Source organism: Zingiber officinale, chromosome 2B, assembly GCF_018446385.1.
Source record: "Zingiber officinale cultivar Zhangliang chromosome 2B, Zo_v1.1, whole genome shotgun sequence".
NCBI classification, from domain to species: Eukaryota; Viridiplantae; Streptophyta; class Magnoliopsida; order Zingiberales; family Zingiberaceae; genus Zingiber; species Zingiber officinale.
Window position 1 is genome coordinate 90,315,178 of NC_055989.1, and position 144,179 is coordinate 90,459,356.

At 39.8% G+C, this 144,179-nt stretch overlaps 7 protein-coding genes and 3 non-coding genes across 19 annotated transcripts; 5 read left to right on the top strand and 5 right to left on the bottom strand.

Moving 5' to 3' along the window:
* Positions 1 to 1,334: 1,334 nt before the first annotated feature.
* Positions 1,335 to 16,730, top strand: LOC122048442. The gene is made up of 2 exons (XM_042610007.1): positions 1,335 to 1,410; positions 16,144 to 16,730. The coding sequence occupies exons 1-2, from the start codon at positions 1,335 to 1,337 to the stop codon at positions 16,728 to 16,730; spliced, it is 663 nt and encodes a 220-aa protein (XP_042465941.1).
* A 28,724-nt stretch (positions 16,731 to 45,454) lies between these two features.
* On the top strand, positions 45,455 to 48,621 carry LOC122046314 (pentatricopeptide repeat-containing protein At4g14850-like). The gene has a single exon (XM_042606933.1). It carries the CDS (start codon positions 45,519 to 45,521, stop codon positions 48,303 to 48,305), a length of 2,787 nt encoding a protein of 928 aa, XP_042462867.1. The 5' UTR covers positions 45,455 to 45,518; the 3' UTR covers positions 48,306 to 48,621.
* Positions 48,622 to 49,221: 600 nt separating this feature from the next.
* LOC122046315 (bifunctional epoxide hydrolase 2-like) lies at positions 49,222 to 51,221 on the bottom strand. Of its 4 annotated transcripts, none has more exons than XM_042606936.1 (5): positions 50,910 to 51,221; positions 50,619 to 50,810; positions 49,834 to 50,048; positions 49,646 to 49,682; positions 49,222 to 49,574 (listed from the first exon to the last, which is right to left on the bottom strand). In XM_042606936.1, exons 1-5 carry the CDS (start codon positions 51,195 to 51,197, stop codon positions 49,506 to 49,508), a joined length of 801 nt encoding a protein of 266 aa, XP_042462870.1. In that variant the 5' UTR covers positions 51,198 to 51,221; the 3' UTR covers positions 49,222 to 49,505. The 4 variants fall into 4 exon arrangements, with proteins under 4 accessions (XP_042462870.1, XP_042462868.1, XP_042462871.1 ...); XM_042606937.1 differs by having other exon boundaries at positions 49,379 to 49,574; positions 49,646 to 49,669; XM_042606934.1 differs by having other exon boundaries at positions 49,222 to 49,669.
* Positions 51,222 to 53,821: 2,600 nt separating this feature from the next.
* Positions 53,822 to 57,561, bottom strand: LOC122046316 (epoxide hydrolase A-like). The gene is made up of 4 exons (XM_042606939.1): positions 57,269 to 57,561; positions 56,984 to 57,175; positions 54,453 to 54,667; positions 53,822 to 54,289 (listed from the first exon to the last, which is right to left on the bottom strand). Exons 1-4 carry the CDS (start codon positions 57,554 to 57,556, stop codon positions 54,022 to 54,024), a joined length of 963 nt encoding a protein of 320 aa, XP_042462873.1. The 5' UTR covers positions 57,557 to 57,561; the 3' UTR covers positions 53,822 to 54,021.
* A 1,164-nt stretch (positions 57,562 to 58,725) lies between these two features.
* On the top strand, positions 58,726 to 59,609 carry LOC122046317. Its single transcript, XM_042606940.1, has one exon. The coding sequence runs from the start codon at positions 58,853 to 58,855 to the stop codon at positions 59,330 to 59,332; it is 480 nt and encodes a 159-aa protein (XP_042462874.1). The 5' UTR covers positions 58,726 to 58,852; the 3' UTR covers positions 59,333 to 59,609.
* Positions 59,610 to 61,943: 2,334 nt separating this feature from the next.
* LOC122049779 lies at positions 61,944 to 62,060 on the bottom strand. The gene has a single exon (XR_006131036.1). It is a non-coding gene; the product is annotated as a U5 spliceosomal RNA (small nuclear RNA).
* A 10,240-nt stretch (positions 62,061 to 72,300) lies between these two features.
* Positions 72,301 to 72,416, top strand: LOC122049785. Its single transcript, XR_006131042.1, has one exon. It is a non-coding gene; the product is annotated as a U5 spliceosomal RNA (small nuclear RNA).
* An 877-nt stretch (positions 72,417 to 73,293) lies between these two features.
* Positions 73,294 to 73,408, top strand: LOC122049784. Its single transcript, XR_006131041.1, has one exon. It is a non-coding gene; the product is annotated as a U5 spliceosomal RNA (small nuclear RNA).
* Positions 73,409 to 75,721: 2,313 nt separating this feature from the next.
* On the bottom strand, positions 75,722 to 95,455 carry LOC122046318 (ATP-dependent DNA helicase Q-like SIM). 7 transcript variants are annotated; one of them, XM_042606943.1, is made up of 17 exons: positions 95,405 to 95,455; positions 93,164 to 93,259; positions 92,522 to 93,002; positions 92,158 to 92,377; positions 91,961 to 92,071; positions 91,593 to 91,761; positions 88,066 to 88,399; positions 87,136 to 87,326; positions 86,090 to 86,146; positions 85,868 to 85,948; positions 83,756 to 83,819; positions 81,954 to 82,053; positions 81,781 to 81,864; positions 80,625 to 80,712; positions 77,588 to 77,683; positions 76,592 to 76,684; positions 75,722 to 76,439 (listed from the first exon to the last, which is right to left on the bottom strand). In XM_042606943.1, exons 2-17 carry the CDS (start codon positions 93,176 to 93,178, stop codon positions 76,134 to 76,136), a joined length of 2,490 nt encoding a protein of 829 aa, XP_042462877.1. In that variant the 5' UTR covers positions 93,179 to 93,259; positions 95,405 to 95,455; the 3' UTR covers positions 75,722 to 76,133. The 7 variants fall into 7 exon arrangements, 5 of the variants coding, with proteins under 5 accessions (XP_042462877.1, XP_042462875.1, XP_042462876.1 ...); XM_042606941.1 differs by having other exon boundaries at positions 92,522 to 93,259; positions 95,405 to 95,448; XR_006130254.1 differs by lacking the exon at positions 80,625 to 80,712 and having other exon boundaries at positions 76,397 to 76,439; positions 92,522 to 93,259; positions 95,405 to 95,448.
* A 2,104-nt stretch (positions 95,456 to 97,559) lies between these two features.
* On the bottom strand, positions 97,560 to 100,127 carry LOC122046319 (40S ribosomal protein S4-1). The gene is made up of 5 exons (XM_042606947.1): positions 100,013 to 100,127; positions 99,058 to 99,135; positions 98,788 to 98,968; positions 98,572 to 98,669; positions 97,560 to 98,188 (listed from the first exon to the last, which is right to left on the bottom strand). The coding sequence occupies exons 1-5, from the start codon at positions 100,013 to 100,015 to the stop codon at positions 97,748 to 97,750; spliced, it is 801 nt and encodes a 266-aa protein (XP_042462881.1). The 5' UTR covers positions 100,016 to 100,127; the 3' UTR covers positions 97,560 to 97,747.
* Between the last annotated feature and the right edge of the window lie 44,052 nt (positions 100,128 to 144,179).

A 144,179-nucleotide genomic window follows, 5' to 3' on the forward strand; every position in this document is an offset into this window, starting at 1 on the left:
CTAGTCCAAGGATCCACACCACACACGCACCCTCCACTATGAAAACACTCCTTTATGGTAACTACCAAAGGCGGAGAAGCCCTACAACACTCTCAATACAAGAAGAAGAAAGGGAAATACAAGTTAAGCAAAAGCTTACAAGATGTGCAGTAAAAACCCTAACCCTAACTTCTTTCTCTTGCAATAGATCCGCCTCTTGACTTGGAAAGCCTCCAAGAACCTTCAAGAACTGGCGATCACGTGCTTGTAGAGAGCTGTGGAGGAGCTGGAATGAATCTGAGAAGAGCTCGTGATGAGATGCCGAAGACCACGCTCGCCTGCGGCTTTAAACCCGACGCAACGGTCGGATCCCGATCGATTCAAATGTTCCGAATCGATCGGGGAGGCTTTGGATCGATCCACGGATCGATCCAGAGCGCCGCTCGAACGCTACCGGATCGATCCACGGATCGATCCGGCCTATGCGCAGCAGCATCGTCCCGATCGATCGGCCGATCGATCGGGACCTCGATCGATCCACGGATCGATCCGAAGCTTCCTGAAGAAGAATGGATCGATCCACCGATCGATCCACATCTGGATCGATCCACGGATCGATCCAAAGACTTGGTTTTGCCCAAAACCAAGTCCCAAACCTCCTAACCAACATCCGTCAACCTTGACCTGTTGGTACATCATGCCTCGCATCGGTCACCCTTGACCTGCCAGACTCCCCACCAAGTGTCCGGTCAATCCCTTTGACCCACTTGGACTTTTACTCGTCGTGCAAGTATCCGGTCACCCATTGACCTACTTGGACTTCCACCAGATGTCTGGTCAACCTTGACCCATCTGGACTTCCTTCCTTGCCAAGTATCCAGTCAATCCCTTTGACCTACTTGGACTTCCCAACACCAGATGTCCGATCATCCTTGATCCATCTGGATTTCCTTCCTTGCCTGGCTTCACTCACCAGGACTTTCACCTAGCTTCACTCACTAGGGTTTTCCATCTGCCTAGCTTCACTCACTAGGACTTTCACCTGGCTTCACTCACCAGGATTTTCTTCTGCCTAGCTTCACTCACTAGGACTTTCACCTGGCTTCACTCACCAGGATTTCCTTCTGCCTAGCTTCACTCACTAGGACTTCCATTCTGCCTAACATGCCAGTTAGGACTTCCCAGTCAAGTATCCGGTCAACCTTGACCTACTTGACTCTTCTTCGATCAATATCTTATTGTCAAACATCTAAACCCTAACCAAGACTCAGCTTGATTAACCAGGTCACCCTTGACCTGAGGGATATTGCACCAACACGGTGGATAGCTGTGGTCGGCCGGAATTTGAGTGGGTTATGGGTGGTGTTGGCTGGAAAGCTTTTGGTAGCAACATCTCCGGCAGTGAGTTATCGGCTGAGGCATTCAACTCAGGTAAGTGATATTCCGTTTGTTAGGTTAATCCTTATGCTAGGATGATTAGGGTTAAGGAACTAACTCTAGTGGATCCACTGATTTTATTTAATTAGAGTTCGTTAATTGTGTTGGGTTGATTAGTTGGATCCAATTTAGAACTTCTTAATTGGATTAGAATTTAGTTTGGCTAATTATTGTATGATAGAATTAGCTAAACTAGACCTTTGTTTAATAACACAGGAGTTTGACGCGAGACGAGTATCTCGATTATCGGATTGGACCTTTTCGATTGGAGGCGGGTACTTTGACTTATGTCTTTTGATATGCATAATAATGTGTTTAACATATAGCAATAATTATGTTATCCATTTGTTTCGGTTGGTCACTACATGATCTGTTACATGTTTGCTTATTTGCTTATTATGCACTGCATGTTATTATTTACCTGATCATACATGCTTTAGGTAGTGACCCAACCATATGATACATTATGTTCAGGACCTAGGGTTTATTTGATACCCTATCTGTTTGTGTACCTTCCATCTGATACATTGACTTGTGGTACACCTTTTATTTATGTATGAATCTTGCTATGCTATTCATGATATTGCCATGTTTAGTGTCATGCATCATCTTGCATGATTACATGCTGTGCGATTGTCTGCTCCATTATTGTTGAGCGCATCGCCAGTTACATGTATCTGTACACACCACCACTCATGGGTTAGTGGTATATCAGACAGGTGTATGGCAATTCTGCTGTTTGGCTCTGTTGGTCTGGTGACTCAGCGTGGTAGCCGGTAGACAGTTCCGCTCTGTTTGACTCCGTTGGTTTAGTGTAGCAGCGTTGTAGCCAGCAGACAATTGGACTTTGTTTGGCTCCATTGGTCCGCTCATGGGTAGTGTGACTCAGTGTGGTAGCCGGCAGAGAGTCCTCCCCGTCATCGTGTACCGGGAGATGAGAGCATTGCGCTCCCCCATTTATTATTTCGGGGTAGGAGTATGTGTGTACTCCGACAGCATCCCGTCCACTCGGTCACTCATCAGGGGCAGTGATGTCAGAGTGCACGGTTGTCACAGCTCTACTCACTCGGACTCACCATTGTGTGTGAGATGGCTGACTGCTTCAGGGGTGACCATGTCATTGACATCGTATGCATGATGCATTTATTGTTTGCGTTTGCTGCATTTATATGAATGCATATGATTGACATGAATACAGGATTATGACACCCTCGGTTTGACGTCTCTGTTACCTTTATACCTTGGTCCTGGTTAGTACAGTTTTCTCCTATTTTTGTTTCAGTTGCATTTATTCTTCTCGTATTCAAGAGACTGTACGCATGATTAGTGTTGTCTGTTATTTACTTTATTATGCATATCAGTTGTTACCCGCTGAGCGTTGGACTCACCCCCGCCTCCGTTGTTATTTTTAGGTTGATATTGTCAGGAGGCAGTTCCAGTCGCTAGTCCCCACTGCACGTAGTGCTAGTCCTCTGCAGACCACGAGTTGTTATTTTAGTTTTCTCTATCGGACTATGTCTTAGTCTTGTATTGGTTTTACTTATGGATCTTGTATGGATTCTTATCATTGATGGACTTTGGTATGATTTGGATATGTTTTACTCCATGCCTGCCTGGACGGCAGAAGAGGTGAGTTTGTCTGATTTGAGTTTTACGAGTGTAGTTGAGTAGGGTTATTTTCGAGTCATCGTAATACTGTTCTATTTGTTTACTACTTAACTACTTGGTTGTGTCAGCCAGAGGCTGAAATTGATATTAGCTGCGTGGTGATTATTTTATTATTGTTATTATTCCAGCCGCATGTGGCTGAGGTATATGATGCTGTAGAAAAGTTTCAGATTGTCCGTTGTACAGGGGAGATGCTGCCGAAATTTCTTCGGACAGAGACTCCTTCGGGGCGTGACAACACACAAGGAGGTTTTATACAATACATCTCAGATTATTAATGGAAGAACAACGTAAGAATCGGAGTAGAAGGAAAACCATCTATAATAACTAATAACCGCTTGCCGAGAGTTTGGTCAACTTAGCTTCATAACTCAAAGCACATGTTGTTAGAACCCGCAACAACAAAGATAATTATAAGCCAAAATTTATCAAGATATAAATTTAGTAATAAAGTTAAATAAAACTTTGATAGTACCAGCTATAGATGCCAAATCTTCTTTATATGATTCGCCATCGTTGGTATGTTGATTCTCTATAGCAGTTGATCTGGCAATCGACTTGTCATAATATTTACTATTAATTAATAAAAATCATTGATTCGGGAATATAATTGTACTATAAAAGCATAATTAATGGTCGCTTACCCTTGCTGCAAAACTGGATAGTTGCGCTTGTTGTGTGAGACATCTCGATGACTGCATCCATGACATAGCCTAGACTTTGAGTTTGATGTCTCTTTTGATTATTTCAATCATTCCCATAACCTTTGCCGTTACTAAAGAAGGATCAACAATAGAGGGGACTCCATCCATGGATTTCTTCCTTTGACTTTGATTGCTATTTATTCTGCTAATGTTCATCTCTTGAATTTTGCTATATATATATATATAAATAATCAAATTGTTCATCCAAAAAGTTTATCCCCTCATCAGTCAAAGATGCATCATCAATCACTACTAAAGCTTTATAGGATAACCTCGAGTGTCTTAACATCAATTTTGCATCTGGACTATCAATGAAAGTTTGCTCACTCAAAGCATAGATTACTCCAACCTTTGCATTTCTTGTCTATCGTTTGAGTATGTACTTATCAAGCAGTAGAAACACTTGGTTGATACGGAAAAAAACTAACATATGCCTACATGGAATGCCCTCAAACTCAAATTTCCTACATCTACAGGATATGTACTCCGTATCTTTGTCATGCGTGAGCACCCTTGGTTTTGTGGATGAACCACTTTGAAAATTCATGACATGATAAACCACTAATTCACCACCTATAGATGCTAGTTGCACATAATAACCATGGCTCACACTCATTTCACTTTGAAAATCTAATTATTTCTTTTTTGTGTACAACTTAACCATTTAAGTTTTCATATGCCAGTTTGTCTTAATTTTGGGATGCTCAATTATATCAATATGGTTGGAAACTAACTCATTGTGTCTTTGATGTCGCAATGCCCTATTGAAACGCGTGATAAAATCCATCAATGAGTTCTTATTTGAGACATACCTCTTGAAAAATGAATGTAAGCTTTTAGATTACTAACTACTTGACATTCTAGTAGAAAAACATGGCTAAAATATAATGGGACTCACCTTTGTCATAAATCACACATCAATGACTCATTTTTCTCCAAGCTAGAACACTTGATTACTTCTTCCCATGACTTCTCAAATTCATCGGGTGTTGGGGAGTTCATAATGACATCCTTAATGGTTTGATAGTAGTTGTGAAAAGTCAAAATGGTTAATTTATCTAGAAATTTATTGAGTATGTGCCACAAACAAAATTGATGCACTGTTTGAGGGAAAACTTGGGCAATGACCTTCGTCAACACCGGATTCTGATCAGTGATGATCACGGTTGGTGGACCTTTAGGCATCGCTTCTATGAACTTCTTAAGCAACCAAACAAAAGACTCAGTTTTCTTATCACTTAGAAAGTCACAACCAAACACAATGCTCTGATGATGATGATTAACTCCTACAAAAGGTGTAAATCAGCTCATATTTGTTGGTGTTATATATCGTATCAAATATAACTACATCACCAAAGACGTTGTATGCCCTCCTTGATACATGATCAGCCCAAAAATGCCTAGTGAATCTTTCAATTGAATCAATCTCATAAACAAAGAAAAAGGCTGAATTCTTCTCTTTCTTAGTTGCAAATAACTCGATCAGTAATTCGACATCAATACCCTTTTGTTCATCCCTTAGCTTTTTTTATGTGTCTAATATCTCTTTCTATGCAACCTAGATACTAAGGTCCTCTATAATTTATCTTTAATATTCAATTTTGTTGACAAGTTGACACATTAGCCTCCAAAAACTGTTGAGTTAAAACTTTCTTGGCAGCAGAAACATGACAATGTGAGTGTACCAAATGCACCTTTGAAGGAGTGGAGAGTGAATGATTATGACTTTCCATGAAGTTTGTGACAATCCAATTTGCCCCGATCTGTTCTTTAACAAGTGAAATTTTTAACTGACATCCAATCCTTACTTTTGTTGGTTAGTCCTAGGAAAGCGTACCGGTTCCACTATACAAAATTTTTTGCACAAGTGTCGAACCTTTTTTTAAATAACCTATTGTGTTCTTTAGAAGTTAAATTAGGAATCGCAGACGGAACTTAACATCATTGATTCTAAATTTAACTTATCTGTTCTTAATGGTTTAGATTTGAATCGCAAGCGGAACTTAACACTATTGATTCAAATCCACCTATGTTATTAATTCCATTAAATATTAATTTCCAAAATTGGCTTCCAGGACTGCATGGCGAGGCACATGGCCTTCTTGGATATGGGAGCAACCACCACTGCCTAGATAAAGCCTTTTAAGGAAAGCTAATATTTAATTTCCTTAAATAACTCTAGGTTAACCAAAAAGAACAATCGAATCACAAATTCGAAAAAGAAGAAAACACAAACTCGAAAAACTTATTCGAAAAACTAGATCTAATGCCTCTTGTGTTTGGAATTCATACAAAAGAAATACAACTAGTATGATGCGGAAATTAATTACTAATTATACCTTCCTTTGTAAACTTTAATGACCTCTTGATCTTCTACCATATTCCTCTTCTAACCTCGGACGTTGTGTGGGCAACGATCTTCCGAGATGAGAACCACCCAGCATCTTCTTCTTCCTTCTAGGTTTCGGCCACCAAGAGTCCTTCTTGATGGATAGGTTCGGCCACCACCAATGCTCCAAGGGATGCTAGAGACTAGGCTTTCTTTCTCCTTCTCCTTGCTTGATCCGGCCACCAAGAGAACTCCACCAATGAAGAAGTTTCGGCCACAATAAGGAGATGAGAGAAAAAGAGGGGCCGGCCACACCCAAGGAGAAAAAGAGAGGAGAAAAATAGAATAGAGGTTATCACCCATGAAGGCACCTCTTCCCCCTCTTTTATATTCCTTGGTCTTGGCAAATAAGGAAATTTTAATAAAAACTTCCCTAATTCCTTTTCCATGAAAAAGAAAATTTAATTGATTTAAAAATCAATTTCCTTTTCTAAAACTATACGGTCGGCCACTATTCTAATCCCAATCAAGGAAAAATTAATTCACACAAGAATTAAAACTTCCTAATTTGTTTCCGGAAATTTATAAAAAATTTCTCCAATTTTTTCCCTTCATGGTGGTTTGTAAAAAGGAAATTTTATAAATTAAAATCTTTCTTTTAAACATGTGGATGATTTCCAAAAAGGAAAGCTATTTCTAAAAATTAAAATCTTCTTTTAATTTACAAATAAGGAAAGATATCAAATCTTTTCTTAATCTTTTGTAGAAACTAATAAAAGAGAATATTTAATTTTTAAACTCTCTTTTAAATCATGAACATGGTTAAAAAAGGAAAGTTTTCTCAAAATTAAAATCTACCTTTCAATCTACAAATAAGGAAAGATTTCAAATCTTTTCTTAATCTTTTGTAGAAAGCTATAAAAGGAAAGATTTAAATTTTAAACTCTCTTTTAAAACCATGGAATCCACATAAGAAAAATTTTAAAAAATAAAATTACTTTTTATTTTAATAGGGCCGACCACCTAAGCTTGGGTTCAAGCTAAGGCCGGCCACCTCATGAACCCATGAACCATGCCTTTGGCCGGCCCTAGCTTGGACTCCAAGCTAGCTTGGTCGACCCCTATAGGATGGGTAAGAAGGTGGTTGTAGGTGGGTATAGTACTCTATAATTAAGAGGCTACGATAGGGACCGAGAGGAGGAATTAGTTTTGATCTCCCGATGAAATTAAGCATCCCGTGTTCGCCCCGAACATATAACTTAATTTCATCAATAATAATTCATTCCACTAAAGAACTATTATTGAACTACCGCACCAATCCCAAATTACATTTTGAGCTCTTTCTTATTATGAGTGTGTTAGTCTCCCTGTGTTTAAGATGTCGAATGCCCACTAATTAAATGAGTTACTGACAACTCACTTAATTAATATCTTAGTCCAAGAGTAGTATCACTCAACCTCATCGTCATGTCGGACTAAGTCTACCTGCAGGGTTTAACATAACAATCCTTATGAGCTCCTCTTGGGGTCATTCTTAACCTAGATTACTAGGACACAGTTTCCTTCTATAATCAACAATACACACTATAAGTAATATCATTTCCCAACTTATCGAGCTAAATCTCACCCATTGATAAGTCAAAGAAATAAATACTAAATATATGTGTTTGTTATTATATTAGGATTAAGAGCACACACTTCCATAATAACTAAGGTCTAGTTCTTTTATAAAGTCAGTACAAAAAGAACTTACCTAAAATGGTCCTACTCAATACACTTGGAGTGTATCAGTGTAATTTATTAGTTAAGATGAACTAATACTTAATTACACTACGACTACTTCAACGGTTTATTCCTTTCCATTTTAGTCGCGAGCAACTGTTTATAATTTATAAAGAACCGACAACATGATCTTCTGTGTGTGACACCACACACCATGTTGTCTACTATATAAATTAATTGAACAAATTACATTTAACAAATAAATGTAGATATTTGACCATTGTGATTTTTTATTTCTAAATAAATATTTATACAAAAGCTAGGCTTTTAGTATACACTCTAACAACTTTGCCATTTGCTTTTTTCTTTTTACTGTCAACTTGTGCTTCTTTTTCCTGTTTATCATCTATATATCCTACTTTAAAGCATACAAATTATTTCCATCCAACTTCATTTATCCTCTTATTTTTCTTACTGTTGCCTAATCTGGCACTAAATCTGGCTTCTCGTACATATTGGTTATAGAACGAAAATGCCTCATCTACTAATGCAAATTCTATTCCAATTCGTGGTTTTCAATCTTCAGCAACTTGGGGAATGTATAGCCTATCAGTATCACAGGTTTCCTCCATTGCTAGCATATTTAGCTCAAAATAAATTTAAAAATTTCAATGGTACATGAAGAATAATTAGGAGAAAAATATAATATAGAGAAAATATTTAAATGCTCGTTGAGGTAACTATGCTATTCTAGAAGGCAATTCAAAACTATAAAAGTCTAAAAGTCTAAATCCTAATCGCTAGGTGAAGAGGCAAATTAAAATAACTTATAACAGGGATGAAGATTCGAAGGCGAAAACCAGGCATCACAGTGAAGTTGTTAGAAGAAGCGATAGCCGCTACTCCCAAACTTCGTATGGGTTAGTAGTGGTCGTGGAAGCGTGGACAAAAGGATAATTAGTCTCTCTCTTTCATATTGTAGCAATTAAGTGGGAGTAGCTGCTACACGGTGTAGCAGCAACTGATGACTAACTGCTACAACGTGCAGCAAGGCTGCTACATATTGTAGCAGCAACAATCGGCTAGCTGCTACAACGTGCACTATACACCTTTACAATTGACAATACATTTACAGGTGATTTACAATAGATTAATCCAGATTTTATTTATCCCTTGTAGCAGCTACTGTCAATTAACTGCTTCAACGTGTAGCAGCTACTCGATATTTGCTGCTACACCGTGTGACAACTACTCGAGAGTAGCTGCTACACCCTGTAGTAGCTTATAACACATTTACAAAACATTTATAACACATAAGCAAAAATGATGGGGTAACTTAAATTACCATCACTTTTACAATAAATTTGTACCACTAGCTTAGCAGTAATCCAGCCTTTGTTAGTAAAAATTTTATAACCAACATTATAACTAAATTCTCTCATTTCTTCCAGCTTGTCCAAAGTTTGTTGGTCTACATGTTGTAGCAGCAACAACCGACTAGCTGCTACAACGTGCACTAGACACCTTTACAGTTAACAATACATTTACAAGTGATTTACAGTACATTAATCCAGATTTTATTTGTCCCTTATAACAGCTACTACCGATAAGTTACTACACGATGTAGCAGCTACTGCCTATTAGCTGCTTCAACGTGTAGCAGCTACTCGATATTAAATGCTACACCGTGTAGCAACTACTTGAGAGTAGCTGCTATACCCTATGGTATCTTGACAACACATTTACTGCAGAATTACAAAACATTTGCACCACCTAGGTAAAAATGATGGGGTAACTTAAATTTCTATCAGTTTTACAATAAATTTATACCAATAGTTTGTTAGTAATTCAATGTTTGTTAGTAAAAATTTATTACCAACATGAAAACTATATTCTCGCATTCTAGCTTGTCTAAAATTTGTTGGTCTTCGGTACATTAAACTCTCTGTGCATCGCATAACAAAAAATGCACAATATAACCTAAAAGATTGAGTTGATTTTACACTGTTAACAATCTAATTGCAACCAGGAATATGGAGATGTATAAAAAATATGGATAAATATATATTTACTATTTTACTTGTGTTAGACCCAGAATTATAGATACATCAAAGTCTCTTGACATTAACGAATGTAGCCCTGGATACCATATTTCATAGTAAGATGGGTCCAAATTTTTAAATAAGTCTACATTAGGATGAAGTTTGTAACCAATACACACTAAAATCCAATACATATTTATTTCTTCAACATGGCAGGTACTTACAGAACTTTAAAACTTAGATGTGTACAGTTGTGAAGATCCAAGGGTGTTATAATGCATATAGTGAACTTCTTGGACGTCTATGATCAGTATGTGTTAGTGATCGTCTGTGCTATTTAATGGGAAGAATATATATCTGATTGGCTTATCATTGTCAGTGTTTGCTGATAGATTAATGTTAGTATTAGCCCTAGTAACAATTATAAGATGATTGTAAATGACTCCTTTTGTATCATATTTCATTATTAATAGAGGCAAAGTTTGTTATTATATTTACTTCAATTCAGCGTCAAATGAATAAGTATAATAATGTCCTAGAGTAGGAAGTTCTAATCTACAACATATCAATTGGTTGAATTGATAGTGAGATATTGTATATATACATAGAACACTACTCTTAACTATTCCTAGTCAAACATTAATATGCAAGGACAATATTAATGCGTTGAGACTAGCATGCAGGTCAACGAATGAGTTAATATCACAAGTCATGGATATGAGATATCAGGTTGACACATGAGTATATATTAGAGAATATATCTGAATGACTCACCATGAAAATGTTTCATGGATCGTTATATAAGTGTCATAAATATTCTCATATGACTATTAGTATGAATAGTCCTTAGACCTGAAGTCATTACGGTTCCCTACATAAGGAGTTATTTACTTTGGTATCGATAAACGTCACTTATAACAGGGTGGACCATAAAGTTGATCATTGGATATGCAATAAGTTATCCGAAGGGTGAGTTATGTAGATGGGATCTATCCCTTCCATATAATGGAAGTGATATCTGTGGGCCTCTTGATTAGTAGGACACAAGAATGTATGATCATGGTTAAATGAGTCAATATACAATATTGAGTTTATTTGATTGAGTGTGTCTACTTAGAGATCAAGAAACACAAAGATTGATAAGAGGATGACATGCTCTATGTCTCATTGATCAATCTAGATATCAAGGATAGAAGGATTGAGTCATATAAGATAATAGTCACAAAAATTTTAAGTCAGATCTCGATATTCTCGTTACTTGGGTAGCAATAATGTCTTGCTAGATGTCACTCATTGCTTATGTATCTAAATGTTGATTTGGATACATTGCCAACGTTACGAGAACATATTGGGTCACACATAAAGAACAAGTCAATGGAGATGGATTTATATGATGGATAATTAGATTAAATCTAATTCAAATTAGACTCATTGAGTTAGACTCAATTGGATCCAACTATTAGATTGAGTCCAATTTGAATTAGACCCATTAAGTCAATTGGATTGATGATTAATGAGTTGGATTCATTAAGTGATTTCATGAATTTGAATTCATGAAGAAAGAGGAGTGTACAACTTGAATTACTTATGCATTGGATGAAGAGTGAACAATTTGAATTGCTCATGCATTGGATTCATGATGAAGAGTGAACAATTTGAATTGCTCATGCATTGGATGTATTGGATTCATTGGATGAAGACAAATATTAATGTCAATTAAGGCAATTGACATTAAGGCATAAGGCAATTTCATGAATCTATAAAAGGAGGACTTTTGTATACATTTTCATGATGAGTTTTTGGTGTTCTTGCTCTTCTTCCTCCTCTCTTCCACTTGGTCGAAACTTTCAAGAAGGGTTGCTAGCATAACCTTTGGTTGTTTCATTATCCACTTTGTGAGTTTGTGAGACAAACGAGACTTGTTCGTGTGGATACCATAGAGGCACGACAACTTGATCGTGCTAAGATCCCCATATAAAGAAACGTTGTTGTCGGAATTGCGAAGGGCACACAACAAAGGTATAACTCCCTCTCATGTAAATCTTAGTATATAGTTTCCTTTCACATGGATCTTCTGAAGGAACTAGATGTTTTCCACTGCGCTTTCGTGTGTTTAGTGCTCTAGTTCCTTACAATTAAATGTCTCATAAGACAACATTTCAAATAAATCTTGTATATGCAAACACACATTGTTAGAGGAATATATGGAGAGAAAAACTCGGTAGTAGCAGTTGGTGTTATACTTACAACAAAACCAGCAACACAAAATATAGATGGCCAATATGATATATCAGAGGTTTTGTCTTCCTCTGCAATAATTACAAAATATGCATTTATGCAATCTCCATCTATGGCTACGGTCCAATCAAAAACACCTAGGAAAGATGTTATATTCAATGAAATCATTGCGTTGGACCATATTGACTTTGTCGTAGCCTACATAAAACAAAAATAAAACATGTCTATAAATTATGTTTTACAACACTAGTGCCTATTGCTATTACAATTGGAGCAATTACAGAAATTATATGTGTTATAGCAATTTCTAAATTAGCCATGGTTGATTTTATTCAACAATATGAAATGTTTGTTTGACTATACAATAAGAAGACAATTCCAATGTAATTTGTCCTTGTGTTCACAATAGAATTATTAACATAAATCATCAAATATTTACATTACAGTAAGTGTATGAATCAAGGAACACTTAACTCACTTTAGCTTACTCAGTTTCAATAATGCCTCTGCCACCAAATCATCTTTATTTTTCTTAAAATATGACTTCGCTTGCTGAACAAATACACAGAAAATATTTTCTCCGTGAATAATTATATATGATATAGGAATAAAAGATAAAACATTTAGCCAACCTAAATTGTACCTTCATGATTTTGGATTTTTGTTTGACAAGCGTATACAAGAGTTTAGATGATGAAGATGTGGCAGCTACATCCACAGATGAGACAGGGGCTTCTTGAACTTTAATAGGATGCTTAATATTTTCATCTCCTTTTCCCTTGCACATCTCTGTCTCATGCCCTAAACAAATACACAGAAAATATTTTCTCCGTGAATAATTATATATGATATAGGAATAAAAGATAAAACATTTAGCCAACCTAAACTGTACCTTCATGATTTTGGATTTTTGTTTGACAAGCGTATACAAGAATTTAGATGATGAAGATGTGGCAGCTACATCCACAGATGAGACAGGGGCTTCTTGAACTTTAATAGGATGCTTAATATTTTCATCTCTTTTTCCCTTGCACATCTCTGTCTCATGCTCATCTTGGAAATTGACTTTTTAAAATTCTTTTGGTCATGTGCACTCCCTCAATCCCTTTTGCAGGTGGGGGTGTGATTCTCTTTGTAGCACTTCTCTTTGACCTTGTTATTGACCGATTAGAAGGTAATGCCCCTATATCCTTGCCAAGTAACTGACTTTAAAGATCTTTAATTTTTCTCTCATGTTCTACTATAATTATCTTTTACATCTATAATTCTATCCTTTTCATTAATTGTGTTATCCTAGGCAATTATTGTAGTTTTTGAATCACTGGCACTTATTTGATTCTCATCAATTAACTCACTAATTCTATCCTCCATCTTTGCAATGAGCTGGTCCTTAGCCTCAACTATAGACTCCATATGAACAATTTCGGCCTCCCTTGCTTGACATTTGTACAAGCCTCTTTCTCCTAAATACATTTTGTAGTATATTCCTGAGTTTCGACTGCCTGTTCAGGATATTACTCAGGAACTTGTTCAGGATTTCCCTCATAAACTAATTGCATAAACCCCTCAATAATTTGTTGGTCTATATACTCTACAACATATTCTAGGGAATCGTTTGAAAGTAGATGTGTCTCTAGATCCAATGGACTTAAATTAATAATTATTTTAACAACAGGTATTTCTGCAATCCTAGACTTTATTGTCTCCACACGGGAGCCTAACCACTTCCATCTGCATATTCTTGGAAAGGCATGTTGTCTGTAAGGATCAATTATTCTGATATGTTCACACATCCACACTTGCAATACAATAAAAAAGGTTAAATATAAATTTTATGCATAAATAATATAAGTTTATCATTATATTTAAGAACTTACAGCGAGGAGATGCGCGAACCCTTTGAGCATGAAAGCTTGATTTCCCTCAAGGTCATCTGGCTTCGGCCTATATGAAAGCATCACACTAATGGCCCCTAGTTGTGGGCTCATATAGTCATATATAGCCTTACACCAACTATACCTACCTAAATTATCAAAATCATCACACAATCTATTAGTGATTGTACTGATAATCTAGATATACTGCTAGAAGTAGTAAATAAAATATAAACAAATAAATATAATATTAAAAATTAATAAAAGAGAGTATTAGATTCAACAGATGAATGTTGTTTGCTGAGGTTAATCATCTTGTTCTTTAGTTCCTTCTATGTACACTCCACATTACTGAAGTGTTGAAAAAATAGTAGAGTGATGGCTGCATGCTACTACAAATTTACTTCCTCGCCTTGGTTAGGGAGTCCTAGAATCAGTAACACATCTTGCCTTATGAATCTAATTTCCTTATTATGAAAAATGAAACATTTGGCTTCAACATCCCAATTGTCAAATATATTTTGTATAAGGCTTCAAATATTTACAATTTCAAACATTGCTATGGCCCAAGCAAATGGGCTTCCATTTATCAACTCCATTTGTCAGTCGTTTATGTATAGTGATTATATAAAAACTCTTGAAGTGAGGGTAATTACTTTTTCAATGCACTTTCTTACAATATGCACCAGAAGCAGAAGTTCTCTGACTCGCCATTTAATTCTGTCAAACAAATACATAAGATCTCAGTGATAATCATTTGGCTTCATTACAATATAGTTAGTTTTCACCCATAATATGATACTGATGCGGTGATGGAGGGAAACCTATCTGGCACGAGGTCAACTGTCAGGGTGGAGGTCGAAGTCAGGGCAGTCAACATCCGGATATCAAAAGGTCGAACAAAGGACAATTACAATGGCCAGTCGGGTGGTCAGACCCCGACTGACAGGAGACGGGTCCGAGCTGATCTCCACTCAGGCTTAGGAGGATACGCAAGATAGCCAATGCTTGATATAGAGTGGCAGGACGTCGTATGAGACCTAGCCAGGGATGGAGTGGAGTCTTAGTCGAGCGGCTGCTCTGCTCGTCCAAGCAGCGGGATCTGGCCATGGACGGAGCGGAGTCCCGGCCGAGCGGTTACCCCGCTCGGCCAAGCAACGGTACCACTGTAGTATCTTTCGACATCCTTTTAGGAGATAGTGCTGCTGAAATGAGGCATGGTTGACAAGCAGATTATACGACTGAAGATTCTACTATCACGTCAGGGATATGCATGCCCTATTAAGGTATGTGTCAGGGGTACTTTCCTGACAAGGCCCTTTCATGGGACACCTGGGAGAGCTTGCCCATGCCTCGAGAAGCCCGCACGCTGCCCACCGGGCTCTATATAAAAGGAGGTCCTTCATTGGCGCAGGTACGCGTTATTCTTGAATTCCACTGTTGCTACTGTTGCTCTGCTTCTCCAAATTCCAATGACTGACTTGAGCATCGGAGAGCCAACGCCGGGGACCCCTTCCCTGGCCCGACATTGACGTCGTTTGTTTTGCAGAGCGGAGCAAAGTCCACGTCCGGTCAGCAAAGCTGCCACCTCCCATTTTTCCAGCTTCACGGTTTCGGACAGGATCATTTTGGCATCGTCTGTGGGAATGCAACCTACATCCGAACGAGAAGATGTAAGATGCTGGATGATTCACTATGGTGACGTTGATGCAAGAGGAGCTCGACATCCTAATATAAGCTCGAGCGGCGAAGATAGTGGAGCAACAACACCAACAGGCGCTAGCCGAGCGCCAACAAGCAATGGTCGAATGCCAAGTGCAGGAGCCCACGACCTCAACTGTAGGTCGCCCGGTTGAGCAGTGTGACCAAGCGGACTGAGTATCCACTTGAGGTAATAGCAAGAAACCGGCCGACACGTATGGGGATGCACCCAATGCACCTATCCCCTTCCACCGAGCATTGTTTAGGACCCCCATCAGAGGAAAGGGGCCGAGTGGACAAGAACCGGGGGTCTTCATCAGATGACACGCCCATTCGGGATACAAAGAAAGGGAAGACACCTAGAGAGAATGATTCGCCCGAGCAAGTCAATTGACAGTTCTCAAAAGGGATTCTAAATGACCCTTTGCTAAAACATTACACTCTACTAGTGATCAAAGAGTACAACGGAACCACCAACCCGGATGACCACTTAGCCAAATTTGACAATGCGGCCACACTTTATTATTACACCGATGGAGTTAAATGTCGAGTCTTCTTCACCACTCTCTTCGGATCGGCACAACGCTGGTTCAAAAGATTGTCGGAAGGGTCAATCCACAACTTCAAGGACTTCCGGACGGCATTCCTTCACCACTTTGCTAACAGCACCCGCCACCAGAAGATGAGCGTGAACTTGTTCTCGCTCAAGCAAAGGCCTAGAGAGGCATTGAGGGCCTACATCCAGTGCTTCAATCAGGTGGCGATGGACATCCCGACGGTCTCCTCGGATGTGCTGGTGAATGCCTTCACCCAAGCACTCACCGAAGGGGAGCTCTTCCGATGGCTCATTCGAAAGCCGCCGAGGGACTTCGACCACCTACAAAAGAAGGTGAACGATTACATCAACGTGGAAGAAGCCCAGGCGGCAAGGAAGAAAGAGACACCCGCCGAGCCCGCTGGAGTGTCTGAACGACGACATATGAGTAGTCATCAACCCCCTAAGGGGCCTCGGTTGGGAGGATCCCCGCCACACTAGCCTAGAACACATGTCGTTCAGCGTGTGGCAACCGCTCGCCTAAAGGCTGCAAAAGGTAGAATGTGGACGCTGATGTTCTGCTCCTTCCACCAATCAATAACGAACAACACCAGGAATTGTTATAACCTAGCAGCTAGCAGGCTAGTTCCACGGGGATACCACCGCTGATCCCCATCTCCCGATCGACGATATAGCCGTCGATCAGCTAGTCGAAAGGAAGAAACAAGAACAGCCGAGCCGTGCCACCATCAGCCCCAGCAAAGAAACAATCAAAGTCCCACCTAAGTCTCCGACGAGCAGAATAGGCATTCGGCTCGAGAAGAGGAGAAAAGGAGTAACGCCGCTCGGGGAGAAATAGGAATGATCGTCGGAGGCCGACCAGCGGTGATTCTAATTGAGCGAGGAAGTCACACGCTCGACGACTTGAAATCCATGCTATTGGTTATAGCAGGGAGTGGGCCGAAGGACCTAAGATCAACTTCTACCTGGGAGACTTAGAGGGAGTCGAGATCCCTCACGACGACGCGTTGATCATCCGAGCGGTAATCATCAATTATAGTATTCATCGAACCTTTGTTGATACATAGAGCTCGGTGAATATCATATTCAAGAAGGCGTTTGATCAGCTGCAAATGGACCGAAGTGAGCTATTACCCATGACGACCCTGCTCTATGGGTTCACAGGCAACGAAGTGTTGCCGCTCGACCAAGCAAGGTTAGTTGTCTCACTCGGGGAGGAGCCGCTGAAAAGGACAAGGACCACCAACTTCATTATGGTCGACGCACCGTCGGCCTACAATGTTATATTGGGTCGAGCGACACTGAACAAGTTCTTAGCAGTGGTGTCCACCTATTGCCAGAAGATCAAATTCCCGGTGGACGACAAGGTGGGTGAAGTCAAAGGTGACTAGTTGGTCGCTCGGTGATGCTACGTCGAGATGGTCAAATCGAAAGCAAGAGCCGCTCAAAAAATTCCGCGCTTGGAGGTGAACGCTATCACGAAGAAGCCTCCTACATTGGTCTACGAAGAAAAGGTGGAGGTTCATATCCATCCCACCAAATCAGAGGCAACTACCTTTATGCCACCGATCTGGAGTGCGCGAAGAAGGCAGAGCTGGTCGCTTGCCTTAGACAAAATTACGATGTGTTCGCTTAGTTGACACACGAGTTTCCCAGCATCTCGACGAGCGTGACTTAGCATGAGCTCCACGTCTGACCGGACGCTCGACCGGTGAAGCAAAAGAATAGAGACTTCAGCACGGAGCAAAACCTGATCATCCGCGCGGAGGTAGAGAAACTGCTGGAGGCCGACCATATACAGGAAGTCCAATTCCCGAGTTGGTTCACTAATATTGTGTTGGTCTCCAAACCGGGCAACAAATGGCGGGTCTGCATCGACTTTCATGACTTAAATAAGGCGTGCCCAAAGGATTTCTATCTGCTGCCTCGGATAAACCAAATGGTGGATTCTACAGTGGGTTACGAGCTGATCTGCATGCTCGACGCATATTAGGGCTACCACCAAGTGTCGCTCACCCGAGAGGATCAAGAGAAGGTCAGCTTTATCACGTCCGATGGAACGTGCTGTTACAACGTCATGCCATTCGGACTCAAGAACGTCAGTGCCACCTACTAAAGGCTCATGAACAAGGTGTTCCGACGGTAAATCGGCCTCAATATGGAGGTATATGTTGATGATATATTAATAAAATCCCTCTGAGCTATTGATCTTTGTGTAGACATTGAGGAGACCTGTCAAACTCTGAAGGCTTATGGGATAAAGTTGAACCTGAGCAAGTGCCTGTTCGGCGGGAAGAGGGGTCGATTCTTGGAGTACATCATCACTGAGCGGGGGATCGATGTGAATCCGAGCAAGGTCAAGGCCCTGCAAGACATGCCAACGCCGCACAACTTGAAGGAGGCCCAACGGCTGACCGGACGGATCATCACGTTGTCCAGATTCATATCCAAGTCATCCGACTGGAGCCTATCATTCTTCAAAGTGTTGCGCTAAGCGACAAAATTCCAGTGGGACGCAGAGTGTGACCAGGTGTTAGAAGAGCTCAAGGAATACCTTAACTCCCTGCCTGTATTAGCTAAGCAGAGCGTTGGAGAATTGCTTTGGATCTATTTGTCAACCACCGAATATGTGGTTGGCTCAGCAATAGAAAAGAAGAACGACCACGAATAGCAACCCATGTATTTTCTAAGCCATATATTGAAAGATGCAGAGTCCCACTACACTAGTCTTGAAAAGTTACCTTACGCTTTGGTGCTTGCTGCTCAGAGACTTCGCCCATACTATCTCACACATTCGATCGTCGTGATGACCAACAGTGCCCTGGGAAGAGTCCATCTCAACCCAAATGCGTCCAAGCGGCTAATCAAATGGACAATTGAATTAAGTGAGTTCGATATTCAATATCAACCCTAAATAGCGATCAAAGCTCAGGCCTTGGCAGATTTTGTCACAGAGGTACAGAACGTCGAGCCGGAAGTAGCTTAGAGAATATATGTTGATGGTTCGTCCACCCAACAAGGCAGCCGGATCAGCATCCTTCTAATTTCTCCACGAGAAGATCGGATGCAGCTCTCCATGCGGCTTGATTATCGTGCCACCAACAACGAAGCCAAATATGAAGCCCTGATAGCCGGCCTGCAGGTCGTGCAGCACGTTGGAGCCATAAAAGTCCTCATTCACTTAGATTCTCAATTGGCCGCTCAGCAGCTATCGGGGGCATTCAAGATAACCAACTTCCAACTCAAATTGTATATAGAGGCTTTTGAGAAGCTAAGAGCAAACTTCCAGGAGGTCATTATACAGAAGATCCCCTGATCCGAAAATCAAGAGGTAGATGAGTTGGCGAAGTTAACGAGTTCACTATCGTCGATCGTAATAGAGCAGTCGATCGAGCAAGTTTCATTAGTAGCGCATATCAACAAGATGGAAGGGATAACCTTCCCGATTGGAGGATGGCATTGGTAGAATCCCTTCAATCGGGTGATGCACCTACTTATCAAGAAGAGGTCCGCTTATTGAGAAAGAGGGTCTAACGGTTCACCTTGGTCGGGGATCAACTATATAAGAGAGTTTTCTCAGGCCCTTGCTCAAATGCGTTGGACCAGAGGACTCAGAGTACATCCTCCAGAAAGTGCACCAAGGCTCCTACGGAGGCCATCCGAGCGGTCGCTCGCTAGCTCGAAAGATTCTCCTGGCCCGATATTTTTGACCCACTCTCTAAGAAGATGCCGCTCAGACAGTAGCCACCTATCTATCCTGCCAAAAGTATCATAACATCCCGCATCGGTCGACCGAGGAGATGAAGGCGTCCATGATGTCTTGTCCATTCGACCAATAGGGCATGGACATCGTTGGACCATTCCCCATGGTGACCGCTTAGTGAAGATTCCTACTTATCGCGGTGGATTACTTCTCAAAATGGGTGGAGGCCGAGCCACTGGCTAAAATAAGTGAACAGATGGTTATCAAATTCACCTGGCAGAATATCCTGTGTCGGTTCGGCATCCCCCGCCGGCTCGTCTCGAACAATAGGAGGTAGTTCGCTAGTCAGAGGGTTAGGGAGTGGTCTGAAGGTTATGGCATCCAACAGGCCTTCACCTCTGTGGCCTACCCCCAAAGCAACGGCCAAGCGGCACCAACAGGGAGATCCTCAGAGGCTTATGAGCTCAGGTCGACCACGCGGGAGGCAGCTGAGTCTATGAGTTCCCCAGTGTTCCGTGGGCCCTCCGTACAACTCCGAAGGAGGCAACCAGCATAAACCATTCCATTTGGTGTACGGTGGTGAAACAGTGGTCCCCGTGGAGGTCGGAGTAGAATCCGACTAGGTTCATCTCTACGATGAGGGGAACACCGAGCAGAGGCACATGGAGCTCAATTTGGTGGGCGAGTCATGGGACAAGCTGCTATTTAGCTGATGGCATACCAGCATCACATGAAGTAGAGCTACAACCGGAGGGTGATTCCAAGATCCTTCCAAGTCGGCGATCTGGTCTAGAAGAGCATCAAGTCGTTCGGTGACGTCAACAAGCTCGAGGCACCATGGGTGGGACCTTACAAGGTCATACAAAAACTCTGCTCGGGGGCCTACTACCTGGAGGATGAAGACAGAAGACAGCTCGAGCAACTATGGAGTGTGAACCATCTCCAACCCTACAAGCCCGAATGAGAGGTTCGCGGGCAAACATTGATGTAATCTGTATGTGCGCCTTTGTGATGCAGGATAGATATTAATAAAAGCACAAGTATCTCAGACTCTTGAGCCGAGCGGCCAAGTTAAAAGTCGAACGACGACTATAAACTCTTGTCTACGCATTACAATCATCGAGCGACAACATTAAACCCCGATCGTCATCAACAGTCAAGCGATGACGTTAAACCCCGGTCTTCATCAACCGTCGAGCGGCGACGTTAAACCCATGTCTACGCCATTCAACTGTCGAGCGGCGACCTTAAACCCTCAATTTTCAGCAATGGTCGAACGACGACCTTAAACCCAAGACTTTGATAAAAAAAACAGTATCAGCGTAAAAGGCCAACCCAGAAACGCTTCTCAAAAGCAACAGTTTTCACTATAAGCTAGTCGTTTAGCAACCCTGAATTGATCGATCGGCTACGGAAATGGATAGCCCGTTGCCGATCAAAAGGTCGCGAAGCCGCACTTGTAAGATCATTGTGGTAAGCGGTTCGCAAATTGGAAAATATGAAAAAGAAGAGTCGAACGACGCAGAATGAAGGATTGACATTAAATAAAAAGGTTCCCTGACCGGGAGACCATTCATTAACAATTGCATAATTTTTACAAGTCTAAAAAGGTAGTACAAAAAGGAGATAGGGTACGCGGGAGCAGGCTCACTCAAGATAATCCAAACATCGTCGGGCAGTGACTCGATCATCTTGTCCCGGCTGATGATCTTATTTGTTAGAGCGGTGGGAATATAGCCTCCGTCCTTCAGTTGGTCAAGCATCCCGTCGATCATGAAGTTAAAAAGGTGAAGCGCTCGATCGGTGACCTTATCATTGAAAGTGTCCGAGCGGGGGTAGGCCCGTTTCATGAGCTCAAATTGCTTAGACTCCCTGCCCTAATAAGTCTCGAGGGCTACTCGAGATGCCTAAAGCTCCACCTTCAACTGGACTAGCTCCTCATCCTTGGCATTGAGCTTGGCCTTCACTACAGACCGATCGGCTGACCTTCCCTCTCGCTCGGCATTCAGCTCGGCCTCTTCCTCCTTCAAGTTTTGAGCCAACACTCAAAACTCCTTATTTTTAATCTCCAAGTTTTCGATAGCCCGGAGCTTCTTGGTGCTGGCCGAGTAAATCTTGGACTCGAAAAAGCTATCCTGTTTATTAAGCTGAGCTAGTTGGGTAGCATGTTCATCACTTTTTCCCCTTTCCGCCTTCAGTTGCTTGGAGCTCTTATCCAGATCAGCTCTTAATTGAGCCATCTCAGCGTTCATCTACTCTAGTTGCGCTTGAGAAGTAGACGATTGGCCGCTCAGAGCAGCAACTACTAGACTCCATGCTCTAGATAGGCAAGTCTGTGGCACATGGTCAGACTCTCTACCCAGTACTGCAACGACAATAGAATTATAAAAGCTGAACGGACAAAAAAGAAGAAAAGATAGGTATACATACCCTAGTGGACATCTGGGTGTGACTGTTGGCGAGTTCCCCTAGAGCGATAACCACCGCACGGGATTTGGCATCGACCTATATTTGTGCGAGCATCCCTTGGATTAATATTTGATGCTCAAGGGTGAGGGACGCTAGGTCGTCCAAACTGTAGTACTTGTCAGTCGGCAAGTGGATGATTGCAGTTATTGACCTCTGGCCGCTCGGACCAGAAGGTTCAAAAGTTTCCCTACCCGTGGGTTGTGAGACTGTTGAATGTGGGACACTCGGGCCGCCGACAGAGAGGGTGGCATGAAGGCAACCGATGGCACGGCTAGTATCCCCTCAGGTAGCTCGAACAATGATGGTATCCATTTGGAGGATATGGAAGTAGGAAGCGTAGCGACTCCCTAATCAGGAGCGGGTGCAGAGGTCTCGCCCCTCTTAGAGGAGGGTCAGGAGACAACCATTGTTGGGGTCTATAAGGTAGATGTGGCAGATCGGGTGGACCCCTCCGCTCGACATCTCTTGCAGTGTCGAAGGGACTCACCGGAGGTAGCCAACTCTGAGACAACCGTGATAGAGACCATCGATGGCCGAGCGGGCGGAAGGTCAGTTGTGGCAGCCGCTGCGTCACTCACGACTATCTGACTTCCCCCAACTCCGCTCCCCAGCACCTGTGTTCCCTCCTCTTCTCCCTCCTCTTCGCCGAGCGAATCCTCGTTGGAGCCAACTAGCTGCAAAACATGGCTCTCTAGCTCGGCTATGGCCACAGCGTTGATGTTTGCGTCTACAAGCTTGCACTTGCAGGCCAGCCGCACTCGTAACATGATTCGAGTTGCACAAAAAGAATAAAAATCAGTTAGATTCAAATGTTGGCATAAAGAAAGAGCATACCTAGGCTGGACAGAAGCTTTGGACAAATCAGGCTCAGGTCTAACACATAGAGGATGCCCTTGTTGGAGTGTATACTAAAAACCGAGCTTTTGTAAACATTTATTTGAAATAAAAAAAATCACATTGGTCAAAATCTACATTTATTTGTTAAATGTAATTGTTCAATTAATTTATATAAGTAGATAACATAGTGTGTGGTGTCACACTCAGAAGATCATGTTGTCAGTTCTTTATAAATTATAAACAGTTGCTCACGACTAAGATGGAAAGGAATAAACCATCGGAATAGTCGTAGTGTAATTAAGTATTAGTTTATCTTGATTAATAAATTACACTGGTAAACTCTAAGTGTATTGAGTAGGACCATTTATGTAAGTTCTTTTTGTACTGACTTAATAAAAGAACTAGATCTTAGTTATTATGGAAGTGTGTGCTCTTAATCCTAATATAATAACAAGCACATATATTTAATATTTATTTCTTTGACTTATCAAAGGGTGAGATTTAGCTCGATAAATCAATATGCCCGATAAGTTGGGAAATGATATTACTTATAGTGTGTGTTGTTGATTATAGAAGGAATCTGTGTCCTAGTTATCTAGGTTGAGAATGTCCCCAAGAGGAGCTCATAAGGATTGTCATGTTAAACCCTGCAGGTGGACTTAGTCCGACATGACAATGAAGTTGAGTGGTACTACTCTTGGAGCTAGATATTAATTAAGTGAGTTGTCAGTAACTTACTTAATTAGTGGGCATTCGTTATCTTAAACACAAGGAGACTAACACACTCATGATAAGAAGGAGCCCATAATGTAATTTGGGATTGGTGTGGTAGTGCAATAATAACTCTCTAGTGGAATGAGTTATTATCGATGAACTTGAGTTGTGTGTTCGGGGCGAACACGGGATACTCAAGCTCATCGAAAGGTCAAAACCAATTTCTCCTCTAGGTCTCTGTCGTAGCCTCATTAAAGCCTCAAGTCCATCCAAATATAAGCCCATCTTGGTGTCCAAGAAGGGGGCCGGTCCATTGCTTGGTGACCAAGCAATGGCCAGCCACATCTCCTCTTAAAGGGTCGACCCTATTTCTTGGTGACCAAGCTAGTAGGGGCTGGCCACAATAATTCAAAAAGGGAGGGTTGTTTTGAATTTTTAAAATCTTCTCTTTGTAGAAAACTATAAGTTTTAAAAGAGAGATTTTAATTTTTAAAACTTTCCTTATTTGAATTAGGTCACATGTTTTAATAGTTTTAAAACTTTCCTTTTTTAACCATCCTCATGGTTTAAGAAAAAAAGGAAGATAAGTTTTAAAATTTAAATTTTCTATCACCATGTTAAAAAAAGAAAATTTTATAAGAGAAGTTTTAAATTTTAAAACATGGTTTTAATTTTTAAAATTTTCCCTTTTTAACTCATACTTTAGGAAAGAGAGCTTGTAAAATTTTATAAGAGTTTTTCTTCTTATAAAATTTTATAAAAAATAAAATTCCTTTCCTCTTATGGGGGTCGGCCACCCTTGTTTGGTGCCTAAGCAAGGTGGCCGGCCATATTATAAAAAAAATAAAATCATCAAATTAATTTTTGGTGATTGATTCAATCAAGAGGAAAGAAAAGGAAAATAAAAAGGGAAAAGGAAAAACTAGAGGAAGATTTTAATTTTTGTAAAAATTCTTCCCTTATTTGCCTTGGGCAAGTATTATAAAAGAAGGGGTGGGGAGGTTTCATGAGACACAACTCTTATTCTCTTGGTGGAGACTCTTTTGGTGGCCGGCCCTCTCTCTTCTCTTTTCCCTTTGCTCTCTTCTCCTTGGTGGTGGTGGTGGCCGGATTTTAGAGGAAGAGGAAGGAAGCTTTTGGGTGGTGTTCATCTTAGAGGATCGTCGCCCACACGACGTCCAACGCGAGGCGAGAAATATGACAGAACATCTCGAGGTCATTAGTTTACAAAGAGAAGGTATAATTAGCAATTGTTTTATGCATCATGCTAGTTATTTCTTTTTGTAAGAATTCCAAACATAAGAGGCATTTGATTTAGTTTTCCGAATTAGTTTTTCGAGTTTGTGTTTTCTTCTTTTTCGAATTTGTGATTCGATTGTTCTTTTTGGTTAACCTAGAGTTATTTAAGAAAATTAAATATTAGCTTTCCTTAAAAGGCTTTGTCTAGGCGGTGGTGGTTGCTCCTATATCCAAGAAGGCCACGTGCCTCGCCATGCAGTCCTAGAAGCCAATTTTGAAAATTAATATTTAATGGAATTAATAACATATGTGGATTTGAATCAATAGTGTTAAGTTCCGTTTGCGATTCAAATCTAAACCATTAAGAACAAATAAGTTAAATTTGGAATCAATGATGTTAAGTTCCGTCTGCGATTCCTAATTTAACTTTTAAAGAACACAATAGGTAATTTAAGGAAAGGTTCGACACTTGTACAAAAATTTTTGTACAATGGAACCGGTACGTTTTCCTAGGACTAACCAACAGCCCTCCAGCAACAACTTATGGATATGGTACTTCTGACCGGCCAATTTGAAGTTGCATGGAGGTAGTCTGATCGTCTCTTGTATTTCTTAAGCTCCAGAGGGTTCGACACTTCTAACTGCCAGCTGATCGGAAAGTCCGACCGCTCAAGAAAGCGAACGAAGAAGAAGTAGTCCTTCTAATACTTGTTGGATGATGACATCTTATCAAAAAGGACTAGGCTCACTCAGGCTTGGAAGAGAAAAGTCTCCGGCTCAGACAATTTAGGATAATAGAAATAATGGAAGAGTCGAGGAGTAAGAGGAATGTCATGCAGGCGGAACAGGACGACGACCCCGGCCGCACAGCAGCCAAAAGGAGTTCGACACTAATTGATGGAGAGAAATATGAAAATATTTACAAATGGAAGAAAAGAAAGGGTGGATCAGAAACCACAAACCGGTGGTAAATTGATCCCTAAAGAAGCATAAAAAATCCAGCGGCGGTTCGTTTGGACGGTCGTAAGCCGAAGGAAGACCGATTTGATAAATGGAATTTCGTAAGCGGCTCTCAAACTCTCAGCATCTCCGCCGTCGAACCTGTACTCAGTGGAAGTGTACCAGAGCCTAGGGACGGCGACGAGGGGTAGTGAGGAGCTTGCCATTGAAAAACAAAGAGATTGAAGAAGTGCAACAAAAAGATCCGATTGAAAGGGGGAGGAAGCTTACTGAGAGATCACCGGAGAGACAAAAAAAATGAAACGTAGAACTCAAAGATGAAGGTGTCCGAAGTGAGGAAGAAGGCGACGCAAGCGAGGTTTATAAACCTCGCGACCGATTAACCTAAGTCGTCTGATCCAGGGTTGCGAAAAACTAGGAAAAGATCCAACCGTTAAATTCAAAAATGCACCTGTCACGTCGTCAGCGGATATCTGCCTGCCACATCAAACGTACGTCAGCAGAAAGAAGAACATGTGGCGCTCAGCCACTAGATGTCATTAATTAGTCTAATTAAAAAGCATGGCCGCATGCTCGACCATAATGATCAGGAATTTTCATAGTCTTTGAGAAATTTGGATGACGTCATGGCACTTGGCCGAAAAGCGTAAGAAAAAGATTTTTCCCCAAGTGTTGCCACACATTGCCCGAGCAGCAGGGATAAGCGAGCATCACAGTCGAATGGCGGAAGCATAGTATGCTTCGCAGAGCTTAATTCGAGCTGCGTTTATATACCCAATCGGCCCATGCGAGTCCGAACGGCAAAATCGTTGAAGTCATCAAAGAATACTGGTCCAGTCAGTCGGACTTACAGCTTCCTTCAACTAGACTTGAGGGGGATACTTGTGATGCAACAATGGAGGGAAGCCCATCTGGCACGATGTCAACTGCCAGGGTGGAGGTTAAAGTCAAGGCGGTCAACACCCAGATGTCAAAGGGTCGAACGGAGGACAATTACAATGGTCGGGCGGGCGGTCAGGCCTCAACCGATAGGAGACAAATCCGAGCTGATCCCCACTCAGTCTTGGGAGGATACGCAAGACAGTCGACACTCGATACAGAGTGGCAGGACGTCATACGGGACCTAGGCCAAGGACAAAGCGGAGTCCTAGCCGAGCGGCTGCTTCGCTCTGCCAAGCAGCGGGACCTGGCCATGGATGGAGCGGAGTCCCGACCGAGCAGCTACCCTGCTCAGCCAAGCAACGAGAACACTGTAGTATCTTTCAACATCTTTTTGGGAGAGAGTGTTGCTGACCTGAGGCATGGTCGACGGGCAGATCGTATGGCCAAAGTTTCTACTATCACGTCAGGGATATGTATGCCCTGTTAAGGTATAATGTCAGGGGTACTTTTCTGACAAGACCCTTTAATGGGACACCTGGGAGAGCGTACCCATGCCTCGAGAAGCTCGCACGTTGCCCACCAGGGCTCTATATAAAGGTGGATCCTTCACCGACGGAGGTACACGTTATTCTTGAATTTCACTGTTGCTTTGCTTCTCCAAATTCCGGTGGCTGACTTGAGCATCGAAAGGATAACGCTAGGGACCCCTTCCTTGGCCCGGTACTGATGTCATTTGTTTTGTAGAGCGGAGCGAAGTCCACGTCCGGTTAGCAAAGCCGCCACCTCCAAGCTTTCCAGCTTCACGATTTTAGACAGGATCAGATACATTATACTGTTACTTTTTAACTATAATATGATGCATTACAATGTCTATAATTTCTGCTAGGTACTACAATGTGGTTAGTAGCTGCTACAACATAGTTGTTGATCACGTTGTAGCAGTTAGGGTCAAGTAGCTACTATAATAATGAGAAACCAATAGGGATTGTAAGGTTTAACCATGTTGTATCAATCATTAGGGTTTAACTACATTGTAGCACATGCTGTCGCTTAGCTGCTATAACAAAGATAAACTTTTTTTAAACCTTCTATTCACTCAAAGTAAATCTTTAATCCAAAGACATATAATCATTAAACAACATTGTAGCAACTACAAGACGAATTAGAACCCTAAAAATTCAAACCCCTAAACAAAAAGAGAAGAACCAAACTTTAAAGCATAACACAATATTTACGATGGAGGCGAAGCTTTGGATGAAAAATAAGTCGTCGCGGTAAGATTGATTGACGAAGATACCGTGGGGCACCGATCTACTATTAATGAAATTCTTTTGAAATATGTGTCACATGATGAGTTTAGGGGTTAAAACTTTGGCCGATGAGGGCAAAAAGGTAATTGTACAATATATTTTTACTTTCTCTGCCCGTGCATGATAATAGCTATTAAGATTAGAGGGATTTACAACTTATATTAAAAAAACTTACCATCGAATGGTTTGTGGGAAATGATGTTTCCCAAGTTTCCTACAAACTATATAAAAAAAAAATTGAAAGATAAGTTTGTTTGGAATGTCAAAGTAGTTGCTATAATGTGTAACAGCTATTGTAGGGTAGCTGCTATAATGTAGAGCGGCTATTGTAGGGTAGCTGCTATAATGTGGAGTAGCTATTATAGGGTAGCTACTACAATGTGTAGCAGCTACTGCAGATAGTTGGTACAAGGTGTTGCAGCTACCTAATTGAAAGCTGATACATGTTGTAGCAATTACAACTTAAATCATAAAAAATTAAAACTTATACAAATATAAATGTCTACTACCTACATAGTCTAGTATCATCTAAGTAGCTACCTTGAAACTACCTTCAAATGGTTTGTGGAAAATGATGTTTGACAAGTTTCCTATAAATTTTATAACAAAAAAATTATAATAAAAGGTGGTTTGGAGTGTCAAGATAGCTGATACAATGTTGTAGCAGCTAATTCGATAGTTAACTGATACAACGTTGTAGCAGCTATCATTCCAAGTAGCTGCTACAATGTTGTAGCAGTTAACCGTCGAATTAGCTGCTATAATATTGTAGCAGCTATCATTCCAAGTAGCTGCTGCAATGTTGTAGCAGCTAACCGATGAATTAGCTGCTACAGCGTTGTAACAGCTAACATTCCAAATAACTACTACAACGTTGTAGTAACTAACCATTGAATCAGTTACTATAGCATTCTAGTAGCTAAAATTCCAAGTAATTGCCACAACAATGTAGCAGCTATCATTCCAAGTAGCTGCTATAATGTTGTAGCAGCTAACAGTCAAATTAACTACTACAATGTTGTATCTATCATTCCAAGTAACTGCTACAACGTTGTAGCATCTATCATTTCAAGTAGCTACTGCAACATTGTAGCAACTATCATTCCAAGTAGCTACTACAATGTTGTAATAGCTAACCGTCGAATTAGCTGCTACAGTATTGTAACAGCTAACATTCCAAGTAACTACTGCAATGTTGTTGCAGCTAACCGACGAATTAGCTACTGCAACATTGTAGCAGCTATCATTCTAAGTAACTGCTACAACATTGTAGCAGCTAACCGTCGAATTAGCTGCTACAGCGTTATAGCAGCTAACATTCCAACTACTACAGCATTATAATAGCTAACATTTCAAGTAACTACTACAACATTGTAGCAGCTAACATTCCAAGTAACTGCTACAATATTGTAGTAGCTAGTTGTAGAATTAATTACCAGTTTAACACCAGGGGCGTCTAATAAAGAGAATCACATATAAACGGTATATAATAGAAATAGAGGGAATTATAACTTAAAATGAAACTAAAATAGATAGTTAGCTGCTACAAGGTGTAGCAGTTAACTGTCGAAGTAGCTGCTACAACGTATAGCAGCCAAGCAAAGGCTCCGCTGCAGGCGTTTGTAGCAGGCGTCGACCTTGCACGTTGTAGCATAAATCATTCCTTCCTTCTAATATACAACTTAAAATGAAACGAATTACCATTGATTTATTCAATATGGGAATTGATGTTTGACAAGTTTCCTACAAATTACATAAGTAAAAACTGGTAAGAAAGCAGCTAGGGCTTGTGCGTTGTAGGATCTATCAAGGCTAAAAATTATTGTACAAAGATGAAGAATAGATAGTAGAGTGGAAAGGCTTACGATGGAGAATGGAAAGGGGTGCTAAGCAAACCAGTGTCGGCTATGTGTTCTGTGGCAGTTTGGGGAGCTGCAAGCCAGCTAGTGGACAAGCAAGTGACTATAACATGGGTTTAGCTTGCAACGCCTTTGCGTTGTTTTCTCGACAGCAGCACGAGGTTCGACGAACGACGGAGGCGAAGAAAGGAGTGAGAGCGAATGAGAGAGAGAGAGAGAGAGCAAGGGAAATTTAGATTTGGCCAAATTCACAACGTGTCACTATTTTGAATAGAAGGCGGAAGGGGTGAGAGAATAAAAGGAATATTTTTTTGCAATGAAATCTAGCTAGCAAAGCCACGTATGCGTGTCGCTCACGACCGCGCACAAAGCGTAGTTTAGCATATCAAATATATATATATATATATATATATATATATATATATATATATATATAATATGGTGTGGACCTTAGTCTGCGGATTCATTCGGACTGGACTCGGGGCGCCTGGAATTAACTGAGGCTCCCATGTATGAATTGGTCCAAGCGCCTGGACTCTTTAGTAATTTTTTTTATATTTTTTTGTTTTATTTTGGAATATATTATATATATTTAGGGTTCAAAATTTTAGTATTTAGAAGTTGGGCTATAACGGATTTGAGTTAATAAGAATTTTCCTCTAGGATTTAGGCTTCTCTCTTGGGTTATAGTGTTTCAGATTAAAAATTTTAGATGTTCATGAAGTATATTATATGTATTTTGAGTTTAAGATTTTAGAATTTAGGGGTTGGGTTATAGGGGTGAGCAGTGAACCCGCCAAACCGACCAACCCGCTTATACCGACCCGAACTGAATCGAAAAAAAATCCGTCGGATATAGGGCCGGATGTAGGGTCCTGATATTGCATTATCCAATCTAGTAGGGTCGGATAGTTTTTTATCCCAATAACTGAACCAACCCGATCCGCGATCATCCCTACTTGTAGCAACTACTGTCGATAAGTTGCTACACGTTGTAGTAGTTACTGCTGATAAGCTGCTACACGTTGTAGCAGCTACTGCGATTAGCTGCTACAACGTGTAATGAATAATGTCTATTATCATTTTAAAATATTTTATTTTTTTTGTTATTTTATATTTATATTTTATATTTCATTGGATATAGGGTCGGATATCCAAATAACTGACAATCCGTTGAATATCTGATACATAATAACCGTCGGATATAGGACCAGATGTAGGTCCTGATATTGTATTATCTGATCTAGTAGAGCCGGATAGTTTTTTACCCTAATAACCGAATCAACCCGATCTGCGATCAACCCTATTGGGTTATAATGAGTTTAAGCTAATAAGATTTTCTTCTAATATTCATGCTTCCCTTTTGAGTTATAGTGTTCAAGATAAATAATTTTAAGTGTTCACATGGTACAATATATATATTTAAGATATTTTAAGGATTTTTTTATTTTAAAAAAATTAAAAAAAAAATAAATAAAAATAGACTCGGGGCCTGCATTAAATATATCACGATATATATATAGGTTTAAATTGTAGTGTTTCATTTTAATTTTTTTCACCATATCTACGTAGAATGATATAATTATCCTTTGAGTAGGGGTGTAAATGAACCAAACCGTTCGTGAGCTATTCGAAACTCGATTCGATGAAAGCTCATTTGTGCTCGTTTAATGAGGCTCGTTAAGATAAACAAACCAAGTTCAAGTTCACAATACTCGACTCATTAGCTCGTGAATACGTTCGTTAAGCTCATGAATAAACTTTTAAATAAAAAAATAATAATTTTGATATTGAATTTATAGATTTTACACTCTACTTATGAAAAATATAGACAAATATATTAAATTTATTTATTAGAATAAAATTATAAATTTTAATAATTTTTTCTAAATATATAATTTAATTTTTAATGAATATTTATAATTTATAATTTATATTTATTAAACTCATTTAGGCTCGATAAAAGCTTGAATAAGCTCATAAGCCATGAATATATTTGGTAAATAAAGCTCGAGCTCGGCTCAATTATAAACGAGTCAAGTCAAACATTCAAGAGTTTGGCTCAATTACACCCCTACCTTTAATATTGTTCTGTTATCTCGTCTATATTCTTTATAAATTATAAAAGCTACAACTATTATAGTGATGGCAAATACGAAATCGTAACCGCTACAACTATAATATTTATAACTTGTAATCTTAACAGCTATGGTTTTATAGCTACTATAACAGTTGTGATTTTATTACTGCTATAATATAAAAATAACCTTCATTTGAGCTTAAGACTGGGTCATTAAGGGTTACACCCAATAATAAATATAGATTTCTAAACGAGTTTTGATTTGATATATTATGTGTTTCGTGATTTAACTCAAGTTAAAAGTTATGATCATTCAAAGTTTATTTAACATTCACGTCCAAGGGTGGATGTTGGGGTTCAATCAAAGTCCCACATTGGAAAGACTTGGTAAAGATCATGGGGTTAAAAGGATGCATGATATCTCCATTGGAATAAGGCTTTTTGGGTAGAGCCCAAGAACAAAGTCACGAGGGCCTAGGCCCAAGTCCCTAACCTACGTGAGGCAAGTAGGTCAGGGTGGCCGGATGCTCGCAGGTAGGCTCGAAGTAGGTCAAGGTGACTGGGCGTGGATGCTTGCGGGGAGGCCCAGAGCAGGTCAGGATGACCGGATGCTCGCGAGGAGGCCCGGACTATGAGCCGGGAGGGCACGTGGCGCTTCCTGCGGAGTCCTCGAGTGCTCCGGTGAACCTGCAACAAAACCGAGCCGGGAGGGGTGTCCCGGCGACGGTCCTCCGACGCTCAAGTCAGGCGAGGAATAACAAAAAGGTGGCTCCTGAATCAAGATTTCGCTTCCCTCTGGTGGAGAAATGGAGGCCTTATATAGACCTCTGGAGGAAACCTGGGTGCTCCAGTCAAAGCAACCACATGCCTTTGACCATGCTCAAGTATGGGTCTGTCAGAAGGGCCATGCCTGAATCATGGATCTGTCAGGGAGACGTCCATGAGAACATACTGTTACTGCGCCAACCTTCCCATGATGTGACAGCAAGATCTTCCATCGTGCGATTTTGTGCAAGGCATAATCATCGGACGTGCTCCTGCTGATATCCCATAACCCGAGCCGAGCGCATAGGCCGTTCGGCCACCTTTGTACCCTCGCCCCTATCCTGGCCGAACGGATCACTCGATCGGCCCTTCGGTCCCAGCCGAGCGGACTTCCGCTCGGCCCTTCGATCTTCTTGCCTTGGCGTCGGAAACCCAAGCCCACGGATGGGTTATCTCTAGCTCCGCTCGGACCAGTACCCGCTTGGCCAGCCTTCCATCCGTCCTTAGGTTGGGACCCTTCAGAAGGTGGGCCCCCCATTCTCACCGCCGGATCACTTGCCTTCCCTTCAAGTCTAGTCGAAGGAGGAAATGAGTCCGACTGACTGGACCATATGTGTCCGAGCGGGCAGTCGATTGCTCGACCCCGAACGGGGGAGATAGATGATCATGAATCTGGTCCGTGACCAGTGAAGGCCGCTCAACCCCGAACGGGGGATATAGACATATGATGTGCTGGTCCGCTGAATTGGTCCGAAACCAGTGATGATCGCCATCGAGCCCCTGGCTCGTATATAATCCTCCCGGCCGAACGGCTCGGGGGCCTTCGTCTTCGAGCTTGTGGCTCGGATATAAACCTCCCGGCCGAACGGCTCGGGGGCCTTCGTCTTCGAGCCTGTGGCTCGGATATAAACCTCCCAGCCGAACGGCTCGGGGGCCTTCAGTGATAACTCGACCCCGAACAAGGGAGAGAATATATGATATGCTGGTCTGTGCAGAGATCTTCAGACCGGGGGGTTTATAGTCGCCGGTCCGACTGCGGCCCGACTCTTGGTCGGTCGCCCGGGAGGTTTATAGTCGCCGGCCCGACTCTCGATTTTTAACGACGGTGCTCGTCGGCGCGGATATTTATAGCCGGTCGGCGCGGCTTTGCGGTTTAACGTCTGGGCTAGACGGCTCGTTCGCGCGGACTATTTATAGACGCCGGCTCGTCTCTCGATATTTATCGTCGGAGCTCGACGGCGCGGTTTTTATAGCCGGTCGGCGCGGCTTTGCGGTTTAACGTCTGGGCTAGACGGCTCGTTCGCGCGGACTATTTATAGACGCCGGCTCGTCTCTCGATATTTATCGTCGGAGCTCGACGGCGCGGTTTTTATAGCCGGTCGGCGCGGCTTTGCGGTTTAACGTCTGGGCTAGACGGCTCGTTCGCGCGGACTATTTATAGACGCCGGCTCGTCTCTCGATATTTATCGTCGGAGCTCGACGGCGCGGTTTTTATAGCCGGTCGGCGCGGCTTTGCGGTTTAACGTCTGGGCTAGACGGCTCGTTCGCGCGGACTATTTATAGACGCCGGCTCGTCTCTCGATATTTATCGTCGGAGCTCGACGGCGCGGTTTTTATAGCCGGTCGGCGCGGCTTTGCGGTTTAACGTCTGGGCTGGACGGCTCGTTCGCGCGGATTATTTATAGACGCCGGCTCGTCTCTCGATATTTATCGTCGGAGCTCGACGGCGCGGTTTTTATAGCCGGTCGGCGCGGCTCTCGATTTTTAACGACGGTGCTCGTCGGTCTTCAAGTGAGACTATATACCCGGCCGAACGGCTCGGGCCTTCACATCGAGCGCTGGGCTCGGATACCATATACCCGGCCGAACGGCTCGGGCCTTCACATCGAGCGCTGGGCTCGGATACCATATACCCGGCCGAACGGCTCGGGCCTTCTATTTCAAGCATCGCTCGTATCCCATACGCAGCCCGGCCAAACGGCTCGGGGTCTTCGGGTTCGAGCCCGTGGCTCGGATATAAACCTCCCGGCCGAACGGCTCGGGGGCCTTCGGCTCTTAATGATCAAGCCTTATTTTTGCTCTTCTGACTTTCCATTTCTACATTTTCAGTAATCGGTCGGAAAATGTACACGTGGTGATTTACAGTGATACCCCATTCACCCCGCCCTATAAGGCTGGAGGTGGTTCGCGCTCCACGGCCTATCTAGCTGCCGACCGTCTTCATCCTCCAGATAATATGCGCCCGAGCGGAGCTTTTCGATGATTTTGAAAGGACCTGCCCATGGAGCTTCCAGCTTACCGACGTCGCCAACCGGCTTGACCTTCTTCCAGACAAGATCACCGACTTGGAATGATCTGGGAATGACGCGTCGGTTGTAGTTCTGTTTCATCCGCTGACGATATGCCATCAGCCGGACGGACGCCTTTGCCCTCTCCTCTTCGACCATATCTAGCTCCATATTTCTCCGCTCGGCATTGCCTTCATCATAGCACTGGATCCGAGCGGACTCGACGCCGACTTCAACCGGAATGACGGCCTCACCTCCGTATACCAAATGGAATGGGGTGACTCCTGTCCCTTCTTTTGGCGTCGTCCGGATGGCCCACAAGACGCTTGGCACTTCATCTGGCCAACTCCCTCCCACATGGTCGAGCCGAGCGCGCAGAATACGAAGAATTTCCCTGTTGGCGACTTCAGCTTGGCCATTGCTCTGAGGATAGGCCACGGATGTGAAATGTTGCTCAATGCCGTAGCTATTGCACCAATCTTCTAACATCTTCCCTGTGAACTGCCGCCCGTTGTCGGACACTAGTCGGCGAGGGATGCCGAACCGACAAATGATGTGTTGCCAGATGAATTTTTTCACCATTTGTTCAGTAATCTTTGCGAGCGGCTCGGCCTCCACCCACTTGGAGAAGTAATCTACCGCCACTAGTAAAAATTTCCTTTGCCCGGTCGCTATCGGAAATGGACCTACAATATCCATTCCCCACTGATCGAACGGGCATGAGATGGTTGATGCCTTCATCTCCTCTGCCGGTCGGTGGGAGAAGTTGTGATACTTCTGACATGAAAGGCAGGTAGATACTGTCCGAGCGGCGTCTGCTTGTAATGTTGGCCAAAAGTACCCGGCCAAAAGGATCTTCTTGGCCAACGAGCGTCCTCCCGGATGACCGCCGCATGATCCTTGGTGTACTTCCTGAAGGATGTACGCTGAGTCCTCTGAGCTTACACATTTCAACAAAGGGCGCGAGAAAGCTTTCTTGTACAGCTGATCTCCAATGAGTGTAAACCGCCCGGCCCTTCTCCTGAGCAGCTGGGCTTCGTCCCGGTCGGCAGGTACTTTTCCCGATTGGAGGAACTCTATGATGGATGTCCTCCAGTCGCTTGGAAATGAGAGACCTTCCATCCGATCGACGTGCGCCACCAGTAGTACTCTTTCGATTGGTTGTTGAACGGTGATCGGCGTTATAGAACTTGCTAGTTTGGCCAACTCATCGGCTGCCTGGTTCTCCGTTCGGGGAATCTTTTGGATAAGGACCTCTCGGAAAGTGGCTTTGAGTTTTTCAAAGGCTTCAGCGTAGCGCTTAAGCCGAACGTTATTGATTTCAAAGGCACCAGAAAGTTGTTGAGCGGCCAACTGTGAATCGGAATAGAGTGTCACCCGACCGGCTCCCACATGCCGTGCTGCCTGTAATCCGGCTATAATAGCCTCATACTCTGCTTCGTTGTTGGTAGCCTTGTAATCCAGCCGGACGGATAAGTGCATCTTTTCTTCTTGCGGTGAGGTAAGCAATATCCCAATCCCACTTCCGAGCCGAGTGGAAGACCCATCCACATATATCCTCCATAGAGCTTCCAGTTCTGGCCTCTGTACCTCGGTCACAAAATCAGCCAAGGATTGGGCCTTAATCGCCGGGCGAGGCTGGTACTGGATGTCAAACTCGCTTAATTCTGTTGTCCACTTGATAAGCCGTCCGGACGCTTCTGGATTCAACAGGACTCTTCCGAGTGGACTGTTCGTCCGGACAATGATTGTGTGGGCCAAGAAATACGGTCGAAGGCACCGAGCGGCTAGAACCAAAGCAAAGGCCAACTTCTCGAGCCCGGTGTAGCGAGATTCAGCATCTTTCAAAATATGACTCAGAAAATACACCGGCTGCTCTTCGCCGCTAGCCCTCACAAGTGCTGAGCCTACAGCATGCTCAGTTGACGACAGGTACATATACAGTGACTCGCCCCCGATCGGCTTGGCCAGTACAGGTAGGGAATTTAGATATGTCTTCAACTCTTCAAATGCTCGGTCACACTCTTCATCCCACTGGAATTTAGTAGCCTTTCGCAGGATCTTGAAGAACGGCAGGCTCCGGTCGGCGGTTCTGGAGATGAATCTGGATAAAGCAATTATCCGACCGGTCAACCTTTGCACTTCTCTTGTATTTCTTGGGGGCGGCATGTCTTGCAGTGCTTTCACCTTGTTGGGATTTGCTTCGATCCCCCGCTCGGTCACTATATACCCCAAGAAACGCCCTCCTTTAGCTCCGAACAGGCACTTCTGGGGATTCAGCTTGACTCCATATTTGCGCAGTGTTCGGAAGGTTTCTTCCATATCCTTGAAAAGATCGGCTGCTCGGACGGATTTGATAAGAATGTCGTCCACGTAAACTTCCAGATTCCGCCCGATCTGCTCCTTGAATACCTTGTTCATCAAGCGTTGATAGGTGGCTCCGGCATTCTTCAATCCGAACGGCATCACATTGTAGCAGTATGTGTCGTCGGCCGTTACGAAGCTCACTTTTTCTTGATCTTCCCGGGCGAGCGGCACTTGATGATATCCTTGGTAGGCGTCAAGCATGCAAATTAATTCGCAGCCTGCCGTAGAGTCCACCAGCTGATCTATCCGGGGCAGAGGATAAAAATCCTTGGGGCACGCTTTGTTCAAGTCTCGAAAGTCGATACAGACCCTCCACTTGCCACCCGGCTTGGAGACCAAGACTACGTTGGCCAACCAGCTCGGGAACTGCACCTCGCGTATGTGGCCTGCCTTCAGAAGTTTTTCTACTTCCGCCCGGATTATGGCATTCTGCTCGGCGCTAAAATCTCTTTTTTTCTGCTTCACTGGCCGAGCGTCCGGTCGGACATGTAACTCATGCTGCGTCAGGCTCGGCAAAATTCCGGGCAACTCATGTGTCGACCAGACAAAGACATCATGATTTCGCTGGAGGCATTGGATCAGCCTCTCCTTCTGTTTTTCCTCCAGATCTGAGGCGATGAAAGTGGTGGCCTCCGATCGGGTCGGATGGATCTGAACTTCCTCCTTTTCATCATAAATTAAAGCAGGAGGTTTCTCGATTATGGCGTGTACCTCGATTCGGGGGGCCTTCCGAGCGGAAGAAGCTTCTGCTCGGATCATCTCTATATAACATCGCCGAGCTGCTAGCTGATCTCCACGCACTTCTCCTACTTTGTCTTCCACGGGGAACTTTATCTTTTGGTGGAAGGTTGAAACAACCGCTCGGAATTCGCCGAGCGCCGGTCGTCCCAAAATGACATTGTAGGATGATGGGGAGTCTACCACCACGAAATTTATTGTTCTGGTCCTCCGGAGCGGCTCTTCTCCCAGCGAGGCAGCTAGCCGGATCTGTCCGACCGGCTGAACTTCGTTGCCCGTAAACCCGTAGAGCGGGGTCGTCATGGGCAGCAGCTCGGCTCGATCGATTTGTAGTTGATCGAATGCCTTCTTGAAGATGATGTTGACTGAGCTCCCTGTGTCAACAAATATGCGGTGAATGGTATAATTTGCTATTACCGCTTTAATGAGTAGTGCGTCGTCGTGGGGCACTTCTACCCCTTCTAAGTCTCCGGGCCCAAAAGTAATTTCCGGTCCACTCGCCCGCTCTTGGCTACAGCCGACCGCGTGGATCTGCAGCTGCCGGACGGCCGCCTTTCTCGCTCGGTTGGAGTCTCCTCCGGTCGGCCCGCCAGCAATGACGCTGATCTCGCCCCGGGCAGTATTGCTCCGGTTTTCCTCCTCCCGAGTGGACGGTCGGGATCGCTCCCTGGACGCCCGGCGACTCTCCTGTCTTGGGGATCGGTGCCGATCGGGCGTTTGGTGATGTCGCCTCTCGGTGCGGGTCCGGTCAGCTCCACAGGTCCTTTGTCTTCTATCGACGGGAGGAGACCGTCGTTCGACTTTCCTGGGAACGGGGTTAGTCACGAAGGGAAGACTTCGACAATCCCTCGTGTTGTGCGTATCTGACTGGTGGAAGGAGCAGAACATAGGGGTCCACCTCTTCTTTGGCTTGGGCCGAGCGGCAGCCACTTCTTGTACGTGCGATCTGGTATGGGAGGATCGAATTGCTTCAGCCCTCGGTCCTCTGGGTGGTTGCTGAGCGGCGTGCGGCTTCCACTCGGCATGAACAGGTGCACGTTCGATTGGAGCTTCCTTTTTCCGAGCTGCTTGAGCTTCTTCCACGTTTATGTATTCGTTGGCCCGGTGCAGCATGTGATCATAGTCTCGGGGCAGCTTTCGGATGAGTGACCGGAAGAAGTCCCCATCCACAAGGCCTTGCGTGAAGGCGTTCATCATCGTCTCCGATGTGGCCGTTGGGATATCCATTGCCACTTGGTTGAATCGCTGGATGTAAGCTCGGAGCGATTCTTTTGGTCCTTGCTTGATGGCGAACAAGCTAACACTTGTTTTCTGATACCGCCGACTGCTAACAAAGTGGTGGAGGAAGGCCGTTCGGAAATCGTTGAAGCTTGTGATAGATCCGTCCGGCAACCTCCGGAACCACCGTTGAGCCGATCCCGATAGAGTGGTAAGGAAGACGCGACACCTCACTCCGTCGGTGTATTGATGGAGTGTGGCTGTGTTGTCAAACTTACCCAAATGATCATCCGGGTCCGTTGTTCCATTATACTCGCCGATCGTAGGGGGCACGTAGTGCTTGGGCAGAGGATCTCACAGAATGACCTCCGAAAATTGGCGGTTGGTCCGCTCGGGAGATGAGTCCGTCCGGGGGGCTTTCCCTTTTCTGTCGTCCCGCCTTGGCATTTCGTCTGAAGAGGAGCCTCTATCTCTTCGAGCTGGTGCTGCTTCAGGGGTGCGAAATAAGGCTCGATGGAATGCGACGGTGGCTTGAGGTGCTTCCGCTCGGCCACCGGACGCAGATGTCGCTTGTTGTTCCGGCCGCTCGGATGTTGCTTTTTGTCTTTGCTCCACTAGTTTGGCAGCCCTCATCTCGACCAGAGCTTCGAGTTCTTCGGTTGAAAGCGTCACCGCGTGTTGTCGTCCAGCCTCATCCATTGCTTCCGATCGGATGCAGGAGCATTCCCACAGACGGCGCCAATTTGATCCTGTCCGAATCAGGAGTCAAGGGACGCTGGGCACGTGGCGCTTCCTGCGGAGTCCTCGAGTGCTCCGGTGAACCTGCAACAAAACCGAGCCGGGAGGGGTGTCCCGGCGACGGTCCTCCGACGCTCAAGTCAGGCGAGGAATAACAAAAAGGTGGCTCCTGAATCAAGATTTCGCTTCCCTCTGGTGGAGAAATGGAGGCCTTATATAGACCTCTGGAGGAAACCTGGGTGCTCCAGTCAAAGCAACCACATGCCTTTGACCATGCTCAAGTATGGGTCTGTCAGAAGGGCCATGCCTGAATCATGGATCTGTCAGGGAGACGTCCATGAGAACATACTGTTACTGCGCCAACCTTCCCATGATGTGACAGCAAGATCTTCCATCGTGCAATTTTGTGCAAGGCATAATCATCGGACGTGCTCCTGCTGATATCCCATAACCCGAGCCGAGCGCATAGGCCGTTCGGCCACCTTTGTACCCTCGCCCCTATCCTGGCCGAACGGATCACTCGATCGGCCCTTCGGTCCCAGCCGAGCAGACTTCCGCTCGGCCCTTCGATCTTCTTGCCTTGGCGTCGGAAACCCAAGCCCACGGATGGGTTATCTCTAGCTCCGCTCGGACCAGTACCCGCTTGGCCAGCCTTCCATCCGTCCTTAGGTTGGGACCCTTCAGAAGGTGGGCCCCCCATTCTCACCGCCGGATCAGTGGTCCTTTGTTTGAGGGGAGGATTGTTGGGGTTCAATCAAAGTCCCACATTGGAAAGACTTGGTAAAGATCATGGGGTTAAAAGGATGCATGATATCTCCACTGGAATGAGGCCTTTTGGGTAGAGCTCAAGAGCAAAGCCACGAGGGTCTAGGCCCAAAGTGGACAATATCATGCCACTGTGGAGATATGTGTGTTAGGGTTGCAAGGTTGCAAACATAGTCCCATATTGAAAACACATGGAAAAGATCATGGGTTTATAAGAAAAAAATATCTCCATTGGCATGAGGCCTTTTGGGTAGAGCCCAAGAGCAAAATCATGAGGGCTTAGGCCCAAAGTGGACAATATCATGTCATTGTGGAGATATCTAAATTCTTTTCGATCCTACAATTGGTATCAGAGCCCGGACTGCCAGAAGGTTTAACCGCCGACTGTGCACAAGAGCTATGGTCTGATTGAACCATGTGAGTACAATATTGACCTCGAACAAAGAAAGTGGGGGCTCCTATGTTCGGATCAAGAGGACCAGACACCAGGCAGGAAGTCCTAGTAGGTCGGGTGGACCGAGGGGCAGGAAGTCCTAGTTGCGGCTAGGCAAGGAAGTCCTAGTAGGTCGGGTAGACCGAGGGGCAGGAAGTCCTAGTAGGTCGAGTAGACCGAGGGGCAGGAAGACCTGGTGGGTCGAGGATCGGACGTGGGAAGCCCATGGTCCTTTGTTTGAGGGGGGGATTGTTAGGGTTGCAAGGTTGCAAACATAGTCCCATATTGAAAACACATGGAAAAGATCATGGGTTTATAAGAAAAAGATATCTCCATTGGCATGAGGCCTTTTGGGTAGAGCCCAAGAGCAAAACCATGAGGGCTTAGGCCCAAAGTGGACAATATCATGTCATTGTGGAGATATCTAAATTCTTTTCGATCCTACAATGTGGACATCCTTTTGGCACAACAGTGGATTTACCTAATCTTACCTAAAAACCCTAAACATTCATCAGCTCGATCACCGCGAGCAACAACCACACGATTCCGGTTGCGGAGGGGTAGAGGTGCTCCAATTCGGTAGATGGTAAGTCAAAGTTTATAGATTTTGCAGGATCTAGCATGGGAGTGGGTGAAAGTTGTGCTTTTGAGGGGATTTATTGTGTTCTCTGTGATCCTTTTCTCCTTTGCAGTTAGTGCGTTGGTTCTATGCCAGTGATGGTTCTTGATCCTTCTCTTTCTTGTCGCTCCGCTAGGATTTTTTCACCCTAACTACAAGACAAATTTGCATTTTGAGGTTTGGAATCTTGGTTTTGGTCTGCTTTATAGTCCTAAAAACTTTAATTTTGCTGAAAGCGTTTTGAACTAGTTCATGCTTACTTTGTTAAAAGAGGCACTGTGAACAATGATAGGTAGTAGGTAATTCTGGAAGAATATCTTCTTCCAAAGTCGGATTGCAGATTTATATTCTTTCAAAATCTCTAGCATTCTTCATTTCTTCTTTCCTCTCTCGTTTTGTTTGTTTGTTATTTTGGGGGAAGAATTTGTTTAGTATTTGCATGCTTCATACATTCAGCGAGTTGAAGCAGTTCGATCCAAGTTGCTGTTGAGTGTCGTCAAAGCCTTGCTGATATCTTATTACAGGTTTTCTAAATTGCCAAATTTTAGTATGTGGATGTAAATTTGTCTCCTTCCCTTTTTGTAGCAACTACTCCCTCCTCCCTCCTCACTCCGCACTCCTCACTCCACAGCAAGCAAGGAACCTGTATCAAATTCAGGTAACCCTAAACTTTTTTTTCTATTCCACAAAAAAGATGGGGATGTGACCGCCTGCATTGCCCGACGAGGTAGCCTCTCGAGCGAGTGTCCCCCGCATCGCTGCCTTGCGAGGCAACGCTATGGAAGCCTCACGAGGCAGCGCTAGGCAGCGACATGGCTGCTCGCGAAGTAGCTGTTGCCCTGCAAGGCAGCAAGATAGCCACCTCGCGAGGCTTCCATTTGAGACATTGCCCATGTTCATTATTTTCAAAGATAGGAAGCCATTTGACCTCTTTGTAAGATATATCTATAATATTTTTAGTCTTTTGTGTTTTTGCCTTTTTCCTCTCTCGTTTTGTTTGTTTGTTATTTTGGGGGAAGAATTTGTTTAGTATTTGCATGCTTCATACATTCAGCGAGTTGAAGCAGTTCGATCCAAGTTGCTGTTGAGTGTCGTCAAAGCCTTGCTGATATCTTATTACAGGTTTTCTAAATTGCCAAATTTTAGTATGTGGATGTAAATTTGTCTCCTTCCCTTTTTGTAGCAACTACTCCCTCCTCCCTCCTCACTCCGCACTCCTCACTCCACAGCAAGCAAGGAACCTGTATCAAATTCAGGTAACCCTAAACTTTTTTTTCTATTCCACAAAAAAGATGGGGATGTGACCGCCTGCATTGCCCGACGAGGTAGCCTCTCGAGCGAGTGTCCCCCGCATCGCTGCCTTGCGAGGCAACGCTATGGAAGCCTCACGAGGCAGCGCTAGGCAGCGACATGGCTGCTCGCGAAGTAGCTGTTGCCCTGCAAGGCAGCAAGATAGCCACCTCGCGAGGCTTCCATTTGAGACATTGCCCATGTTCATTATTTTCAAAGATAGGAAGCCATTTGACCTCTTTGTAAGATATATCTATAATATTTTTAGTCTTTTGTGTTTTTGCCTTTTTCCTAGATGGAGGTGCAAGAGCATGTTTATCCTATTGTAAATGTTATTTGTTATTTGCCATAAATTGTACTAGTAGCACACATAGCATTGTTTTGTTTGACTAAGATACATCCTTTTGTAGTGTTAAGGAAGGAGCTATGGCTACTAATCCGCTTATGGAACGCATTGAAGCTGCATTGATAGTGAACCAATAGCTTATCAAGTAAGATTTCTAAGACCAATTTGATCTACTTATTTAGCAGCCTGTTTGTTGGCTTTGCCTTTTAAGTTTAGTATATTTTTTTTATGGTTATACTTACCTTTTGATAATTTCTTGCTTGATTTTAAACAGTTCTAGATGATTTTTCTTGTTAAGTTATCAGATTCAGGAATTTGATAGAGTGAGTTACTGCAGCAGAGAACAGTAAAATTTATATGTAACAAAGGTATGACCTTCTGTTGTGCACCGAGAGTCCAATTTGCCTAACAATATTGAGCATTGTTACATTAAAATTTTGAAGGTTGTATCATTTTGCTCTGTTGTCTTTCACTTTGTTTATGCATTTTGATTTATTGTATCAACAATACTGATAAATGACCTATATCAAAAATTGTTATGTGGATATTAAATATATTAATTTCTCTGCCTTGAGAAACTTGATTAAACTCAATTACTGTCACTTATGTTATCAGTTTGTTTTCAACAATGCTTCAATGTATTCCTCCCATGAAGTTTTTAGTTGTGAGTTGAACGTCTCATACTTGAAGATCACATATTCTGAGGAAAAGCATGTACACTTATAGTTCTAAGTAACTTTTGGAATTAGAGTAGTCCTTTTATGTATTAGATGGTTCAAAAATCTTTTTTTTTATATATCTGTCTAGATTTAAGTTGGTTTATTAGTTCTAGCTATATTTTGAACAAAGTTTTGGTAGATTTTCTAAGGGAAGGATAATCCAATCATCATAGATACAATGTATAATAATTATTTTCGTTACTTAATATGTGGCCCTCCCAAACCTAAAATCCTGGATCCGTCCCTGTTTACGTCGTAGCAATTTAGTTGTAGCACCTATAAAATTATAGCTTCTACAACTATATGACAACTCAGTTGGGTAGTTATAAAACCATAACTGCTACAATATATCTCATTGATCTAGGTAACACTGTTTCTAAGGTGATCAGCCCGGTCCCTTGAAGCACTTGCGGCGAGCAACTCAGAATATCAATATCTCATGATTGCACATCTTATTTGGAGAAATAAACCCTATAAATATACTATAATTGAGAATTGAACCGTGATAATAATGACGGATTCAGACAAAAAAAAAGAGGGTGTACGATAATTTAACTCTTTACTGTATCGTAGCTCAGTTATAGTAGTAATAATATCGTAATTGTTATAATACGTCTCGATTCAGATCTAGACGAGAAATATAAGAGATAGTAATGTATAATAATACAATATAAAATAGTTAGAAAATTATGACGTAATTTAATTTAAAAACAAAAAAAAAGTGGGGCGTCATCGTTCCAAAATATAGGACGTGTTACGCTGCCGCGCGCCTGAGAGGGAGAGGGAGAGGGAGAGGGAGGGGTCTACCTGGGCATCGAAATGAACCGGAGTGTCCGGTTCACCGTTCCGGTCTGGTTTTCAATACATGGTGGATTGGGGCCTCTGGCGGCGGACTACATACTCGAGTTCAGTTGTGCCTGGGTCTTGTGATGAAGCCTTGCAGCATCCTCCTTCCCGTATCATCCAAACCCCTACGCTCCTCTATTCCCTTCTCCCATAAAACCCTCCTCCACACCGCCGCCGCCGCCGACTTATCACCCTCTCACTCTCCTCCTGCCGAAACTTCCACCCCCACCGTCACCGGCTCCATCTCCGATCTCATCGCCCTTATCTCCTCCACCCATTCAATCGGCGGCGCCTCTAAGATCCACGCCCTCCTCGCCAAGTCACGCCTTTCGTCTTCCCCTCCCCTCTGCCACCACCTCCTCTCGCTCTACTCCAGATGCCGCTCCCCGGAGTCCTCCCGGAAGCTCTTCGAGGAATTCCCCGACCAGGACCATGTCTCCTGGTCCGCCCTCATCTCCGCCTTCGCCAACAATGGCCTCGGCCGCGACGCCCTCAAAACCTTCCGGAAGATGCGGTCTTTGGGCGTCCCGAGCAACGAGTTCACCCTCCCCTCCGTTCTCAAAGCCTGCTCCGTCTCCTCTGACTTCGTCGCCGGCACACAGGTCCATGCCTTCATCGTAGTCACCGGATTCGAGTCCGATGTGTTCGTCGCTAACACACTCGTCGTCATGTACTCCAACTTTGGGTGCCTATCAGATTCGAAGAGGCTCTTTGAGGGCATTGCCGAGCCGAACAGCGTCTCATGGAACGGTTTGCTTGCTGGCTTTGTGAGGAATGACAGGTTTGAGGAGGCGATCAGTCTGTTTCAGAAGATGGCATTGGGTGCATCGAGGCCTAATGAATTCGGGCTTTCGTGCCTTGTAAATGCTTGCACTGGCTCGCAAGATTTGTCCTCTGGGAAAGCTATTCATGGCTATCTCACTCGACTCGGTTACCATTCAGATCCTTTTATAGCCAATGCCCTCGTCGACATGTATGCTAAGTCAGGTAATTTCAAAGCCGCTGCATTTGTTTTCGAGAAGATTGCTGGACCCGATATAGTTTCATGGAACTCTTTCATTGCTGGCTGTGTTCTGCATGGACATGATCACCAGGCATTGGCTTTGTTGGTGAAGATGAAGGCCTCAGGAATGGTTCCTAATGTGTTCACTTTGTCCAGCATTATCAAAGCTTGTGCGGGGGCAAAAATGTTGGATTTAGGCATGCAGATACACGGTAGCTTGATCGCGGCTGGTTTAGATTCTGATTCATTCGTCGGTGTCGGCCTTGTTGATATGTATGCAAAATGCGATCGATTAGATGATGCTACGAGAGCCTTGTACTCGATCCCCGAACGAGATTTGTTGGCGTGGAATGCTTTGATCTCTGGGTGCTCACATTGCGGAAGGGATGATGAAGCTCTTTCCTTTTTCTCTGACATGAGAAATGGAGGTTTGAGCATAAACCGAACCACACTGTCAGCTGTTCTTAAATCCACAGCAAGCGCACAGGCAATCGGTATCGCCAAGCAGGTGCATGGGCTTGCGATGAGAACTGGCTTTCTGTCAGATCCTCATGTAGTAAATGGCCTAATTGATGCATACGGCAAGTGTAATTCTGTCCAGGAAGCAGGGAGAATTTTCGAGGAATGCCAATCTGCCGATGTGGTGGCTTTCACATCTTTGATCACAGTTCACTCACAGAGTGGGCAAGGGGAAGAAGCTTTCAAAGTGTTCACTAGAATGCTAAGTCAAGAGCTTAAACCAGATTCATATGTCTATAGTAGCCTTCTCAATGCGTGTGCCAGTTTATCTGCTTACGAACAAGGGAAGCAGATTCATGTGCATGTGCTGAAGATGGGTAATATGTCTGATGTGTTTACGGGGAACGCACTTGTTAACATGTATGCCAAGTGCGGGAGTATTGAGGATGCGACCTTAGCTTTCTCTGAGATTCCAGAAAAGGGGGTTGTCTCATGGTCTGCTATGATCGGAGGCCTTGCCCAACACGGACATGGAAAACAGGCATTGGCTTTATTCTCCAAAATGATCGACGATGGTGTGTCTCCAAATCACATTACTTTGACGAGTGTTCTTTCTGCTTGTAACCATGCAGGCCTTGTTGAGGAGTCAAAACATTATTTTGATTCAATGGAAGAGATGTTCGGAGTTCAACGAACACAAGAGCATTATGCCTGTGTGATCGACCTTCTTGGACGTGCTGGTAAATTAGATGAGGCAATGGAACTCGTGCACGCCATGCCTTTTGAAGCCAATGCGTCGGTTTGGGGAGCACTTTTAGGGGCTGCCAGAGTTCATGGAAATATAGAACTGGGTCGACAAGCAGCTGCGGTGCTCTTTAATCTTGAACCAGAGAAATCTGGAACCCATGTGCTTCTTGCAAACATGTATGCTTCGGCAGGAATGTGGGACGATGTTGCTACGGCCAGGAGGTTAATGAAGGATAGCAGGGTGAAGAAAGAACCTGCAGTGAGCTGGGTCGAATTGAAGGGTATGATTTATACTTTCATAGTGGGAGATAGAAGTCATGACCGAACGACTGAGATCTATGCTAAGCTAGAGGAGCTGGGTGATCTAATGAAAAAAGCAGGATACATCCCTAAGCTTGAGATCGACCTCCATGATGTCGAGCCAGGAGAGAAGGAAATTCTCCTCTCTCACCACAGCGAGAGGCTTGCGGTAGCATTTGCATTGATAAGTACTCCAGCTGGAGCCCCCATTAGAGTGAAGAAGAATCTCCGAGTTTGCATAGATTGTCATATGGCATTCAAGTACATATGCAAGATCGTTTCCAGGGAGATTATCATTAGAGATATCAATAGGTTTCATCATTTCAGGGATGGAGCTTGTTCTTGCAGGGATTATTGGTGATCTGCAAAAGGATCAACAGTTTCTTAATTTAAAGTTAAGCTCGTACCAACACCGGCGGTAACGGTTGTGAGATTTTCATTATTAGCGATAAGTTTATTTAAACTACACTAAGATTTTGGCAGGAGCTCAAACTTTAGCTAGTAGGATTCTTTTCAATTCTCCGAATATGGAGTCATAAATGATTGCTTGTTTTGACAAAGGGATTAAGAGAAATGTATGTTGCACATTCAACTTTCAAAATGTTGTATAATCAACTAATGCACTCTTTGTATACATTAATTCTTAATTGTTAAAGAAGTTTTTTTTTGGCTCATGATTAACTTCTTGCTCATCTGTCTTGATATGGGTTAAATGTTATTAGATGATCACTATTTCACTTGGATGGAATATTGTTATTCGGTAAACTAGCCGACAAGCATCAGTCTTATAGTTGGGAAAACAATCACTTGATAACTGATATATTAGGGGCAACGAGTTTATGGCAAAGAAATTCAATGAAGTGCATTCCTCTAGTTGGACTTGTGCATCTCTGAACAGGATTAAGGTACTTCCAAACTTGATAGTTTGAATTGCTTTAAATCGAATGTTTTTGGTTTCCTTATGGTCATTAGTGCTTGTTTGGTTTTGATTTTCTCCCTTTTTGAATGCTTGCTTGTTTGGATAGAATGACTGCATGTGAAGAGGAGCATTATTCTCCAGCATTCAAGTGCAATGATAAAGTTGCTGTCGTGTAGCTTACAGGTCACAGATCTGAATCTTAAAAATAACCTCTTACAAAGTATGGTAAAGTTGCAAACAATAGTCTTTTCCTTAAGATCCCACATTGGTTGGAGGATGAACACTTAGCATAGCAATCACGAGGAGAATAAGTGTAATTAGCTAAAAACTAACTAAAATTGATCAATTCATAATCAAATTAATTCAAACTCAAAGGAGTTAGAGATTTATTCAGTCTTCCTCTAAAAGGTAGCTAATGGTTAACAATATTACAAAACTAGCAAGACAAACATCTAAAGGGTACCTGCCCCCTCCGGAGTCAAAAGATGATATTTTGCTAACTCTATTTATTCTTTTGCGTATGATCTTTTGGACCAAGCTATAATTTTGAAGCAAGAAGACTGAACTTGTTGAAGAAGTTGGAGATGTGTTCAGTAACCTCACGTGGTTTTTCTTGATTGACGAAGTGAGCTACTCCCTCCATCACAACCACCTCCTCAAGCAATGGCACATCTTGCTTGAAACCACCTTTGTGCAAGTAGTCCTGGATACCTGGATAATGGTACGTTAGGTCTTTGTCGCCGACGATAAACTTCACCGGAACTTTTATCTGTGCACTATACCATGGTGCTCCCAGTTCCCAATTTCTGCATGAGTATTCTAGAGATTGAGATATGAAATTTGAACTTATCCATATGGAATATAATGCTAAACATATAATAACTTAGTCATCTTAATTCTTAGCTAAAGTTCTTAACTGTCCTTGTGCTAAAACTTGATTAGATCAAAATGGAGGATGAGTGATACTTACAAATCCAAACATCTGTAATAATTGACCGGACCAGTGAATCCAGATTTCTCAAATTTGCTTATATAATAGCTTATATCTTCTTCTGAAAGCCAAGAGGGAGGCAATGAAGCATCCTCCTGCTCAGTTAAATGATTGGTACGCTTATAGCAGAAAAATCTTCGCAATGCATTTCTAGTCCCAATATGAGCAAAAGTTGCTTCAATGACTCCAGGTTCCTGCACGTTGTTCAAATAAATGATGCATGCTCAGAAGGGAATCGATATAAGAGTGCAACATTAGTGTATCTGAAAGTGATTTAAAAGAAAGTCAAAAATGAAAAGGGCTTCCCATTTTTATACAAATCATCAAAAGATGTCCCTTCCTTTAAAAAAAAAAATTCCTATCATATTTTTATCTAGAAAATACTCTTTATTCCTATCTGAAAATACCCTTTGTTACTGTTACTTGATCAACAACACCATACAATTTCCAGCCAAATTCAAACAGAACTATTCTATGCTACAACTGTAGAAATTACTCGATAGCTACTGCATAGTGTTTAGTTTGATGATTTTTCAGGCTATAGCAGCTACCAATAGTTGTTACATAATTATAACTAGATCCTAAAACATTGAACCCTAGATTCCAAATAAACTATTATATTAAAATACTCTTTTGATCAAAATTATTTAAACTTTATCAAAAACAAGGTAATCTAATGATATACTTGATTTGATTTTGAAAAGGAAACTAAACAACAGCTAGAATCTTGCAGATAGGATGTGGATGAGGATGAGGAGCCGCACCTGGAACTTGCAGATGTAGTAGTCGTCTCCATAATGAGATCTGAAGTAGTCAACAAGCTTGCCGTTAGGGTTTCGATGCAAAAATGGTGAAAACGCCACACTGAGATTCACAAGCGCCCTCACTCTATCCGGCCGAAACAGGCACATATACCAAGCTATGAGTGCCCCCCAATCATGCCCCACCAAGAATACCTAATTTTTTTTAAATAAGCAATCAATTTCAAACATTGGAGCAGCTGAGCCTATTCAAGGAAGGTAGATTTCTCGTGAGAAGTAGGGAGATCGGAGAACCTGAGGCAGGGCGAGGGCGTCGAGGAGGGCGACGATGTCGCCCACGATATGTAAGACGGAGTAGGAGGCGGCATCGGGCGGCGCGGAGGAGTCACCGTATCCGCGGAGGTCTGGGGCGAGCGCGCGGAAGCCGCGGGCGGCGAGGCCGAGAATCTGGTGGCGCCACGAGTACCAGAGCTCCGGGAAGCCGTGGAGCAGCAGCACCGGCGGGCCCTCCCCCTTCTCCGCCAGGTGAATCTGGATTCCGTTGGCCTCCACCTGCCTGTGGATGATGCCTTCCCCTTCCATATTTGCTCGATAATGGAAGAAAATAATAAATAATACTTCTAAAACGGTCTTCGACGGTAATAAAAAGAAAAGAAAAATGGCCAGTGCAATTGTGATATCCTCCCATCAATAATTAAGGGTCTAATATTCGAATTTTACTTGTAGTAGATTTTTGTAAAAAGCGGGCTTAGGACGGTTGATCTTCTGGATAAGTCTTCATAAGTGTTTCCTATTTTACTCAAGAGACTAATATAAAACTTTTAGTCATCCCAAGATTAATTGGATTTGAATTGTGATTTATGTTTCAAAGTCAAACATTTAAAATAAAATTCTAAAAAATTTGAAATAATGTTTTTCTATGAAATAAATAGGGAAAAATTAAAAAGATTTTCCAAATTATAGAGTGCATTTGTAAAAAATAAAAATAAAAGGACATCTCATCAAATATTTTTACGATAAAATACCCTTTATCCTATATTATTATAGCATTGTTTTTTATTCTTAGAACTATGACAAACTATTATAATATGTAAAAATTATTTTATACATAAAATTTATCATAGTTGCTTTGTAGATACTACTTAATAATTGATCTTAAACATTACTAGTTGTTAGAAAAATTAATTATTTTAGAGTTTAAAATTTATAATTTAAATCAACTATTTCAGAGTTTAGAATTTATGGTTTAAAATTTTAAAACCTAGGATTTGATCATAGCGTAAAAGTTATTTGGTAGTTATTATAATATAAAAAAATTAAATATTTCACTAAATCAAATAAACTCTAAATATTATTATATTAAAATACTCTTTAACATTTAAACATATTAAAAATTATTTTAAATTAATTAATATTATTTTAAAATAATTATAACACTAATATTTAATATTACAGTAACTTTTATACGTTATATTATCTGGTCATAACTGTTAAAAAATAAAAGTATTGTCGGTGTAAAATATTAGAGAGGCGTTCTCTGATTTTTTTTATTTTTTTATTTTTAAAAACAGGAGTCCTTTTTTAAAATTGATTTAATTTGGATCGTCCTTTTGTTTTTTACCCAAATAAATAAGGGCGGGAAACTCCGTTACAATCGAAGCGTGATGTGGAATCCAAACGTGGAATCAAGTCCGGCCGAGGCCTGCAGCTGGTGCCAACCACGTGTGACTCGGATCGCCGTGTCTTGATTTCCTTCCTCAGTCCTCACGAGCCACGCCACGCCACGCCACACCGCGCCGTTCTATAAACTGATTCTTAGATGCCCGACACTTCCAGTCATTAAGAGTAATGCAATCTTAAATTTATAAATCTAATTTTATCATTAGATCTATTATATCATATAATTGTCCCATCAAAAATAAAAAATCTATGATTTCTATAAACCTTTTTTTATCATCATAAATTCAACAAATAACTTTATATTGGATCCACCACATCATTATCTATATTTTCTATTTATTATCTTATTTAATATTTATTTATATATTATTATAAATATATATTTATAATATACATGTTAATTAATTTATTAAGCATATATATTAGTTTTATTTAATATTTTTTAATAAAGTATTAATTTAATAATTTATGCTTGACAACTATAAGTAGAACTCATGTCCATTAATTTTTTTATTCTTAAAAGCACTATGAAGTCAGCATCCAATTTTAAATGCTGACTTCTTAAATCCTCAATTTTTAGGAGATGTGCAATGTAATTGGGTTTACAAAACTCAACTTCTTGGGTTTTGTAAATCTATCGTTGCATACACCCTTGTTGGTTTGGTTTTGATTTGCCCATAGGCTGCCGCATAATATTATGTCTGAATCGGACAATTTTATTTGAATCGGACAGGATCGATCCTAAGTTACTTAGATCTGAAATCAAGTGCTCATGAATAAATTTAGTATTCGATTTAATAAAAATTTATTTATTTTTATTCAATATATATATAATTAATTAAATAACTGATTAAATTAAACAAATAAATTTAAATACATATGTGTTCAGCTTGTTAATATTCATGAATAACGTTTATGAACGATGTTCGTAAACCATGTCATTAATAAAATTCTTATCAATATACTAAATAAATAAATTTAAATTATTAATCTCAATAACCAATTAAACAAGTAAAACTTTCAAATAATCAAAAAACCTTGAATTGAGAACTCGATAACATCTAAATAAACTAAGTTGGAACCAAACTCAAGTCAAGCTTGAATTGAGAGCTCGATAATATCTAAATGAATCAAACTCATAAAATATAAATCAAACCAAGTTTAAATAATCATTTTAAAAATTTAATTCATTTTAAAATTTTAATTCATTTTAAATTTGACTTAGTTCGATTTAATAAGCTTCAACATTTAAAGTTGGACTCATTTACTGCCATAATCCTAAGATTTCAATGCCTACAGAGGCCTCCATATTCATTTACTATTCCTCCATATTTGTGCTGTTGTTGAACCTCCTTTTAATGTTAGGATTCCACATTTTTTTTGTGTTTGGTTTTGAATTTCTCCCTTTTCTCGTGCTTGCTTGTTTGGATATGGAACGACTGCGTGCGAAGAGAGGAGCATTGTTCTCCAGCATTCAAGGATCACGAGGAGGAGAATAAGTGTAATTAGCTAAAAACTAACTAAAATTGATCAACGCATAATCAAATTAATTCAAACTCAAAGGAGTTACAGTTTTATTCAGTCTACCTCTAAACGGTAGCTAATGCATAGCAATATTGCAAACCCATTAAGACGAACATCTAAAGGGTACCTACCCCCTCCAGAGTTGAAAGATGATATTCTGCAAACTCTATTTATTATTTTGCGTACGCGCATTTGGACCAAGCTATAATTTTGAAGCATCAAGACTGAACTTGTTGAAGAAGTTGTAGATGTGTTCAGTCACCTCATGTGGCTTTTCTTGATTGATGAAGTGCGCTACTCCCTCCATCACAACCACCTCCTCAAGCAATGGCACATCCTGTTTGAAACCACCTTTGTGCAAGTAGTCCTGGATACCTGGATAATGGTACGTTAGGTCTTTGTCACCGACGATAAACTTCACCGGAACTTTTATCTGTGCACTGTACCATGGTGCTCCCAGCTCGCAATTTCTGCATGAGCATTCCAGAGATTGAGATATGAAATATGAACTTATCCATATCTACATGGATTTTTTTTTATAAGGGATAGAATGCTAAACATATAATAACTTAGTTATCTTAACGCTTAAGCTAAAGTTTGATTAGATCAAAATGGAGGATGAGTGATACTTACAAATCCAAACATCTGTAATAATTGACCGGACCAGTAAATCCAGATTTCTCAAATTTGCTTATATAATAGCTTATATCTTCTTCTGAAAGCCAAGAGGGAGGCAATGAAGCATCCTCCTGCTCATTTAAAGGATTGGTACCCCTAAAGCTGAAAAGTCCTCGCATTACGTTTCCAGTTCCAATATGAGCAAAAGTTGCTTCTATGACTCCAGGTTCCTGCACGTTGTTCAAATGATGCACGTTGTTAAAAAGTGATTTAAAAGGCAAAAATGAAAAGGGCTTCCCATATTATACAAATCGTCAAAAGGATATCCCTTTTTCAAAAACAAAAAATCAAAAGAAAACCCTATCAGATTTTTATCTCGACAATACCCTTTATTCAAGCATTGTTGTAGCAACTGCTGAGTAATTACTACAAAATGTAGAATCTATTCTATAGTTACGTTGTAACATGTAAAAACTATTCAATAGTTACTACAATGTGTTTAGAGTTTAGTTTCTTTAAAGTGAAATAGATAAATTTTCACATTGTAGTAATTACACAGTCGTAACTAAGGTGGCGTTTGGTTTAGAGGTTTGGGAATAAGGGAATGGATTCATTCCCAAACCTTATGTTTGGTTGATGGGAATGGAATCAAGATTTTGGAATGAAACCCAAAATCTTGAATATGGATGAAACCCACCCCTTCCCTTGAGTTTTGATGGAATGGGAATAAGAATTAAGTTTTGGACGAAAATATCCTTAATATATTTGTTCAATTTTTCTTTGATTTCACTCTCTTTCCTTATTCTCTCTTATCATACTTTCTCTCTCCTCATTCTATCATCACATTTTCTCTCTCAACATACTTTTTCTCTCATCACACATTCTCTACCATTTTATCTCTGTATTCTCTCTCATCTCACTTTCTCTCTCTTCATTCTCTCCTCATTTTTTTTTCATCATACTTTCTCTCTCCTCAATCTCTCTTACCATACTCTCTTTCTATATTTTATCTCATCTCACTTTCTCTCTCTCTTCATTATCTTCCATCACACTCTCTCTCCTCATTCTCTCTCAACACACATTCTCTACCATTTTCTCTCTGTATTATCTTTCATCCCACACTCTCTCTCTCATTATTTTCTCTCTTTATTCTCTCATTTTTTTTATTATACTTCTCTCTCATCATATTTTTTCCACTCTTCAATCTCTCTTATCATATTCTCTCTCCATATTTTCTCTCATCACACTTTCTCTCTCTTCATTCTCTTCCATCACACACTCTCTCTTCATTTTCTCTCATCATACTTTCCCTTTATTCATTTTTTTCCCATCACATTTTCTCATCATACTTTTTCTCCTCAATCTCTTATTTTCTCTCATCACACTTTCTTTCTCTTCATTTTTTCCCATCACTCTTTCTCTCTCAACACACTTTCTCTCTCATCATACTTTTTTTCTTCTCAATCTCTCCTATCACGCTATCTCTTCTCATTTTCTCTCATTACACTTTCCCTCTCTTCATTTTTTTCCCATTACACTTTCTTTCTCATCATACTTTCTCTCTCATCATACTTTCTCTCTCATCGTACTTTCTCTCTCATCGTACTTTCTCTCTCATCATATGTTTCTCTCACATCCAACTTTCTCTTCCATTTAATTTTTCTTTTATTTTCCTCTAAGAGTAAAAAAAGAAATTTAGGTTCATTCCAATTGAAAATATTCAACTAACCAAACATTATTTTTAAGAATGATACCCAAACTTATACTCATTCGCATTCCATAATACTATGATACTCATTCTCATTCCGATTCCTAGGAGAGAACCAAACGTCACCTAAATCTTAAAACCTTAAACCCTAGATTCTAAACAACACTATTATATTAAAATACTCTTTACCAACTTGGTCAAAATTATTTAAAATTCATCAAAATCACTTTAAATTAATTAAAATCACTTTAAAACAATTGTAGAAGTTATTAAGTAGTTACAACACTACAAGAGTATTGTATTAAGTATTACATGTTGTACCAGTTACAAAATAGCTTCAACATATTATAGCTACTAGTCGTAGCTGCTACAATAACACTGGAAGAAACAATATTGTAGTAGATACTCGATAGCTGTTACACATTGTAGAAGCTACCGATAGCTGCTACAACAATACCGGAATAAGGGGTATTATGCGGGGAAAACCTTAGTTGGGGTAACCTTTTAAATTTTTTAAAAAAATGGACATCCATTTGATTTTTTTTTTTTTAATTTGGGGTGTCCTTTTGATTTTTGCCCTTAAACGAATGGTGCAAGATGGTCTGAATTGCTCAGCTAGCCCTAATAGTTATTTTTTAATTTGGCTGGAAATTGTACGGTGTTGTTGATCAAGTAGCAATAACTCGCATACTGTATTCTGTAATCACAAACTATGTTCTAATATTCTATGATCTTTGCCTTGAAATAGATAATCTAATGATATACTTGATTTCATTTTGAAAAGGAAACTAAACAAAAGCTAGAATCTTGCAGTCAGGATGAGGATGAAGAGCCACACCTGGAACTTGCAGATGTAGTAGTCGTCTCCATAAAGAGATCTGAATTGGTCAACAAGCTTGCCTTCAGGGTTTCGGGGCAAAAATGGTGAAAACGCCACACTGAGATTCACAACAGCCTTCACTCTATCCGGCCGAAACAGGCACATGTACCAAGCTATGATTGCCCCCCAATCATGCCCCACCAAGAATACCTATTTTTTTTTTTAATCAATCCAAGCAATCAATTTCGAACTTCGAAACAACTGAGCCTATTCAAGGAAGGTAGATTTCTCAGATCGGAGAACCTGAGGCAGGGCGAGGGCGTCGAGGAGGGCGACGAGGTCGCCCACGATATGTAAGACGGAGTAGGAGACAGCATCGGGCGGCGCGGAGGAGTCGCCGTAGCCGCGGAGGTCTGGTGCGAGCGCGCGGAAGCCGCGGGAGGCGAGGCCAAGAATCTGGTGGCGCCACGAGTACCAGAGCTCCGGGAAGCCGTGGAGCAGCAGCACCGGCGGGCCCTCCCCCTTCTCCGCCAGGTGAATCTGGATTCCGTTGGCCTCCACCTGCCTGTGGATGATGCCTTCCCCTTCCATATTTGCTCGCCTTCTGACGAAAATGGAAACTCTTGTCAGTATACGTAGAGAAGATAAATAAATAAATAAATAAATAATATCTAAAACTGCCATCCACGTATTTGTCACTCGGGGCAGGGATAATTCTCATAAGGATTTGAATCTCAGGCATTTTCTAACGTTCCAGTTCCAACCATTAATGATTTTAGCTGTCGTGTTAGAATTCATACGTGCTTTTTAAATTTATTTGCTGGTCGATTAATCGGATAATTGAGTATTTAGATTATTAAATAATAATAATAATAATAATTTTAATAATATTTTATTTTATAAATTTAAATTAATATGGTGGTATATCATGATGGTAAAAAATGAATAAGTTAATCCCCAACTGAGATTAACTCATCTCAGAATTAATATAGAAAAAATAAATCATGAACAATTAATAATTTTTAGAATAATAACTAAGGTATAAGAGATATTTATCTTGATTTTTTCAAAATTAAAATTCCATATTTTAGGTAGCAACATAGCTGGCAACACGAGTACACAAAAGCGCTCATAATTACAGCTGGCAACACGAGTACACAAAAGCGCTCATAATTACAGCTGGCAACACGAGTACACAAACGCGCTCATAATTGCATCTGAATTATCCTCGGAGATACATCGATAGAGAACTCATACAAATTTTTTATATGTATTCGTGATTCAATTTTCATGCACGATAAATTTAGTATTTTATTAAGTGGAATAATAAATCTAGGATGCTAATTATTAAATTATCTGTTACGAGTATTTTTAAATTTATTCTGATATCAATGAAATATTTTCATGATTCAAATCAGTTATTCCTAACATTAGTAGGCCGCTAGAATAACCGATGCTAGCTATAAACGTAAAATAAAAATAAAAATAAAAGCATAAGCATAAGCATGTGACATAGTTAATGATAGTAGTGTGCATTGAAAGTTATTTGGTAATCTTAGTACATATTAATGGAATTCTAGAAATATATAAAATAAATTGATAATTCTAGAAGTATTTTTCGAAATAATATTTTTTTCTGCGAAATAAATAATCGCAGGAAACTCCGATAGAATCGAAGCGTGATATGTAATCCAAACGTAGGAATCGAGTCCGGCCGCGGCCAGGTTGGTGCCAACCACGTGTCTGACTCGGATCGCCGTGTCTTGATTTCCTTCCTCACGAGTCAAGCCACGCCGTTCTCTATAAGCCGCTTCTTCGACGCCCGACGCCTGACGCCTCCGCTCCGGGTTCTACCTTCTTCGCCGTCGCCGCCGAGTGGAGCCTCGCATGGAGACATCCTCCGCCATCGCCGACGTCTTCTCGGCTGCGGCGTCCGTCCACGGCCTCGCCGCGTCCGCCAGGGCGGTCGCCCGATGCCCCCTCTCCGTCCTCGACTCCGTCGGGCCACCCACCGTAGTCCGCGCCGACATCTTTCGCCACGCCTCCGCCCCGATCGCCCTCGCCCGCCGCAGCATGCGCCGGATCCGGCGGAGGACCCTCAAGGAGGGCGGTGGCGAGGACGACGGCTTCTTCGGGGACGGCGATGGCGACGACGGGCCTTTTGGAGGCGGAGGCGACGGGGGAAGAGGCTGGAATTCTGGCGATTCGGGTCCTGGCTGGGATGGTTCGGGCGAATCGTCCCCGTCGGATCCGGCGTTCGATTTTATTTATGAGATCGTGTGCTGGATCGCCCTCTCCAACTGCACCCACTTCGCTTTTAAGAAGATGGGGCGGCTTCTGGCGCCGAGGGGGCCGTCGGTGTGCTGATGGAATCACTACCAGACAAGGCGACCTCACGGATTAGGGTTTCCTCTCTTACCTCTTCTCTTTCAATGCATATAACTTGTATATAAACTTCATCCTTTTCATCCATTCATGTGAAAACATTGTCATGCTGTTACAGTTTTATTTGTTTTATGTTAACTACAATTAATATATTGATCCCTACATCATTAGGCGTTGTCATAATAATTTGGTCGTATACAACCAAGCCTCATTGTTAATCATTACTTGTTCTGCATTTATATGAACATTATTTCTATGAGCACTATTCTTTCTCATAGGAGTGCTTTAGTACTAATGATGCGAGGCTGTGATATTAGCTTTGGTTTCACCTTCACTAGAGGTCAATTTAAACAGTAGTTTTTGGACGAAGTTGGAGAACTAGCTTGTTCAGATAAAATGTTATGGATAGAAGCTAATGGCCATCATGTTTTAATGTGTTTGTGATTTAATACCATGTTTGAACTACAACATTTCCTCTACATTTATAAAATTGCAAAAAAACGTGGAGGATATAATAGATCAGTAGATGCTAGATTGAGAGATTGGATAAGATATTTTGATCGGCTTGGGAAAGCAAATGCAGTTTCCTTGTCCTTTAAATAAGAATCATCTTGTCAAGGAATGCTGAAGATTGTTCATATAGGCTATGCCTTGACAAACTCATAAAGATTTTTCTTATTGCTACCTTGGAGACTAGCGTTTCAGAGTTGTAAATATGTGAGCAAGTTTATGCCACTACACAACCTTTTGGAAGCAATATCTTTTCTTGTTAGGCACTGCCTTCTGTTGGGCTAATAGTGTTTATGACTAGTATTAACAAAGTCTGATGTATCTTCGTAAATAACCATGATAGTAAAATTTGGCTTTGTGAATGCATTTCTGGTATGCTGCCAACAATGTGTTTGATGATATTGTATTCATTTACTTTAAGAATTAAAATTATTAGAGCCTCCAAAAGTTGTAGTAGAACTGTGGTTTTGTTCTCCTTTTTTTTCTTTTTTTTTTTTGTTTTTTTGCTGCTTTCTCCTTTGATTGGATGACAAGGTTCTGAGCCTACTTCAGCTATCTCCGGTAGGCATTTTTGGTCAACATCCTGTGCAAATATTTCAAAAAGTTTATTCTCGAATACAATGTGTTGTGTGGTTGTGAGGTTACTTGGGGTTTTGGGTTGTCCTTTTTCCCCCCAAGGCAATGGATCAACAAGGTTCCAAGTCATGATTTCATCTGAAGCAAGGTTATGCTTGCTTGGGTTTTTCTGTAACCTAGGACTTTACCTCATGGAAACAATACTGGCTGGGCACTGCCTGCCTTTGTTATGCATCTTTAATATTCAATAATAACCATGAATCAGAATGCTTCTAAGAGTATGAATATGTGGCAATGGCTCATGGTTTGCAAATTGATATTTCTTTTTTGGAATTTGGAATAGATTAGAACAATAAGTTTGATGAACACTACTGGAACCTACCAACTAGCAAGGCACTAAACAATTGAATAAATACAGTGTCACTATATTTTACCTGTATTCTAACTTTAGGATCTCCTTCATCTACTCCATCAATTCATATTGATTTGAAGGCATAAGTAGGATAGGCTTTCTAATTATATTGCAAGCTGTGTTTCATCATTTGGGCTTCTCTTATTTATCACACAAGAAGGATTGGCTTACTCATCCATATTGACCTGTTTGAAAGAAACAGTCTCAATTTAATTCGACTTGTAATCGTGTTCACTTTTATCTACGGTGAGATGATTATTGTGCCCTATAAGATCATTTGCATTTGTACATGTAAAACTACAGTGATGTTGCTCAACGACAATGCACAAATAAAGATGTGCAAATCTTACATTAAACTCTTGTTCATCGATCTGCTGAAATTAGCCAAGAAGTTGTAGAATTTTCTCATGTATATGTACATAAATTGATGTACGAGACGACTGGGTATTCTTTGGTGTACTACGTTAAATTAAGATTAAAAAGTAATTTATAACGAGACGACTGATTGACTTCACAGTTATCTTCCGATTTGTCACGGATCTTGGGAGAAAGGATCAGCTGCACCTCTCCTCGTTCCTATGGTCTCCTCAATTACCAATTTTAATCATTTAATGTATATTTTGATAATTTTGATTTGCCAAGTTTAGAAAATCTTAATAATCATTATTAAATTAAAGAGAGTATTGAGAAACAAAAAACATTGGCATTTATATCTGATTGCATCTTTGTTTGAAAAAAAAAATGAAACCAAAGATTATGTTGAATATATCAATATTACAAATAACCAAAATTATGTTTGACAATATGCGACACTAATCCTAACTAAAAGAAAGCACAGTGTCTCTTCAACATATTAGTGTCTCTTCAACATCCGTTGAACCTTTTTCCAATTAACTCTTACTGACTAATTAACGATTTGTATAAAATTGAAAGAACTCCAGAAACTGTTATCCCACCTTTTTTAAACACTAAAACGATGGATTCTACCTTTATCATACATGAATTAATCATTTCAAAAGAACCTATTTAAGTTCACATTCAATTACATATCGAAAATAATAATACTGATACAAAGTTTTACATAATTATTTTGCAGGGCTCTCTTTTCAAGAACCCCTCCAAAAATTGGCGTATGCTACTTAATGTGGCGAACACACGGTATTCTTTAGTAAAAGGCGAAAGAATAATTCGCTTTGTGTTCACCACGCAGCTGCGTGAATTCAATCGACCTAACAAGAACCAATGTATAATCATTTTCACAAGTGGCAATGGGTCAGTTAACGATATGGGACTAAAAAACTAAATAAACAAATACAGACAGATATCCTCTCTTTTCGTAGGCACATCATGGACCAGTCTTATTTGACCTTATGATGCACCTAGCAAGGGAGACAAGTCACTTGGCACACACATTATATTCATATAAAAACCATATAAGTATCCCAAGGTGCAGAAGAGGCAACCACCAAATAAAGCTAGCTAAGCTTGAACAGATAAAATACGGAACCATCACAACTCTTCTAGAGTCAGTCCATACATATAAAAATAAATAAATTCAGATATACAAGTGGAAGACGTACAGTAAGAATTATCATAGACAGTAATACTTAGGAATTGACCCTGTCTAATTTAGACAAATTATCAAGTGTCAACCATATGTACTACACCCTGGGACAAATGGTTAACTTGTACTAATGCCCAGTTCCAACATTACTTCTCCTTCTTCCATGGATGAAACAAGAGAAGAGTTCCTACTCTATGGATGAAGTCACTAGTCTTGAATAGCAAAGGCAACTATCTTCAACTTCATTGGCAGCCTTGCTACTCTATGGATGATTAATTGTTTGATATATGTATACACAGAGTAATCTGGTTCTGATACTACTTACAAAATCGGTACACATGAGAAGGGTGAATCACGTGTATTTGAAACTTATCTTTTTAGGGTTTAAAAATAAAGTGCATAGTAGAAAAATAAACTAACAAAAACAGAAAGACACAATCGATTACTTGGTTCGAAGCATTAGGCGACTCCTATTTCAAGACCCACAATCCCTCGAATCGATGGACAATAAACTAAATATTTCTTCCAAAATCACCGAAAGAGTGAATCAAGTAAAGTGTAACAACCCTACACTTCCCCTTATAGTAATTAAAATAAAATAAATGCAATTCGTTACCTAATATAAAAAGAAGAAGTTGAAGTGAGCTCAAGTGTTGGGCAGAGTAGCATCGTAGCAAGATTATAGCACAGTAGTCGTCTTGAGAACAACAGAGATTAAAAGTAGAAGTTGTGTATAATGCACTATTTGACAGATTCTTTTTTAGATGATTTGAGGTACCTCCTTCTCTTGGAGGGCGCCTCCGGTTGATCTGATCCTCACTGAAGACAGCGGCTCTTATCGACGCGGAGGCGCCTCTTTCCCACTAGAGACGCCTCAATTCACCGAGGCTTTATCCATCCTGGGAGTCTCGGTGGATGATGGATGATGGATAAAGCCTCCGGTTGAATTGAGGCGTCTCTAGTGGGAAAGAGGTAACCGGTCACTGAAAACAGAAGAAAACTTTTTTGAAATCCCTAAAGCACAGGATGGATGATGGAGGTAACCGGTTGAACCATCTCTATGTCGAGCCCGAAAGTGTTGTTAGAAACACTAGGCACTTTACGCCATCAATATATTGGTGCAACAGAACTGTATTTTCAAACTTCAAAAGGTGATCTTCTGGATTGATCTTCCCGGCATACTCTTCGATCTGCATGGGCCTAAATCAGTGGAGCAATTTTTCTTATAGAATCTCCTGGAAAAAGGGGGTACTCATGAAATATGTTGCCTAGTCAACGGCAAGGCCTTTGCCCTTCTGGGGGTCTCGGGTATTCCCCGAAGAGGATTCTTGAGACCGCTCTGCTCTCAGAGATATTTCGTCGACACCCAGAACAAAGCTTGGCAAAATTTCATCGATTGCACTAGCTTGGACTTCCAATTAGGGGCTTGGGGGTCCCTCGACTAAGCTTGCGGGTGCTTTTGATGCTGAAGAATTTACCATTTGTTATTTCTATATGATCTCTTATGCTTTAGTTGCTATCATCGGATCAAGGTCTTCTTATGATAAGGTGATAGTTGTGAATTTTCCGAGATCTTCCATTCTCACACTTTATATTAGGCATATGTTTCCACAAACGGTACCAAATTTGATACCATCTAAAATTGATGAAAGCTAGAATACCGATGAGCTAGCTTCAAAGTTGTTTGGAAGAAGACCTCAAAACAGGAACACCTACAAGCTCACAAAGAGGGAAGAAAAAGGAGCTTTAACAAGTAGGTCAAGGGTGCCCCGGCGTAGCCACTCCGACGCTTAAGTCAGTGAAATTGAGTAAAAGTAGAAGATGAATAGTGAGGAAAACGAATGTGGGATGCATGCATAGTAAAAGTGCACATGTGCTCGCAGGGGGCAAGACCCTTTTTATAATACATCTTTAACCTCTCTCATTGTAATCTTTCTCATTAAATGAGTATTTTATTTTATCATGATTAGGGAAATGCCAAATTATTGTATTGTTACTGCATGTATTGACCTGTTCCATCATCAATATCTTGTATCTATATAATGATGTTATCGTATGTACCTCTTGTTGGGAATACAATCAAAGTTTCACATTGGAAATACATGAAAAAAATCATGGATCTATAAGATAAAAATATCTTCATTAGTATGATTCCTTTTGGGTAGAGCATAAAAATAAATCTATGAGAACTTAGGTTAAAAATGGACAATATCATACTATTTTAGAGATATCTAAAATCTTTTGGTCCTAACAATTGGTATCAAAGCGATATCGATCTTCACCGAACTAACCGCTGAAAGAAGCATGAGCTAGAGCCATAATCCATATCGAACCATGTGAGTGGAACCTTGAACGAAGTAGAGAAGACCCTGAGCAGGTCAGTGATCTAATGCTTGAGAGCAGACCCTAAGCAGATCAAGAGTGACCCGATGCTTGAGAAGATGCCCTTAGTAGGTCAAGAATGATCCGATATTTGAGGGGAAGCTCGAACCATAAGAATAATAGTGGTCATTTGTTTGAGGGGAGAATTGTTGGGAATACAATCAAAGTCCTATATTTGAAATATATGAAAAAAAAAATCATGGGTTTATAAGATAAAGATATTGTAGGTCCCTTGGCGATTGGCTAAAGGGAGGTGAATAGCCTACACGATAAAAAACCGAACCTTTCTCGAACTTTACAGGCTTGATTAAACTAACACTTGCATAAAAGGATTAAAAAACTAATTAAAGAAAGATGAGACACAATAAGAGTTACTTGGTTTACAATCAAGGGATTATTAATCCAAGGAAATTGAAAGCTCATTAAAACCTCCTCTGAACGGACAAGCCGCTTACAGCAGTCAAATCTCACAACTACAAAACTAAAATAAATTAAAATCAATTACAAGTGTTGTTCCGAACTATTAGGACCAGGGCTATATTTATAGCTCTGGTCGGGGCGTCTAGAAGGGTTCCAGGCACTGGAGAGGGATAAACTTTTATCCCTATCACAACAGAATGCGCCATATCGCGTTTGGATGAAGTTCTTGGTCTGAGTACTCGGACCGAGAAAGTCAACTTTATGTTGACTTTTGGTCCCGGTCTTCTGCTCCGGTTCCACTCGCATTGGTTCGGATCTTCTGCTTTGATTCCACTTACTTAGGTGATTTCGGCCATTCGGAATAAGACTTACCCAAACCATTTTCTACCCTTCGAGCAGTCTTCTGCTCCGGCTTCTCTTCCCTCGGAAACGTCGTGCGCCTCCTTCTCGTTCGGTAGCGTATTCTTCTGCAACGCCTCGTCCCTCAGACGCACTGAGCCCATCGGCTCTCTCCTGTGCTGTCTTTCTCGTTAGCTGCGTCTTTCGCTCGACTTCATGTACCCCTAAATTCTTGCACACTTAGACACAGAGATTAAATACCAACATGACCTAACCTAACTTGGTTGTATTGGTTGCTACTCGGAATATCGTACTGGTTCCCCTGTACAAAAATTTTGTACAAGTCCTGAACCTTTCCTAACAACCTATTGTGTTCTTTAGAAATTAAATTTGGAATCGCAAACAGAACTTAACATTTTGATTCCAAATTCAATTTATATGTTCTTAGTTGTTTAGACTTGGATCGCAAACGATGCTTAACATTATTGAACCAAATCCACCCATGTTACAAATTCAATTAAATATTAATTTCAGAGATTGGCTTCCAGGTTAAACATGGCGAGACACTAGGCCTTCTTGGGTATGGGAGCATCCACCACTTCCTAGACAAAGCCTTTCAATGAAATTTAATATTTAATTTCCTTATAGTAATCCTAGGTTTAACCAAAAGAAATAATCGAAACACAAGTTTGAAAAATGAAAGAAACACAAAATCGAAAACATAAATTCGATAACCTAGAATCATAAGCCTCTTGTGTTTGGTATTTCAAAATTCATATAAAGAAAACTAGTATGATGCGAAATAAAACTACTAGTTATACCTTTCTTTGTAAGCAACAACCTCTTGATCTTCTATTGTATTCCTCTTCTTTTCTTGGACGTCGTGTGGGTGACGATCTACCAAGAAGAAAACCACCAAAGCCCTCCTTGCTTCAAAGTTTCGGCCACCACCACAATGCTCCAAGGGATGCTAGAAAACAATGTCTCCTTCCTCTACTTCTTCACCTCCAAGCTACTGGTCACCAAGTGCTCCACCAAGGAAGATGCTGCTGGCCACAATGAAGAAGAGAAGGAGAAGAGGTAGGGTCGACCACCAAGGATGGATAAGAGGAACAATAGAATAGGTTGTGTATCTCATGAGGCACCCTCTTCCCCTCTTTTATATTCCTTAGTGAATCCAAAAAAGGAAAGTTTTACAAAAATAAAACTTCCTTTTATTCCTTTATATTGGCTGGCCACCTCATGTCAAATCAAACAAGGAAAGATTTTAAACAAAACTTAAAATCTCTCTTTTATAAATCTCTTTTGTGGTTGGCTATAAAAGGAACGTTTTATAAATTAAAATCTCTCTCTTTTAAATCCTTTTATGGATATCTATAAAATATAAGAGATAAAAATAAAATCTTTTTATATCATGGTCACAAAAAGAAAAGTTTTGTCAAAAAATTAAAATCTTTCTTTCACATTATAGATAACTACAAATAAGGAAAGATATCTAATCTCTTTTTTAATCCTTTATAGAAAATCTATAAAAGAAAATATTTTAAAATTTAAAACTCTCTTTTAAAATCATGTGGATGAAAACATAAAAAGAAAGACTTTATCAAAATTTTATTTTTAATAAAATCCTTCTTCCCTTTTCACACTTGGCGGACCCCTTGCTTGAGCACCAAGCAAGGCTTGGTCGGGCCTAGCTCAAGCACCAAGCTTGGCTTGGCCGGCCCCTTGCTTGGCCTCCAGCAGTTTCTTGGTCTTGTCCATATCTGCCTTCAGCTCGGTGTAAGAGGGGCTCTGAGGGGGAGCCCCACCAGAAACTTTGAGTTTCTTGAACTCCTCCTCCAAAGACGCCAAGCGGTCGCATACCGGTATGCTCTCCACCCAGTATTGCAACTAGGTCAGAAGGGAAAAAGTTAGTACCGAACGGGGAAGAAAAAATGAAGGTTACGGTAAGAGTTACCCCGATGGCTTGTTGCAGATGAATGTTGTCGAGCAGCCCCGGGGGCATCAGGGCAATACGCGCTCGAGCGTCCTCCCAGACCTTCGCCAGCAGTCCCCGGATGGTTATTTGGTGCTCGGGGCTCATCGGTCGTTCGGTCGCCTGCAGATATTCCTCCATCGGTAGGTGGAGTATGGCCTTGATCGTCCTGCGCCCGCCCGGTGCAGACTGAGCAGACGCTGAAGGGGCAAGGGACTGGCCGATCGGTTCGGAGCAAATGAGAGATCGCCTGCTTGTCCGTTGAGTAGGAGGAAGTGAGCTGAGGGGCTGAGTCGCGATGGGGTCGGAAGGCCAATCACCTTGAGATGGGGTTCGGTCGGAAGATAGCGCTTCCATAGTCATCGGAGCCAATAAAGGGGATCGTCCATCTGCTCAGACACATGTACGGCTGAGGTGGATGAGCAGGTGGGTGTGCCCGTTCGGTGACGTTTGCGTCCAATCAATGGAAGCTCATCACCGGAAGACCCGCCTTCCTCGGGTCGAGTGGCCAGTTGAGTACCCGAAGGAGCGGTTTCTCCTGCTGCTTCAGTAGTGGCGGTCCGAGTGGCAGACGCATCGCCCGTCGTCTGCACCTCTTCTCTCTCGCCTTCATGGGAGCCGACTGGGGAGATGCCGAGTCTCTCCACCTCCTGCGCGGCAGCCGCCTCTATCTCGGCAGCCTTGCACTTCAGCATGCCGAGCGCCACCGATTCCATCATGGCCGCAACTGCAAGAAAGAGAAGAGAAATCAGTTAGACCCAAAAAAAAGGAGAGAAATATATTTTTTACCAGGGTCGTTCGGAAGTCACGTTCAGACCGGACTTAAGCCGAACAGGTACAGCATCCCCTCGGGCAGCAACTTGTGGATGTCTAATTTCAGGTCGGCCAACAAGTTAGCCGCGTGGAGAAAAGCAGGCTCGGTCCTATATCTTTTCAGGTCGGGGGGAGGCGGCAGCAAAGTTTGCCATTGGGTTCGGAAAGGTGGCGGCTCGGGAAAACTCAAAAAGAAAAAATAGTCCTTCTAATGCTTGTTGGAGGCAGGCATTTTATCAAAGAAAACCAAGCCGATCCGAGATCGAAACAAGAAGGTACCCAACTTGGACTGCTTGGGATAGTAAAAATAATGAAAAATCTGAGACTTAAGGGGGATGTTGAGCACTCGGAAGAGCACAACTACACCACACAGCAGCCTGAAGGAGTTGAGCACGAGCTGGCCGAGCGGAATGCGAAAGTAGTTACACACTTCTATGATGAATGGGTGGATTAGAAACCTAAGGTCGGCTACGAATTGGTCACGGAAGAAGGTAACAGTGCCGGCCGGCGGGTCATGAGGCCGGTGAGACGGCTCGGCCAGGGTGAGTTTGTGGTCAGCAGGGATGTCATATGCGTTGATAAGATTAAATGCATCTCCCGAGTCGAACCGACTCTCCATGGCGTGATACCAAAGGCCGGGAGAGGGGGCAGAAGAACTGGCTATGGTCAGAAAATGAAAACACAGAAAGTTCGTCGAAAAAATTGACGGAGAGAGCAACGATAGAGGCCACGCCAAGGAGAGCAAAGAAGCAAATGCGAAAACACGTGAAGGGGATCAAAAAGCTTACAAAAGGAAACCTGGGAGGAGGATAGAGAATCGCCGGAATGCTGGGGGTCGAGGAAGACGACGAAGCACGCGGAGGCAGTAACGATGGAATAGAAGTCGGCGCCGATGCTTTATAAACATGGGGCTCGGTCAACCTCAGTCGTCTGATCCAGGTCACAGGGATCGAAGTTGACATCCGACCGTTGAATTCAAACCGCCGCCTGTCCCATCGGAGCTGACGCCCTCGCCGTACGATGACTGTGGTGGCGCCACGTGGCGACAGGTTAGAGGGCGACATTTAATGAACGTCATTACGCGGGCGTGGGCGCATGCTCGACCTTAATGGCAGAGATTTACACGAATTCCGAGGAGATCCTGAAGATGTCAGCGTTGATCGCTCTCGGGTCGATAAGGCACTCAGCGGCAAGCAAAACTTTTCAAGGCCCAGCGGATAGGCCGCCGAGCGGTTGCCTGGAACCCTCACAGTGCCCGAACGGAAAATCACTTACCTCAGTGGCCGAGCGGCCGCTACACCTCCAAACTAGTAGTCCAGTCAGTCGGACTTTCAGCCTCCTTCGACTAGACTTGAGGGGAAGGCACATGATCCGGTGGTGAAGGAGGGGGACCCGGCTGTACAGTGGTCAACGACACGTGGAAGTCAAAGTCAAGATGGGCAGGCCAATGTTCTGGCCGAGCGAGGAGGTCACCTCGCCGATGGGCCGTAATAGCGCCCAGGCCGACGCGAAGACAGCTCGATCGTAGGTCGGGTTTCCGATGCTTAGGGGTTCTCGTATAAAAGAGTCGATGCGCCGAGCGACACGTCCGCTCGACCAAGCTACCGAACGACTAAGGTTGCATGCCCGTCCGAGTACGTGACCGACCGGCTCTCCCGCTCGACCTAGTAACGGATAAGAGACGGAAGAGGACAAAATGGACAACTGGCGATATCCTTCTCGAGACATGGGTCGCCGACAGGCAGCATAGTCGGCGACCAGACCGAATAGAAGATCTACGGTGGAAGTTTCCACTGTCGTGTCAGAGATATGTTCGGACGGTTGCGGTATGGCATCAGACGTACTTTTCTGACATGCCCATTTTGAGGTATGCTTGGGGGAGCGTGCATGTCTCGACGAGCGTGCACTCACCTCCCCGAGATCCTATATAAGGACCCCTAGACTTTGACGGAAGTATGTGATATTCTTCACTGTAGCTACAGTCTCGTTACTCTGTTTCTGCTCATCTCGCCCTTGCCTAACATGAGCGTCGGAGGGTCGTCGCCGGGAAGCCCTTCCCAACCCGACTTTATTGCAGGTTCGTCGGAGGTCCACGTCATCTGGGAGGTCATCCGAGGACGATATAGAGCGCCACGTCCCCAGCGTCCGTCGACTCGATTCTCGGACAGGATCAATGATGATATAAATGAGTTGGCTTTCATGCGTTTCTCACAACAATTTTTTTTAGTTCTAATCAAAGGATCCTTACGCACTCAAAGACGTAAAATAGTTATTTGGAACGTGATGTGACGATGGAAGGAGGCCTATCTGGCACGAGGTCAGCTACCAGGGTGGAGATCAAAGTCAAGGTGATCAACGCTCGAATGTCAAAGGGTCGAACGGATGATCATTACAATGATCGGCCGGGTGGTCAGGCCCCGACCGTAGGAGATGGGTCTGAGTCATCCCCCATTTCGGATCGAAATGATACGCAAGACAGTTGACGCTCAATACGGAGCAGCAGGATGCTGAGGTGACGACTTCGCTGATCCGGAATGGGGGACGACTCGGAGGTGGCGTTGTGCTGATCTGCAGAGAGTGGTGAGGAAGACGGTTGTCTTGCGTATCATCCCGGATCAGCACAATGCTGGTTCACGCTTTCGGTTGTCTTGCGTATCATCCCGATTCGGAATGGGGGGGGCGGCTCGGACCCATCTCCTACGGTCGGGGCCTAACCGTCCGACCGACCATTACAATGATCCTCCGTTGGACCTTTTGACATCCAGGCGTTAACCACCTTGACTTTGACCTCTATCCTGATAGTTGACCTCATATCAGGTAAGCCTCCCTCTATCGCCGCATCAGAACGCATTCTAAGTATATATAAATTCTTCATTTTTTTTATCAAGTAGAAAACATATTAAAATTTTACAAACGAATTGGAAAAGGATTCATTGCCCATTGAAAATTGAGCTATACCAAATAATTTTAAAATTTTGTATTTGTATTTTTATTCCGGTCATCGTCCAAATTTTGATAGATTTTTTTTAAAAAAAAAAAAAATTGGACTACATATGTTTAGTGGCAGTTAATTTTAGAGAATATAAAAGAGCTCCACTAAATAATAATATAATTTTTTGGCCTTGATAATTTAATCTTTTCATCATTGATGACAATTTGGTTAATTTTAATGACATACTCAATTTTAAAAATGAAACCTATTGTGGTAAATTATAAAATCATGCCATAAAAATCATTAGGCGAAAATTTGATAGAAGCAAAGATAGATCATGCCGTAAAAATTCCTAACAAGGATGTCTATCTTATAATAACTTTCTTTAACAGAAATAATAAAACAATGCAAGTATATTAGATAACTTAAAAAGGGAAAGAACTTTCTTCAAGAGCCACTTTTTTTTATCTAACCAAAACTCGTCTCTAAACTAGAAAAAAAACTCATTTAGAAATTAACCAACATGATTTTTTTTTTTCAAAGACAGAATTAACATTATTCACATATGAGACAGTTAACCATTGTGCATTGGAACAGTATAATGAAAGAAGCAAACTACAAACTTTACAGTTACACAACTATCAGTGGTTAAATCTAATGAATGAAATTGAGATCAGGAAAGTAATTTCCAATTGTATCAAGGAAATGATATAACGTTGCTTCCTTTGTACGCTCTTGATCGGCCATGATCCACTAAACCCGGTCCTTTCAGCGTCTGTTGTATGCTCTACGCAAGAGTTGCTTCTCCAGCCCCAGGGTAGGGAAGGGGACTGTCGTTGCGGGGTTTGTGAACTAGGGTTTCGTGATAGAGGTTGATGGGCTTTTTGGTTTGTGTCTTTGGCAAGGAGAAGAGACTTCGGGGAATTGAGAGTTTGGCTAGTTTATAGTCCCACATCGGAAGTTGTTGCTTTGCGTCTTGCGAGAATGACTATAAATTGATTCGTGGTTCATCTGGTAAAAGTCATGCAACTGCGTGGTGAACACATAGCGAATTATTCTTTCGCCTTTTACTAAAGAATACCGTGTGTTCATCACTATAAGCCGTATACGCTAATTTATGGAGAGGTTTCTTTGAAAAAAGAACCTCACTAAACTACAAACTTACAATTTTTTATTAAATTTTTTTATAATTTGATCTTTTCATCATTGATGACAATTTGATTAATTTTAATGACATACTCAATTTTAAAAATGAAACCTATTGTGGTAAATTATAAAATCATGCCATAAAAACCATTAGGCGAAAATTTGATAGAAGCAAAGATAGATCATGCCATAAAAATTCCTAACAAGGATGTCTATCTTATAATAACTTTCTTTAACAGAAATAATAAAACAATGCAAGTATATTAGATAACTTAAAAAGGGAAACAACTTTCTTCAAGAGCCACTTTTTTTTATCTAACCAAAACCTGTCTCTAAACTAGAAAAAAAACTCATTTAGAAATTAACCAACATGATTTTTTTTTTTCAAAGACAGAATTAACATTATTCACATATGAGACAGTTAACCATTGTGCATCGAAACAGTATAATGAAAGAAGCAAACTACAAACTTTACAGTCACACAACTATCAGTGGTTAAATCTAATGAATGAAACTGAGATCAGGAAAGTAATTTCCAGTTGTATCAAGGAAATGATATAACGTTGCTTCCTTTGTACGCTCTTGATTGGCCATGATCCACTAAACCCGGTCCTTTCAGCGTCTGTTGTATGCTCTACGCAAGAGTTGCTTCTCCAGTCCCAGGGTAGGGAAGGGGACTGTCGTTGCGGGGTTTGTGAACTAGGGTTTCGTGATAGAGGTTGATGGGCTTTTTGGTTTGTGTCTTAGGCAAGGAGAAGAGACTTCGGGTAATTGAGAGTTTGGCTAGTTTATAGTCCCACATCAGAAGTTGTTGCTTTGCGTCTTACGAGAATGACTATAAATTGATTCGTGGTTCATCTGGTAAAAGTCATGCAACTGTGTGGTGAACACATAGCGAATTATTCTTTCGCCTTTTACTAAAGAATACCGTGTGTTCGCACTATAAGCAGTATACACTAATTTTTGGAGAGGTTTCTTTGAAAAAAGAACCTCACTAAACTACAAACTTAAATTTTTTTATTAAAATTAACAATATTATTACTTTGTCAATTAATGAATATTATGAAAGGTGGTGTCGTCTAATAATTGACTATTTTATAAAATTCAATATTTTATGGTAATAAAATAATTTATTTTTGGTTTTATATTAAATATTTGAGTTTAATTAGTTCTCCTGATGAATTATTTATAGAACCAAATTAATGAAATGAAAAGATTCGTCTCTCAAGAATGATATATTTATTTGTGATACATTAGTTACAGATAAATATTACTGAATGCTAGGGAAAATCATATGAAATTAAGGATGATTCTTTTTTGCACGAACCATCCTTAATTTACTGTAGTTAGGAAAAAGTATATTTCATTTTAAATTTTTTTACTTAAAAAAATAAAGATAGATAAATTAGGATGCATTAGGAAGGTTAAAGGAAAGAAAAATTTACATATAATGAATGAGAATAATTTTGTTTTCAAGTTGAATGAAAGAAAAATTTACACATAATGAGGGGTACTGGGGGAATGAAAGTGGGATTGAAGCATGTTCTTAATTTGAAGGATTGGTGATGGATCTTACAGATTTAATCATTCAAATATAAGAATAAGCTATTACTTAATAAAATGTGGAGTATGAAAACCCTCCATTTCTATTATGATTCCTTTCTATGAACCAAGCACCTAGTGAATGATAGTAGATTTTTTCTTACGAAGAGATCATAAAGAGGAATTTGAGTTTATTAGAGATTTTAAGTCAATTTACAGATAATAATATTATATTATAGTGTAAAAATTAAACAAGTGAGTTTATTTTCCTGAACGACAAACAGCTCGTCATAAATTAACTTCTATTAATTTAAATTTGAAGATTAGACATGGAGAAACTATGCTGGGAAAAAAATCATCCTTAATTAACTGGTATTTAGGAAAAATTCTATTTCATTTTAAATTTTTTTACATAAAAAAATAAAGATAATTAGATAAATTAGGATGCGCATTAGGAAGTTAAAGGAAAGAAAAATTTACATATAATGAGGATAAATATTTTTTAAAATTTTGAAGATTAGAAATGGAGAAACTATGCTGGGGAAACATATGTAACTTTGAATATTGACGTTGATGAATGGAATTTGGTCAATGATCAAGGTGGAACGGGGAAAATCTATTAAGAAGAGAATTCAAAAGAAAAATCAAAGAAATGTACATACACAGAAGAAACATCGAGGGAATCCAAGTACCACAGAGAGATACAACCACCATACCAAGATACACTTGCGTCTCCAACATTGATTGCCAAAGAAGTAAGGTTATGTTTAGTTGGGTGTAATGTAATCTTGCTTATAATGTAATGTAATATAATCTTAATTACATTACTACGTTTGATAATGTAATGTATATAATCTTTGATTACAAAGATGATTACATTCTTTTATTTGGTGTCCATTATTTTGTATAACGAATGTAATTCGTATTATTATAAAATGACAAAAATATCCTGCGACCTCTACCGATGGCCGCCGCACCTCTGCCGAAGATTGCGGCAACCAAAAGTCGTCGCCGTTGGCCTCCTCCACTGGCAACCGGCGGTCGACGGTGGTCACCGATGGCGGCGGCGGGCGGTGGTCACCGGCGGCTGGTGGTCGGCAGTGGTCGCCGACGGCGGCGCCTACGGTGGCGGCACCGGGCGGTGGTCGTCGGCGCCGGGCGGTGGTTGCCGGCACCGGGCGATGGTCGCCGGCGATGGTCGTTGGCGCCGGTCGCCGGCGCCGGGTGGTGGTCGCCGACACCGGGCTATGGTTGCCGGCGTCGAGTGGTGGTCGGCCCGGCGCCGGCGGCCTGCGGTGGTCCCCGACGTCGCCGGTGGTCCCCGGTGCCGGCGATGGTCGTCGGGGGCCGACGGTGGTCGTCGGGGGCCGACGGTGGTCGTCGGGGGCCGACGGTGATCGACGACGACCGACGGTGGTCGCAGGCGACCGGCGGTGGTCAGCGGCGGCCGACGGCGGCCGGCGACTGTCAACGGTGGTCGCCGACGACCACGCGACCGACGGTGGTCGCCGGCGGCAGTGGATGACAATCACGATGGACTAGAGATGTATTCGACATTTAAATTTTGGTTAAACAGTAACCTCGTAATGTAATCCGATTATATAATATTTGCTTTGTAATCCAGATTACAAAACTTCACTACCTTTTGTAATCCAGATTATATTACATTACAAGTTTAAAATTAAACCAAATAAAATAATCAATCTTGTAATGTAATCTTGATTATATTACAAGGTAGATGACACCCTACCAAACATAGCTTAAAAGAAATGTGCTCATTAAGTTAGCTTACCATTGAGAATTTGAGGGTTCAATTGTGTAATATAACAGGAAGAGGTTTCATGAGCAGCCAAATGAAGCAAAAGTTTGTACGTCAAAAAACTATACGAGCATGTGGGGTGAAGGAATAAAAACACCGACCAATCAAGGCTCAAACAAGCAGGAAATGCAAATCAGTCATCAAGCTGTGGCATGGAGCTGCAGGAATTGTCCTACTCCAGACCATCTGCATTCTAGAGACTATGAGCTCGCCTTATTCGTTCTGGTTGCTCCTCGGAAAGACTAGAAAACCTTTCTCAAACCACCTGTTCTCAAGGAAATAGTGCAGCTTCACTTATCAAATAACCATCTATTGACTTATCATGAATGCACCCTTTTGGTTCTCCAGCCAAATTAATTTATTCTTTTCTTTGATAGCTTTGCAGATAACCTTCCTCTTACTGTGTTTGGTTCTGGATTCTTTCTACGAGCGGGTCTTCTTTTCCTTTTCCGATATTTTTTACCTTCGAGACGTTGGCGGCGTATCTCTGGATCTGCCCAACCCCGCCCCCACTCGGAGAAAGAAGAATACGGCTTGTCTGCTTTTGATGAGAGTAGCATATCTGCTTCTGGATATGCTAAAAACTCCTTTTCAGATTCGGAGCGGAGAAATCTCAAGCCTTGTTCTGTTAGCTCTGGATATTTGATTGACACACGAACCTGATACGCAGGGAAAAATCAATCAACAAAAGCTTTGACCATGCAGCAATTAATCTAAAATCATTTTTATAATATATATATATATATTTATAAAAATTATGTCAAGTGATTTGCTTCATGTTCAAACGCCTGTCAAAACCCTCATTACATACCAAAACATCTCCTTCTGTAATGTACCCCTTTTCCTCCAGAATTCGTGCAAGGCCACGCCACCAAACCGGGTCACTTGTAGCAAACTTGCGAAACTGTGCATTGTTCCAAAAGCAAAAACGCCTTAGGGACAGAGACATGAGATTTTATCTAAAAATAAAAGAATATTTCAACAATGTGCAGAAAAAAATTTACTGCTTCAATGCTTTCAAAAAAGATTGAATCAAGACTACTAGACTACCACCACTGTACAGTCTCAAAATCTGAATAATATCAGCCCAAATCAGATGTTGGTTATGCAGATGTGTTTTTAATGTTTTTTAAAAGAATCAAAGTAGTTTTTCCCTCAAAGTCTTAAGATCCGAGCATGGAAGGAGTTCACTTCTAAGATATGTGAAGATTTTTGTGGAGAGCACAGCATTTGGAGGTTATAGCCATTATCCTCTCCAACAAAATAGCATAGCGGAAAAAAAAAGAATCAAACAATTCTTAACATGATAAGAAGGACGTCACAAAGTAAGAATATGCAGAAGGAATATTAGGGTGAGACAGAACTATAGATTGCATGCCAGAAGTGCCCCAGGAAAACAGGACACGCAATAATGAACCCCGTAAAGTTATAAAAAAAAAAAGGAAGAGAAGCAGCACTTTGCTTCTGCTCAGACTTCCAAAAAAAATTATAATCAAAATGAAATTAAAGGGTAGAAATGTATTAAAGGAGGACAACCAATTAAACCATTAATTAAGGGAAGAGAGTAAACCAAATTAGGAAGCCATATATATTTTTGTTTAGAATTTGTAATAATCATAAATGGAGCCTTGGAAAGCGTGTTACTAATTAGATGTCAAGCCATCAAAAATATAAGAAACGGACTGGAGTCAGCAGAATCCCATGGAAACCAAGCGTGTATTATATCTGCGACCTTGCAAATACAGTGAGAGATGAATGGACATTTAAACCATGAACAAATACTATATCCAAATAATAAAAGATAAACCTGTTCTCTTATTCGGCTTACTACCATCCTGAAGTTTGGCCTCCCAGCAACCATCTTATTAGCAGTATCATCTGTATATGCATTATGAGCATATGCCTGAATCAAACACAACAATGTCTTAGGAAATTATTTAAACTTTTCAAAATAATGAACATCAAAATAAACATTCAAGCATAAACAATACGATGCTTAACAAGCTGTAGTAGAGCTCTGCATGGTAATTTTACTCCATATCTTGTTTCAACCAAGAACCAATCCCAACTCCAAATGAGATTCAAACCTTGATTTAGTATAACTGAGTATTAAATAATAAATATTATAACTTAATTCCTTCCCCATATAACCTTGACCACCCCCTTCCTTCTTCGCAAGCCATGCCCCACCTTCTCTTGTGGTTCTCTTCCTCCTTTCCCATTGACACAAGCATGGGTCTTCACCTCCCCTTGCAATGCCATCAAACTCTAAAATTTCCAACCTCTCTGCACATGGCATCATCGAGCACCCATCCGTCCTCATGCTTAGAGCAATCAAAATCCCCTTTCCCCCCATGTGATGTGCACTGCTTATGAAGTTGGCAAGTTCGACAACCCTTGCAGGTAAGGTTCCTTAGTCTCCTCTTGTTTTTGCAGACAAGTTCACACTTGGCACTTGTTTTTCATACCTATACTCATATGTGTCATGTCAACATGAATACAAAAGGATTATCCACAGAATTGAGTAACAAAGATAAATAGAGGTAGCATTTTCAGGAGATACTTTAGAAGTGTGTAAAAAAGTCTAAATAATAAGATTAGCAAATAGCTAATACAAAACGATATTATAGGTTGTAACATTCTTGAATAAGCTTGTGTCCAATATTAGCAATACACATGTTAGTGCTATAATGTCTCAAGTGGACAAGTCTGACTAGTTTTGATGTGGCTAGCAAAGATTTAAGGCTTATCTTGTATTTCTGATGTGTTTGTCAAGTATGCAAGTGCAAGAACTTGATTAGGCAACTACAGGTACAATGACCATTCAATGGCCATTGAGGTTGCAAAAGTCCAAGTGGATTAAAGTTGACTAAATACTTGCCAGATGAAGTTCATCGGATGTTAACAAATAAAAAAGCATAAGAAATCAATGGCAAAAGGAAGTGCTGGTAGAATGCTCAAAAGGTCAAGATTAGCAAGTGTCGATGAGGAAGATTCGGAGGGGAACCTCATGGCAGGGGGAGATCTGAAGACTTGGTCTCTTTGTAGATAAAGAAGACCTAGAGACGAGACCTCTTGGCAGAGGAAGATCCAAAGGCAAGCCTCTTGGCAAAGGAAGACCTAGAGGCATGGTCTCTTTGTAGATGTGAGTCTTGAGATATGAGGAACTTGTAATCTTGGTCTTAGGGGTTTTACCTAGGCATATATTTGACAAGGAATAAGTGTTATGGGTCGTAATTGACAAATGAGATCAATCTTGAGTAAAGTTGAGATTGATGAGTAGATTCAATCATAATCAAGTCCACTTGGTAATAGAAAGTATTCATTGATTGAAATGTGAACCATTGGCAAACCAGCTTGGGAAATCTTATCCAATTGACTTGAAAGACAGGTTTTGATTCGACTAAAATGGATTTGTGTTAGCACGACAAGTGTTGAGTCAATTGAAAAATAGCTGCTAGTAGATAAGATTTTCATAATCAACGTTTTAATCATCTAGCGAAGATTTGAGTTGGCTGGAATTAAATAGAACGGTTGTGTGAAGCTTATTCAAGCTCAATTTGAGCACTTTCTAAATAAAGGGGCAAGGGACAATCTCCACAACAATTCTAATGTCAAATTCCACACTCTAATTTTTTTTAATTTTTACTATTATTGTTGAACCCCAAGAGTTTAATGTTTCTATCTTCAAGTTGTTGTAAGGTTTCAATTTTCTTACAAACCTCGTCTTTTATGCTTTACTTGCTTTCTATCTTGTAAAAAAAATGTAGAATAGTATTAATGGAGTATTAGTGAGATTTTTGAGGGGTGACTCACCAAACAAGGCAATAGGTCATGAAGTAAAACCAGCGATTCAAGCCACATTAAATAATTTATCAGCATTATTGTATTTTGATTTACATTTCCACTGCATATTTAATCCTTGTACTTGAGTTGTTCTGAATTTCAGATTCAGTTATTTCCCCTCCAGTTACACCACTGATCCCTATCACATAGGTTGCAAAATAGCTAAATATAAAACTTATGTAGGTTATAGCTGTTAATGAAAAACTAATAATAATAGATTCATAGTAGTCACCTCAGTATCGAAACATAGGGCTGCAAGTTTTGTTCATTTCTTAGTAAACTTGCCGAGCTATGGTCTAGAACTGATAACAAAAAAAAATTAGTATCAAATGAGATAAAATCGGTTATAATCTCTACAGACTTTAGTGTTAGAATGTCAGCAGGCCTTGAAGGAAAACTTGAAACAGACAACAAATAACAAGAATACATACAGTATTTATTAATTTGTGATCTTTGTACATTTAATGAAACTACTCTTTATTAACAATATAGATGTCTGCCCTCCACTCTAACTCATACCACCACACATACATTTAATGAAACTACTCTTTATTAACAATATAGATGTCTGCCCTCCACTCTAACTCATACCACCACACAATATGAATTAGCATTGATTAGCTCCTTGCAAGTTGCAACCAAAACAAATCAAGACTTGAGCCCTCCAATTCATCTGGCACAAAAATTAAAAAAAAGGGAATGGATTTTCATGTAGTCTAATAAAAATTGAACCCTTCAGAACAGTCATACGCTCTTGCTACTCTAAAATAAATAGAGGGAGAGGAAAATCATGTTGGACAACTACGGATGTATACACACAAAAGTAATCATGAAGAATAGAGATAAGTTTGGAGATTAAGTAGATACATGAGCTTAACTGCCACAACAAGAACCAATAATTTAAAAGGAATAATGATGGTCATTCAAGGAAAATCCATTGGAAGGGATATCTATTCTCACTTCAAAATTTTAAATAGAAGTATAAGAAAAGTCCTCACATGTTCAGCTTTTAGCACCCCTAAGAAAACATCTGCTTCAGCCTTCATATTTTGTATCTCGGGAGGTCCAGCAACACAGATGTCACATCTTCATGTTAGGAATTTAAGAAGGAACGCATAAGGAGGTTGTTACCGGTCAGTACGAAACAGAATAAGATATTAAAAAGAAATATAGGACGAAGCATGTCTCATATTTCTTTTGTTCACCAGACTTCATTATTTTAAGAATCAGGAGTAAAATACACCAAAGATAGTTCATTCTTGACTGGATTCTTCTTTTCTATGCTTAAAAAACAACTAAAACCATGATTGTGCCTGAATATAGTAAGACAATGTGTGGAGTAAGGGGATGCTTCATAGCCAACTCTTTTCATGATTGTTTGAGCATATTGGCAAAATGAAATTTCCAGTAGAATCAAAAGTTATCTGTGACAACGATCTTAACAAACATATTATAAATTAATCAAGAAGAGCCTGTTATAAATTAGAAACAATTAATAATCTGCATAGCAAACTTAGGTAAGAAAAGGTCCACAGGCTGGATAATTGTAAAACTCGAGTAAATGTTGATGCAACATATAACATCATGTTCAAGTGGGATATAGGCATATAGCACGCTTAATATAGGGCAAACCCAATGGTGAGATACCTTGACTTAACATAAGCAGTGTCATCTTGCACTTAGTTATGAGGAATTAAGGAACAGAGAATTGCTCTCAGCAAAGACCACAGAGTATTTCTACTTTTCTTGGGCACTGCTAACACTCCTACCAGTCCATTGGTACAAATCTGATGGAAATGAGCACAATTCATCCAACCCAAAAGTTAAACCAATGTTGAGATACCTCCAATGAACATAAGCCCATGGAATCATCCTACATTTGCCATGTGGGACAAAGAAGCAGAGACACTACTCTGGCTGTCCCACAAACTGGTTCTACTACTCTTGGCCAATATTAAACAACGGAATATATGTTAGATACCAAAAAAACATAATCTGTCTGATATTGTGTACGAAATATCATTTGATATTACTTAATATTTATTGCTGAATTTATCTAATGAAATCATATAAGCTCTTGACTTATAATGAGTTGTACTACAGATAAAAGCATGCAATATAATTTTCTGAAGTGAAAGAAACACAGAAGCATACAAGTGGCATCCATCACAGTCAAGCTCCTCCCCAAAGTAACCCACTAATGCTTTGGCTCGGCAAGTAGTAGTGTTCATAGCATACCTATAAAGTTTACATGGATATTATACAGTGTATGTAGACGAGATTAGCAAGTTGTATAAAAGAACAGAGAGAGTACAATATGTCAATACCGGAAACAATCAGATAACAGCTTATATGCTTGTTTTGTCTGTTCATCGTTTCTTTGACTAGGAAGAAGCGTTGGTATTCGTGATAGATTTGAATATAAAGCTGCATGGGGAAAAAAGAAAAAGTTGATGAATAGAAAATATCATCGTACAGAGAATAGTCATTTGATGGTTATGAAAAGTTGCATATCTTAAATCAATAAGAACAGATATGAATGATTTCACTGATTCATGAAATTTGTGTTAAAGATAGCTCTTGCAACTTCCCAATCAGAAAAATATTCTCACAACATTTTCATGGATCAAGTAAAAATAAACAGGAGTGCTCTTGAACTATCAGTGCATCTACTCATCTCATTATATTTCTTACTTTGCTTAGTTTCATGTCTCATTGTATTAGTTACTCTTGAACTATGGTTTCATGCCTCATGCAATCTCTGCATGAGCAACTGGAACATCAAATAATATGTTACCCACACTAAGTTTAAACTGTTAAGAGTCTAATCACTTACCAAATGTCTTTAGTCAATGGGTCAGTCTCATCAGCTGGAGCCACAGGGAATGGTAGACTATCTCATCATCTCTTCTCTAGGCTAAATTCCACTCATCCTTATTTCCATCAATAAAATGACTAAAGATCAACTGTTTGATGTTCTGCCCAATTCTGTTTTTATTTTGGACTCACAAACAGGCATGTTACTAATGCACAACATAGATTCAAAAGTGACAATCAGTTAGTGCATCCTAACCTGTCAAATAAACCATTTGCTTCACTTAATTATAATGTTTGTGGTCTTAGATTGATATGAATATTGTTGAGAATCCTCTAGGATGGCAAGGGTTAATGAAAGATACAGAGTTGTTTGACAATTTTAAATAGCTTTGCGAATTGACCTGATGTCAGGATCCTATATGAACATTAAGAAGTGATACTGCTCATAACATTTGTGTCAGCATTCAATTTTACTTCTACATGTCCAGTAGTGGTACAATGAATCTTCTTGCTCTTGCACACCACATGTCCACAACTAACAGTTTTCATAGTGCAGAAATCAACACTTTATCTAGGTGGAAAAATATTGGTCCATATGAATATTCCTCTTAAGTTCTAGGTTGAGGTTGCTCTTGTAAGATATGTTGTAAGTCATTTCTTTATTGAAGGAAAATCACTTATCTTCTTCTGTCTCACATAACCAAGTGCATTACTTTTTCCTGTCATTATGCACTTCCCCACCCTTCATGTTTAATGATGATAATTCGTCTGAGATCTTCTGTCATGGTTGCCAACTGTGTTCACCTCACCTACTAAAGAGGAGACAGATCTCAATTTGCTCCTTCCTCTCAGTGCTTTGCTGCACAAGTCATAACGGTAGGGGCAAAAAGAAGCATTTTAACTAAAGACAAACATCTGAAGATCACAGTACAGGACCATTATGGATTATCAGAATGATGAAAGCAGTTAACTTAATCAAACAATTTTCTGTGTGCAACATGCTTTTCTGTGGTAATCCATATGGGTAAGAATATATTGAGGGACAAGTTAGATCACCTCTGCATTGAAAGACACAGTGCATGTCCCAACCTACCTTTTTTTTTCAATTCCCTATCATGCTGATAATACAAGCGGACCTATGCATCACATCAAGGTTATAACCTGCTGTATTGCAAGGTCTCACCTAATCTAGTTTCTGGAGGTTGATCTAATTATCTAGAGCAATCTTAATCAAACGAGTACTTCCTAAATAACAGGAAAATGTTACAAAGTTCAGAATGGACATATTTCAGGAGAAAAAATTTCAACTCACTGCAATCTGAGAGTTTTCCATCTCTCCCAGCTCGACCAGCTTCTTGATAGTATGCTTCCAAACTCTGCAGGAAAAGAACTTGTTCAGAAGATACGTAAACCCATGATAGATCATACATCACAATCTTCAAAAGTTCAATAAACTATTAAAGTCATGGCAGGCAAATCTAGGGCTGTAAACGAGCCGAGCCGAACTGAACTGAGCTTTGGGGTGTTCAAGTTGTTTGATAAGGTAACCGAGCCGAGCCGACTTAAAATGAACCAAGCTTTTGAAATGATTGTTCAAGCTTGACTTGGTTTATTTTTTATGAGCTTGAGCTTGGTTCGTTTAGATGTTATCGAGCTCTCAATTCAAGTTTGGCTTGAATTTGGTTTATTTAGATGTTATCGAGCTCTCAATTCAAGCTTGTTTGATTGCTTGAAACTTTTAGTTATTCGATTGGTTATTGAGTTTGATAATTTAAACTTATTTATTTATTTTATTTTATTATTTATTTAGCATATTGAAAAGAGTTTTATTAATGAATATGGATCGACAACACGAACATTGTTCACGAACGTTGTTCATGAACGTAAACGAGTTGAACACATATGTGTTCAAGCTTGCTTGTTTGTTTAATTAATCTTGTGTATATTGAACGAACGTAAACAAGCTCTTACCAAGTTGAACACCAAGCTTGTTCATGAACGTTTGGTTCATTTACAGCCCTAGGAAAATCTGGACAATAGTAATCAATTTAACCAGAAATGTGATAGGAGTGAAATACATGAGAACATAAAATACTAAGTATATGAAAAATAACTACTATATATATACACAAACAAATGAAATATGTTTGATGGAAGCAATGCATCTGTATAGACACACAAAAACCAAGACTTCATAACACATAATTCCCTTCAATTAAAACAGAAAAAAAAAACATGAAATAGGGGGGAAAATGTCAATTCAAGAAAAGGTGATCCATGCTGAGATGAAATGCTTCTACAAACGCCCAGAAAAAGACAAGTTCAAGAAAGCTATGCATTTAGGCTATCATTCTAAAGAGAACCAAGAACATTTAACCCATGATGAGGTAAGACAACAATATAAGTTCTAGGACTTTGAGCGCTTAAAAAGAAAATCTTAGTAGGAGATCATTTATCACTTATTGACCATCCACTAAAAAAACCTTTGTAACATTTCATTACGAAACACATTCCTAAAAGATAATAAGGGTGAAGACTTTAAATCCATGGTTTGGAATTTGGTATCATGTTGCCTAGCACGGCTGAAATTTTACCATTCTGGTAAATTGCTAAAATTCAGTACTAACAGCACCAGTAATATCTCTTGTGCTGCACATGTCACTTGTATGAGGACCATACTATGTCAATACTCAGGGCACACACCTGGAGTACACTGATATGAATTTAGCTAATAATGAGAAAATTTTGTTAGTAAAAAAATTTGTTAATTTTTAGATTATTTTATTTTAAATTGCAATTCAATAGACCATCTAGTTGTTAAGGCCTTATTTTGTTCAGAAGTAAACAAGTTATAATAAATAAGTAAATCTCTTGAATTCGTCTTCAGATAGTATCATACAATAAGATTTTAATTCAATTGACAATCTAATTATTGTAGTTTGGCAAAACGTCTAAGGTTGATAGTGTGTAGTACAAAAATGAATTTAGTTCAATTGTCTTATTTCAAAAAGTAAATAAACAAGTGGAAACATATTAAAGAGGCAAAACTCATTTGATTTTATCCCATAACACTTCGATGTATGTCAAAATCACTAAACCCCAGTATAGTACTGAAATCATACCCATTTAAGTCAACTTAAATTCTGGCATAGAATGAGACTTCTTTCTATATCTCCCTCATATTCTTTTTCCCCCCTTCTCCCTCCCTTAGCTCATATAGACATGAAATAATATAGTTGTAGGTCACACTGAACTTAAGTATTAAACTAATTCTTACATGAAAATCATTAATAGCTTTGGCAGAATTAGAAATGCACTGAAACAGCCCCAATTTGTCGAACGGGTCAAAAAAAAGTCAGCATGTCCTTAGCAAGAAAAGCATTAGAATCTAAACAACAATATCATTTGTCGTGACCTATTATACCTGTGGCCATCCATAATGGATGATTCTTCGAACATTGGACTTATCAATTCCCATTCCAAAAGCAATTGTTGCTACAACAACCTAATCCGTGAGAATATTGAAGAGGGAAGAATAAAGATTAACTACGGGTTAGATATTTATGTTCACAAAAATGATGCTACGTAAAAGCCAGTCATTCCCTTACTCATTTGGCACTACAAACTAGTATAATACAGAAAATACCTGTATAGAGCCTTGATGAAATTCATGATGGACATGTCTCAGATGGCTTTTTGGTAGCTGCAGAATATTTCAACTTAGACAAAACAGGAAAATATTTGAGTAAGAAAATAACAACTGAAATATGCTAGCCATATTGCACATTCCCAGAGATTCAAGAAGTATATTTATCTGTGATGTCACCAAAATTAAAAAAGTTTAGAAAAAGAAAACCATTTGAGAAATAGTTTAAAAATTAAGGATGGTGTTATAGATAAAGCTGTGTTGGCATTCATTGCCTTGATAAAACAATAAAATAGCAAGTTTAACTTGGGATGACATAAAGACCAAAATACCTTTAATGAAACTTGTGTTCTGTGTTGCCAAAGGCCCATAGGTTAAATGTGCACTTCGTGATTCAGAAGTTTGAGTTGGACCTGACCTTTCTAAAACATGACAATGACTAGTGAATGTGACGCAAAGATCAATTCACCTTTGACTTTGATTTTCTCCACTCACCAACTCCAAAAATGCCTTTGCTTCATATTTTCAAACTCTACCAAGAAACAACACGTTCATTTGACGGTACCTGCCTTGATAGGCAATGTGTTCTCCACTTTCAGAATAAAAAACATTTTATACAATGAATTTCTCTCTTATGAATGTAGCAAAGAAAGAAGGCATTGCAACAACTACCAAGCAATACTGAGGAAATAAAATGAACTATTGAAACAAAGGGATGCAGTGTCTCCTTTAGCCCAGGAAGAGGGTAAAGCATAGAAGACATTTGGTAGGTCAAATTTGTTTGTTTCCGAAATAAGTTTGTTATTGATGCAAATTCATCTGAGTCCTTTTCTGAAATCCAAATTGAACAGAAACCAACAGAAAGAAGCAATTTGAAAAAAGCACTTGATTAGTTACTAGACTGGAAAACTGGTTTAGTTGAAGGAATATTTGTCATTGGAAAGATGAAAACATATTCACATTCAATCAAGGCATAAAAGTGAATAGTGGACAAACATGAGGCATGACAAAGATCTTTTTTGTCGATGACTTCAGTCTACAATTACCTTTGCATGATACGCTGCAGCCTTGACATTAAACTTACAAAGATAATCTGCTATCCTTAAAGTTTCTTTTCGAGTAGGAACATAGATAATTGTTGGACCTTCTTCCAAAGACACTTGCATATCAAATGATTTGGATGTGTCAAAAGTCTTCAAATTCTCGGATTCAATAGAAGGAAACTCACCGCAAGAAACTGAAAAATAAAATCAATTTGAAACAAATGGCATTAAAATTGAAGAACAAGAGGCATGTGAAACTTAAATGACAAGTAAAGATAATACTAATTGTTAAACCAAGTGAAATTCCATGACTGTAGTGCAGAATGCAACCATTTTGCTGACAAAACAAAATGCAAGAAACATGTGAGATGGTTATTTTGAAGCAACAGTTATATTCTTTTTTCCAAACTTGGAGCCCTCTAAGGCTATCAAACACTTTTTGGCAAAAATTATTTGATTATCTTAAATGAGCTCAGATTCATGGATGATTATTTATACAATAAATAAGTATCAGTATTGTATCAAAGCGTGTATAAATGGAATTTAACTTGAGTAGATCTTTTTGGATGACTAAAAAAAAGTAGTAACACAAATTTTATATTAATCATTTTTTTATCAAACCCTATGCTTGGAGAATATTGAAACACACTACAAGCTATCACCACAGCACACCAGTGTGGACTGACATCAACATCTCACTGTATGGAAATCTGGGTTTTTCTTTTTCAAATGGGATTAGACGTCTGAATTTTGGAGTATATAATTTATCTGAATGCACAGAAATACTGAATAAGAATGACTGATACACTCTATTGTTCTATTCTACTAAGTACAAAAAACTAAAAACATAGCATACATGATTTGTTTCAGTAATTTTTTTGTAATAAAAAATTCCATAAAGTGATTCTATCATTTCAAAATGAAAATGAGTACCATCAAAATCATCTGAAAACGAAGGAATGTCCAGCTCATCTTCTAGATACTCAACAGTCAGTTGAATCTTTTCAAGAGATGCATAATCATTAGACCCATTGACTTCCCAATTTTTATATGTGCTGCCACCCTCATCATCCTCACTATTAGATAGTGAAGTTTCTTCTCCAGCAGATTTAACATAATCTGAAGAATTGGTGTCAGAGTTATCATTATCAATGGCACTAGCTTTCTGTTTTCTTATGTTTGCCATCCTTGTAGCTGTGTAAGCTTGTATCAGCTCCTTAAAGTCTTTACGGTATGAACACACTGAAGATGTTCTACTGTGTTTAACCTATAGAAAAGGGGGAAAAAATTAAGCAAAAAAGTGCCAATTGTAGGAAAGAAAATTAAAAAAAAAAACACACACACAAAGATCTGAGAATATAGAGGTTGCATAACAAGTATTTAAGACTCATTCAGTCGCTTCATGGCAAGAGCCTCAACCAGTTACTAGATTTGTCTAGCATTGGATGATTTTTGGAAACAATAGACTATACACGTACATTTAGTCTTCAATATAGCAGCTTACTTGAGCTCCAACCAGTTACTAGATTTGTCTAGCACTGGAGCCCACAGAGTGGAGTCGCATACCACATAATGAATGATTTTTGGAAACAACAGAATATACACATACATTTAGTCTCCATATATAGTAGCTTACTTGAGCCTCAACTAGTTACTAGATTTGTTTAGCATTGGTACCCACAGAGTGGAGTCGCATAGCCACATAATGGATGATTTTTGGAAACAACAGAATATACACGTATATTTAGTCTTCAATATAGCAGTTTACTCAAGGTTCTTCAGTAGCTGTTTCAAATGATTTACATCTGGTGTAACCGAAAAGTTTGCTAATGATATGCTAGCTTGTCACTATATAAATGCTCACTGCCTTTCCCATTCCCCCTACAAACTTTATACATAGTATTTTCATTGATTCAATAGGCTTTATACCTTCCATTTTCCTCAAAAGAATTGACAATATAGTTGCAACCACACACACTTGAAACGTGAGCATAGATGTCACTCATACATATTTCCTTTAAAAAGATAAATTTCAATACACATCCAAGACCTTGATTTAACTGATTACAGTGAAACTTGTGTGTCTGTGTATATTCCCTACTAGATGAATGCTAGTGGAACAGTTATTCTCTTATCTCTACCTTTGCTTACAAAATGAACTTGAAATAGCTATTCCGCCAAAAAATTTATTCCTACAATCTTTTTAGTTATTCCTTGTATGGATCCAAGGCTAGCTTATTTTGGTATGATGAAATTGATATTCCATGCATCAAACTAAGGAATGCATCTTTATATTCTATTTCTAATCTACTCCATTTCCTAAGAATTTCATTTTGGGGCTTGATATTCAGCCAGAACTAGATGATGGCACATGGTGTTGGTTGACACTGATTAGAAATAAAAGGTTAGATCCACAGTGTTTTAAACTATATTTCAATATTCAACTAGAATACATAGTTAAAGGCTGGGTTAAAACTTCAAAATACATAATGTGACTGGTTACTAACCATATCCAGCATTAATCAGTGCACATGTGAATAATTGTTAGGACAAAGGAATAGAGGGGAATTTGAGAACTCAAGAAAGCCTTCTTGTCAGCATTTCTAGGAGCTTAGTAATTTTATTACAAATACAAATAGTTGGCTGAAGCATAATTTTAAAAGGAGCTAGCTTTAGCAACATATGAAGCTCCCTAGGCACATTTTACAGGGGAACAAATAAAATAGAATGAGTCAATTCAAAAGTGAGGAGCTTCCCAAATGGCCACCCATCACAAAATTGCTTCATCATGAACACACTAAACTACAAAGTTCTTATGGAAAAATCAATCAATTCCATCAAAAGATATCACATTGTTGAGAGTCCATTCAAGGCAACTTGAACTTATGGTCCGCTCATTTTTCCACTTTGATGTGTGTTTTGATATGTTTGTACTCTTGTATCTTGGAAGTTTACTAAGAGTCATATTAATTATCACTCCAAGCATCACTCCTCACCCTCATCAGACTGGTTCTTTATATCAATTATCGCATGAGAAAGTTTACCAATTAATTTTTCAGGCTCAACCACCAACCCAAAAGCTCAATTTAATAATGTCTTTCTTACCTAAACATATAAATCTTCTCTAGGGTGTCTCTACACTTTAGTTCTTGATGTCATAGTCAAGACTCAAGTACCAATTAGTCCAAAATCATCCCTAATTGGCAGTAGTGAGGATCAATGATGACTATACTATCTATCACACAGGTAGCCCTTTCCAACATCTCAGCATACTTTTATTATGCTCACTCAAATAGCCATTATCATGACTTGCCTAGATAAAGAACTTAGCCATTAACTTGTCAAGTTCAACCATTGGCTGAAAATTCATAATCTCAAGTTAATAGTAGCTCTCTTATCTGTTTATAGAGCTTCCCATTGACCCATAGCTCACAATTTAAGACTAAACTTGAACAGTCAAAATCTCCATCACTTTAAGTCTTGACATCCTCATCAAGACCCAAATTCCAACTCATAACCCAGAATCATTCCTAACCAACAACATGTGAGGGCCAATAGTAGTAAAAATGTTGAAACACAAATTAATAATAGTTCTCTTATCTAAGCTTATGAAGTTTCTTTATTAATTCAAAATTCATAATATGGGACAAAATTGTAGCTGTCACAAAGAAAGTTTAGAAGGAACAAATAAAAAGATACCATACCAAGATAGTTTTCTATGATAACCAATTCTTTTAGTTCATCATATCTTTGAATGGTTGAGCTTGAAAATAATCTAGAGTGCCTGATTCATACATAGTGGATATCTGGTGCCTGGTGGCTTGACTAATGGAGGAGGGATGGATACCCAATGATTATAATCATCTCCTATATTATTCATTAACCAAACAAAGTCAATTGCTAGGTTAGAAAACACAAAAAAAGGTAACTATCTACAGAAAAAGGTTACTATCAGTAGAATGATTTTTGTAATCATGCAATGAACTCCAAATAGTCTGAACATTTGACATGATTTTAAGGTTGCTCCTCTTATCTACTCCCTAACCAGCCTTCTTTCACTATAGAAGATACCTTGCATTCATAAAGTTAAATTTTTAAGAAGTTGTTGGATTGGCATAGTATTCCATTCATGTTTCCCCTAGTTTGTCATAATCAACCTCAATGTGGGCCACATTTTAGCCCCATCAAGACAACTATGTCAACATTATGAATTCTCAGTATAAACTGGATTCCAACCATCTCATTTTAAGAAGTCAAACAGCAGAAATAGATCAGAGATTTATAATGCTAAACACTATAGGTTCAGCCAAAGAAGTAAGATTTAGCAGTTTTACCAATGAATCAGCAAGATTTAACTCAAAGATGATGTTAGAAATCAACACAATCAACCAACTTAGCATGAATTGCAAGATAAGAAGCATTTTTTCCATTCTTGAAGACAACTTATGATTTCCACATACTGAAAATCGAAGATTTGGTCTGAAAAAAGAAGTCAGTATAATCTCTGTTTCTTTTGACATGTGCAATGACTTCAAAATGTCTTCCCGGACAGGATTTGTTGCAGTAGCAGTCAATGCCATCAAGGGAATATTGAACTGTGTGAAGTTCTCTCTCAGCACACTTAATCGCCTATCAGAATTAGAAAAAAAAATAACTACATAAGATGCATGTGTTCATCAGTTCTTCCATCTAAATAAGCAGGAAAAAACATGCAACAACAGTTTTCTATCAGTCAATACTAAACCAATGATATTTCAATTTCCACCCTAGATATTCCAAAAGCTAACAAAGCAAACACAGTGGAGGTTAACAGTCCTTTAGAACCAACCTGTAATCAGGCCGAAAATCATGACCCCACTTAGAAACACAATGAGCCTCATCAATAGCAAACAGTGTGATCCCAGGATTTACTGCAAGACCCTTAAGTGGCTCTACAAGCCTACAAAAACACTGCTTGTGAAATATTAATCTGGACTGGAATTTTACAACCTAACAAAATTACTGTGAAAAATGAGGAAAATGCACCTTAATATTGTCTCAGGGCAAACATAAACAATCTTGTATGCACCGCACATGGCTTTGTGCTCAACACTGTTGTCAGATTGTCCAGACCCAAGGAAGCATGCAGATACACCATATTTCGCCAGTTTCAAGCATTGATCATGCATCAAACTTATCAGTGGTGAAATAACAATCACAACCTTGCTTGTCATAATTGCTGGAATTTGAAAACAGAGAGATTTGCCTGCAATGCCAGTAACCAATTTGCTGAAAGATACTTTCAAACTAATTTAACAAAATAATAATTCAAAATATAAATCCAAGCTCTATGATTTGTTAAAGATAACAATGTGTCAGTCAAACAGTAAAAGCAGATAAAGCAAAATACCTGATCCAGTAGCAGCAAGAACAAGGCAATCTCTGTTAGCTAACCATGCATCCAAAGCTTTCTTTTGAAAACCCTTTAAGGATGAAAAACCAAAATGCTTGTGCAAAATATCACCGACTTTTTGTTCCCACTCTAATTTGACTTCTTGATTGTGCAAACTATGAGACTGAGAGTTACATTTTTCTTGTGAAACTAACGCTGTAGAATTGACACCATTTTCAGTTACCTGTTGACTGTATTCTGAAGGAAAATCCACTTTCAAAGTGGTATCAATATTGGAAATATCCTGTTGATCTAATTCCTTGCACTTTAAACTGCTTCTTCCATAAGTGCTAGAAAAGGAAGAGTTGGAAGAAACATTTCCTTTTATCCTATGCAATGGGTGAAGATGATCTTTTATGCTCGATTGTTTCCTTCTATTTGAAGTGTAAGAGGGTGCATAGCCTTGGTCAAAGATTTGACTTCTTGAACTGCTAAGAGCCTGCAAATTCCCTTTATTATCGCTCTTAGAGGAACCACTCAAGATAAACTCCACAGCACGATCAAGTGATGGACCAACAAGTTCTACAGCTTCACTAGCTTTAGAAAACTCAAAGCCCATGTCAATTAATTTGGCTATAATATAATCAGCAGAAACTTCACCTCTATCCATATCATAATTTAGTAACTTTGATACAATGTTCTGACTTCTGAGCAATATTGAAGTCAATCACTTACGAAGACTGCTAAAGTTGAAAACTGCAGTGCAAGGAACAAATACAGGGTAAGAAAAGATTCAAGGTGGTAAAAGGCGACTACGCTCACCCCCAACGCCCCTGCCAACCCGTCCCAAGGCCAACACAGAAGAGGTAAATCACGGGTGACTACTAGCCTTTGGAATAGTGACTGGCGCATGAGGGAGGCATTTACCTCGACTATGTCGAGATTCGAACCTCATACCTCATGATGGCAGCACCTCATGCGCTAGCCACTAGACCGTCCCGAGATAAAAACTTCAAAGTTGCATGTCAAGAGGTGAGATAACAAATTCACACCAATTAAAACTTACATATTACCATTTATGGTAAACAACCAAGTGTCTTCTGAGTGCATAAAAATTATAAGATAAAAACTAGCTGAAAAGCAAGCATTAAATTACCTGTAGTTTCATTCTTGGATTTTTGTAGAATCTAATCATAGGTTCCATAAGGAATTTATATCCACTCCAAAAGGATATTAATATTGGGTCTTCAAAATGAGGCCTCCCTGACCACAGTTGAACAACTAAAAGCTTATAATGCCTTAACAACTCTACGAATCAGCCCCGGAACCAGCATATGACTAACAAGTCCAATTTTTTAACTGCTCATCAACTCGGCATTGCAACTCTGGAGAGAGGTTATTATAAGTTTTTGAGCATTATGAAAGAAATAAGCTCCCAATTTGTAGCCAGTTTGGTCCTAAAAACCTTCTTAACAGAACTTCCCATGAAAAGTGGTGATGATGTGAACTTTTCCAGTAGAGTCAATCTACAAAGGTCAGTTTTGGTACACTGAACCAGGTTTGTGGAGTCATGAAAAAACAAGATATTGACCACTTGAATAAGAAAAAGGTCAAAAAATTTTGCTAATTAAAAAAATACCTTAAAAGAGTTGAGGTTTCCTTGAACTTCATGGAGCATAAGCCCCTCATACACAGAGTCAAGATAACGGATTGTAGAGGCATTGTCTAGTTTCATGAGGAAGTGAGACCTCCTCAATTTATTCTATAAAGGCTGACTCAAGAGGTTGGGATCAGATTAGATCATTGAATGGCTCAATGAGCAAGCTCAAGATTATTGTCAATCTAAGAGGACTTACAAACTGACAGGAGAAGGAACGATAAGCCCTAAGCAAAGTTTGAGGCCTTTAAGAATTGGAATAAAACAAAGCCAGAACAAGTTTTTAAAACACTATGGCATATGTTACTTGGGTTTTGCTATATTTTTTGGCTTGAGGTTGGGCACATAGTAAATATTTTCATCCACAATTAATTTATTTTACATTTGATATTGCAGTACTAATAATTTTAAGCCTTCTATGTTTTTATTTGGTATTTTTTAGCATTTGTGTTAAATGAATAAAAGTTAATGGGCATGCTCAAACACTAACGGTCACCTTCAGGGTAAGCTTAAACAAAAAATCTTAGGAACAATATTCAGCCTGTGCCAAAGTTGGACAAGAGAAAATATATTGAAGTATTGACAAAGATAAGTGTTAGTTGGCGTCATCTTGAAATTTAAAGAGCATGGAACTTCCTGGTCCCAGTTCCTCTGCCAACATTAAGGTAACAAGAGTGCCCCTAAATAAAGTCATCAAGGTGAGTTGACCTTGGTGTGCCTTCCCTTTATTGCGTCACTGTCACCCCTTGCGACTTTACCATATAATAAGGCACTATCCATCTGGACCTCATTATGAATTGGCAACAATGAGTGAGCCAATGCCCCCACTGGCATAGCTGAGTTGTGGTAGATTTGTGCCTCCCACCTAAGAGACCGCTCAGTACCATGATTTACCTCCCTTCCGTAGGCCTTGGGGCGGGCCATGGAGGGGCACCTGGGTGAGCATATCACATATTGTAACCGACAATGAGGGAGCCAATACAGAGATTCCAGTCTCCTGATGGTCGATCAAATGAAACTTACGAACGGAGCAGATCAAATTTAAAAAAAAAACGATGACAAATGAAAAACAAAAAATCAGTAAAACCCCATTTATCGGTAAACTAGAGATTGGCAACCCGAAGGAAACTAGGTCAAGAAACATCAAACTGCAAGCATTCGCTAGGACAAAGACACGAATGAGAAAGATGAGATCTCCAATTCGACAACAATGCGCAAATGGTAACCTAGGAGAGAGTGTTTACCGATCGACGGCACAGGAGAAGGAGCGGGCGGAGAGGGTCTGTTTCGGAGCTGGAGCCTGGAGGGAAGGCTGAGCCTTATTTATAATCGAAGTTGGGCCGCCGATTTCAACGATCCTCCACTGGGCTGATCATTGGGCCGGAAGCCTACCGTTGTATGTATTTTAAATTTATAGATTTTTTTATAAAAGAACCTTTCATTTTTTACTTCTAATATTGATATATGTACCTACAAAATATTCATTTTATGAAAATAATTTTTTTAATAATATATGTTTGGATCATTTTTGAAAATGGAAGATAGACATAATCATTTAATATTTTACTATTTACTATGCTTCAAAGAAAAGAATAAATCAAATTAGCATAAGATAATAATGCTGATTAAAATATTTTAATTTTTGCAAAATATAAAGTCTTATTCAGCGATTACTATAATTGTATCTACCAATACACAATCCCTTTTCTACCTAAAATAAAACTGTTAAAATCATTAGTTTTATTTTTTTAAAAAAAAATGCATATTCTAGTAAGGTGCCCGAGGGGCCATAAATCTTTAAAACTTTTTTTTTTAATTATCCGGATCTTATTAACAAATGCACTTTGTGTGGAATCAAATCTCAGCTATTTGAGAGAAATGTCGAATCTCTCGCCATCAATCCAAGGGTCATAAATTTTTAAATTATTGTCCTCTCGGACGGTGCAATAATTAAGACATAAGATATTATCATATGAGATATTCGAGTTGAAACTCGATATGTCTAAACATACCTTCGCTCATATCTTGACCATCTATACTAATGACTAGTATCCATTTGTAATTTACCTTTTTCGAGTTGGCCTAAGAATAGGTCGATGGGGATGCTGGGACGAACGAATTACCTTTTGTCATATCAAATTTTAAATTATTAGAGAAAAAACTATAACATTCATGGTAGACAATCTAATATCATTGGATTCCTGATTAGATAAAACAGATAAATCATTCCAAGTAGCTCAGTATTGTTAACTCTGACTAAATACAAACAGGTAAATCACATAAGACATTTTATCCTAACACAACAGTCCTTTGTATGTGAAAGGTTAGACATTCAACGAGACATTTTGCACCTAATGATAATTGACCTCGAAACTTATTAGCGCAACCACTCATGCAAGTATCAATTATATTAATCTGTTTAGCCTCGGGATTATGGTGCAGTGGCAGGGTATCCAAGTTATCATCCAGACACCCACGATTAAATCCCTAATTATCATGAATTTGTAGAAATTTTGTCTTCAAATGAGACACACGCCGATCGCCGGGCTTCTTGACCTCCCACCGTGAGCGCTTTCCGATTTATTCTGATGATCGATAGAAAAATTTCGTGGAATAAAACTGGTCACTATAGGGCTAGCTGAATTTATTATAATTATGTTAATCGATAGAGCCATAAACACCCAACAACATATGTTATGTCACTAAAAATTAATCCCAAAACCTAATGGAATAAATACTCGTACAAATACCAATTCCACCAAGCGACCATCAATTTTCAAACTATTATAGCAAATATAAATCGGCTCGTTATATTAAAAATTAAGTATAATTAACCCCCAGTTTTATAATATTAAAGGTGACTGATCCTACATAATTTTCATGATAAATTTAAAAAGCACAAATAAATCTTAAGGTGACTGATCCTACGTAATTTTCATGATAAATTTAAAAAGCACAAATAAATCTTCTCAGACGGTCCAATATTATAAGTGGTTCAACCACTGTAAACATACAAGTGGTTCGAACATCGTATACACATGAGATGTCTTGTATAAATTTCAAACTTGTGTAAGAACGTCCTACCTCTATCATAGCATTGTGCCCCAAGGTGCAGGGCTGAGATATTCATGCATCTAAGAAAGATAAGCGAGTCCATCAACATTATGTCACTCCTCAATTAGGTGACAAACTCAAGCTCAGCCCCTGTTGGACGAGCAACGTCACAGCAAACTCGAATCCAGTGCGCAACATTGCGCTCGCATGCGGTGAGCTTCGGCGTACTCACATGCAATGAGATCGTGTGCAACAAGAAGCAGTGTACTCAATGTTGCTTACCACAGAGATGATAAACTAGCTCGTGGCCATTCATAATGGAATTGTTAATCGGCAAGGACAGAATTAATAGAAGCAAAGCAATAATATAGAATTCGATTGTGAGAACCAGCAATCGCTAATTGTCAAATTGCGTCAAATGTTCTATGAAATAACATACTCTTGTTCTCAAACTCCATAAACCAGATAGATGGATAGCATAATAAGATAGCATAAACTAAGGGAGCAAATTCAGGTAATAGTAGAAATGAGAACTAAGCAGTGGCAGCAGTTCCAGCAGTAGCGGCCAAGCGCTTTCTTGCCTCCTCAATGATGCTTAGCTTGATACCCTTGCCTTTGGGAAGAGATATCCATGGCTTTGTTCCTTTCCCAATGGTGAACACATTTCCGAGGCGAGTAGCAAACTCATGCCCAGTGGCATCTTGGATGTGAACCGTCTCAAAGCTTCCCTTGTGCTTCTCCCTGTTCTTGAGCACACCAACACGGCCAGTATTTCGCCCACCAGTCACCATCACAACGTTCCCAACATCAAACTTAATGAAGTCTACGATCTTGTTGGTCTCCAAGTCAAATTTGATGGTGTCATTGGCTTTGATAAGTGGGTCTGGGTAGCGGATGGTGCGACCATCATAGGTGTTCAAATAGGGAATGCCCTTGTGTCCAAATCGGACAGATCTAACCTTGCATAGCTTGAACTTCAAGGGGAAAATGGATGATTTTAGTGCTTTGAAAGTTAAAATTCTCAAGCATAATGAGCAAATATCAGTTTAAACAACTAATTATCTTTCTATACAAATTATATTTTTACGTGCATACAGTTACCATCAACTCATTAAGCCTAAATACAGCAAGTAAATAAAATGAACCCCCATATCCTCACTAAGTTTGCATGTTTTGGAAGTATTTTTTGGTACAACTATTACAATTCCACATGGTTTGCTAGACAAGTAACAAAACATGAAAGAGTTCATGAGAAGTCATGATTAGCTAATTGGTGTCGTGTAGTAATTGTCATCAGCATTTTATCATGATATGCCCAACAAGTATCAGTAAAAGGAATAAAACACAATGTTGATACCTTAGCTTCTTCATCCCTAACAGAATGGAGACGGAAGCGCCCCTTGGTGTCATAAAGGAGACGGAAGTTCTCATTAGTCTTAGGAATTGACACAACATCTGCAGATTAACACCAAGTAATAAAACCCAAAACTAGTCTCAATAATTTTTCTTGCAGAATAAAACTAGGCACAAGACAATAAGTGTATAAGCCATTGAAGGGAAATTGACTACCTACCCATGAAACCAGCTGGATATGTCTTATCAGTCCTAACCTTTCCATCAACCATTATATGGCGTTGCATCAATATAGCAATGGCTTCACGGTATACAAGAGCATATTTCAGCTTGTTTCTCAAAATAAGTATCAAGGGTAAACATTCCCTTGATTTATGTGGGCCAGATGATGGCTTGGGAGCCTAATAGAGAAACAAAATTCATTAATAAATGTTACTGCTCAAAAAAGACAATATGAAAAAGAAATGTGGAAGGAAAAATTTATACTTACAAAAGCCCCACCAAGCTTGTCCAACATCCAATGCTTGGGGGCATTGAGCCGTTTCAGATGTTTCTTCAATCCTCTCGCCTGAAGATAAACACCACCAAAAACAAAAACCAAGGACGATCAAATTTCAAATAAAAACCAATGAGAACCAAGCAACAGCCATTGAGCAATAAGAATGCAGGAATGGGTAAAAACCTAGTTTTATAACGACTGCTCAAGGACCTACGTCTTTGTTGCAAATATTGGACCTTGAATCAATGATCTTGTATTTATAATCAAGCAGCACAAAAGAAAGTCAAACAAATTGTTCCATTGTAAGGAAGATGGTACAGCATTACACTGCGTTCCTCACGTTATTAGAACTAGAACTCAGAGGACAAGACACTTGTTTGCCTGAACCCACTAAATATAGGCAACAGGAAATTCTAATAAAATGCTCCACATTTAATTATCAACCCATATAACGTTTTCTAAAGTTTTGATAATGGTGATCCAGATCCGCGTGCAGCCAAACATAAAACAAAGTTAATTAACCGTTAAAGTATATCTCAAAAGTGGCAGAATTTCAAGTATTCTAACAGAAAAAGTATTTACAAAGGCAGTTAATAAACCCATGCCGAAGTCCATGAATAGGAGGTCGCTTATCTAAAATTGCCACCTAGAAAATCACATCGACTCAATACAGGCGAGACAGCCATAAGAGAAATGATTGTCTCAGCAGGAAAAAGAAGAATCATCTAGCACTTCGCTAGCATAATATCCACGCACTATCACAAGAAACTAGATAAAAATCAACACAAAACTCATAAAACAAGAAACTTTTCCACAAGGAGATGTGATTCAAAAGAAAAACAGATGGTTAATAAACCCGACAAAACAAACAACAAGCAATTTATCCAGACACACACAAATCAAGAGCAAAGAGATGCATCTAGAATCTAATAAGGTAGAGACGAACCATTGTAACGGATGTTCGCTCCTAGCTTCGGAGTAATTCCAGAGTTCCGCCTCACCTGTTGGGAAATCGGCAATGACACTTTCTGTGTCTAATATAGCTGGGAGAAAACCCTAAAATGAGCTAAATGACGATTTTGGGCATGATTGCGATCTTGGATCGGGTTTGAATCTTTCTCTGTAGGTTGTGGTCCGTCAAGCCCAGCCCATTTAAAGAGAAATATTTTATCCAAAATAAATAATAATTAAAAATGAGTCTCGTCCATATTATTTAAAGAGCATTAATCTTATGTCATAGTAAATTTAAATAGTTTTAAAATCATTAGATGCTTTGTTTATATTTATTTTCTCTACTATTCAATTTTTTATGGTATATGATTTTTAAATTCTTAGAAGACTCTCTTATCAATTTTACTAACAATATCATATTTTTCATATTATCTTTTATACGTGTTTACTCGAGATGATAAAAGACGAATATGCTCACTCAGTGCCTCCACCAATCCATTTATATGTGTTTACTCAAGAGAACATACAAAGAAAGGAATTGACTGAAAAAAAAAATTATTTATTTATTTAATTTAAAATGATTCATTTCATAATTTGTTCGTTCGAACATAAGACTAATAAAATTTTCATCCTTCTCATAATAACTCCCTAACGAAATTCAATCATCAACAAAAGAAATCACGGTCCTCACAACTCCCCCCAAGGAGCTTCGTAATAGGGTTGTGCAAAAAAATCGAGAAATCGAAAATCGAAAATCGAATCGAAACCGGTAGTTTACCGGTTCTGGTTAACCGATTAACCGGTTTTAAACGGTTCCGATTAACCGGTTTTTACCGATCTACCGGTCCGGTTTCAGTTTGGATTTTTTTTGCTGGTTTAATCGGTAAATCGATAAACCGGTTAACCGAAACCGGTTAAAATCGATAAACCGGTTATCCGAAACCGGTTAAAACACTCCCCTTAAAACTAATGAGCAATCACAATTTTTTCCAAATACTCCCCTTAACAGAAATTCAAACATAAGAGAAACCCGGAACGAAAAATATATACATCAACCTAGAATTTAGCCATTGATCCTGTCCAAGCGCTGAGTCGATAAAGACTGGGGACGCGGCGCTCTCCGTTGCCTCCAGGTGATCTCCGCAGTGACGTGGGCCTCCGATGAACCTGCAACAAAGCCGGACCGGGAAGAGGTTCCCGGCAACGACCCTTCGACGCTCAAGTCAGGCAACGATGAGGTGAAACAGAGGCCAAATGGCGAGACTGTGGCTACAGTAGATGAGAAAAAAAGCATACCTCCGTCGAACTCTGGAGGTCCTTATATAGGACCTCGGAGAGGCACGTGCACGCTTCCCGAGATATGCACGCTCCTCAAAGCATACCTCAGAATGACTGTGTAAGAAAAACTTGTCTGACGCCATACCGCAACTGCCCGAGCATATCTCTGCCACGACAGTGGAAACTTCCCTCGTACGATCCTCGGTACGGCCCGGCCGCTGACCATGCTGCTTGTTGGTGGCAGGTGTCTCGAGAATGATATCACTAGCTGTCCTTTTTGTCCTCTTCTAAGCCCTTTGTCTCTTACTGGGCCGGACGGACTGGTCGGTCGGCCTCTAGGGCGCTCGGGTGTGTATGTGCATCGGACCGGGCGAGAAGGCCGCTCGGTCACATACTCGGACGGGGATACAGGCTAGTTGTTCTGCAGTTTGGCCGAGCGGATCGGCCACTCGGCACAACGGTTCCTTTATAAGGGAGCGTGTGAGTGTCGGAAGCTCGACCCGAGGTCTAACTATCTTCGCGCCGGCCCGGGATCTACTCCGGCCGGTCGGCCAGGTGACTTCCTCCCTGCTCAGCCGGGACTTTGACTCTCCCGTATCGTTGACCTCTTCTTATGTGGGCCCCCGATCCTTACCACCGGATCAGGTGTCTTCCCTTCAAGTCTAGTCAAAGGAGACACGTCTGCCGCTCGGCTACCGATGTTAGTGTCTATCCGATCGAGGACTGCACAGGTGGGCAATGCCGATCAGCACGACACCTGCTGGCACTTGGAAAGTTTTGTTTGCCAGCGGTTGTCCCGCCGCTCCAACATTGGTCAACGTTGATATCCCTAGATTCTCCTCGAAATTCATGCAAATCCTCGCCATTAAGGCTGAGCACGCCCGTATAATGGTGGTCATTGAATGCGACCCGTGAGCGGGCGCCACGTGGTTGCGCAGCCGTCACCGCTTGCTCGAGCTGTCAGGGCTGATGTGACCTTTGGCCTTTTGAATTTGGCGGTCAGATCTACTCCTCGGATCCCGTGACCTGGATCAAACGGCTCTGGTTGATCGAACCCAACGTTTATAAGGACATCCCTTCTTCCCCAGCCGCTTCGCATTATCACGTGCGCGCACCTGAAGGCTTCTGTTCTATCTCGCTCAGTGCTCCGGCGAACTCGTCTCTTCTCTCCGCCATCTTCTCCTGTAAGGAATCCCTGTCCTTCATCTTCTTCTTTGTGCTTTCTTTAGTATTCTTAGCAACATCCGCGTTAGTCCTGCACTGTTCTGACCTTCTCTTTCGTCCATCCCTTTGTTCTCTGGTTCTTGCTTTCTCTACTGTTCCGGCGATGGCGAGCACCTCGCAACCGTCCACACCCTCTCCCGGCCTCTAGTATATGACCACGGAGAGCCGGTTCGATGAGGGTGACGCGACGAACTTCGTCCGCGACTTCGAACTCCCCTCTACCCATAGATTAGTGTTAGCTACCTCCTCCGATCGGCCACACGATCCGCCGCCCGACACTATTTGTTTCTTCCGAGACCAGTTTGTAGCCGGTCTGCGTTTCCCTCTACATCCATTCATCCTTGAAGTGTGTAATTATTTCCGCGTCCCGCTCAGCCAACTTGTCCCGAACTCATTCAGGTTGTTGTGTGGAGTGATCGTCCTCTTTAGGTTGCACGGTATTCCCTTAGTCCCCAAGATTTTCCACTATTTTTACTATCCCAAACAGTCCGAGTGGGGCACCTTCCTCTTCTAGTCACGGATCGGCCTTGTTTTCTTCGACAAAATGCCGACCTCGAATAAACATTGGAAGGAGTATTACTTTTACCTTCGTCTTCCCGAGCTGCCAGCTTTTCGAACCAAATGGCAGACCGCCGTGCCGACCCCGCCGGATCTTGGAAAATACAAGAGCCAGCCGGCCTACCTCCATGCAACCAACCAACTGGCTGGGCAGAGATTCAACATCCATAAGCTGCTTTGTGGGGGCTTGCTGTACATATTCGGATTAAGTCCGATCCGGACAAAGCTTCCGAGCAGCATGGGTAAGCGTTTTCCTCGTCCCCTTCCTTTTGATCTAATTGATTTATTCTTCTTTTATGCAGCTGACATTATGTGGCGCGCCAAGGCTACTAAGCGGATAAGGTTGAAGGTTGTCGAGATAGAGGCGGCGGCGGCTAAGGAGATGGTCGATCTGGGCATCGAACCGGTCGACTCACATGAGGGTGAGAGCGAAGAAGCTCAACCCGCAGTAGGAGAGTTGGCCGTTCGGATCCCTGCAACCGACACGGTCGGCGATGCCATCTCGTCTGTTGGACATCCTGCATCGGAGGACGCGGGGCACTCGATCGATGACGCACCATTGGTGATACACAAGCGGCGTCGGACAAACCTTCACACCCATTCGGTTACATCTGTGGAACCGGTGACAGAGCAAGTCGGCGCTCCCTCTGCAGCAGTTGACCTGGCCCCCGCTTCGGTCGAGACCATCTCCTGGATCGAACTCCCTCCTCCCAGCTCGAGCTGCCAGGAGCTTCCCTTGAAGTGTAGCCCGTCAGTTCCCTGCCACGGGCTCGTCTTCGGCTTAGGCGCTCGGGCATAATCTCTGCTCTGCTCGGCGAGTCATCCGGTCGCTCAGCCTCAGCCCAGTCTGATCCGAGCGGGCGTCGAGTGATTAAGGCCATCCTCCATCTCCCAACAGAAGAATTCCTTCTGGCGGCTGATTGGCCAGTTACGTCGGAACATCAGATCACCATCCGCAAACTGCTCGCTAAAATATGAGAGGATGCGAGGGCCCGTGTTGCCTTAATGACTCCCGGTCAGCTCGGTGACAGTCATTTGCAGCAGGCTACCGGGGTATGCTCCTCAAACTCCTATATGATAATTTTGCTCGGTTCTTGATATTATTTTATCTGGGTGCAGAACTGGGTGGAAAACATCCCGGTCAGCAATCGCCTGGCGGCGCTGGAGGAAGAGTTGAAGAAACTTCAGATTTTTGGAGGGGCGCCCGCTCAGGGGCCCTCGTACGCCATGCTTCGGACCGAGCTGAGCAAAACAGAGAAACTGCTGGCGGCCGAGCGGCGCAAGTCTTCTGGCCTGGAAACCAGGATAGCTGGGCTTGAAGCCCAGATTAAGTCTCACGACCAGGAGATCAAGCTGGCGACTAACAGGAAGAATATAGCCGTTTCTGATTTAGAGGCAAAGAATGTGCAGACCCGAGCGCTGGAGCAACGCGTCCAAGAACTGACTGGCCTGCTGTCCACTCAGTGAGAAAGTCGATCAGCTGTTGAAGCTAAATTTCAAGGAGATAAGAAGGATCTCCAGGACGCCCTCGAAGCTGCCCGAGTTGCTTTCAAGGAGTACCAAGACGGTGAATCAGGTCGCTTCGTTGTGATGAGGCAGAAATATTTCCGCTCGGACGAGTTTGGCAAGAAGTTCAGCGATCGGCTAGTCCTGGCCTTTGAGGAGGCCATCCGAGCTACCACTGCTTATCTGAAGGCTAAGGGTCATCTCCCAGAGACGACATCTATCCCCCCCCCCCCCAAAAGACATGGTCGGACTGCTGGAAACCATCCCCGTGCCCATCTTTGATGTTCTAGAGTGAGGAGCATCTTTAGATTTTGATGTTTCATCTGTATACTCGTCGTTTAGCGAGATAATATTATCCGCATTTTCCTGACTTTTATCCTACCTTTGTCTGTGTACTTAGCCATGCTAAGAGTCAATATAACCTTTCGATTCTGTTTTTGTTTACTTCTCTGAACGCATTCTTTCCGAGCGGCATTCGACGGTCCTCGGACCGGAGGGTTTATAGTCGTCGGTCCGACTCTGGGATTTAACGTCGCCGCTCGACAGTGTTCAAGCCAGGGGGTTTATAGTCGCCGGTCCGACTCGGTGATTTAACGTCGCCGCTCGACGGTCTTCAAGCCGAGGGGTTTATAGTCGCCGACCCAACTCTGGGATTTAACGTCGCCGCTCGACGGTCTTCGTTCGACATACATTGCTTGTATCCTTGGTTTCCTTTGATTTTACTCCTGCAGTCAAAAGATACAGCAGGATTGAATATTATGAGTTATAATAGCACACCTTTCACCCAGCTCGGTACGGATGGAGATGATTTGCGCTCCACGGTCGTTCTAGCTTCCGTCCATCTTCATCCTCGAGGTAATAGGCGCCCGAATGGAGCTTTTCTACAATTTTGAACGGTCTAGCCCAAGGAGCTCCCAGTTTGGTCACATCGCCGACCGACTTGACTTTCTTCCAGACAAGGTCACCGACCTGAAAAGATCTGGGAACTATCCGTCTGTTGTAGCTCTGCTTCATCCTCTGCTGGTACACCATCAACCGAACGGTGGCCTTGGCTCGCGTCTCGTCCACCAGGTCCAGCTCCAAATGCCTCCGCTCAGCATTGTTCTCGTCGTAGACTTTGATCCGGTCGGATTCTACCCCAACTTCTACCGGGACGATGGCTTCTCCCCCGTACATCAGGTTAAAGGGGGGGCGCTCCTGTTCTCTCCTTGGGCATCGTTCGGAGCGCCCATAATACCCCCGGCAGCTCGTCCACCCAACTGCCACCTTCATGGTCGAGCCGAGCCCAAAGAACTCGTAAGATCTCCCGATTGATGACTTCGGCCTGCCCGTTACTTTGGGAATATGTTACGGAGGTGAAGGCTTGCTAGATGTCGTACCCCTCACATCATTCCTTGAGTTGCTGACCCGAGAACTACCTCCCATTATCGAAGATGAGCTGTCGCAGGATGTCAAACCGACAGATGATATGCTTCCATATAAATTTTTTGACCATCTCCTTGGTTATTTTAGCTAGCGGCTCGACTTTAATCCATTTGGAAAAATAGTCCACTGCTACTAGCAAGAACTTTCGCTGTCCGGTCGCCATTGTAAATGGTCCCACAATGTCCATGCCCCATTGATCGAACGGGCAGGACACCATGAAAGTTTTTAATTCTTCCACGGGACGATGTGAGAAATTGTGGTACTGTTGGTAGGATAAGCACGTGGCGACTGTCCGGGCGGCGTCCTCCTATAAAGTTGGTCAAAAGTAGTCGACCAAAAGAATCTTCCTCGCCAACGAGCGACCCCCCGGATGCCTGCCGCATGAGCCTTGGTGTATCTCTTGCAGAATATAGTCCACTTCATCTGGGCCAACACATTTAAGCATAGACCTGGTGAGAGCTGGTCGCCGATAAAGACGAATCGACCAACTCTCCTTCTGAGCAGATGCGCCTCCGACCGATCGGACGGCGTTGCTCCTGACTTCAGAAACTCTGTTATAGCCGTCCGCCAATCATTTGGAAATGTGAGTCCCTCTATCCGGTCGATGTGGACGACCATAAACACCTGCTCGACTGGCGGCTCGATGACGATCGGTGATATCGAGCTGTCTAGCTTAGCTAGTTCATCCGCAGCTTGATTCTCCGCACGGGGGATCTTCTGTATCACCACCTCTCGGAAACCGACCTTCAATTTGGCGAAGGCTTCCGCATAAAGCTTGAGCCTGACGTTGCTTATCTCAAATGCTCCTGTAAGTTGCTGAGCAGCTAATTGTGAATCTGAATGAATCAAAACATTGCTAGCTCCCACATGCCGAGCAGCCTGCAACCCTGCTATCAGCGCTTCATACTCTGCTTCATTGTTGGTTGCCCGATAGTTCAGCCGTACGGAGAGGTGCATCCGTTCTCTGTGGGGGAGGGGAACCAGCAGCACACCAATCCCACTTCCCTGCCGAGTGGACGATCCGTCTACGTACACCTTCCAGGTGGCTTCGGGCTCGGGATTTTGCACCTCCGTGACGAAGTCTGCCAATGATTGCGCCTTAATTGCCGTTCGAGGCTGGTACTGTATATCGAATTCACTAAGCTTGGTTGTTCATTTGATAAACCGTCCGGACGCCTCTGGGTTGAGGAGGACTCTCCCTAGAGGATTGTTCGTCATAACGATTATCGTATGCGCCAAGAAGTAAGGTCGGAGCCTCCGAGTGGCGAGGACTAACGCGAATGCAAGCTTTTCGAGACTAGTGTAGCGGGATTCGGCATCCTTCAGAATGTGACTTAGAAAATACACCGGTTGTTCTTCGCCATCCGACCGTACCAATGTCGAGCCAACAGCATGCTCGGTAGATGATAAATAGACGCGGAGCGGCTCGCCGGTAATTGGCTTGGCTAATACATGCAGAGAGTTCAGATAATCATTCAGAGCTTCGAACGCCCGGTCACATTCTTCATCCCACTGGAATTTAGTAGCTCGGCGCAGAATCTTGAAGAAGGGCAAGGCTCAGTCGGCCGTCCGGGAGATGAATCGCGATAATGCTGTTATCCGACCGGTAAGGCGCTGAACTTCCTTGAGATTTCTGGGTGGCGGCATATCTTGCAATGCCTTTACCTTGCTAGGGTTCGCCTCAATGCCACGCTCGATAACGATGTATCCCAGGAAGTGTCCACTTTTGGCTCCGAACAGACACTTCTGGGGGTTCAGCTTAACTCCGTACGCTCTCAGCGTCCGGAAGGTTTCTTCTATATTTGCGCACAGATCGGTCACTCGAAGTGATTTAATGAGTATGTCATCTACGTATACCTCCAAGTTCCGCCCGATCTGGTTTCGGAACACCTTGTTCATGAGTCACCGGTACGTAGCTCCGACATCTTTAGTCCGAATGGCATCGCGTTGTAGCAGTAGGTGTCATCCGCCGTGATGAAGCTGACTTTCTCTTGGTCTTCTCGGGCGAGCGGCACTTGGTGATAACCCTGATAAGCATCCAGCATGCATATTAGTTCGCACCCGGCGGTTGAGTCCACCATTTGGTCAATTCAAGGTAGCGGGTAAAAATCCTTCGGACACGCCTTGTTCAGGTCACAGAAGTCGATGCAGACTCTCCATTTGTTACCAGGCTTGGAGACTAGCACCACATTTGCAAGCTAGCTTGGGAACTGTATCTTGCGTATGTGGCCGACCTCCAGGAGCTTCCGACTTCCGCCCGTATGATAACGTTCTGCTCGGCACTATAGTCCCACTTCCTTTGCTTGACGGGACGAGCGTCCGACCGGACGTGTAGCTCATGCTGCGCGACGCTTGGCGAGATTCCTGGCAGCTCGTGCGTTGACCACGCGAAGACGTCGTGGTTTTGTTAGAGACATCTGGTCAACTTCTCCTTCTGGCTTGCCTCCAGGTTGGAAGCTATGAACGTCGTGGCCTCCGATCGGGCCGGGTGGATCTGTAACTCCTCCTTCTCTTCATAAACAAAAGTAGGCTGCTTTTCGGTTATAGCGTTTACCTTGATGCGGGGGGCCTTCCGAGCGGAATTCGACTCGGCTCTCACCATCTCCACATAGCAATGTCGTGCTGCCAACTGATCGCCTCTAACTTCTCCCACTTGGTTTTCCACAGGGAACTTGATCTTCTGATGGAAAGTTGAGACGACAGCCCGGAACTCGTTGAGGGCCGGTCGACCCAAAATGACGTTGTATGCCGAGGGAGCATCTACAATGATAAAGTTAGCGATCCGCGTCCTTCTGAGCGGTTCTTCCCCGAGCGAAATGGCCAACCTCATCTGACCGACTGGTTGAACCTCGTTACCCGTGAATCCGAACAAGGGTGTGGTCATTGGTAGCAGCTCCGCCCTGTCGATCTGGAGCTGGTCGAACGTCTTCTTAAATATGATGTTGACCGAACTCCCCGTGTCAATAAAGATGCGATGAATAGTATAATTTGCTATTACCGCTCGGATGATGAGGGCGTCATCGTGTGACACTTCAACTCCCTCGAGGTCGCTAGGAGCAAAGCTGATCGTCGGCCCGCTCGCCTTCTCTTGGCTGCATCCCACAGCATGTATTTTCAATCGTCGGGCGTACGACTTGCGGGCTCGGTTGGAGTCACCACTTGTTGGTCTGCCAGCGATGATATTGATTTCCCCCCGAGTGGTGTTACTTCTATTTTCTTCCTCTCGAGAAGACGGTCTGGCTCGCTCATGGGAGACTCGAGGGTTGACCCTTGGCTGGTGATGTCACTGCTGATGGGGATGCTGCTCGGGGGAACGCCTAGCTATTTGCCGCTCGGCGTTCTGATGATGAGCTCGCCTGTCCGGTGAAGGTGATCGGCAGCGATAGTTCCTTGGCTCAGGTTGGCTGGCCGGGGGGAGACTTCGGCAGTCTCGAGTGTTATGAGTGGTCGATTGATGGATTCTGCAAAACATGGGCGTCCATACCTTGCCTTTTGGTCTGGGCTGCTCGACCGCAATGTGCTGAACGGCGGGCGACCTGGAATCTTGATGTGGCCTCATCCCCTCGGCACGTGGTCCTTTCGGCGGTTGCTGGTTGGTGTGCGGTCTCCGATCGATCTGGGCCGAGGGCTCGCCTGACGCTTCCTTCTTTCAAGTCGCCTGCGCTTCCTCCACGTTAATATACTCGTTTGGTTTTTTCAGCATGTGGTCGTAGTCGCGAGGCGGCTTTCTGATAAGCGAGCGAAAGAAGTCCTCGTCGACCAAACCTTGTGTGAAAGCATACATCATTGTCTCAGACGAGACCGCAGGGATGTCCATAGCTGCTTAGTTGAAGCGTTGGATGTAGGCTCGGAGAGTTTCTTTTGGCCCTTGCTTCATGGAAAAGAGGTTGACGCTGGTCTTCTGCTAGCGTCGGCTGCTGGCAAAGTGGTGAAGGAATGCCGTTCGGAATTCTCTGAAGCTTCGAATTGATCCGTCCGACAACCTTCGGAACCAACGTTGTGCCGAACCGGACAATGTAGTGAGGAAGACTCTGCATTTGACTCCGTCGATGTATTGATGAAGAGTAGCAGCATTATCGAACTTATCGAGGTGGTCGTCCGGGTCGGTTGTACCGTTATACTCTCTGATCGATATGGGGGCGTAATGCTTCGGAAGAGGGTCTTGTAAGATCGCCTCGGAGAACTGGCGATTGACCCGTTTGAGAGATGACTCAACATGCGGCCCCTTCTCTTTCCTGGCGTCCCGCACGGGCACTTCATCGGACGATCCCTGGTTGTCTAAGGCCAACTCTGACGGGGTATGGAACAGTGCCCTATGGAACGGAATAGGGGCGGGCGGCGCGTCTCCTGGTGTGCCGGTCTGCCCATTGTTCTGTGCCCAAGTAGAGTATTGTTCCGGTTGGTCCTCCATTACGGCTCGGCCACCAGAAACCGAGGCGGCCTGCTGCACTATCCGCTCGGCTTGGGCCTTCTGTTGTTGCTCGACCTTCTTCGCAACTCGCGCTTGGATGAGCGCATCGAGCTCCTCAAGAGAGAGCGTCACCATGAGTTGGCGTCCAGCTTCTTCCATCTTCTCTACTCGGATTCAGGTGTGTTCCCACAGACGGCGCCAATTTGATCCTGTCCAAGCACTGAGTCGATGAAGACTGTGGACGCGATGCTCTCTACTGCCTCCAGGTGATCTCCGCAGTGACATGGGCCTTCGATGAACCTGCAACAAAGCTGGGCCGGGAAGGGGTTCCCGACAACGACCCTCCGACGCTCAAGTCAGGCAACGACGAGGTGAAATAGAGGCCAAATGGCGAGACTGTGGCTACAGTAGATGAGAAAAAATCATACCTCCGTCGAACTCTGGAGGTCCTTATATAGGACCTCGGAGAGGTGCGCACACGCTTCCCGAGGCGTGCACGCTTCTCAAAGCATACCTTAGAATGACTGTGTCAAAAAAGCGTGTCTGACGCCATACTGCAACTGCCCGAGTATATCTCTGCCGCGACAGTGGAAACTTCCCTCGTACGATCCTCGGTACGGCCCGGCCGCCGACCATGCTGCTTGTCGGCGGCAGGTGTCTCGAGAATGATATCACTAGCTGCCATTTTTGTCATCTTCTAAGCCCTTTGTCTCTTACTGTGCCGGACGGACTGGTCGGTCGGCCTCAGGGCGCTCGGGTGTGTATGCTCATCGGACCGGGCGAGAAGGCCGCTCGGTCACATACTCAGACGGGGATACAGGCTAGTTGTTCTACAGTTTGGCCGAGCGGATCGACCACTCGGCACAACGGTTCCTTTATAAGGGAGCGTGTGAGCGTCGGAAGCTCGACCCGAGGTCGAGCTATCTTCGCGCCGGCCCGGGATCTACTCTGGCTGGTCGGCCAGGTGACTTCCTCCCTGCTCAGCCGGGACTTTGACTCTCCCGTATCGTTGACCTCTTCCTATGTGGGCCCCCGATCCTTACAACCGGATCAGCCACCAATCAACATATTTCCATCACACAACCAAGCACCAAAAACCAAAAACAAAATCTCCATGAAAAAACCATTAGCTTATCAGAAAACTCCATAAGGGTATGAAATCCAACCACAAGACAAAGAAACATGTCATTTCAATAATTAACTTCTATCAAATCCAGCCAATCACAATAACATATCAACATCACACATAGAAATAAAATTCCAGCACTGTAAACATTATACATTATGAGTATCATGCTTAATATTTTCATAAATGCTTGAACTTATTTTTAGAAACATAACTCTAGAAAATCCAAACACCAGAAAACTAGAAGAAGATCACCATAAAAAACGCAAAAATAGCCTCCAACTGAGAAATAGCTGCGCCAACAGAAACACAAACCTGCACACAAATATTAATATCCTGACAAATTCTGCACAAAGAGAATTCAGTAGCTCCAAATCAACAGCCATATATATTTAACATTGATTCCAAATTAGAGCCCATAATGTTAAAGAAAAATTCTGCTCAAAGAATCTAATACCGGCACAAAACAATCTTCCCAAAAAAATTCTAAAAAACAACACATCAGCCAGACTCCAAATATCTCTCGAAAAGTCAGTTTTTAAACTCCCAAATAAATGCATTAATATCAGCTCCAAATACACCTCTTCTTCATCTGTTCAATTACCAAATCTACTTTCAAGAAGAAGATAGCAAAAGAAAATGCGGTTTCAGAATATAGAGATAAGGACGTGTAAAAGTCTATGACACTTGATCATTGTCAAATTTAATCATCTTTCCATACAATGAGGCAATAGTGAGATAATAATACACTTTAGGACAAAAATTCACAGAAATGATTATCTTCATTAACTTTTAGATCTATATTTTGTTGATGAATACGAATCTTATGAAAATATGTTATCACAAAATTTGATGGACTTGTATGAAAAGCCAAAGCGCCTCTCCAACCCAAATCTAATGATCATTGTCAAACTTAATCATCTTTCCATACAATGAGGCAATAGTGAAATAATAATACGCTTCAGAAAAAAAGTCTCACCGTAACAATTATCTTCAGTAACTTTTAGGTCTATATTTTGTGGATGAATACAATTCTTATGAACATTCAAATATGTTATTGCAGAATTAGTTAGACACTTAGACGGTATGAAAAGCTAAAGAGTCTCTTTAACATAATTGATGGCTAAACAAACTGATGAGCAATCACAATTCACATCAACAGTTCAACACAACAGTTCAACAGTTCAACACAACACATGTTACACATCAAACATTGTTTCTTTGTCTAACACAAATTCAAGATTTCTAAAAGACATATATTGTCGAAAGATGAAGACCAGAATCATAATCATGATCAAAAGGGGTCCATGCCGAGGCCGATCATGGCCTACCTTACATTACATCCACACACAACACATTTAGAATTTTTCAAGTGTTGATAGGATAGATACTATAAAACCTTCAACGAATTAACGATAAACATTAAGCAATGATTGACAATAGAATAGGTAAAATAAGCATTTTTGTTAGGTAAAACTTGTCTTTCACTTGATTCACTTAATCACTTCTCAATTCTGCATAATAATCTTGATAGAGAGAAGCCGCTACAAATTATCGAAGAAAGTACAATCCTTTTCTGATGGGTTCAATTCTACAACAAAAAATATATGTTAATACTTTATTTCATATAAATCAAACATTACAAAAACTAAAATAGTCAAACATAATATCTATTTCAAATTTTTGTAACTCTAATAAATTTTCCTCAACTGTCATTGGAGACCCAGTAGCCCGAAACCAATCTTGAGCACAAATTAACACTTGCACGATTCTAGGAGTTAAAGAACTCCTAAAAAAAAATCTAATACCCTACCTCCAGTGCTAAATGTTGATTCTGAGGCTACCGTAGAAATTGGTATGGCAAGCAAATCGCGAGCCATCTCAGAAAGTATAGGAAATCTTGCCTTGTTATTCCTTCACCAAGATAAGATATCAAACCCTTTTGTATATGGATGGTCTGGCTCAGCCAAATACCTTTGCAATTCTGAAGTTGATTCAGTTACAATATTGGCTTTCGATTTCTGATACTGCATTTCCAATTGATGTCTGACATTTTCTCTATTTCTTGCACAAACATAAGAATCTGTTGCATCTAAAACAGAAACTTCTCGTGAACTTGAAGAAACAAAAGGTGATGATGAAGTCATAGAAGAATCTCCCGACCCATACAATCTCTTATAATCATCATACATCTCCTCCATGGCTCGTTTTACACTATCAAATAAGGTTCCACCTACATCCTTCTCATACATATGTGTAAGCATGAAAGAAAGGTATCCCAACTTTCGTCTTGGATCCATAACAACAGTCATAAAAACAACTTTGTTCATCTTTGATACATCCCCTCAATACTTGTCAAATTTCTCACTCATAGAATATGTCATTACACTTGTGTTAAGATCAAGACTCTTCTTCAACACTTTTATCAAACCATTAATTTCACTAATATGAGACACAAAATCATTTGAAGTGACATACTTGCTGATAGAAACTTCATTAGTGACATGATAAAAATATTCCAAATAATCACATAAGTTTTTTTCATTATCCCAATCCTCACTAGAAGGCACATTATGGTCATCTACTTTTAGAGCTACTACCATATCACCATGCTTCTAAGCATAAGATTGAAAAACTCGAATATAATTTAAAGATGAGGAAAGCATGATGCATGTGGAGTTCCATCTAGTTGGAACATCTAAAGCAAGGTGCTTCTTGTACTTAATGTTTTCAAGTAAAGCTGTTTCTTTGAATTTTCCAATCCTAGCAGGAGACATTCTAATATACTTTATAGCTGGACTTATATTCTCCACTGATTCATCTGTTATTTTCAACCCATCTTTGACAATCAAATTCAGAATATGTGCTAAACTCCTAATATGAGACATTTGCCCCCCCCCCCCCCCAATATGCAATTAGGTCAATTCATAAATTTTCTTTTCAAATACAAAATTGCCGTGTTATTTGAACTTGCATTATCAACTGTCACGGTGAACACATTATTAATGCCCCAATCTAGCAAGCATTTATAAATCAATTCACCAATATCATTGCCTTTATGACTAGAGACAGGACAAAAATTCAAAATTCGCTTATGCATATTAAAGTCAGTATCAATAAAATGGGCAGTTAGGCATATATAACATTCCTTTTGTTTTGAAGTCCAAGTATCAGTTGTTAAACAAATCCTACAACTTTCATTTTTAATAAACGACTTCAATTTATCCTTTTCTTCCATATATAACTTATAGCAATCCTTAGTAATAGTAGACCGAGATGGAACAGAAAATGAAGGGCAAGCCACACTCATTAAGTATTGAAAACCCTTACCTTCCACAAATCTAAAAGGCAACTCATCTACTATGATCATATAAGAAACAACATTTCTAACTGTGGTTTAATCGAATTTCTAAGCTTGTAAATTGGCTTTTACTTTGCCAGACACCTCATCAACTTGTCTTCCAACAAAAGTTAATTGACTTTGTATTACCTTTAAGTCCTTTCTGTTGAGAGGATTGTTGGGACACTTAGGAATATGTTGTCTCAAAGATATAGTTCCATTTTTGCTTGGATCTGTATAGCAAACATGACTGCAATGCAAATGCCTTGCCCTTTGAATTCCATCATCTTTATCAATATAAGTTTCAAAATGCTCCCAAACGACTGAATGCTTCTTTCGAGAACCAACACCACCTCCAGCTCTTTTTCGTTTGTTTTTGATATCTTGAGTCGATCGTGAGCCAGAGCTACCGTCACTCTCAGTGTTCTTGTTAGATTCTTCAGTTGTCATTAGGTCATTCTGCAATATATTGAGCACAATTAATTCTTCACGTTGCTTCTATTTTGAAATCTAAGTTTCAAAAAGAGAAAACAATAGCTTTTTTTCTTTTGTTACGGACCTACGGTGAATCAGTGATAACGGTGATACTTGTGTGAGTGTGACTGCTTCTACACGCTCTGACGGAGTTGGTGACGATGATCGGTGGTGGCGTGGTGGCCTATGATTTGATGCGATTGGAGCTTCTTGTTCCTTCTGCTTGGAAGAAGGTCGAACCATCGTCGATTACGTCGGCAATAGAGCAGCACGCCAACACCGATCGACACAGTAGACCGAATGGCGGGTGGCGGAGACTGCTCTTGGACAACGGCGGTGACTCGACGTCTGTGACGATGCCTACCAGTTGGCTAGGGCAAAAATCACCAAATCATGATTTTGAGAGGAGACGCGGAGTCGAGAAGAGAGAGGGATGGTCACGGGAGGAGTTTTTTTTTAATTTTGTATTAAAAAAATCCAATAATCAAGCCCACTTAGCATAATCAAGCCCACTTACCTAGCAGCCCACCGGTTCTCAGTTTAAACTGGTTAACCAACCGAAATCGGTTCAACCAGAACCGATTAAATTAAACCGAAAAGGATATCATCGGTTAACCGGTTTTACATAATCGATGATAAATCGGAATTAACCGGAACCGGTGAACCGGTTAACCGACTGGTTGAATAGGCCTACTTCGTAATCAATGATAACATCATGGTCACAAACTCACACTGAGGACCATGACGGACAATTCTGAGACGGATTCAAGAGATTAAGTGACTTTTTGTTAGAAATGTGAATAGTGGAATAAGAAGATTTCATTATGAATAAGTCTTTAGTTTTAGTTTCATAGTCTTAAATCTTAATGTTGGTTTATATTGTTGCACATGTGTGTATGGTGTGAATAAATACATAGGGAGATGCACTCTATAATGCGTGGGTACAAATCCAAGGTCTGGATTACACTGGACCATGTTGATTTATGTGTGAGCATGACTTGCACGAGTTCAATGTCGGATCGGTTGGGCAAAATTTGTTCAAGTAGTTTTGCTTGCTGCTCAAGAGGGTAACGGAAGCATTAACTATTGTTAATGATGATTTCATAATCTTCGCAGAAGCAAAAGCTATAGCAAAAAAGAGAATAATCTCCATCCACCTTCATTCCCCAAATCTTCTCTCCACCGTGCATTTCCGCTCAATGATTTGTCCATGCCAACAATTAGATATCTCTCAGTTCACAATGAACAACCAGTGCTTGAATGTGTAAGTGATTTTGTCATTATATCCTAAGAAACAAACACCCATCGTGTTGGAGCAATCTATGTGACCATAGGTTTTGATGTTTGAGCAAAAGTTTAAGTTAGGTTTATTGTTGTATTTGATATGTGCTTGTAAGTATGCAGGATGCAAGTACAATAAGGAAAGTTCAAGTATGATCTTGGTAAAGGAAAAAAATTCAAGTGGAGTCTTGGCAGTGTAAATCCGAGTATGTAGTCTTAGCAACGTAAGTCCAAGTGTGACTTGGCAAGGTTGAAATCCTGGAGCGAGGAGCTCTTGGCAATGGAAGACCCAACAATAAAGACAAGGCCGATGGAAGCTCCTGAAGGCAAAGCGTGAAGGATGGAGAGACATCTGAGGGACGCAAGGGTGATGGAGAAGGCTAGAAGGTAAGGTCGAGAGTTGTGCAGGTGAGGACGAGTGCATGAGTGATTGTACTCAAGTAAAACCCTAGTGTTAGGGTTTAATTACCACTTGACTGGTAGGGTTTAGTCGACTGGTTTTGACACTAGTCGACTGGTATCGAGCCGTTGGCATATAACAGTCGAATTTCACACGAGGTTAGTCAACTGGTATCTTTGCCAGCAGACTGGTAACTGGAAAGCTTGGTGTTTTCCTCTCGAGCTCTATTTAAAAGAGCTCAGGATGGTTGCCTTAGGTGACGACAATAGAGATGGTTAACCCCTATTAAAGTCTCCAAAACTCTCCTTGTGATCCAAGTGCTTGTGGTCAAGAGTTGTGAGCTTTCTCCACTGACTAGGAGATTGTGCTAGCCGGAGTTAGCCGAGGATTGATCCGCCGACGAATTAAGGTTTTGTCCATCTTATGAACACACTGTGAAGTAAGAGCAAGTTATCTCCGAACCACGTAAATGAACGCGCTATTTGGTTTGTTGTCTCCTTGTCTCTATTGTTTATATGTTAGCTTTCATCTTGTTAGTTTATTTTTATATTCCGTTGTGCACTAACAAGTGTAGAAATCAATCGAAGTAGGTGATCGACTATTCACTCCCCTCTAGCTGGGCATCATGGTCCCAACACATCGTAACATAGAATAACCAGAAGAAGATGAATATGCTTTAAGGAAACTGCATCACGCTGGCCTCGACGACTCTTTCTTCCACTTTGCATTCGGAGTTGGGAGTCTTCACTCAACAGTCGAAAGTCTGCACTTGGACTCGCTAGTCGGAAGTCTACACTTTGACTCAACAGTCAAGAGTCTGCACTCGAAGTCGAGAGTCGGGCATACAAGGTAGCTCAGTTTTTCAGTCAACTAAGCATCCTAAGTAGTTCTTCCTTCCTTGCTGGACAATCTAAGATTATTAGCTCAAGTCAATTCAATAGATAAGTCTAACTTTATTTTTTTTTAATAAATTTAGATTGTTTTCCTCTATATCTGACTATAAGATTGTCCAATACTTCTAATGAGCTAAATAAAAAATTTGCATAGATAATGAACTAGAGCTTAGTACAATCATGGTTAAGATCCATCTCTGGCCAACCAATATAGGTTACAAGCTTAAGGCCTAACCGTGATTCGTGACTATGAATGTCCCGCGTTTGTCTATTATTTCTTCCTTTCTCCTTCTCACTGCGGACATTTATGATTTTCTCATTCTTATTTTTCTTTCTTTCTCTCCTCTCCTCTCCTCTCCTCTCGTGATTTTCTCACTCTTATTTTTCTTTCTTTCTCTCCTCTCCTCTCCTCTTGTGATTTTTTCTCGCTAGTAACTCCATTTCCTTTCCTCCAATAGACATACCATAAATACTTGACCTTAGAAAATATTGATACTGAGTTTGAAGTTTTTTATGTGGACTTATGTAGCTCTCTACCATTTTCTTATGATGTATACCGTATTAGGATATCTTAAAATGTATTGTGCATAAATCTTTTATATATTTTTATGTATATGTTCCTCTTTAGTTTTTTTCTTTATGATGTATATAAATATAGCTTGTAACATCATTCTTCATTGATAAAAAATATATTATCTCAATACTCTTTCATAGTATCAGAGTCTCTCGCCTATGCCACAGACCCTAATTCTAACCACGCCATTGTCGATGCTCACCCTCTTAGATTATTTTTTTTTCTGATTGCTCTTATGGTTGCCTCTACGACCAACCTGATCTCCTTTAATGTTGCTACTCATGTGCCCTTAAAGTTGACTTCCTCCAACTATCTTCATGGCGTCTCTAGTTCATGACCCTCTTCACTAGTCATGATCTGCTTGGCTTTGTTGATGGTTCTCACTCTTGTCCAGACAAACTACGCAATATCGATAGTGCTCAGATTCATAATCTTGCATATCATATTTGGATCTGCCAGGATCAACTCATATTTAATGTTATTATTGGATCTCTTTCTCCATCCTTAATTTCGTTCATTGTTGTTGTTAACACATCTTGTGATATTCTGATGAATTAGCGGTCATGAATGCCCCTCTTGACATTGAAGACCTCATATCTTGGAATACTCTTGTTTTCACTTATGGCACGCCCTCTCGTGGTCGTATTACACAATTCAAAACACAACTTTACAATCTAATCAAAGCCTCTCAATCTATCACTGAATTTATGCAATTTATCAAATCCAAGTCTGATGAACTGCCGCTCATGAATTCCCCTCTTGACATTGAAGACCTCACCATCAAAGTCCTTCATGGTCTTGATGATGAGTACAAGGAACTCGCCCATGCCATTCAAGCCCAAGACACTGCAATATCATTTAAGGAACTCCATGAGAAGCTCCTCAATCATGAAGCTCATCTTGTCGCTCATAGGGATGCGCAAATCACTCTTACGGGCCACTGCCTACCCCACCTTCCGATCTGTTGTCTCCTTACGTCAACCGCCTTATCCACTTATCGCAGCTCATCCACTCACAGGTGCTAGTCCCATTGGTCAGTGGTCCTCCTAGCCACAACAGCAACCGCACTCTCCAGTACAAGGGCAGCCTGTCTTATGCCTGTATCTTTAATGTTGTCAGTTGTGCAGCTTCATAGTCACTTTGCTCGGCGCTGCCCTAATTTTTCATATTAGCTCGCTCCTACTCCTGTGCCACCCACTCGCTCATCTTGTGCTATGTATGGATCGCCTACTTCGTCGATTGCTGCCTACACTATAGTATCACCCTCTTCATCTGATTGGATCCTAGACTCTGACGTCACCCATCATGTGACTTATGACCTCTCTAATCTCTCTCTATATGCTCCGTATGTTAGTTCTGATAGTGTTGTTGACTTGTTGTCGGTGATGGTGCTGGACTTCCCATTACTCACATAGGTTGTCTCTTACCACCCTCTACCCCTTCTTCTTTGAAGTTTCCCAATGTGCTTTGTATTCCATCAATTAATAAGAACCTTTTGTTCGTCTCCCAACTCTGAAAAACTAATGATGCCATTATTATTTTCTCATCCTCTACATTTCAGGTGAAGGACCCTCGTATGGGGGCTATTATCCATCAAGATCTACTCAAAGGAGGTGTCTACTCTTAGTCTGCATCCACTCATTCTCTGACACTGGTGTATTCTTCTTTTGTCATTTCTCTCCCTATCTGCCATAGTGATCTAGATCCGTCAACTCAAATCTTACGTCAACTATATTGGCTCATAAGCACATGAGAGGTTGGGGGGGGGGGGCGGGATGAATCATATGTTTTTGAAAATAGAGTTATTTTAAAATTTTAAAATACAATCATAGCGGAAAATTTTACCTGAAAAGAGCATAAGGAAAAACTCAGTCATTTTTACTTGGTTCAGAGCCTTCGGCAACTCCTACTCCAAGACCCAGGTCTAACGGACTTATCGATGGATAATTAACTAATAACCTCTTCTGGAACCGCCGATAGAGTTGATTGAATACAATGAAAGACTGAAAGGACTAGTGTAACAACCTACACTCCCTTTTTTAAGTAGAAATAAAGAAAGCGACACTAAATTAAATTTACCAACTATTCAGGGTGTGCTCGTGTGTTGCTGTCGGTCTGTCGAAAATGGTCGGACAACTCAGAGGAGCAGCTCAGTGGCAGAACTACTTCTTTGAACAAGCAGTAGAGCTTAGAAGGACACTTGGATCGAATGAATATTAGTTGTTGTACAAAGAGCAACTTCAATCCTCCTTTTATAGGTTGTTGAGGGTGCCTCCAACATCAACTCTCATCCCCTCTGCTTCAGAGTCAATAAACTCCACTTTCAGTGGTTTTTATCCTTCTGAGAGCACCTTCATCGACCTTTGAGGTGCCTCCAACCTCCGACCGTAGCGGACTGGATGGTCTTTGAAAGCTTTGCTCTTATCCTATGCGAGGGTGCCTCTGACACCTCTGAGGTACCTCCAACCCTCTCTCCAGGGCGCCTCCAACTGCCAAGAGGCGCCTCAGCGCCTTTTTCTCCAGGGCACCTACAATCGCCAAGAGGCACCTCAAGCATTGTTCATGCGAGGTTTTTTGTACTTTTTCACTCATGTAAAATGTGTTAGTCTAGAAAGAAAGTATATCCTATTAAATGGGGTAAACACAAATATAAAATAATAGTATTAATTAGTTTTTATCTTTCCAAGACTAGAAATTGTTAGTGCAGGGAGCACCAGACGATTGAACCTAAGTTTTGATTATGGCAAAGAGTTCAAAGTTAATGCTACTTGTTGTCTAACAAGTATGATTGAGCTTATAGGAAAGTCCAAAGTGTTCTTAGGAAAAAATCCTAGTGGATTCTAGGCAGGTGGAAAATCCTAGGGGGAGGTAACCCTAGGTCCTAGGGGATGGTAACCCTAGGTTGTGGAAAGTCCTAACTGCGATTAGGCAAGGCGAAGTCTTGGTGGGTCTAATACTTTGGGTGAAATTCTTGAGTTGGGGACTCTAGGTGAAAATCTTAGTGGTCACGAACCAGGTGAAAGTCTGGACGGGTCATGGAGCAGACGTCTAGTATGAAGATTTGAAGTCTAGAGCGCTGAGCAAAAGTCCAGTCGGTCTGGAGGACCAGTCTAACAAAAGGTAACTCTCTTGAGAGGAGCAGGTGAGGACACATTCCCCGAAGAGTGAACAGTAGGCATCGGTTCAACCTATGGTTTCCGAAGAAAATCTGAAAGTCAGAACTGGACAATCCGAAGGCTGTCAAATGTTATATATTACTTTACTATTATTTACTATTTGTCTTACTTTGTTTTGTAGGAAAACTAACATTTTACATGTTGAAGTTTCTGTTGGGTCGTGGAAGTAGCTAGGGGAGGGGGGAGGGTGAATAGCGATGTAAAATTTGAATCGAGTACGCAGTGGAAATACGAAAGACAATGCTAACACAAACCAATTTTACTTGGTTCGGATTCTTTGTCGACTCCTACTCCAAGGCCTGCACTCGTCGAGTGCTTTCATTGGGTAATTCACTAGCAGTTCACAAAAAGGTTACAGAAATAAGTACAAGAATTTTTTAAAGGAAATACCGACAACAATTGAAAATAAACTTGAGCCGCAAGTTGTCGGAGAAACTTTGCAGCATAGCAAGAGTGTCTTGGAAGCAGTGTGCACGAGAGCAGTCATAGCAAGAAGTGTTGTTTCTAGCTCCAGGTGGTGGCCTCCTTATATAGGAAGCTCTAGGCGCCCGGATCCCTTCCGGGTGCCTGGAGCATAACGTCGGTCAACCAATCAGCGCACTCCACGTTGCGTCGGGATAGAATTTGCACTCTGGACACCCAGACCACCATCTTCCAACAACTCAATTTCCTGCAAGAAAATGTTAGTCCGAAGCACATTCAAATTAAACTACCCTACAAAACAAAGTGTTAGCACAATTATAACAGCTTAGAGTAGTAATTAGATTCCGTCTCACCAAGATCAGAATCTAGTCACGATCTCAACTTAGATTCCCGAAATGGTTCTAAGTAGGGGTGAGCAAAAATTTGGAAAAACAAAATTAACCGAACCGAACCAACCGAATTTAGAAATTCGGTTCGATTAATTCGGTTTTCAGTTTTTTTAAAAAAAATTCGGTTCGGTTTTCGATTAATTCGGTTCAATTTCGGTTTTGAGTTTTGTAATTCGGTTAAACCGAATAAGAATATTATTTTAATTAATTTTTAATTTTAAAATATAATTAATTAAATAAAATCTTTTTTTTAAAGGTAAAACCTAATAGGGTTTTAAAATTCGGTTAATTTGGTGAATTCAGTCGAAAACCGAATTAACCGATATCTTATTGGTTCGGTCGGTTCGGTTTCATAGGGAAATTCGGTCGGTTTGGTTGGTTGAAAAGAAATTCGGTTTATTCGATTTTCGGTCTATTCGGTTCGGTCGGTTCAGTTTTGACCGAATGCTCACCCCTAGTTCTAAGTTGGATCGACGCCTAAGTTCCCTGACTGTAAATGTGTCCTCACCAAGTCACTCCCCTCAAGTGACTTACCTAACTTACCTGCCAGACATCAGGTCAGCCCGTCAACTTGTCTATACTTCGTGTCAGCTATCAGGTCAGCCCGTCGACCTAGCTGGACTTCGTGTCAGACATCCGGTTAGCCCGTCAATCAGTTTGGATTGCGTGCCAGATATCCGGTCAGCCCGTCGACCTATCTGGACTTCTCTTGTACACTCAGTTAAAATGTTAGATCACAACGAACCTAACTTAACCTACTCTGTCATTCATCAAAACTTTAGTTAGACCGTTAGTGCTAACTGCACCAACAATTTCTCTCTTTTTGATGCAATGACAACCTGAGTTAAGTTAGTGAAAATATGCAAAAAAAAAAAAAATGAATAAACACAGGATATGGTTTACGTTAGGGTTTACGTTAGTGTTATTTTGATGTTTCACCTAACTTAATCCACCTAACCCTCCCCCTTTGGCATTTATAAAAAAAATAAACATAAACAAAATTGGCTAAGAAAGAAAGAAAAATTTTGATAACAGAAAATTTTCATGTTTACTAGGGGAAGTTACTTAAAAAACATAAGCTTTCAATTTTTATATCAGAAATAATTTTCAACATCTACCAACGTTTTTAAGATAGCTAAGTTTTGAAAGATAACTTTAAAAAAACCTACTAAATTTTCATAATTGTCAACATAGCTTAGTTTTTTAAGTTAACTTGAAAAATATTTTCAAAAGTGATTTTTGCAAAATATTAAGGAAAAAAAACTACTAACTTTTCATAATTGTCAAAATAGCTTAGTTTTTAAGTTAACTTGAAACAAAAAATATTTTTTTTTTGCAAAATATTAAGGCAAAACCCTACTAACTTTGTAAGTTAACTTATTTTTGTAAGTTAAAGTAAGTTTCAAAATAATTTCACAAATAAGTTTGCAAAATTAAAGTAATTTTCAGAATAATTTTCAAAAATAAGTTTTCAAAATTAAAGTAATTTTAAAAATAATTTTCAAAAATAAGTTTGTAAAATTAAATCAATTTTAAAATAATTTTGCTAAAGTGTTTTCAAGGAAATGAAAAACTCTTTTCAAAAATAATTTTGCAAAATATTTTCAAGGAAGAGAAAATAATTTTGTTACAAATAGTTTTACTAAGTATGAAAACAATTTGAATTATTCCTCCCCTAAATTTATTATTCCCCCTTAAGTTAACATTCTCTCTTAAGTTATCACTGGGATTTGGGTATATTAAATTTCAAGGTCTTGGTACATCTTTATACCTAAGTGTTTTAGGGGATTTATGGTCGGTAACACTTATATTCAGCATACTATTTTCATAAGTATTTCTACATACTTATTATAATTATTTATTTAAGTTTCAAGTTAAATGCAATGATGTGTTACTAACTCAATTTAATACTGATTAAAATAACTTAAATTTTGTATTAATTAATCAAGTTAATAGTTAAATTTTGATTAATTTAATCTTAATTTGAGTTGACTAATAAGTTACAATTATTTTTAAATTAATAGGAAATATTTATTGAAAGTACTCAAATTTAATTGATAATTAGTATTAGATTGATTAATTGATCAGAATAATTAAATTCATGTTTATCAAATGAATTATTAAATTAGGAATAAACAATTAAGGTTTGAGTTAATTTTAATTGATTTTTTAAAAAATGATTGATAAAAGAATTTTATTTAATGATTTTTGAAATATTTTTAAATACTTCAAATTTTAATTTATATTTAGAATTTATATTTGATTATGTTTAAGTTTAAGTTTTAAGTTTTAATTTTTAAGTTTAAGTTTTAAGTTTAAGTATTAAGTTTAAATTTTAAGTTTTGATTTTAAGTTTAAGTTTTAGTTTTAATTTATTGTCACGCCCTAGAGGAGTCCTGTCCGAAGAAATTTCGGCAACATCTCCCCTGTACGGGGGACAATCTGAAACATTACTACATACAAAATATACATCAGCCACACTCGGCTGGAATATATATACCATAGAAAATGGAAATAACACAACCACGCAGTTTAATACACTCAGCCTACTCGACTGGAAAAAAAAATATAATAAGCACAGCGGAAAGGAAACGAAGAGAAAACCCACAAATGGCAAAGTCATCAAACATCACAAATACCAAGTCCACACAACAAGTATCAAAACATAGTTCTCACCACACCAAAATCCAACGAATACGAAATGCAAGTAAAGAGAAACAGAACCAAAATCAATTTTCGAATATGACGCGGGACCCAGGACTGGCAACCGACATCTCTCCAAGCATCCATGACTCATCTACCTGTTACCTGGCGAGAGAAAATCATTTTGCGGGGTGGTGAGTATTGGAACTCAGCGGGTAAAGAAAAGATAGTGCATGAACATAATCAACCAATAAGGAATACCCAACAGGAATACAGTCTCCTAAGAGAATAGCAGATACGAACCTAAAACCATGATAAAGGTTCATACCTGGAACCGCATCCTAAGCTAGATATAGAAAGTCAGAAATGATACTAACCTGCTACAGTACTGCTCATAACTACAGAGGTAATGGGTAAGGTATATAAACATTTCTAATTAATAAACCAAGGTTTAATCACCTACAACTTGAGCATATCTCAACATAAGACAACATATCAGTATAAGTGAACAACAGCAAGAAACAACGGCAACATGAAGATACCACAGCAGCATAAGTAAGCAATAACAACATAAGTAAACAACAGCAGCCAAAATGGGCATAATAACAGCGTATGCACGGATGGTCACCCCGCCCACCTCTCTGCACCATGACCCCTGTATGGTCGAGAGGCCGGATCAATGACAACTGTACCACCCAAAGGCCGCCACTCCCGCGAGTGACCGGATGGACAGGTGCTGAGTAGCTAACTAGCTACACAGCGAAGGGGGGGTCCCTGCTGCTCGCAACTCCAGCTGCCACTACCCACGCGTGGCCGAGTGCGGCACGACAGGACAAGCGGCATCAACTCCAGCTACCACTCTCTTGAGTGGCCGAGGATGCGGCATGCATGCAATGACATGATGCGAACAATGCAACAGTCATCATATATATCTATAAGCAGAAACAGGTATGCTACATGAAGCCAGCATGCTCAATATCGTATATAAATAAACAACAGTTAAAGCATACAGATATGATATCTAGTATCTGCTACAGATCATGGACAACAAAAGAGACTGTATAGATATGGAAACGAATATCTCAAAGATAACGTGGAAGTATCAAGCACCGGAAAAATAAGAGTGGAGTCAAGGTAAACAGTCCTTATCCAAAATAAGTCATGCATTAAGGTCAAAGTACTAAAAGAAACAAAGCAAGAAGTACCCGCCTTTATATGCAGATCGCGTCAACCGTCTTCAATCAACGTCCTGCAAATCACGTGATGTATAATTTAGCTAATTTCATAGCGACACTAGCTAAATCGAAACCCAACCCAATTAGCGAAAAACCCTAATCTAACTATGAATCTCGATTCATCCAAATCCATCCAGAATTCAAGGCTATTTGTCGAAATCAAAATAATATCAAGGTTAATTCAAAATGTACAAATCTGCCCAAAAATTCAAAGTTGTCTTGCCAAACAAAAACTACGTCAAGATCGATTCACAACCCTTGGATCTATCCAAACAAATCCACAGCCATCCAAAAGAATCAGAACTCTGTAACCAGTATTATAGTTTAGTTACTCACATCATGCATAGTTCTTCTACTGACATTCATAAGGTAATCTATTTGGTATTGCTAACCGTACATATACGAGCTTCGTTTCGTTAGGTAACTTTAGAAGAGCAACTACCAAAATAATACAAATTCTAATTCCATACAAATAAGTCACAATCCGATCATAAAGCTATTCCAAATCCTCACCTTCTTCATCTACTATCAAACCAAAAATGTTCACATAGCTTTAATACCAGTAATCACAACTCGAACGAATCCTACACAGAAGCATAGATGGCAACCAAACTTGCTACTAACCATTAACCAACCAAAATCACCTAATCCATAGCTACAAGGGAAACTACCTGCTGGATTAGCTAGGGCACAGCTCGGAGAGGGGAGAGGAGAGGATCGGCGGCCGTGTTCTGTGAGATCTCGTGAGGGAGAGAATCCGAGTGAGGGATGTGGCTCGAGAGCAGACGGCTGTGGCTCGAGAGGAAAGACGAGGCTGGCGGTGACTTGGGGATGAGGAATCGCACGGTGGCTTCCCGGCAATGGTGGCTAGAGGATCCGCGGCGATCAAAAGCGACAGCGTGCGTCTCTGGTGCCCGCGTGAGGAGAGGTCGGCGATGTTGCGCTCGTGTGGAGAGGAAAGAGAAGATGGCCGACGCTGGGAAGAGGGGAGAAGGGTTTCTACAACGGCAGGGAGCGGCGGCTTCACGTGAGGGAGCAGCGCGCGAGGGCTTGGGGGGAAAAGGAGTTCGGCGGGGAAAGCTAGGGCATGAGGAGAATTTATAACTTAGGGTTTTCCAATTAAGACCTAGATAAGTTCCTCAATCAACTCCCATTTAATTGGGATATCCAAATGAACTCCCCTACCCTCTAATAATTGGTCCCCTTAAAACATGTCATACGAGCTCCGATTAATTCTAGAAATTTTTCTAAAAATTCCAATAAGATTATTGGTCAAATAACCTTATTATTTAAATCCTTATTTGGCACCGTATTTTACATTTATAATTGTAAGTTTTAATTTAAGTTTTAAGTTTTAGTTTTAAATTTAAGTTTAAGTTTAAGTTTTAATTGTACGTTCAAATTTAAGTTTTAAGTTTTAGTTTAAGCTTTAATTTAATTTTAATTTAAATTAATTTAGGTTTAATTTAATTTTTTAAGTTAAGTTTAATTTAACTTGAATTTTAAATTAATTTGATTAAGTTAGTTTTTAATTTTAATTGAAGTTTTTAGATTAAGTAGTTTTAATTTTAAGTTTAAGTTTAAGTTTTAATTGTAAGTTTAAATTTAAGTTTTAATGTTTAGTTTAAGTTTTAATTTAATTTTAATATAAATTTAATTTAGGTTTAATTTAATTTTTAAGTTAAGTTTAATTTAAAATTGAATTTTAAATTAATTTGATTAAGTTAGTTTTAAATTTTAATTTAAGTTTTTAGATTAAGTAGTTTTAATTTTAAGTTTAAGTTTAATTTTAAGTTTTAATTGTAAATTTAAGTTTAAGTTTTAAGTTTTAAGTTTTAGTTTAAGCTTTAATTTAATTTTAATTTAAATTAATTTAGGTTTAATTTAATTTTTAAGTTAAGTTTAATTTAAATTGAATTTTAAATTAATTTGATTTATTTAGTTTTTAATTTTACTTTAAGTTTTTAGATGAAGTTAAGTTTTTTCTTAAATTAATTTTAAATTTAAGTTTTAATGTAAAGTCAAATTTGATTTAAAAATGACTTAGAGTTAATATTTTAATTAGGTTAAATTAAGATACTGATTCAGTCAACTAAGTTTTTAAATAAGTGTAGAATAAATAACTAAATTTTGACTATTATTATTATTATTATTGTTTAATTAAGTTTAAAGTTAAGGTTAATTGAATTTTGATTTAAATTTTAAAGTTTTTTTAATGATTTTTTAAAGTTTTTTTAAAAAAATTTTAAATGATTTTTAAAAAAGATTTTTAAAACAATTTTCAAAATGATTTTTAAAAGTATTTTTAAAAGTATTTTTTAAATCAATTAAAATTTGTAAGTTAAAATAAGTTTTAAAGATAATTTTAAAGTTAAATTAATTTTTAAAATAATTTTTAAGTTAAAACAATTTTAAAAAATAATTTTTAAGTTAAAATAATTTTTAAAACAATTTTTAAGTTACTATAATTTTTAGGTTAAAATTATTTTTAAGTTAAAATAATTTTTAAAAATATTTTTAAGTTAAAATAATTTTTAAAAATATTTTTAAGTTAAAATAATTTTTTAAGTTAAAACAATTTTTAAGTTAAAATAATTTGTAAGTTAAAATAATTTTTTAAGTTAATATAATTTTTAAGTTAAAATGATTTTTAAAATAGTTAAAATTATTTTTTAAATTAAAGTGATTTTTAAACTAAAATGATTTTTAAAATTATTTAAAATATTTTTTTAAGTTAAAATGATTTTTAAAATAATTTTTTAAATTAAAATAATTTTTAAGTTAAAATGATTTTTAAGTTAAAATATTTTAAAAAGAATTTTAAAAGTTAAAATAATTTTTATGTTAAAATGATTTTTAAGTTACAATATTTTTAAAAGTTAAAATAATTTTTAAGTTTAAATGATTTAAAATAATTTTATGTTAAAATAATTTTTAAAGAAAATTATGAGTTAAAATAATTTTAAAAAAATAATTTCTTTTTAAAAGTTAGAATACTTTTTAAAATAGTTTTTTAAAAAAATGAAAATAATTGTTTAAGTTAAAATAATTTTAAAGTTAAAACGATTTTTTAATAAAATTAGAATAATTATAAATAGTTTTTAAAGTTAGAATGATTTTTAAGTTAAAATATTTTTTAAAATAATTTTGAAAGTTAAAATAATTTTTAAGTTTAAATGATTTAAAATAATTTTATGTTAAAATAATTTTTAAAGAAAATTATGAGTTAAAATATTTTTTTAAAAATAATTTATTTTTAAAAGTTAGAATATTTTTTAAAATTTATTTTTTTAAAAAAATGGAAATAATTTATTTTATTTTAATTTAATTAAATTTTAATTTTAATTGATTTAATTAAAATTTAATTTCATTTAATTAAAATTTAATTTGAATTGATTTAATTAAAATTTAATTTAATTGCTTTTAATTTTAAGTCCTTAGTCATCTCACCCGATTTATGTTTTTAATCCTGAAATCCTATAGTTTTTGTGAGATGAGTTAAGTTTAATTTTAAGGTTTGGTTTAACTTTGTGTTAGATTCAGGTTTAGTTTTAGACTCAACAAACAAACATTTTTTGGATATATTTCTGGGTTACGGTGAGTCACCTGGACATCATTAGATTAATCATGCATTCAAGTTTTTCCAAATAGTCTCATCCATTAAACTTAGTACAAAACCTTAGTTTAACAAATTAGGATTCGTAAGGGGTAGCTTCAGTTAGTTCCACTCAGCCAAATGTACCAAGTCGAAGTTATATCTTCTTAGACATGCATAGACTGAGCTTCCCTAACCTACTATCATCCAAAACTTCACCAGCACCGTAGGTCAAGTTAAACTTTGTCCCTTTTTACTCTAATCCTAATTACCGTGTCGAGTAAGTTATTTTTGGATGTGGCAACTAGTTTGGAGCCTTTCCTAAATTATTGATTTTCCTTTTAAGATTTTTAATTTGTAATTTAAATTTAAGTTTTTAATTTTGAATTAATTAGATTGGTCAAATTTTCCTTCTTTAAAGGAGTGTATTTAATATTTAAATTTTCTTTTGATTTAAATTTTATTAAGTTAAGATTTTTAGTGTTTAAGTTGTTATTAGTTTTTAAATTTGAATTATATTTCTTTAAATGTTATCTCATAATTTTTTATTAACTGTTAATTTTGAATTTTCTTTAATATTTAATTTTATTTAATGTTTAATTTTGAATTTATTAAATTCGATTTTGGTTTTATTGAAATGTTTTAATTTATCCTTATATTTTCTTTGCCTTTTAAGTTTATATTATTAGTTGAATTTATTAGATTAGTTATCTTTAAAATTTAATCTTTTGTTAATTAAATTATCTTGATTTTGGATAGAATTTTCTAGATTGATATTGTCTAGATTATTAAATACTTTATTAAGGTATTTATTGATTTAATCTAAATCTATTTCATTATTTATTGAATTCAACTTTATTTTAATGTTTGAATTAATTATTTCTGAATTAATTAATGTGTTTGAATTGATTTGGTAAACTTGATCCTGAGATCAATGGATCTGGATCAAGTCTAGGTTGGCTATAAAACGAGGGCTCGACCAGTTGCTTCAATAAACACGCATTCAGAATGATCTTCTTATGTGCGAGCTACTCCGGAACAACAAAACAACGCCTAACTACTGCTCCGACAATCGATGAACTACTACTATTCTTTGTTGTCGGTAAACGTTGTCTTTAATTTTAGTACTTGTGTTTGCATATCTGTAAAAGAGATTTCTCAAACTTATAGTGATTGTCCAACGAAAGCGATCAACGATCACATGCCTTGGAGTAGGAGTCGGTGCATACTCTAAACTAAGTAAAAGATACCTTATTAGCATTGCTCCTCATCTCTTTCTATCTTCCGCTACGTTATTCTGTGTTTTCCGAAATAAGTGAAAAAGTCACGAGTATTATTCATCCCCTAGCACGTATCGATCCTACAGAAACTAGTTATGGTCTCAATTTAGGTATTCCAAATGAATCTAAACTGGACCAACGCCTAAAGTCCAAACTTGGACTTGTCCTCATCGGAACTCTCTCATTCAGTGACTTACTTTCACTTACCAACTTGTAGTCTATTGACTAGCCTCTTGACCCACTAAGTCTTTTTTCTAGTCGTCAGATCCACAGATCTAACTGGATTTTGGCCAACTGTCAGGCCTCGCAGACCCAGCTTCCTACAAAATATCAGGTCGACCCTTTAACTTATCTGGGTTTCGAACTAACTATTGGGTCCTCAGACCTAGTTAGGTTTCAACTTAGTATCAGATCCCCTAGACTCATCAATTCTTTTATGCTCGGTAAGTGCATTAGATCACAAAACACCTAACTTAATTTATTTGTCATTTATTAAAACTTGAGTTAAACTGCTAGTGGAGATTGCATTGACAATTTTTTCCTTTTTGATGCAATGATAATCTAGTTAAAGTTAGGGAAAATAAAATAGAAGAAGTGAATGCAAGAATGATATAAGAATTTTAGATTTTAAATTCGTATTTATTTCTTGATCATTTTGAGTTGTAGAGTTAGGTTTGAGTTTATCAACTTAATTTTCTACATAATTTGTTCTAACTTAACCCTATTCTCCTCCTTTGATATTCATAAAAAAAAAATTATACAAGGAAACAAATAAATCATACGAATTAGAGTTAGGGCGAGTCAAAATATTCTTGAGTTAAAAAGAGAGGTAAGAATGTTAAACTCATTTGCAAAAATAAATAGTTTGATGAACAATAATTTTGCAAAAGAAAAGATTTTTCTAAATATGGATTTGTAAGTGATTTTATCAAATAATAGTATTTTCAAAGTATTTTTAAGTAAAATGATTTTAAGTGAAGATTTCAAAAGATTTTTAAGCATAGCCTTTTCTTTCAAAAATCATTTAAGTAACAAAAATAATACCAAAACATACTTTTCCCCTAAAAAATAAAAGATAGTTGAAAAGTAATTTTTAACCTTTACTTTGTTTTTTTTTAAAGAGTTACTATGTAAATTATTTTCAAAATGTTGTACAAGTGTGTATTTTTCAATGATTTTAGGTAAACGTGTTTCTTAAGTAAATAAATTAAGTATAGATTTGAAAAATTTTCTAAGTAAATATTTTATTTAAAAAAAAATTAAAGAAAAATTTTAAGTGAAATTTATAAGTAAAAAAAATAAGTTAACAATTAACTTTTCAAAAAGTTTTATTTTTCAAGATAAATTTCAAAAGTAATTTTTAAAATAATTTTCAAGGTGGCGTTGCAAAGTAATTTTTTAAAGTTTAACTTTCAAAGTAACTTTTGAAAGTTAATTTTTCAAAGTAAATTTTAAAATAATTTCGAAACATTGTGAAACGTTTCATAAAACTTAATTTTTGAAAGGATTTTCAAGGAGTAATTTTCAAATTATTTTTATTTATAGAAGATTTTTCAAAGTAATTTTTGAAATAATTTTCAAAGTTATTAAGTGATTTTCAAAATATTTTTTAAAAAGATTAAGCAAAATGAAAATATTTTTCAAGAGTTTGAAAAAGTTTTCTAAGTTTATATCTAATTATTTAAGAGATTTAGTGTTGAAATACTATTTTCAGAAAATATGTAACTTTAAAAAACTATAAGTTAAGTTTGATTAATTTAAGATTGTTTAAATTAATTGTTAATTAATTATTCCTGAAAGATTATTCTAGGATTAAGTCAATTAATTTTCAGACTAAATGAATTAATTGGTTACTAATATTTTATTAAGTCAAAGATACATTAACTTAGAATTAAGTGTATTTAATATGTTATGTTTGGATTGGTAGTTTGCTTAAAACTAAATTGTATTGTTTATTATCAATATTTATTAACTATTATTTAAATTTTAATTGTATTTAGTTAAGTTTAATTATATTTTAATTTAGGTTAAATTAAGGATTACGTTGTAATTGATTTAAGTATGAATTGATTAATTAATTTTTAGAATAATTAAATTATTTATTTATTTTGGATTAATAATATTCAATTATTAATTGAGATTTAAGTTAATTCATTGGTAATTTGATTGATTTAAATTAGGATAAATTAAATTAAGGTATTAGTTAAATTGAGTTTTCAACTGAGGTTATCCTAAATTATCAATTAAGGTTAAATTAATATTTTGAGTTTAATTCAATTAATTTTAATTATTTACTTATTAATTATTTTTTAAAGTTTAAGTTAATTAATTTTTAATTAATTTAATTAATTTATTAATTAATATTTAGGTTTAAATTAATTAATTTAAGTAAAGTAACGTTTAAGTTTAAATTAATTTCATTAATGTTTTAATTTAAGTATAAGTTTTAATTAAGTTTTTAGATTTTAGTTAAGTGTTTAAATTTTAACTACGTTTTTAAGATAATAATTTTTTTATTTAAAAGAATTTTTAAAAACTTTTTTTTAAAAGATTTTTTAAAATATTTTTTTAAGATATTTTTTTTTGAAAATAAATTTTGAAAATAATTTCTAAAATAGTTTTAAAATAATTTTAAAATATTTTTAAAATATATTTTTAATTTTTTTTTAATGTAATATGTTAATTAACTTTATGTTTAATTCTATTTTTATTTTAAGTTTTAATTTAATTTTTAATATTTAATTAACTTTATTTTAAAGTTTAAGTGGATTAATATTTAGGGTTTAATTAAATTAACATTTGATTAAATTTATATTCAAAATGGAATCGAATTAACGTTTAATTAATATTTATGATTAAATTTGGGTCCTTAATCATCTTATCCTGTTTATTTTATCAACCAAGGTATTCCTATAGTTTTGTGAGATGAATTAGTTAAGTTTTTATTTGAAGATAGTTTGACTTTGTGTTAGATTCGAGTTTAACCATAAGTAAATTAAATGTACATTTCAAAAATCGACTTTCAGACTATGGCGAGACATAGGGGGCATTCTTAGGTATTGGAGCAATGACCACTTATAGACAAAACCTTTTTAAGAAATTGGACATTTAATTTTCCTATTGATAAACCTTGGCTTAACTAGTTTATGATGTTGTGAGGTAGCTTCATTTAGTTTCACTTAAATAAATAGACCAAGTAGAGTACGTCTTATCTTACTTGACTCCCTAAACTGAGCTTTCCTAACGTACTATCATCTCGCCCCACCCTAATACTATGTTGATCGAAGCTCAAATTATCTGGTTCATAACTACCCGATCGGATAGAATAGGTTCGTGAGGTGCTACCTATTTTGACACCTCCCCTTAAATTGTTGCTTTTCTATTTTGTTTTGATTTTTTGTTTATGTTTATTTATTTTATAATTATAAAATACTTGATTGTAGTTAGTTTTTGGTTTTATTTTGGACTTGTGGCCCAAGTTTGGTTTAGTTAATTTGTAGTTTGGGTTTAGATTATTTGATTTATTATTTTCTTGTTTTATATAATTTATCTGATTCTTAGGTACATAATATTGATTTGAGCATACTTGTGTGGTTAGGCACGCTTTCGGAACCCAGGCTTGGGTTTGATTTTTATTTTGGGTGACTATAGATATAAAAGTCTTGTTAGTCGAGCTGGACTTGTATCTGAGTCCGGACTTATTGTACACAACTCTTTGAGATACAAGTATCATATCAAGGTACTTAGATCTAGTTGTGAATTTTTTTTAGAAGTTGTTTTAGTTCAATTACTTCGCCTTTCAATTTGGAATTGTCCTCCTCAAGTTTTGCAACTTGAGTTGAAATTCCAGCATGAATCAGCTCAGCCATTGAAGTTAATTTTAGTTGTTTGTTAAGTGTTCTATTTTCTATACTTAGTTCATTTATTTGATTGTCAGAAATAATCAATTTCCTATGTAAACATGCAATTATTTTGAAATTTTTTTTACTTAAATTAGCTTGTATCTCGTTGGAACCTTTGGAAATGAGTACGGACTCATGGCTCGATTCGAGTTTGGACCCGTCTTCCGATTTGCTTTCTTATTCTAGTTCGGACACCATTAGTGTGAGGTAGTTGGTGTGCTTTGATTCGTCGTGTGGACTGACGCGGTTTAGTTCCTCCTTCGTGAGACTGCACTGGATTGTGTTGAGGGCCTTAAAGTCTATTTGGGCTTTCTTCTTCATCTCTGGATTCTAATTTTTTGGGTCAATTGGAATTCCGGTGTGGTGGTCGACTAACGCCTTATATCCTTTTGTTATGTTGAACCACTAGTCGAAGTCAGTTTTCATATATACTTCCATCCATTTCTCCCAGTACGAGTAGTTGTCTCCATTGAACAACTGGGGATGAACAGTGTTGGATCCCTCAGTTTGTGCTATTGGTTTACTAAAAAAGAAAACTTAAAATGGATATCAAGACTTAGTCTTGCGGTAAGTAGTGTGGAAAAAAGTTACAGTAATAATTTAAACAAGAGAAACTAGAAAATCGATGAACCCTTTGCTCGATCGGTGGTTGTACTAATTTTCAGTTAACTTGACTCTGATACCACTTATTGGACTAACTTATCTTATTTAACCTTAAGCGAAAGTTTAACTTATTACACCTGAATCTAAAGTCAATTATTTTTAGAATAATTGATTAATCAAACTTAAATGAACAATTATACCAAGGATATAGAAATAATTATATAAATAATATAAGTATTACTAAATCTCCTAAAACACTTAGGCACAAAAATGTGTTAAATTTAACATACCCAAACCTTAATGTTCAATTAAGGGAGAGTAATAAATTCAGGGGGAGTAATAAATTCAGGGAAAGATAAATTAAGGGAGAGTAATAAATTAAGGGAATATCAAATTCAGGAGGAGGTTCAATTTTTTTAATATATTTATTTAAAAAATTATGTGAAGTTCCGGAGGAGAATTAATTATTTTCATACTTATTTTCCTTTTATTTTGAAATTAATTTTTGGAAAATATTTTCTTAAAAATATTTTCAATGTGTTTGAAAAATCTAACTTATTTTTGCAAATCTAATTAAATAAACCTATATTTGAAAACTAACTCATATAAAACTAAGTTATTTTTAAGAATTTGATGTGAGCCCAGAAGAGGCATTGAAGGGAATTGGGGGACTCATGACGAGGTCCAAGACTAAGAGAATGAAGCAAACTTTGGAAGACTTAATAATGATGCTCAAGGAAAAGGAGGATCAATGCACAATGGAGGCAACAACTAAATGGATCACATTCCTTCAATTTGAAAGTGAAATTGGACCAACATGAGGACCATTTTCGTATGCATTTTTAGGGGGATTTTTCTAAAATGACTTTTGATGTCCTTTGTGAGTTTTTAATGCATTTTTTAGAGTTCCTAAGCTAGTATAATAAATACCATGCATGCATGGTTGCATTAAGCTAATACTAGGGATTAGTGGTTGCATTATTGGATAATAAATACCATGCATGCAAGCATGATATTTATGTATAATTAGTGCATAGTGGATCTTAAGGGATGTTAAATAGGAGAACTCTTGTATGGAAAATGAAGTAAGTTTGAATGAAAATTTGAGTTTCTCTTTGGTGAGAGCTTCCTTCTAGTTCTTAGGCAAAGAACTAATTCCGATCTTATCAAGGCAACTTGTGGCGATCCAACCCCATGACTTATCACTCACCTTCTCATCTTGCTTGAGTGTGACATTAATACCCTTCCCTAAGCTGAATTTCAAGACGATCCATTTACAAGGTTCCTTATCAGAATTGGATCCAACTTAGTTTTAAAATTTTGATTTTTCAAACATATTTTGAAAATGTAATAAAATTAGTTTTGAAATTTGGAACTTACAAACTTAGGTTTGAAAATTGGCTTTATTTAGTTTTGAACTTTAAACTTTTCAAACTTAATTTTGGAAATTGTATTTATTTGCTTAGTTTTGAAATCTGGAACTTACAAACTTAGTTTTAAAAATTTGATTTTTCTGCTTAGTTTTGAAATTTGGAACTTATAAACTTATGTTTGAAAAGTGTTCAAACTTAGGTCGAAAATTAAATAAAATTAGTATTAAAATTTGATAAACTTGGTTTGAAAATTTTACTTTTGCAAAACTGTCTTTATAAAACTTATATTTAAAAAGGTGTTTTAAAAATTTACTTTTGAAAATTTGGTTAATTTTGCAAAGTTTATCTTTAAAAATAATTTTCAAACTTAGCTATTTTTGAAAAAGATAAAAAATAAAGCTTAAAATAAAATGTTCAAGAGTTTTCTATGCTTTTCATTTAAATTCCCCTAAGTCAATCTGACTTGTGTTTATATTCTCTCTTGTCTCTTTTACTTAGTCATTTACAATCATCATTTCTACTATGTTTATTTTTTATGAATGCCAAAGGGGGAGGGTTAGATGGTTTAAGTTAGTTAAACAAACAACAAAAACAACAAAATTTAAAAGCTAACTTAAAAACTTTTTACTTGCATATTTTTCCCTAACTTAATCATGTTGTCATTGCATCAAAAAGGGGGAGATTGCTGGTGCGGTTAGCACTAACGGTCTAACTCAAGTTTTGATGAATGACAAAACAGGTTAAGTTAGTTTCAGTGTTATCTAACACTCTGACCGAGTGTGCAGGAGAAGCCCAGATAGGTCGACGGGCTAACCTGATGTCTGGCACGAAACTCAGCTACGTCAACGGGCTGACCGGATAGCTGGCACGAAGTCTAAATGGGTCGATGGGCTGACCGGACGTTTGGCACGTTGACTAGGTAGGTCGACGGGCTGACCGGACGGGCTGACCGGATAGCTGGCACGAAGCCCAGACGGGTCGAAGGGCTGATCGGACGTTTGGAAGGTAAGTAGAGGTAAGTCACTGGAGGGGAGTGACTGTGAGGACGCGTTCCCGGGAAGGGAACATTAGACATCGATCCGACTTAGATCCATTTCAGATATCTAAGTCGAGATCGTGGCTAGATTTCGGTTTTGAGGAGACGGAATCTAATTACTATCCTTCTTTTATCATAAACTGTGCTAACACTCTGTTTTGCAGGATATTTTGCATTTATGTTTCGGACTAACATTTTCTTGCAAGGAAATGAAATTGCTGGAAAATGGAGTCTGGGCGCTTGGAAGGGATCCGGGCGCCCGGAATGCAAAATCTATTCTCAACGTCACCTCGCCATGTGGAGATCCCTGGTTAGCTCAGCTACGTCATATTCAGGGCGCCTGAAAGGATCCAGGCACCTCGAACCTCCTATATAAGGAGGGTAAAGGCTAGAGTCACAACAACAACGAACAATCTGCTCTCCTGTGCTCCTGCGACGCTGTGAAGGCTCTTCGACAAAGCTCTGTTTTTCTATTTTATTGTCTATTATCAGTATTTTCTTTCTATCATTTCTGTACCTAACTTTTTGTAATCAAATATTCGAATTGCTAGTGGATTGCCCAACGAAAGCACTCAACGAGTGCGGACCTTGAAGTATGAGTCGACAAAGGCTCCGAACCAAGTAAAAAATGACTCTTGTTAGCGTTGCTTTATTCTTTTGCCTTTACTTTTTCGCTGTGCGCTTACTCGTTTTTTTATCGCTATTCACCCCCTCTAGCGAATTCTTGATCCAACATAATCAAGCCTGTAAAGTTCGAGAAAGGTTCAATTTGTTATTGTGTAGGCTATTCATCTCCCTTTAGTCGACCACCAAGGGACCTATAATATCTTCATCTTATAAACTCATGATTTTTTTTTTCATGTATTTCAAATATAGGACTTTGATTGTATTCCCAACAATGCTCCCTTCAAACAAAAGACCACTATTATTCTTATGGTTCGAGCTTCCTCTCAAATATCTGGTCATTCTTGACCTGCTAAGGGCATCTTCTCAAGCATCAGGTTACTCTTGATCTGCTCAGGGTCTGCTCTCAAGCATTAGATCACTGACCTGCTCAGGGCCTTCCCTACTTCGTTCAAGGTTCCACTCACATGATTCGATCTGGATCATGACTCTGGCTTATGCTTCTTTCATTAGTTAGTTTGGTGAAAAGCGACATCGCTTTGATACTAATTGTTAGGACCAAAAGATTTCAAATTTCTCTAAAATAGTATGATGTTGTCCACTTTGGGCCTAAGTCATCATAAATTTATTTTTAGGCTCTACCCAAAAGGTATCATACTAATGAAGATATTTTTATCTTATAAATTCATGATCTTTTTCATGTATTTTCAATGTGAGACTTTGATTATATTCCCAACAAGAGGCACATGCGATAACATCATTATACAGATACAAGATATTGATGATGGAACAAGTCAATACATGTAGTAACAATACAGTAAATTGGCATTTCCCTAATCATGATAAAATAAAATACTCATTTAATGAGAAAGATTACAATGAGAGAGGTTAAAGAGGTATTATAAAAAGGGTCTTGCCCCTATGGGCACATGTGCACTTTTACTACGCATGCATCCCACATTTATTTTCCTCATTGTTCATCTTATACTTTTACTCAACTTCACTGACTTAAGCGTCGGAGTGACTATGCCGAGGCACCCTTGACCTACTTGCTAAAGCTCATTTTTCTTCCCTCTTCATGAGCTTGTAGGTGTTCCTGTTTCTAGGTCTTCTTCCAATCAACTTTGAAGCTAGCTCACCGATATTCTAGCTTTCATCAATTTAGATGGTATCAAATTTGGTATCGTTTGTAGGAACGTATGCCTAATCTAAAGTGTGAGAATGGAAGATGTCGGAAAATTCACAACTATCACCTTATCAAAAGAAGACCTTGATCCGATGATAGCAACTAAAGCACAAGAGATCATATAGAAATAACAAATGGTAAATTCTTCACCATCAAAAGCACCCGCAAGCTCAGCCGAGGGACCCCAAGCCCCCAATTGAAAGTCCAAGCTAGTGCAATCGATGAAATTTTGCCAAACTTTGTTCTGGGCGTCAGCAAAAATACCTCTGAGAGCCAAGCGGTCTCAAGAATCCACTTCGGGGAATACCCGAGACCCTCGGAAGGGCAAAGGCCCTGCCGTTGACTAGGCAACAGATTTCATGAATACCCCCTTTTCCCAAGAGATTCTATAAGAAAAATTGCTCCACTGATTTAGGCCCATGCAGATCGAAGAGTATGCCGAGAAGATTGATCTAGAAGATCACCTTTTGAAGTTTGAAAATATAGTTCTGTTGCACCAATATATTGATAGCGTAAAGTGCCTAGTATTTCTGACAACACTTTAGGGCTCGACATAGAGATGGTTCAATCGGTTACCTCCATCATCCATCCTGTGCTTTGGGGATTTCAAAAAAGTTTTCCTTCAACATTTTTCCCATAGCCGAAGGTACCACAAGACCCCGCTCAACCTCTTTGCCATTCGGCAAAAACCAAAGGAAACATTGAGGGAATATATTCAAAGATTCAATGAAGTGGCCATAAAGATGCCTACAAGAACCTCTGACATCTTGGTGAGTGTCTTTACTCAAGGTCTCGCAGAGGGAGACTTATTTCGGTCTTTGGTGAAGAAGCTGTTAGTGCAATCGACCTCCAAGGTTTTAATGTCAGACAAATATGTTTAAGTATGCTTAAATTGTTTAAGTATGGAGATTGATCAAGGGAAGTCCTAGTTGTAGGCTAGGCAAGGAGAGGGAAATCTCGGTATATCGTGGAAGCTAGGTGGATAGGTCTGGAGGACTTGATCCCTGAGTAGCCGAATACTGAGTCCTAGTTGTAGGCTAGGTAAGGGAAATCTCGGTATGTCGTGGAAGCCAGGTGGATAGGTTTGGAGGACTTGATCCTTGGGTAGCCGAATACTGAGTCTTGGTGAGTGAAGCCAAGTGGAGAAAATCCTAGGGGTGGTAACCTTAGGTAACGAGAAGTCTTGGAGGAGTGAACTCCAAGCAAGGTTGATCGGATGGTTTCCGGTCGACCGCGCGCGGTCGACCGGACCAACGGATCTCGGTAAATCTAGGTTTAGGTTTATCATTGTTTTCTGTATTACTATTATTGCTGTTGGCTAATATGGTATTGCAGGAAAAGTCTTAGTGGATCAGGCGATCAGATACTGAGCAGACTAAAGACCAAACATGTCTGGAGGATCATGTTTGGCAGGTAAGTTGAGGTATGCAACTGGAAGAGCAACAGTGAGGTCGGGTTCCTAAAGGGAACAACCTAAGGTCGCTGATCCAACTAAAAAAACCGGGAAGGTTTCCAAGTTCAGATCAAGACAGTCCTAACTGTCATATTCATGCATTATATATTACTATGCTAACCTTTGTATTGCAGGGATACTTTGCTTAATACTGTGTTGCAGGTTTGGCTGGATCGGTCGACCGAACCAAGATGACTCAGCCTAGCCAGTTCATCAGCACCGATCAGCAGCAAAGGAAAGAAGGGTTGATCGGTCGACCAAACTCAGGGATCGGTCGACCGATCCAATCAAAATTAATTGCACCATTAATGAAGATTTCTGCATATTTCGACGAACAGGGAAATTGACTGTTCGGTCGATCGAAAAGGGGGTTCGGTCGACCGAACCATTAAAGATCAGTAAATGCAAAAGATCGAGCCAGCTTCGGACTTCAGCCAAAATGGAAGGGAGCAGGTTCGGTCGACCGAACAGAGGGATCGGTCGACCGAACGTCCAAAATTCTTATAAAACATGCTCGAAGCCAAAAGCGTTAATACAATGATCTGATCAGAAATTCCTGCTCTGTGAACAACTCGTCTTCATCAGCTCAGCAAGCTACTGCATCCTAAAGCGCCGACCTAAGCTCCATCTACAATTTCGTTGTCGGTATATTTTAGTTAAAGCTTGCATTGTAATTTCTTTTAAAGCAAGATAGTAGTGTGTTACTATCTTGCTCCATTGTACGATTCACTTCTTTCCGAGAATTTGGGAAAGAAGGATTATAGTGCCTTGCTCACCGGTACGGTCAAGGACCGCGAGCCTTCGAGTAGGAGTCGAGCTAGACTCCAAACGAAGTAAATAACCTTGTCTCATTTATTATTTCCGCTGCACGACTTTGATATAAAATAAAAGAAATAAGTTTTTTTTAAAAGGAGCGATATTCACCCCCCCTCTATCGCTTCAAACGATCTATCAGAAGCCCCCTATAAATTTTGAGAGTACTGGGTTAAGCTATCAAATATGCCAACATCGAAGAGGCCCATATAGCTCAAGGAAAGGAAGTTCTTGCTCCACCAATCCCCACTTTCCAATCGGAACGTAAGCCTCCTCCACGTCCTTTACATAATAAAGAGTACCATCATCAGTAGGAGCATGGAGGAAGAGTGGTGCAGACTGTGGAGGTGGTTCTTGTTTCATTTGCCGAGCCTCATCGCTAGATACCAACTTTCCGCTCCTATCAAAAACCAACACCCATGCCACTTGGGAATGTCACCAATATGCCAAGAAACTTCATCAAGTTACCGATCAGCATTTTTTGAACCAACACCCTCCATAAGTCCCCCATCAGTCGAGAGGACCTCCAGCTTCGGTCCCCCCGAGACAAGCACCCTCTCTAGCTGAGGGCATCCGACAAATCAGCCAAGAGAGATTCAACAACAAGATAACCAAGCTCATTCTCCATTTAACTAAGACCCAGAGCTTGCTCAATCTCAGCAAGAAGAAAACAAAAGGAATGCCGCTCGAGAAAAGGTCAACATGATCTTTGAAGGACCCACAGATGGAGATTCCAATCAAGCGCGGAAAGCCCACGACCGACGACTAGAAATCTACGGAGTCATCTCCAGTCTAATGTAATTAGAAGGTCCTCAAATTGGTTTTAGGTCTCAAGATCTCGAGGGAGTACAAGTCCCTCATGATGATTCCTTGGTCATCAAAGCCATCATTGCCAACTGTAGTGTACACCAAATTTTTGTGGACACAGGAAGCTCGGTAAACATTATCTTCAAAAAGGCCTTCAATCAATTACAAATTGATCAAGGAGAGTTTTAGCCCATGACAATACCTTTGTGTGAGTTCACTAGATATGAAGTACAGTCGCTCAACCAGATCTAATTGGCAATACCTTAGGGAGACCTACCTATGATAAAAATCCGACGAACCAACTTCATTGTGACAGATGCTCCCTTCACTTATAATATCATCTTGGGGAGACCTGCTCTCTATGAATTCTGAGCAGTGATTGTTGGTGCAGTTAGCACTAATAATTAAACTTAGATTTTAATGAATGATAAATGGTTAAAGTTAAGTTTTGTGTGATCTAATACTCTTACCAAGTGTGCAAGACTTGACGGACCTGTAAGACCTGACACTAGGCTGAAATCCAGCTAGATCTATTAGACCTAATAGCTGCTGGAAAGTCCAGATAAATCAAGGTATGATCTGATATCTGGTAAGAATCGATTGGGTCTGCGGGAGCTAACAGCTGACCGAAGTCTAGTTCCGCGAACCTGACAAATGACAAGAAGACCTGGTGGGTCAAAGGAGAGTCGAGTGATTCTACATGATAAGTGAGGTAAGTCACTGGAGGAGAGTATTCCAATGAGGCAAGTCCTAGTTAGAGACTTTCGACGCTGATCCAACTTAGATCTATCTTAAAAATATAAGCCGAGATATCAACTTTCTACTCCTATCAAAAACTAGTGGCTTCATCCATAGAGTAGGGACTCTTCTCTTGTTTCATCCATGGAAGAATGAGAAGGAGTAATGTTGGGACTGGGCATTAGTACAAGCTAATCGTTTGTTCCCAGGATGTATGGTTGACACATGATAATATGTCTAAATTAGACCGGGTCAATTTTTAAAGTATTACTGTCTATGATAATTCTCACTGTATGTCTTCCACTTGTATATCAAATTTATTTTCTTTTATATGTATGGACCGACTTAGAAGAGTTGTGATGGTTCCATATTTTATCTGTTCAAGCTTAGCTAGCT

Coding starts and splice junctions, on each gene's coding strand:
- LOC122048442 (XM_042610007.1), top strand. CDS start 1,335: ATGGGTGGTGTTGGCTGGAAAGCTTTTGGTAGCAACATCTCCGGCAGT. Junction 1,411..16,143: donor GGCTGAGGCATTCAACTCAG/GTAAGTGATATT, acceptor ACACTCTACTAG/TGATCAAAGAGTACAACGGA.
- LOC122046314 (XM_042606933.1), top strand. CDS start 45,519: ATGAAGCCTTGCAGCATCCTCCTTCCCGTATCATCCAAACCCCTACGC.
- LOC122046315 (XM_042606934.1), bottom strand. CDS start 51,197: ATGGAAGGGGAAGGCATCATCCACAGGCAGGTGGAGGCCAACGGAATC. Junction 50,049..50,618: donor ACTACATCTGCAAGTTCCAG/GTGCGGCTCCTC, acceptor AACAACGTGCAG/GAACCTGGAGTCATTGAAGC. Junction 49,670..49,833: donor TATTACAGATGTTTGGATTT/GTAAGTATCACT, acceptor ATACTCATGCAG/AAATTGGGAACTGGGAGCAC.
- LOC122046316 (XM_042606939.1), bottom strand. CDS start 57,556: ATGGAAGGGGAAGGCATCATCCACAGGCAGGTGGAGGCCAACGGAATC. Junction 54,668..56,983: donor ACTACATCTGCAAGTTCCAG/GTGTGGCTCTTC, acceptor AACAACGTGCAG/GAACCTGGAGTCATAGAAGC. Junction 54,290..54,452: donor TATTACAGATGTTTGGATTT/GTAAGTATCACT, acceptor ATGCTCATGCAG/AAATTGCGAGCTGGGAGCAC.
- LOC122046317 (XM_042606940.1), top strand. CDS start 58,853: ATGGAGACATCCTCCGCCATCGCCGACGTCTTCTCGGCTGCGGCGTCC.
- LOC122046318 (XM_042606941.1), bottom strand. CDS start 93,173: ATGGATAGAGGTGAAGTTTCTGCTGATTATATTATAGCCAAATTAATT. Junction 91,762..91,960: donor GATTTTCGGCCTGATTACAG/GTTGGTTCTAAA, acceptor TAATTCTGATAG/GCGATTAAGTGTGCTGAGAG. Junction 85,949..86,089: donor TTCATCAAGGCTCTATACAG/GTATTTTCTGTA, acceptor CTCACGGATTAG/GTTGTTGTAGCAACAATTGC.
- LOC122046319 (XM_042606947.1), bottom strand. Junction 98,969..99,057: donor ACAAGCTTGGTGGGGCTTTT/GTAAGTATAAAT, acceptor TTTCTCTATTAG/GCTCCCAAGCCATCATCTGG. Junction 98,189..98,571: donor TTAGGGATGAAGAAGCTAAG/GTATCAACATTG, acceptor TTCCCCTTGAAG/TTCAAGCTATGCAAGGTTAG.